Genomic DNA, 121,253 nt, shown 5'->3' with positions numbered 1-121,253 from the left:
TGGGACTGAGGATATTGCCTAGCTTTCCTTTTCCTTCTCTTTAAGCAGCTTTATTAAGACAGGATTCACCTATAAGTCACTCATTAATTGTATACAATTCAGTGGCTTTCAGTATATTCACAAAGTTGTGCCACTATCACCACTAATTCCAGAACATTTTTATCACCCCCAAAAGAAATCCCATACCCTAAAAAAGTCACTCTCCCTTCCCATTCCGTAAGCCTGGCAAAACTAGTCTACTTTCTGACTATAGATTTGCCTCTTCTGCACATCTCAGATAAATGAAATTATACAATATGAATATGTCTGAGTTCTTAATGTTTCCAAGGTTTACCCATATTATAATATGGTTTAGGACTTCATTTCTTTTTAGTGCCAAATAATATTCCATTGCATGAATATTTACATTCTATTAATCTATTCATCCATTATTAAAGATTTTAATTGTTTCCACCTTTTTGCCTGTTCTACATATTTTTTCTACAAACACCTGTGTACAACATTTTGCATGAAGACATATTCATTTGTTTGGAGTATATACCTAGGAGTGGAATTGCTGGGTCACATACTTAGATTTTTGACATTTGCAGTAAGTTTTGAAACTCAAATTATGAGTTCTCTAAATCTGATGTTTTTCAAGAATGTTGTGGGTATTCAGGGTCCCTTATATTTCCATATGAATTTTAGGATAAACCTGAAAGTTTCTGCAGAAAACCCAGCTGGGACTTTGGTGGGGGTTGACTTGAATATGTGCACCACATTCAAGAATACTGCCATCTTAACAAAAGTAAGTCTTCCAATCCATGGATACAGGCTGTTGTCATAGTTAACTATGTCACTTTGTCCAGGCTATAATCCCTGAGTATTTAATCATATCCTCATCTAGATGTTGCTGTGAAGGTATTTTGATACAGGAGATGGAACTCCAGGGGTGCTTTGACACTGAGCAATATCCCCCACCTTTCTTTTTTTTTTTAAAGATGGACACAATATCTTTATTTATTTTATTTATTTATCTTTTATGTGGTGCTGAGGATCCAACCCAATACCTCACAAGTGGGAGGCAAGTGCTCTACTGCTGAGCTATAACCCCAGCCCCTCTCCCCCTTTCTTATTTATTTATTTATTTATTTATTTATTTATTTTACTAGGGATTAAACTCAGGGGCACTCAACCACTGAGCCCCATCCCCAGCCCTATTTTATATTTTATTTACAGACAGGGTCTCACTAAATTTCTTAGGGCCTTGCTCAATTGCTCACACTGGCATGTGCCACCACACCCAGCAATTTTTTTAAATTTTTTAATATTTATTTTTTAGTTTTCGGCGGACACAACATTTTTGTTGGTATGTGGTGCTGAGGATCGAACCTGGGCCGCACGCATGCCAGGCGAGCGCACTACCGCTTGCGCCACATCCCCAGCCCACCCAGCAATTTTTTAATTGTTTATTTTGAGGCAGAGTCTTGATAAATTGCTCAGGCTGGCCTTCAACTTGTGATCCTCCTGGTTCATCTTCCCAAGTTGCTAGAACTAACAGATCAGCCTGTGAAAGTATTTTGTACCTGTGGTCAACATCTGTAGTCAGGTTATTCTCTACTCTGAGACATCTCACTCTCTCTGGAGAGTGTTCTTTGTTTGAGTCTTTTTTTTTTAAAGAGAGAGAGAGAGAGAGAGAGAATTTTTTAATATTTATTTTTTATTTTTTTAGTTTTCGGCGGACACAACATCTTTGTTTGTATGTGGTGCTGAGGATGGAACCTGGGCCACACGCATGCCAGGTGGGCGCTACCGCTTGAGCCACATCCCCAGCCCCTCTTTGAGTCTTACTATACTTTCACACATAATAAAATTCTCTTGTAGCCAGGCTGGGCATGGTGGTGCATACCTGTAATCCCAGTGACTTGGGAAGCTGAGGAAGAAGAATAGCAAGTTTGAGGCTAGGCTCAGTGACCTAGTGAGGCCCTAAGTAACTTAGTGAGACCCTGTCTCAAAATAAAAAATAAAAAGGGGTGGGGATATGGCTCAGTGGTAAAGTGCCCCTGGTTCAATCATCAGTACCAAAAATAAATAAATAAATAGACTCCTGCTTGGGGAAAAACATTGGTCAATCAGTTGACTTTATTTTTTTATTTAGTACTGAAGATTGAACCCAGAGATGCTCACCACTGAGCTATAACCCCAGCCCTTTTTAGTTTTTATTTTGAGACAGAGTCTCACTAAGTTTCCCAGGCTGGCCTCAAACATGCCATCCCCCTGCCTATGTGGCCAAGAGAGCTTAGCCATAAAGGTTATTTTGAGACAGAGTTGCCCTAAGGCTGACTTTGAACTTGCAATCCTCCTGCCTCAGTCTCCGGAATTGCTGAGATTATAAACTTGCACCTGGCAAATTCTCTCTTCTTAATATCAGCACAATGGCAATTAAATTTCAACATGAATTTTGAAGGGGACATTCACACAATAGCAGTCTTCTTTAATTTCTTTCAACAATGTTTTATAGTTGTCAGTGTACAAGTCCTGCAGGTTTATGTATGTGTGTGTGTGTGTGTGTGTGTGTGTGTGTGTGTGTGTGTATATATATATATATATATATATATATATATATATATATATATATATTTGTTGTTGTTGTTTGTTTGTTTTATGGAATTGATTCCTAAGCATTTTGTTCTTTTTGACACTCTTGTAATGGAATTGTTATCTTAATTTCATTTTGGATGGTTTATTGCTAGTGTATAAAGCATAAATTATTTTAAAATTTTTTATTTTACTTGCTTCTGTATTTATTTTTGGTACTGGGTGTTGAACCCAGGGGCACTTTTCCACTAAGCTATATATCCCCAGTCTTTTAATTATTTATTTATTCATCCATTCATCATTCATTCATTCATTAATTTAGAGACAGGATCTCATTAAGTTGCTGAGGTTGACTTCAGACTTGTAATCCTCTGGCCTCAGCCTCCATAGTCACTGGGATTACAAGCATGTGCCACCACATTGGGCTGACATAATTTTTATATGATGATTTTTTATCCTGAAACCTTGCTGAACTTGCTTATTTGCTTTAAGTCTTTTATAGGGCTCCTTAAAGTTTTCTATACACAAGATCATGTCATCTGAGAATAGAGATAATTTGATTTCATCCTTTCTGAACTGTATGCCTTTTATTTCCTTTGTTGTCTAATTGCTCTGGCTAGGTCCAATGTTGGATAGAAGTGGTTGCTTTTCTTTTCTTTTTTTACTTGTATATTTTGAAATTATTTGTTTCACTTGACTAATTTTTATCCTGGTTACGGGTATATTTCCCTGTTTCTTTGCATGTGTGGTGATTTTTCTTACATGCTATCAGTATGATTGTTATATAGTTCAGAATTTGGATTCAGTTGTCTTTCTTGAAAAGAGTATTGGATTCTGGCAGGCAGTTAAGGTACTTGTGAATCAGCTTGATCCTCTCAAGACTGATTTTTTAGGCTTTGTTAGGACAGGTCTAGGGAACCCTTTGTTCTAGGGTTACTATAACCGATTCCTAAGGTGTGACCCTTCTGGATTTCCATTGACTGATTTCCTGAATTTTCATCCTATGCAGATGCAACTTAGTATTCAGCCTGAAATCCAAGGGGGCACCTATGCAGAGGTTTATATCAAATGTGCAGGAGTTATTCTGAGGTAATTACACAGGAGTAGAATTGCTTGGTAATGAACCCTGTGATCACTATCACAAGGGCAAAATACTACCACCCACCCTGTCACATCCTGTTTCTCAGTCTTGTCTTTTACATCTCATCCATTTGCTCAAGAAGCCTAACTGTTACCTTTTGATCCCTTGGTGATCTCATTCTGTTCCAGAGCCTCAAATAAGGTCAATCTTGACAACTCTTAAATTTCTTTCTCCAGCTTCTCAAGTTCTCCTGGTTCATAGATATGAGTTTTTGCCTGGCAACCCCACTTGGCTAGCTAATAGGAATGTCAACATAATATGTCCACCAGTAGTTAAGCAAAATATGATAAGCAAAATATGGATAAGCAAAATATGATCTTTCCATACAATGGAACATTGTTCAGTTATAAAAAGAAAGGTGACTGGGGGTATAACTCAGAGATAGGGCTCTTGCCTAATATGCACAATGCCCTGGGTTCAATACCCAGTACCACACATACATACAAACGAAAGAAATGAAATTCTGATCCATGCTACAATATGAACAAACCTCTAAAACATTATGCTTAGTGAAATAAGCCAGACATAGAAGATCACATTTTGTATGATTCTGTTTATGTGAACCTTCCAGAATAGTCAAATCCATAAAAACAGGTCAGTAGCTGCCAGGGATTGTAGTGAGGAAGAAGGGTAGAGACAGCTTAATGGATACAGGATCTCCTTTGGAGGTAACAAAAATGTTCTGGGAGCAGATAGATAGGATAGTTGCACAACATGATGAATGTTTGAAATTCCATTGAATTATACATTTTTAAATGGTTAATGGCTAACTTTATACTATGTGAATTTTTCCTTGGTTGAAAAATTGAAAATAAAGATTAACCTTGCAAGGCCCTAAATAACTCTGCAAGACCATCTCTAAATAAAATACAGAGGGCTGGGGATATAGCTCAGTTGGTAGAGTGCTTGCCTTGCATGCACAAGACCCTGAGTTCAATCCCCAGAATTACTACAAAAAAATAAAAATACAAGAAAGGGCCGAGGATGTGGCTCAGTTAAGCACCCCTGGGTTCAATAATCCCTGATACTATGAAATAAAAAAAAGTAAACCAGGCATGCTGGTACACACCTGTAATGCCAGCTATGCAGGAGGCTGAGGGAGGAGGACCCCAAGTTTGAGACCAGCCTGGGCAACTTAGCAAGACCCTGTTTCAAAATAAAAATATAAAAGGTTGGGGCTGGGGATGTGGCTCAAGCGGTAGCGCGCTCGCCTGGCATGCGTGTGGCCCGGGTTCGATCCTCAGCACCACATACCAACAAAGATGTTGTGTCCGCCGAGAACTAAAAAAAATAAATAAATATTAAAAAATTCTCTCTCTCTCTCCTCTCTCACTCTATCTTTAAAAAAAAATATAGGGGCTGGGGATGTGGCTCAAGCGGTAGCGCGCTCGCCTGGCGTGTGTGCGGCCCGGGTTCGATCCTCAGCACCACATACAAACAAAGATGTTGTGTCCGCCGAGAACTAAAAAATAAATATTGAAGATTCTCTCTCTCTCTCTCTCTCTCTCTCTCTCTCTCTCTCTCTCTCTCTCTCCTCTCTCCTCTCTCACTTTCTCTTTTAAAAAAAAATATATATAAAAGGTTGGAGATTTGGCTCAGTGGCAGATCTCTTGCCTATTGTAAAGAAAGCCCTGGGATCAATACTCAGCACTGCAGAATAAGGAGAGGACAAGAATGATGAGGCTCTCCATGATATGGAAATAGGTGTAGGCTATCCACCTATGTTGTGACACTCTAGTAGCCAGGTACAAGCAAGATAAAAGCAGGCCACATTTTGTATAGAAAGGTAAGAGACAGATTATATATTTATATGAGTTTGTCTTTGCATAGAGAAACAAGGAGAACCAGGAGGTGATAAAAGTGCATCTCTCTGGGTTGGGGGAGGGTGAGAACTGGGTTGGGCCAGAGCCCAGCCTGAAGTGAAGCACCTTGCTTCCTGCTCTTTCATGATGATGTGTGAACCATGTGAATACACGGCTTCTGCTGGACAGTTCAAGGTAAAAGAGAGAAAAGAGCACTGTGCACCAAGTCCCTTTTACTCCCTCCTTTCTTTCCCTCCCTCCGTTCCAACCATTCACCTCCAATCTTTCCCAATAGGGTATCCATAGTTGCTGTTTCCTCTGTCTGAAATGCTCTCTCCTGTTCCGGAATGGCTAGCTTCTTGTCATTTAAGTGTCAGGTTAAATTTCCCTATGGCAGAAAAGGCTCCTTATCCTTTTTTTTCTCTTTGTTATGCACACAGAGGAATGAAGCCTGGGTGAGGGAGGGACCAACAGCTTCCTCTCTAGCTGTATCCTCTGCATATGCTGGTCTTTGGTGACCCCATTTACTTCCAAAGCATCAAATAGTATCTGCCTTGACAGTTCTTCAACTTCTCTCTGCAGCCTCCTAAACTCTCTTCTGAACTCTACCTTCAAATGCATCCAACATCCCAAGGGTCTCCCCAAGCCTGGGCAATATCTAGACAGTCCTCCTTCCTCAGCAGGAACTTTGGCCAGCACCAGTCTCCAGGAGTGAGGTCAGACTCCTGAGACCACTGAGGCCCAGTGGCAGAGTGGAATATCTAAAAGAAGCTTTCCTAGAGTCTTTTAGACTACACCTCAGTCCTGCACTTTGGATAAGGGGATCCTCTACTGGGCCCCCTACCATGACATAGCTTTTTCTGACCTTTTGCTGGTCACAAAGATGTGGCTGTCCTTCTCTAACAGTCCCCCTGTATGCTTGATATTGACCCCAGAGGGCTTCATAGTCCCCCTGCCAGGGACTTAGGGCTGTTTCCAGAAAGCAGATTCTCTCCTGAAAGAATCAGGACTGGTCTTCAAAGAGCTTGTTTTCCAGAACCTGCAGGGCTGGAGATAGCTCCTGTCTAGGTGTGACCCAGGCTCACAGTCCCTTGGCATCTTGGATCTATATGAATGCAGAATTCAAGAGAGCTTGGGGACTGTAGAGAAAAGTTGAGATGATGTCAAGTTATATGGCATTGGGTGAAAATAGCTTCCTTTCCCTGGGAAGCCTGCTCTTCTTGGAGGTTTCTCAAAGGGTAGGAAGGTATTGGCACAGAAAACCTGAAGATTCGCTCCAGGCCTCCTTGTAGCCCAAGAACAGGCTACATTGAGCTCCTCAGACTTGTCTCTCACATCTGGAATATAGAATCAGGCTTGGCTACCCCCTCCCTGTTGTGCCCCAAGGTACCCTGACCTACTCCTACTTTCTTTCTCTTCCAAGTGACCCCAGATGGTTCTACCCGAGACACAGGGCCAGAAATGCAAGTGAGAACTCCTGGTTGGCTCATGGTCCTACCTCATCCCTTTTCCCTGCACTTTGGATAAGGGATCAATCCTTATATGAAATGTTAGGGGGGCTGGGGATGTGGCTCAAGCGGTAGCGCGCTGGCCTGGCATGCGTGCGGCCCGGGTTCAATCCTCAGCACCACATACCAACAAAGATGTTGTGTCCGCCGAGAACTAAAAAATAAATATTAAAAAAAAATTCTCTCTCTCTCCTCTCTCACTCTCTAAAAAAAAAAGAAATGTTAGGAATAGGCCAATCCATAGACAGAGAGAGTAAATTAGGGGTTGCCAGGAGCTTGCAAGACAGAATGAGGAGTGTCTACTAAATAAATGGCCATATGGTCTTTTGGGGTGATGAAAATGTTCTGGAAGTACGTGGTGATGGTTGCATAACACTGAGAGTCAACTAAATGCCACTGAATTAAAATGATCAAGCTGGGCATGGGGGCACATACCTGTCATCCCCATGACTCAGGTATCTGAGTTAGGAGGATGGCAAGTTTGAGGCCAGCCTGAGCAATGCATCAAGACCTTGTCTCAAAATAAAATAAAAAACGGCTGGGTATGTATCTCAATGGTAAAGTGCCCCTGGGTTCAATCCCCAGTAAATAAGGTCAAATGGCCACAATGAGAAATTCCATGTTATGTGAATTTTATGTCAATAAAAAATATTTTTAAACAGAACACACTTTCTCACAATGCAGGTACTCCAGCTCTAACATATGCACTTATTTATTGTAGAAGAAAAAAGCAATAATGACAGTGCCAGGGGATGAGTGGCTACTGTCCTCCTAGCACACAACAGCACAGTCGCAGGGGAGTCAGACACTTGAGTTCTGGAGACATGGGGGTCACCAGGGACAGCCGAGGCCAAGCCACTTTCTACATGTTCACCGGATCTGGTGTGAGGACAGAGGGACAGGGGACAAGGAAGGGAAAACAGGGATGAGAGTACTGGCTGGCATATCCCTTTGGTTCTCTAGCAAGACACTGAGAGCCCACTTAGTCAGGCTGCCTCCCCCACCCTGGAAGGCCTCCTGGTGACCAGCCTCTCCAGCTTCCTTGCCTCCTCACCGTATACTTGTCCCACTTCTTTTCAGGGTCATAGGGCTCCCAGCGGCTGGCAGGGAAGATGTGCTTGTTCTTCTCATACCAGCTCCTCAGCACCACCTTTCCTGCATGAGACTAAGGAAAAGCCAACCTTCCTGACCTCTACTTTCCTTAACTTCTCCACAGCCCAGGGACACCACCCTGTGGGCCCAGGACCTCTCCCCACCCAGTGCCCTGGCACCATCCTACTTCATCCTTCTCCACAGTGGCATCGCTGAGTAGCCGCACATCATCATGAACATCAAAGTTAAAGAGTGGCCCTTTGGGGGAGAAATAGCCATCCCAAGGTTACAGTGATATATATATATATATATATATATATATATATATATATATATATATATATATATATATATATGCCAAATTGTGAGAGGGACTAGGCTAGGCTCACTCACCACTCTTCCCACGTGCCTTGGTAACGATGAAGTCATAGAAACTGTGATGCTAGAAGGCAAGGATAAGTTAGGTCAGCTTGATGGTCTATCTTGGCCTCTCTTATCCATATGCCACTTCCCATTCATAGGCAGACGAAAGCATGGAAGAGTGCAGAGCTGTGTGGGAACGCTACTGTAGAGGCCTAGGGGCACAGGACCCACTGCATGAGCTGGAAGGGACTCACATGGGGAATGATTAAGTCCTCCTTGATGTACATGAGCTGCTCCACCCCTGCTGACCTGAGGAAGAAAGATGGGGGGGATACAGATGGACAGAGCACATTCTCCTCCCACGAAGGGAGGAAGCAGACAGTTAAAGAACTGGTTGGAATGCTTTAAGGGAAGCCTTCTGGTTTAGTGAGCCTGGGAGAGGCATTCCACTGTCCTCTACCTTTAGGCCAAGGCAGGATAGCTCCCACCTAAGCTCTTTATGGCAGGATGGAAAGAAAAAGGGGCCTGAGTCTCCCTTCTGCAGAGTGCAATGCCCAGCATGCCATCTTCCTAGCCAGGGAGTGGTGATCCTGGGTTTCTGGGATACTGGCTGAGATCACAGGATCTATACATACACACACAGGCATGTACACACTGCTCACCTGAGCTCACTGAAGTCTTTACGCAGGATCTCAAGTGCCTTCTGGAGGAACTGCTGCATTGTATTGCCCTTTTTCATCTACAGGGGTGGCCCAAGAGCCAGCATCCAGGAAACCAAGGAGTTAGGAAAAGAAGACAGAAGACTGGAGAAGTGCTTTTCAATAGGCAGAAGCTTGCAGGCCCTCATTCTCCCTACAGCTTTTAGGATCCCGGGGGAATTCTAAAGTCAGGCCTGTCAGTTCCTTCCCACCAAACCCAAGGGTGGCCCCCTCACTGCCTACTTTGACTGTCCGCCGGTGTCCAGAGCCATCCCAGTAACTGAAGGTGATTTCAATCTCTTCACCTACAAATCAGAATTGCCTCTTGGTCTCCAGACCCAAGAACTCTGCTACAGAGCTTTCTCAGGGCACAGGGCACAGTCCAGGGGACTATGTTCAGGGGCCCAGCCCTGTTCTCTCACTGCCCCAGAACCCCAGGGCCAGACCATCTGTGCCCAATTCCACAAGCACTCACTCTTAATCTTCTCCTGCTTGGCTTCCCACTCCTGCCGCAGCTCTTCCCGGAGACGATTTTCCTCCTCCTAGGAGAGGAAATGGGTGAAGGAGTGGGGATCAGGGCTGCTCAAAGGGTATAGCGACCCACTCCCTGAGCCAGAGTCTCTGCCAGGGCTGAGGTCATGTCAGAATCAATGTCAAAGCCAGAACCAGAGCCAGGCAGCGTTTACCTCCCTATCTCGGTCAGGCAAGAAGCTGGTGTCCACATCTGGGTTCTTCCCCAATTTCCTTTTCTTTGTGGTGATCTCTGGAGCAAAAGAAGGTGAAGTATGTCTTAGCATTATTCTGAAAATGGTTTTGATCTCATAGACCCCCAAATGGGTCTCTCAGACCCCCAGGGTCCCTGAAGTACACTATGAGAACCACTGACCTAGAAGACAGACATAAACCAAAAAAAAAAAAAGATATCAGGATCCCACTGCTAGGTCTCTTTAAATGAAGCCTTTAGAAGGAGGGAAAAGCCTACACCAAACAGTGTTTTTGTAAAAGTCCTAGTGATACAGACAGGTTAATAACCACCCCCCCACCAGGCCTGCTCAGTCCAAAACAGTAGCTCCTGCCACACACAACACTGAGCTTGTGGCAGTTGACATGTAGCTAGCTGGACTAGCCTAGATGGAAATATTTTGGATAGAGTTATGTTAAATACAATGTATTACTAGTCAATGCAAGCCTGTATCCCAGCAGCTAGGGAGGCTGAGACAAGAGGATTGGGAGTTCAAAGCCAGCCTCAGCAAAAGTGAGGCACTAAGCAACTCAGTGAGACCCTGTCTCTAAATAAAATACAAAATAGGGCTGGGATGTGGCTCAGTGGTTGAGCACCCCTGAGTTCAATCCCTGGTACCCCACCCCACCCCCCAAAAAAACAATGTTTTACTAAAATAACAATTTCTTTTTTTTAATAATATTATTTATATTGATTACTAGGTTTGTTTTTTTTTAAGAGAGAGAATATTTATTTTTTAGTTATCAGTGGACACAACATCTTTGTTTGTATGTGGTGCTGAGGATCGAACCCAGGCCACATGCATGCCAGGCGAGCGCGCTACCGCTTGAGCCACATCCCCAGCCCTAAAATAAAAATTTCTAAAATATTCCAGGTCTGTCACCTTGCCTTCGTCTGAGGCCTGGGACATAGATTGTTCAGAGTACTCAAATATGTCCACTCTTTCCTGATATTTCAGTGCAGCTGTATCTTTTCACCCTTCCTGTCTCTGGAACTAATGAAATTCCCCTCATGCTTAAGGCCCAACTATCCTCCTTGTGACACATTCCTTGACCTTGGGCTACTCCCCAGGCCACAGGTGGGGCAGCAATTCGTCCAGAATACATGCTGACCTGTATGCCTTCCACTAGGAGAGGACAATGCCCTGTATGCTCCTGATCAGGTACAGAGCAGGTGTGTAGCACACAGGAGAACCAGGCTGGCTTTGGCTTCACTTATCAGTCTTCCCCAAAAGTTCCTGATGTCCCCTAGTTCTCACATCTGAGGTCTGTAGTGTCTACCTAATAGCCACTAAATTTCTTTGGCTGTGTAAATTTTACAGTAGAACTAATTCAACAATTAACTCTTTAGTGCTCAGTGGCTACCATATTGGGAAGCACAGACATGAATATTTTCATCACTGCAGAAACTTCAAGCACCCAAGCATGGTCCAGAATATCTTCTCTCCTCAATCTATCCTATTGTGGCACCTTCAGAGGGTAGCTTCTGGAACCTTCTGGACCAGTTACCAACCTCACTCTGACAGTCCTTGCACTGGTGGCTCCTGTCCAGGGGACACTGGCTGGGATTTGACTCAATTTGCCACTGACAGTGAGCCCCTACTTGGCTTTAAAAACCGATGCAGCTGGGGCTGGAGCTGGGGCTCAGCAGTAGCACACTTGCCTGGCATGTGTGAGGCACTGGGTTTGATTCTCAGCACCACATATAAATAAATGAATAAAATAAAGGTCCATCAACAATATATAATTTTTTTTAAACCTGATGCAGCTGGGCATGGTGGTGTACACCTGTAATCCCAGCTACTCATAAGGCTGAGGCAGGAGGATCAAAAGTTCAAGGGCAGCCTCAGCAACTTAGCAAGACCCGGTCTCAAAAAATTTTAAAAGGATTTGGGAATGTAGCTCAGTGGTAAAGTGTCCCTGGGTTCTATGACCAGTACCTAATTTACTAATCAATTAATTATTTAAAAATAAAAAGGGATCACGATGTAGCTCAGTGGTTGGTCACTTGCCTAGCATGCACAAGGTCCTGGGATCAACACTAAGTACTGCAAAAATAAAAATAAAAAATATAAAAGTAGTGCAGTCCTGGCTCCTTGTTTTCCTTTCCTGCCCCATGTGAACTCTGGGACCATAAGCACAGCGAGCAACTGAGGCTGGGCAGTAGATGTTCTTTTTCCTTCTACAGCCCAAAATCCAGGATTGAGTTCTGGCAGGCAGGGCCCTCACCTTCCCTTTCCAGCTCCTCCTCATACATGGCCACCTCCTCCTCCTCTTCGCCTCCCTCCTCTTCTTCCTCCAAGGTGAAGGACAGGCTAGAGATCTTCCGCTTGGCCTCCTTCTTGCGCTCTTTTTCTCGCAGCTTCTCCAGCTTTCTACCAAGGCATGGGTGGCCATCATGCCCCATGTTCCTGCCTCTAGGTCCTTTCCCTGACCCAGAGACACTTGTGTGCTCAGTATGGGGCTCACCAAGTGCAGGTTGGATCTCCCTAGCACCCCAGAGGGATCCTCCTGCCCTGAGTCACTTCATAGCTCATGGGCGGAGAGCTCTGATTATGACACAGCAGGCATATAGAGATATGGTTAAGATAGAGAAAGGGGACAATGCAAGCTCTTAATACACCCACTGAAAGAACAGGGCACAGAAAGGACTACCTTTATAGTACAGAGGAACAGAAAGGGGAAAGACAAACTAGGAAGGTAAGAAGGCTTTAGTGTGGGCCCAAACTAGATGCTATACCCATTTCCAAAACAGGAAATGGGTTCCCCCCATGAAAAAGGAATAGCCTGACCCTTCCCCGGGAGCCCCCGAGCACTAGCTGCATCTTAAGAGGAAAGCTGCTGGCTAAGGGACCAAGGAGGGAACCCACAGCTGCAGCTCCTTTGACTGCTCCTTCTTGGCCAGCTGCTTCTCCCGCTCCTTCACCAGTGCTTCCTGTTTGGCTTTCATGTCATTCAGGGTCACAAGACCTGTAAGGCAAGGAGACATGGGGGAAAGGCTGGTCATCCAGGGTTGGCAAAGAAACAGCCTCCCTAGGCCTGGAAGAATAGCATGTGCATCCTCTCACCCACGGTGCTGGACTTGAGCTCTGCCTCCACAGCATCGTAGTGTGCAGAGAACTTCTTGTCAATGTTGGATTTCATTATGTTCTCCTACAAAGGAGGGAACACAGCAGTGAGGACAACCCACCACTACACTGTAGAAACAACATGCTGGATGTTGGGGACCTGGGTTCTAGTCCGAGATATGTCCCTGGAAAAGACATACCCTCCTATCCTTTATAGGTAGAGGGTCCACAAGGCTAGGGGATGCTCTGCCAGCGCTATGAGAGTCAAATGGGTCGTTTCCCACCAACTCTTGCACTGCTCTGGCCCCTTTCATGTCTCCTGCTAAGGGCTAGAGCTTCTTTGGTGGCCTGCAGCCATTGGCCCTACTCATTTTTGGCCTTTTTCGTATCCAGCCTATAAGATGATGCTCCTGAGACCGGACCCAAGGAGAAGACAAAGGAACAGAGTGGTTGAAGGGCTGAACCCTATCCTGAGTGATCTTCCTCCTCCTTCCAACCTCAGGTGTTGCCAAAGCTTCCCAGAGGCCTCCTCTCTCCACCCAGCCCCATTCCAAGAGTGCCATGTAGATCCATCTCTGACCAGGGCCTTCAAAGGAAGTGGTCAGCAGAGCTTGCCAGGAAGTTCCCACTGAGACAGCAGGGCTAGGTCCAGGCAGTTTTGTGTCAAACATAAAGCATGTAGTGAGGCTGAGTGAAGTCTCTGCCTGAAATCTTGTTCCTGCTCTCCCCTGGAATCTGAAGTCCTTACTCTTCTGATGAATCTCCTCCAAAGGCACAAGTTGAGGGTTCATGATTCCTCTCTCCCTGAGCCTACCATCACTGGCCACTTACTGAAGCACTGGGGGAGCTGCTAGAACCCCAGAATGTGACGCGTGCCTGCCTTCATCATGAGTGCAAAGGGTTCCAGAATGAGTCTCAGTGGCCTGCCCCTGTGTCTTATCACAGGGCTTGCCCTTCCCGGTATGCACTGGATCCAGGCAGAGGCCTGGTTCTGAGGGCTGGGGAGCTTGAACCAAGGAGTTCTGTGCTCAGGAGGAGCGCTTGGGAAGGCCTCCCAACCCCAGTGCTACCAACAGAAATATTGACTGGCTCCCTCCTGATGGAGGCTTGTCACAAGCTGTCTCTACCTCTGACATGGCCTGACTCTGGCCCATTTTACAGATGAGACTGCCGCTGGCTCACTTCTGCCGTCTGCCAGAGGCGGCAAGCCAGAGTCCCGCTCCCGATTCGGGGACCGCCCCTAGTGCTCCTAGCCCGCTGCCCAGGGTCTCCCAGGGCCTGAGAGTGGAGCTGGGCCGCCAGGGGGCCCGCGCGGTGCGCATGCTCCACGGCGCCCGGGCCCAGCCCGCACCTCTGCGATCCGCTGCTTCATCTGCTCCATCTGCTCCCGCTGCTTTTCCCGTTTCTTCATCAGATGCATGGCGCGGCCTGCCTCGCTCGCGGCGCCCTTGTACTGAGCCATGGCGGCGGCAGCGGTGACGGCGGCAGCAACAACTGTGACAGCGGCCCGGCTAAATCCAGGCAACGGCGGCGGCCGCGATTCAGTCAGCTGACGCGTGACGTCGACCACTAAGGAAGGTGCGCCAGCGCCCGCCCCGCCCCGCCCCGCCATCACTGCACGTGATCGCGCCCTGCCCCGCCCCGCCAGCCGCGGGAGGCTGGACCCCCACCTGCATACGTGGGCTCTCGCCAGAGACCGCCCGGGCTTCTCCTCCCATTTATTCATTGACACTAAGCCTGAATATCCCAACCTCTTGTCCTTCCTTGTTGTTAACCCCGACCCGAAGCCGGGTCTCCAGTCCGTCTATTTCTTCCTATCGACCCCAGAGCTGGGCCCGCCCCCTCCATTTCTTCGGGTATTGATCTATCACTGCTCAAAGCCGACCCCCACAGGGTCCCTGCTTCCTCACTGCCTGAGCCCAGGTCTGGCAGCGGCCCACAGACTTGTTCGCCTATAGGTTGCTTGACTCCTACCCAAAGCTAGATCTAGTGTTCCCTTCGCCAGGCCCAAGGCTGGTCCCTGATTTCTGTCTCCTTATTTTGACCCAGAGGTTAGTTCTGTACCTTGATCTCCAACCGAGGCCAGATGCTAGCTTTCCTGCTTCCCCTGCACTGACCTTTGAGAGATGCATTCCTGGTGCCAGTTGCTGTGCCTGGGCTCTAACCCAGACAGCCAAGGTCTGTCAAGCACCCAGCTTTTGGGAATTCAACCTAAAGATCCAGGTTCAGGTTTCAACACAGTTTTATTGGGAGGTTTTATTTTCTGTGAAATACACTAGAGGCTAGGGCAAGGGACACATTCACTTTGCAAGATAAGGGTTTCCCACCACTAAAGGAAAGGCATGGGGCAGGGCACACTGGGGTTTGGATCCATTTTCCCACCTCCTTCTGCTTTGCTCACGTTTCTTTTCTCTCAGCAAGTACCAAAGAACACAAAGACAAGGAATAAAAACAAGATCAACCCTCCATTGGGGCCACACCTAAACCTTCTCCCCTTCCCTAGGCTTTGCCAGGGCTAGGAGAGGCTGAAGAAGCTTACTCTACAGCCTCCAGGCTGCATCAGAGGGCTTCAGGCTCAGATGGAAGGGGGGCAGAAGTTAATAAATTAGAATAAATTATGGGGGAGGGGAGGAATGCAATTTTGTGCTGGGAGGGCCCCTTCTTTCCAACACACTAGAGTTGGTGGGGGGAGGCAGGGGGCATCTCCAAAGGCCACTACAATGGGGGTTAAGAGCAGTGAGGGTAGAAGTCAGGTTTTCCTCCATGTCCTTCACGAACAGAGCAGAAGAATGGGGGGGGGGACACACACAAGGAGAAGAACCCTCTTTTCCTAGAATAAGGAGGGGCCAAGAAAGAGGATGCTATCCAACCCCCATCTCCCAAACCATCACTAAGGTTAAAGATTTGGTCAGTGAATCAATGAGGTGGGTGATGGGAATGTGGTGGGGGAAGCAGAGGATGCTGGAAACAGGGTTGCCCAGCCATACTGTCTCCCCAGCCCTCAAGGAGAACAGAGATGGGGGAGGGGGCAGCAGGGGCTAGGGGAGGGGGGTTCGGCAATCACTGGTCAGCTTCTCCAAAGACGTCATTCTGTTTGCGCTTCATGTTCTCAAAGTCAAATGCAGAGCCAGCCATGCGTTTGTAGATGTCTTTGATGTCATTACAGGTTGTCTCAAAGTGTGTGGTAGCATCATAGGAGCAGGAACAGAACACCTGCAAACAGCCAGAGCCCATGGTCAGGGTGAGTTAGGTAGGGGCACTGGGTGGGCAGCTAAGAGCCAGGGCTGAGACAGGCTGCTTACCTGGCTCTCAGAACCATCATCAATGGGCTCATACAAGTCACTGATAGCCACAAACCTGGGGGGCAGATGGAGGAGGGAGGACAAGTCTCACAATGGGCTTTGCCCTTCTTGGTTTCTACTACCAGCTCCCTCCCTCCCATCCTCCCCATCAGGCTCAGCCCAGCCCCTCACTTCTGATCAATGGGCTCCAGCAGTTCCAATGCTGGCTCAATCTCCTTTTCAGGCTCTGCAGTCTCCACTGTGGTGCTGGCAATGGCGATGTATTTGCCCTGTGCGGCCACATTGTGTGCGTAGGAGATCATGCACACGTAGATGTCTGCCCATAGGAAACACTCCATTAACAGGGCCAAAGGAAACAGCCACACATGGAAAAGGCTCCTTAGGGGCCTTCTGGCCTGCCTACCCCTTCCTACCCTGGCACAGCAGGCAGCAACCAAGGGGTCACCATCATGGAGGGGAAAGAGTCCAAGCCATCCAATCCTTAGGGTCCCCAAGTTGTGGTGACTACAATGAGGGGCCCATTTGTTCCATAATGGGATCATGTGGGGAGCCCCAAGGTTGGGGTGGGGGGAGGCACAGCAACCCCAAGGACAGTGAACAGGAAATACTCAGTCATGGTCTAGCCTACCTGACTTCCTGTTGACCTGGTTCTGGGGGATGATGATTTGGCAGGAATTGGCATCATTGGTGTTCTTGATGGGGTGGCTAAGGATACAGATGATGCGGATAACCTGGCCAGCCTTCCGCACACGGTCCGGTATGTAGCTGGGGTCACAGATCAGCTGCTTGCAGCGGGCCACCTGTGAAGGCACCACAAGTCGTTGCCCATCAGACCATCCCATGCCCTGGGTGGTCACAGTCTGTATCCACAGTGAAGGCAGACAGCTCTGGCAGGAAGTGCTCCTCTGAGCTGTCACTACTGCTCCTCCTATAGTACAAGTAGGTGCCTAACTCAGAGAAGGGCAACCCTGCTGCTGAGAGACACTGTGATCAGGAATATTTTCTGGATCAAAGACATAGCATATGGTCTTTGAGGGATACCTCTTGCCAATAGAAATGGCTATGAAGACTTCTTTTGGGGTGACTCCCCAGTTCCCAGCTCTTAGGGCCTTGAGGTTGAGGAGCAGCAGACCCATCAGCAGTCAGGCTCCTTAGAACTGAGCCCCTAAGGTGGCAATCAAACCCTGCCCTAGCCATAATGACCCCATCGCATGGGGAAGGCTTACCTCTCCCTCAGATTTTACGCCCACCACTTTGCCATTCTCCATGATGATGTCATCTACAGGTTTGTTCAGCATATATGTTCCCCCATAAATGGCACTCAATCTGTGGTGAAGACAATGATGGTGAAGTCTCCCTTCAGGATAAATGGGGATCAATTCCACTACACTCTCCCCACTCCACCACCAAGGTACAGAAAAGATTGCCCAGGCAGGCCAAAGTCAGGAGATCCAGCAGTTCGTCCCAGCTCTATCACTGCCACAAACTCGGGACTGATCTCGGCATGCTCCTTCCTCTCTGAAGCTTCTTCCCAGAATATTCTGTGATGGGCTATATTCGTGATGGGCTAATATGAGGATGGCAGAAGAAAGCAGTTCCATAAAGAAATGAACCAGAGGACCAGAATAAAGGGACTTGCTGGAGAAGGGCCAGCTATCAGCTAAGCCTCAACTCAAGGTTCTGGGACCCAGTGTCCAATCCTGGTGTTGCCAGAACTGAGAAAGCCACTTTCACAGAGGCCTGGTTCTTTTCCTGTATACCTCAATGTACTAGGGCTATGCTATCACCTAGAGATGGAACAAAGTAAATGAAGATCACAGACGGAAAGGTATGAAATGCTCTAGAAATGCTCAAGGAGGTCATTTCCATTCTTGGCCTTGATACTAGTAATGCCAACTGAAAAAAAAAATGCCATTTCCTCACCTTGCAAAGCCCTGAGGCAGCTCACCCAGGCCATAGAGTGGGTACAAATATGGGCTCTTGCCATACCGGGCCAGGGACTCGCTGTACAACTTAATGCGGTTGATGGTCTCAAGACAGGGCTGGTCCAGGTAGCTGGGGGACAGGAATCCGGGAAGATGCTCTGATAGCAGCACCCCTGCTCATCCCCACCCAGGCACCAGGCCAGCCTTCCCACCTCCCTGTATGGCCTGGTAAAGATATGGGTAAAATGCAGGGGAGAGAGGGAATGAAAGGTAACAGATGGTTAAGTACAAGGGACATGCAGGGTGGGCAGAGGGAGCAGGAAGCAGGTGTGAGGAGGGAAGGGTGTGGGCTTGGCAAGGGGCCTCCCACCACACCAGCCTCCCTCACTCATCAGTGCGATACAGCGCCAGGGCATGGCCAGTGAAGTCAATGACATCCTGGCCCAGGTCAAACTTTCGGTAGACATCACGCATGCTGGTAGTCTGGGGGTCAACACCCTCAAAGGTCTTGGGGTCATTCTCATCAAAGTTTGCCACAAACACCAGGAACTTGCGGAAACGCCGTTTCTCAAACATGCCCATCAGATCTGAGAAAGGGAGCATGAAGAAACTTTCTGCATCACTGGAACACTAAACCCCCCTTCCCAGCTGGGCAGGCCAAGAAAGTAGGTGCCCTAGCTCCAGCTGAGCTTCATCATGTGTCCTGATGTTTACCCTCCTACCCTTTTTGGCCTTAGTTTCCCCACTTGTATGAATAGGGGGTTGAGTTGGACTTGGCCTTCCCATCTCCACCACTTGGGGATATTTCAGGGGTTAAGTGGAGGCCCTGCCAAAGTCTAAAAGGAATCCCCCTCCATATTTCTTCTACATGTGTTTCCCTCCTGGCAACCTGCAATGGAGAATACAAAGCGAGAAGCCTCTCGTACTGCCTGGTGAATGCTACCTGGTGCAAAGGGAACCCTTCTCTGGATGGCTACCTTGCCACAAGCCCTGAGGACAGTCTGCCTCCCCCACCTAGTCCATTATTCTCTGGATCAGGGGACCCACACTCACTGGAAGCCAAGGCCTCAGTCTCAGTGGATGGCACTTTGTAGATCTTGCCCCCCTTGTAGACAAAGCTTCCCTCAACCACCTTGAAGTCCAAGTAGCGAGTGACTTCTGTATACAGTAGCATCTTTACCAGCTGCCCTATTGGGAAGAAGAGGCAACATTAGCTCAGCTCCCTCCAGAAGCTCTTGTATGGTCTGGCTGCTCCTGCTCTAATATCTGACCCTCCACTGGTCTTCACAGTTGCCCACCCCTCAACAATATCTTCTTCATCTCCCTCACCATTGGCCATGAGGAATTTGGGGATCAGGTCAACGTTCCAGTCTCGGCCCCGGCCCATCGACTCAGGGGGCCCCTCCAACAACTGAAAGCGCTTGTACAGCTGTAAACAGGAGGGAGAGAAAGAGAAAAACCTCAAGGTCTACCCCTATGTCCCCTACTGTCCCAGAGAGCCTGGGGACATTCTTCCACCCTATGCCTCAATGTGAGAGGGTTAATGAAGGATGGATCTGGGCCTGGGTCCAGGTTTAGGCAGCCTTACCTCCTCCAAGGGAGTGATAGAAGAGCTCTCGCCCCCATAGTAGGGGTTTCGGTCCATGTGCAGCACCTTCTTTCCATTCACAGACATGATACCTGACAGGATGCATTCCTGCAGAAGGGGTGACATTTGCTGCTGCACTCCCACCTGCCTACATTCCCACTGGCAGCCCTGATTTGTTCCCAAACCTGCCACAATGGACAGCTCCTTCCACCCCCAGCTTGTTGTGTTGCCTAAAATTGAGGGTGACAGCTTTATCTGACCAGTGTCTTCCATAATCTTGCTGGGAAAGATATGAAGAAGGATAAAAATAATGGAGACTTTGAGGGGAACAGAGTGTGCATCAGACACAGGGACAGTCTTCCAATACGAACATGCCAAGAAAGTCATCTATCTATGTAGAGCACATGGAAGGACAGATAAAACATGATGAATCATAGAGCTAAGACCAGACCCATCTCAACCTCAAAGGACACCTGAAAGGGAAGCCAAGATTAGCACAGTCTTTGAAATTGCAGGCCCCACCCTCCACTGCTCTTTTTTCAAAGGACAAGAGCCCCTGACCCTGATCATGGAAGGAGGGTCTCTGGGCCCAGATTAAGGGAGATGAGTCTCAGGGAAGCAGACCAATAGGGTCTGGAGGAAGGGAAAAGATAAACACCCTCAGCAGTTACTAGCCCAAGGACAAAGGCTGCAGACACCATTCAGTCTGAGGTCTCCATGGGAAACTGGGGTGAGGTAACAGGAATGTGGTCACTGCCCCCGCTGCTGCTGCTTCTGGAACATTCCCTGGGTTCCCTGACCCCCGAAAAAGCCAGGAAGGTGGGATGAGAGTCCACCCGGGCAAGGCCACCTGACCCCATGGCCTCATGCTGCATCTCCACCGCGATTAGCACAGGATAGGAGGGGATACTGGGAAGGGATGTTGGGCGGGTGATGGGTGCCGCAGATGGATAATGGCAGGGTGGGCGGGGTCGAGGGGCATCAGGTCGAGTGGGGGTGAATTTTCCAGCCAAGCAGGCCAAGGGAGGGAGCACACCTGAGGCCAGGGGTTGCAACCTGGGGAGTCGTGAGGTTGTGGAGGATTCCTTCAGGGAGACCAAGACATAACAGTCGAATACAATCGACATTGTGTGGCAGGGTAGTGAGGTGGGCATAGGGCTGGGTTTTGGGGATCCTGAGCGGAGGATGCAATGATGGGACGATGGAACGATGGGGCTGGTGACCAGGGGCTGCATCATCGCGGACGGTGGGGAAGGCATGATGTAGGGCCAAGGGCGCGCGAGGGTGCACTTACAGTGAGGCCGGTCCCCAGCACGATCACATCGTATTCCTCATCCATGGTCAGGCCTTGGTGCCAGCGACCGCTCGGCTCCTCCTCCTCCTTCACCACAGCAGCCGCCGCCGACGCCGCCGCCGCCGCACTGGACCAAAGATGGCGGCTCTACGGCAGCCGCCCGACCCCTCCGCCGCGTCAAAGAGTCCCGCCCCCTCCCTGCGCGCCCTCCACGCCCACAGGGCCACTGCCTCCGCAGATCGCCTCCCAGAAGGGCTTCCGGTGCCCGGGTCCCAGCACCAGCCCCACTCCACAAGCGAGTCTGCTCGCGGAGGGTCTAGAGAAGAGCGGGGAGGGGCGGGGCGGCGGCTGGTGCTGCGGTTCGTAAGGGATCCTTGCGCGGGAGCTGCACGCGCCCCGCCCCGCCCCCGGGGAGGCTCAGCGCGTCCCCGCGGGGCTGTCGCGCGCCGCTGCAGCAGCTTGGGGGGGGGGGCCTGTCGCGTTGCTTTTTCTGAGTGCTGCCATTGTCATGAGTACCTCCCAAGGCTGGAAGCACATCCAGACTTCGCCCTAAATGCCCGTTCGTACCCTAATTAGAGGCTCGATACCCCCACCCACCCAGGTTCTAAATGTTCTCGCCTCCCGCCTGTCTTGGCTCGGCTACATCCGGGTGCCTCCTCCTGCATCCCTCAGCCAAAGCCAAGTGCATACCTAATCCCAGCGCAGAAAACAGTGACAAGAGGTCCAATACAGTCTTTATTTTATTAGGAAGGAAACAAGAGAGCACCCCAGACTCCTGCCAGGCACTCCTGGTGGGAACATGACAGAAACCCAGTGATTGCATCCAGGCCACCTGTAGTGGACGTCCCTTCCTTCTCAGGCCACAGAAATAAACCCCAGTGTACTGCTTATTGTTAGCACATCACCAAAAATAATAATAATAATAATAATAATAATAATAACAGCCAAGCTAGAAGGTTAGTTAAGCAGTACTTCCAAATACCTCCACACTCAGGAAACCTCAAGCTCATGGCTGCTACTGGAAGCCCCATAAAGCTTGGGGAGAGAGCATTTGTTACACAAAAGCACTATAAACAGCAAGGGGGTAATGGTGAAAAGATAATAAATAAGGAGAAAGGGGACCCTAGAACTACTGTCCCCTCCCCTCACAATGACTGAGCCTGGGAAATTTGTCTAATATCTATGCAGAATATATACACCTTATTGGTAGAGATGGGGGGACAGCCCCAGGGAAGCCCCTCAGTGGGTAGAAGAGGGGAAGCCCTTCAGTCCAATGTGCCACAAGATGGGAAAGTGACAACCTGAACACCATCACACCCTCAACTTCCCACTAGCATGGGTCACACAATCTGAGTCAAAGAGATAGTGGGGCCCTTGTGGTCATCAAAGCGGTCCATGGTCTTGAGGCTGAGGATCATGTGCAGGCCATAGGTGAAGATGAAGAGCATGAAGAGGGAGGTGAGCAGCCCCATCCATATACCGGGGGAGAAGAAGCCGGCACAGTCACTGGCGTAGGAGAACTGCTCACCTGTCACATTGAAAGCCTGAATCTGGGGAAACACACAGATGTGAGTCAGAAGAGACCATGTGGCTCCACATAAATGGGAGGTCCAGAGTCAGGGACAGTCCATATTCCTGATAGGCAGCACAAGACAGGACTGTCAACCACAAGCCCAAGCTACATTGAGACTCTTCAGATCCTTCCTCCCCCTCCCCTAGTACTCTGCTACTATCAGCCTGCATTCCCACCTGAAGGGGAACATGACAGAAACCCAGTGATCACATCCAGGCCACCTGTAGTAGATTTCCCTTCCTTCTCAAACCACAGAAATAAACCCCAGTGTACTGCTTATTGTTAGAACATCACCAAAAAAACATAATAATAGCCAAGCTAGATGGTTAGTTAAGCAGTACTTCCAAATACCTCTATACTCAGGAAACCTCAAGCTCATGGCTTCTACTGGAAGCCCCATAAAGCTTGGGGAGAGAGCATCCCCTCCTTATTCCATACCTGGAAGTCCTGAAGAGTCATCTGCCACAGGGAAGGCTGTGTGCGGGCTACAAGGAGACTGCCCTTCTTGCTAAGACTGCTGACATACTCGCAGTGAAAGGAGTAGATGCTAGGCCCTGTGATTTGGGAAGCATTGAAGTAGGTGACAGAGCCATTGCTGTGGATTTCGAGGCGATCCATGGTAAACCAGTGCCGGGCAGATACTGGGTAGAAGCGGTTAGCCAGAATGAACCTGGAGGAGGTGTTAGGGGTGTCAGGTAAGCAGGGGAGACTGAAATGACAGTAGCCCCCACCTATATCTTAACTATTTCAGGACTCACTTGTGTTTTATTTATTTTATTTATTTATTTTATTTATTTTTTTTTTTTTTGCAGTGCTGGGGATTGAACCTAGGGCCCTGCACATGCTAGGCAAGCACTCTACCACTGAGCTACATCCATCCCACTTGAATGACTCACTTGAACGTCACTGTGGTACCAAAGAGCTGTTCATAGGTCAGCGAGAGCCTGCAAGGTGAGATAGAGATTTGCTATCAGTCTCCAGGAGGGCCTTGGGTGGCTTAGAGGAGCAAGCTTCTCAGTCTGCTCCTGCCTAAGCTGCCCCAGTTCCTCATAGTCACCTGAAGATGCAGTGTTCCCACTTGATAGATGGGGAAACTAAGGCTCCAGTCGTAACCAAGTTAAGAACAGAGCGAGGAGCTAGAAGCCAACACCCAGGTGCTGTGCCTCTAGCTTAGGGCTCCTTTCTCTGGTCCCCAAGTCTACTTCCCCTCCTTTTAGCTCCCTGTTAGAGTCACTGAATTGCCTCGTTTGGGCTTTGGGGTAAGGGGAAATGGGAGGGGTATGGGGGCCCTAGAATTGATTGTTGTAGCTGGTCTGGTATCTGACCACACACAGGCCTAAGGTTTCCTTCAAGGGGAAAGCACCAGGTTCCCAGGTTCCAACCAAGGCCTAGGGAGCACAGGGAGGCAAAACTGTGAGTACCTCCCCCTCCAGTAGCTCCACCCTGAGATACCACCTATCCCTGGTGAACAGAGCCCACCAAGACCACCCTCACCCACAACACACATACTTGCCCCTGGATCCCTGCCCCTGTCCCACACTGGCAGGAAGGCCACGTGTGGTGGCTCATTCCTCCCCAGCCTAGTGCCCTTACGTGGCAATGGAGTCATTCCAGGAGGAGCCAGTCAAGTTGAGCCCTTGCACCCCAAAGGTGAGGGAAGTCAGATCTTCCCACTGCTCCCTGTATGCCACAGAGAAGTTCTGGGCCCAGAACAGGATCCGCGGGGCAGTGTCATTATAACTCACAGGAGGATGGATCACAGCTGGTGCCACTTGTTCTTGGAGTAGCTGGCGACCTAGTCCCCCAGCCACCATGGCTACATCACGAGCCACCTGCAGAAACACCCAATAAGCCTTCTCTCAACAGCCCTGGGAGCAAGTCCTGACCCACTGTCCTGCTCTCCCATCTCTCCCTATTGGGCACCCTGTCCACCACCTAAAAGTCCTGGAAGTCTGAGAAGGCAGTTTTCTCCAGGAAGCTTTTCCATGGGCCCCTAGCCCTGATGATATTTTCCCTCCCTCAAACTTAGGATCTCGTGGACTATGTTCAAGAATGCAGCCCATAAGGCTCACAAAGAAAGATGGAAAGCTGCCCTAGATGGAGGAGGCAGAACTTGACTGCTCCTCCTAATCCTCCCAGAGCTGCCCCACTGGGGTAATCTTCCAACTGCTTCCATGAGCCCTGGGGCTTCTAGGAGGCCTTGCATATACTTCACCTCTAGGCAGACTCCTAGCACATGCTCCACCTTTAGGCAGACTCACCACACTGCCTCTCCCCACATGCCTCAGAACCCTTGCTGGTAGTGCACATACCCTGGAGGGGCGGACTGCTGTGAGAGCTGCTGTATAAGGGACATCTTCAGACTTGAGTGTGCTTAGCACCTGCCCAATGACTTCATCTGAGGGGAGAGCAGAGAATAAGGTCACCAGGCAGCCCACTTAAAGAAACGCTGCCTGGGGCTGGGGTTGTGGCTCAGTGGCAGAGCACTTGCCTAGCATGTGTGAGGCACTGGGTTTGATTCTCAGCACCACATAAAATAAATAAAAAATAAAGGTCCATGGATAACTAAAGAAATACATATATATATATATATATATATATAAAATAAAAAACACCGCCTACCATCTGCTTTAGAATCCTGTATCATGTGAAAGTCATGCTTTTAGTTTCCACTGAAGATCCCCTCTGCAAGCCTCCCCAGGGAAAACTGTGGCCTGTCAACAACTCCCTAATGCCAAGCCCAACCTAAGCAAAAGGAAAAATACATATAGAAAACTCTATATGCACCCAACTACCATTCCATGGGGAATGAAAAGCTTTAATTTATAGCAAAAAAAAAAAAAAAAAAAAAAAAAAAGTCCTCCTAATTGTTTATTGCAGTGTGAAACTCTGGTATTCACACAGCCCGAGCACCAACTGGATCCACAGGCTCCTGCACAATAAGTCACAAGGCATTTGGACACTGCAAGGTGAGACTAGTTGCAAAGAGCTGTGACAGGAGAGCTGGCATTTCTCTGCTCAGCTCTCAGCTGCTCCAAGAAGCAGGGAGCCATCCTGGGGGTGAGAAAGGGCTGAAGAAAGATGTAGGCTAGCCTTCTGTGGCCCTTGCCTGAGGAGGGATTGAAAACATGCATCCTCCCTGACCCCACTCACCATTGCCTGTGAGGACTTCCCTGGGCGCCATCAGACCGGAGCTATGGACAAGACACAGCATGAGAGCTCCACAGGTAGCTCTGCCTGGCCTGCAGCCTGCTACCCTTCCCTCAGCTCCTCTAGCTTCTTCCCCCTCTCTACTAGCCACTCACCAAACCTGCACATTCCAGCCAGCACTCTGAAACCTGTGCAGGGACCAGGCTCACCAACTCCCTCCATTTTGCTTACTTCAGCACCTCTGTCTGGAATCATGTTCCCCTTCCCCCACAGGCTTCACAGTCACCACCATGTCCTTAACATCTGCTCTATGAATAGGGCCTAGATAGGTGAGGAGATTCCCCACAAGCAGGTCCCCTGTCTGCCTCATCTCTGGAGGCCCAACAGACCTAGCACACTGTTGGATACTGACTCTTAAGTCAAACCTGGCAGAAGGCTCTTCCCATCTCTTCCTGGCAAAGAGGGAACCTTCTTCTGGAAGGGTTTTAAGGTGATATATAGCAGGGGGAGTACTATCATCTTTGGCCAAATTGTGCCACCAAAGCCCAGAGCCTTGCCTTTCTCTGGGCCCCAAGGCTAGATGCTGGAGGCTAGGCTACCTGGGCCATACCTGGCTGTATAGGGCAGACGGATGAGCAGAAGCGCAGGGAGGCTGGCATTGAGCTTCAGCTCCCGAAGGGTAGCAAGGTCCACATGCAGGGGACTGGCCCCAAGCTTCTCCTGCAGGTAGGTGGTCAGAGTGCTGACTGCATACCAGTCAACAGCAGGAAGCACCAGCGAGGAGGGGGCCAGGTCCAGGGCATTCTGGGAGTTGGGAAGAGGTGGAAGGCTGAGTGAGCCAGAGACCAGTAGACCCAGGCTATCCCCCCAAACTTCCCTGGCAAGATAGAACCACAAAGGGGTCTCACTTTAGGTCAGAAAGAAAATGGCCCCCTTAGGCATGAAACTTAGACCCCAGGCCTTTCTACCCTCAAAGCCAATATCTCTTGTCCCAAAGCATACACTTCTCAACTTTTTTTCAGTGCTCTACAACTGAGATTTCATTTTATTTGGAGACAAGTCTCTCGAACTTGCCTAGGCTGGCCTTGAACTTATTATGATCCTTCTACCTCCGCCTCCCAAGTAGCTGGGATTATAGGCATGTGACACCACACCTGGTTAAGTACAGTTCTTATTGTGCTGGAAAGGAAGGCATAGGATGGCCTGTCCACATGACCCAGGGCTGGGAGAGGACTCTTACTTACCTCCAGGTTAGAAAAGGCGCTGTCCTGCTTGTTTCCAAATACACCGCCATATGCTGTGAAATCCTCAATGCTTAGCTAATAAGAAAGCAGAAGAACCATCTCAGGAGGTTGGGCAACAAACTGGGGCCAGAGGACCTATGTATTCTCAGAGCCAGTAAAAATCTCATTTAGAATCAGATTGGGCATGATAGACGACAAACTGTGGGTAGGTAGGGTGGGGGTGGGGTAGAAGGCTCACTCTTCCCTGTAACACTGTCAGGATAGGGTGACAAGACACAGAAGATATGGTCACGGGGTTGAGAGATCTGCAGGTGGCTGGCTTGTGGTAACCTCGGGAGTAGGAGTCAGCCAGCAAGAGGAACTGGAGAGGAAACAGGGAAGCTAGGGGAAGGGAGGGTTGCAGGCAAAACATTCACAGCATGGCTACCAAAACGGAAGTCAAAGTCAGAGCAAAGGATGGCCAGCTATATCCAGTCCAGACAGGATCTTCTTCTAGGAGGGTGAGAAGTACCCCCCCACCACCATTTTTGGTGGGAGGGCAACATAGTATAGATCTTAGAACACATGTAGTGGAGGAAGCAGCAAAGTCTTTGGAGCTCTCAGGACCACAGCAACCCCAGTGCCTTCCCTTTCCCTCTACAATATATACATGGCCTTTAACTCCTGCCCTCTCCCCTACCCCCCAGTTTCTTCTGGCTTCTGTCAGGTCCAGAGATGATGTTAATCAGCTTCCTTAACCTCACTATGTTTAGTATACACACTTGCTCAGCTGTCCCACCTTTCAGGGAAGGAAATTCAACCATGTTTGGCTGCTTGTGCTGTCCAGTGGGCTTTCTTTCTTTCTTTCTTTCTTTTTTAATCTTTATTTTATTTATTTATTTATTTTTATGTGGTACTGAGGATTGAACCCAGGGCCTCGCACGTGCTAGGCAAATGCTCTACCACTGGAGCCACATCCCAGCCCCAATGGGCTTTCTTTAATCAAGAGTTCACATCACTCCCTGTTCCAAGGCTTTGTCATATTGAGAACTGCAACCAACCTTCCTCCTCATAGCCTAGACAGCCCTCCCTCATCTCCTGGCTTCCTGGAAAACCATCTCCTAATCCTTTCTCTTACTCGCAAGGCTCCAGCCACACCAAGCACCTCCTTGAACTTACCAAGAGCACTCCTTACACATGGCCCTTGCATCTGCTGTTCCACTACCAGGGATGTCCTCCCAAAGCTAGATAGCTCTCTCCCTCTTCAAGATATCACCTACTCTGGGCTGGAGATGTGGCTCAAGCGGTAGCGCGCTAGCCTGGCATGCGTGCGGCCCAGGTTCGATCCTCAGCACCACATACAAACAAAGATGTTGTGTCCACCGAAAAAACTAAAAAATAAATAAATAAAATTCTCTCTCTCTCTCTCTCTCTTAAAAAAAAAAAAGTTTAAAAAAAAAAAAAGATATCACCTACTCAATGAGCAATTACCTAATCATCCTCATCTAAAAACAGTATCCTAAATCACTCTGTCCTCTTAGCCTCCTTCCTTTGCTAGATTATAGTACTGATGTCATATACCAACTTAGTATTTACTGGTTGCCCCCACAAGAACATTGGCTTTCTGAAGAGAGGAGGCTTGGTTGATTCTGCTCACTACAATATTCCTAAAACTTAACAATACCTGATATATATGAAACATGTCATCTTTGGTAAATGAATGAATGTCCCAAGACTGGGGGTACCCCAAACATGTTTTATATAGATAAAGAATTACTTCTCACAGCCCTGATGTAGGTGGTGTCTTCATTTCAAATTTGCAGAAACTATCATTTACAGAGATTATTCATGTGCTCAAAGGCTGATAAGTGGTAGAACTAGGAGTCCATTATTTTAAAAAAAATATTTATTTTTCAGTTGTACACAATACCTTTATTTTGTTTTTATGTGGTGCTGAGGATTGAACCCAGGGACTTGCACATGCTAGGCAAGCGCTCTACCGCTGAGCCACAACCCCAGCCCCCATTATTTTTTTTATATTTATTTTTTAGTTGTAATGGGACACAATATCTTTTATTTATTTTATTTATTTATTTGTATGTGGTGCTAAGGATTGAACCCAGGGCTTCGCATGTGCTAGGCAAGAACTCTACTGCTGAGCCACAACCCCAGCCCAGGAGTCCATTATTTATACCACCTCCCGGAAATACTACAGGCCAGCATGACCACTACCACCTGCTGACACAGCAATGGAGGAAGGCCAAAAAAAGAATGAGCCAGGCTGGGGATGTGGCTCCAGCGGTAGCGGGCTCGCCTGGCATGCGTGCGGCCCGGGTTCAATCCTCAGCACCACATACCAACAAAGATGTTGTGTCCGCCAAATACTAAAAAATAAATATTAAAATTCTCTCTCTCTCTCTCTCTCTCTCTCCTCTCTCTCTCTCTCTCTCTTTTTTTTTTAAGAGAGAGAGAGAGAGAGAGAGAGAGAGAGAGAGAGAATTTTTAATATTTATTTTTTAGTTCTCCGCGGACACAACATCTTTGTTGGTATGTGGTGCTGAGGATCGAACCCAGGTTGCACGCATGCCTGGCGAGGGCGCTACTGCTTGAGCCACATCCCCAGCCCCTCTCACTCTCTCTTAAAAAAAAAATATTTAAAAAAATTCTCCTCTCTTTAAAAAAAAAAAAAAAAAAAAAAAAAAAAGAATGAGCCAGAAAGCCCACTAACAAGGAAGGGACAAGTAGAGGCTTTACAGCCTCCCAAACACCAATCATAGGTTTCCCTAGAATCCTCTCGCATACTACACATTTGCTTTGGGGACTGAGGCCTAGAAAGGAGGGAAAGCAACATGCTGATTATGAACACAAACTGGGGAATAGGTCTGACAGATTCAAGCTGGAACCAGTGTGCTGTCTAAATTGTGGAACTTGTACAAATAATTACACCTCTAAAAACCTTAGTTTCTTTAGCAAGATAACAACATCAGCTTAGTACAGCAATATGAAGCAATAAATATGTAATCATTTTTGGATTATTCCTATCTCTATTATAATCACTACAGTTTGAGTTACAACTCTGCCAACCATTAGCTGTGTGACCTTGGGCAAGTCACTTATCCTCCTCCAGCCATCAGACTTCTCATATGTAAATGGTTATGATAATTCAAACCACACTAGAGTAGGTCATAGAATGTCTAAAGTGCTTGGTCCTTGGTAGGTATCTGGTCTCTGACCCGTTGTTTCCTCCAATCTCTGACCATTTCCACTGAAGCTTTTCCTACAGGCCTTACCAAGAGTAGAACCACACCTCCTTACAGTTGGGACAAGGTCATGGAAGCTTCCCTTTAGTAATGGACTGTGGGGGCAAGCAACCTGCCCGCCTCCCAAATACCAGGACTAAGTAGACTGGGTGGGCGCACCTTGTCCTGTAGGAAGAGCAGCACATTCCGGGGGCCCAGTTCCAGGGCGGGGTCTAGGTAGGTAGAAAGCTGCATGTCGCTGGTGATGTGGCCCTCGTGCGTGTCGACCACAGGAGCCCACAAGTCCCTGACAAGGGGCAGAAGAGGTGCTGTCATGAGGGGGCGCATGGTTTGAGATCTGAAGCCCATGGGCGCCCAGCTTGATGCGTGGGGCTCAGAGCTCTGATACCCGCTGACTTGAAGCGAGCCCCAGAGCAAGGGACAGTCCCCCTCTTGGCCCCGCAGCCCCTCACGGAGGGCGTCCCAACCGCCGCGGCGCGCTGCGCAGCCCGCCCCAACCCGGCCCGGCCGCTCACCGGTCACTGGACCACAACACCAGCGGCACCTGCTGCTCCGCCACCACCGCCGCCGCCGCCGCCGAAACCAGCAACAGCGGCAGCCATGGCATTTGCCAGAGCGCCGGGGCCCACCGCGACCCTGTCCGCACCCGAGCCACCAATCCCGCCGCCATCATAGCCTCAGCCTCCACTGTCAGGGACGCCACGGCCGCCGCAGATCAGGTGACCACGGCCCCCTCCCGAACCCCGCCCCACCCCACCATTGGTCCAGGAGTAGGCTTTCTCATCAGAGTCGCCCATGATTGGGCCAAGTGCATGGCACTCTCAACCACTCCTTTTCACTGGTTGGCTGTACGTGTCTTCAGGCACGCATGCTCTGCGTGAGGAAGGGGGCGGGGCCGAGCCCTACCTGCTCAGAACCGACCTATCCTGGCGGCGCGCTGTGCTGTTCGGTGCCGTTTGGTGCGGCCCCATAGGGTGGTTCCAGAGCGCTGCAAACTGAAACATGTCGCCCTTCCCTGTTTTAGTTTTTTTGCTTAAAATTGCAAAAGTGGTATGTTTTTCCTGCAGATAGACTTTCCCTGGTACAGGTAAAAGGAGAATGCAATCCCTTAGCGTGAGGAGAGATGAGGACCCGGGAAGGAATCGAAAACACCAGCACTTACAAAGGGCAGGGAGGAGGAGGGTCCAGAAAAGACCTAAGGAAGCAGCATCCGAAGACGAGAAGGAAACCGCAGAAGGAAGCGTGGTTTCACGGACACCATGATTAACAATGTTACTTGTCAGTTACCACTAAATGGTAAGATAAGGACAGAAAACTGTTACTTGAACTTAGTCCCAATTGGCAACTTTGGGAGTGTGAGTCTGAGATTTGCTCTTAAGGAAGGAAAAAGAGTGACAGGTAAAGTCAGGAAATGGAAGACAACCTCAAACGAATTGTGAGATTTTTTTAATATTTATTTTTTTAGTTTTCAGCGGACACAAAATCTTTGTTTGTATGTGGTGCTGAGGATTGAACCTGGGCCGCACGCATGCCAGGCGAGCACACTACCGCTTGAGCCACATCCCCAGCCCCACGAATTGTGAGATTTTTTAAAAAATCTTTTTCTGTGCCCATTTTTTTGTTTCTCAGACTTGTGATTGTTGCAAACAAAATAATAAATACAACCAAATATTGAATTCTCCATACGGGTATTATCCTGATTAATTTAGGAGGAAGCGAACAGATGTCTTCAACTTACTTTGAAATGCACCAAAAATAAAATGGAAAGAGGGTAGATAGAGATAGGTATGTGATAAAGCAAGGATGCTAACATGTTAATGGCGAAATCTAGGAGGTGGGCATACATGTGCTGGATTAAATTTGTGTCTACCCAGAATTTGAAAGTGCAACCTTATTTTGAAATAAGGTCTTTGCAGATGTAATCAAGTTACAATAAAGTCATATTGGAATAGGATGGGCCATAATGCAATGGCTGGTGTCCTTATAATAAGAGAGAAATTTGGACACAGATACACAAGGAAGAAGGCCAGATGACAATGAAGACAGACTGGAGTGATGCAACTACATGTCAAGGAACATCAATGATTGTTGGCCTCAATAGAAGCTAAGAAAAAGGCCTGAAACAGAGTCTTCCCTAGAACCTTCAGAGGGAGCTCAGTTCTACCAACACCTTGGACTTCTAGTCTCTGGAACTGTAAGAGAAGAAATTTATGCTGTTTTAAGCCTTGCAGTTTGTACTAACTTGCTACAACAACCCTAGAAAATTAACACACTGTCTTTAACATTTTATATTAAAAATATAGTATGTCAGCCAGGATGTTAGGAAGTAGTATCTGTTGTATACAATGGTAAGAACAATTGATACAGCCTTTTCAACTTTTTTATTTTATTTTATTATTTATTTATTTTGGTACCAGGGATTTAACCCAGGGATGCTTAGCCACTGAGCCACATCCCCAGTCCTTTTTATATTTTATTTTGAGACAGGGTCTCACCAAGTTACTTATGCTTCACTAAGTTGCTGAGGCTGGTCTTGAACTTGTGATCCTTCTGCTTCAGCTTTCCGAGTCACTGGAATTACAGGCATACAAGCCTTTTTGATTTGACAGTATCTAGCAAATGGTAAAATATGTCTGACTTTTAACCAAGCAATTTCATTCTTAGGAATACATGCAACAGAAATATTCAGCTGAGCACAAGATACATATACAAAGATGTCTTGTACCCTGTCACTGCTGTTACCATACCTGTCCTTCAAACACCAGGATGTTTGTAACTTGAGTCAGAAGGTTGCTGAAGAAAACCAACATCAGGGATGTGCTTCTCACTAGCAGAATTCAATCTCCATCCTGAGCCCTGAGTATGAGAGAACCAGGGGAGCCAGAGGTTTATCATTTTCCTGCCATGAAGTGCAGGAAGACATACCAGAAGCAGGTGGCAGTAGGTGCTAGGAGCCACCACCCCTTATACATAATGACTCTTGTCCCAGCCCTATTGTCTGAACACAGCCTCATATAGCTAACAGACTATTTATCACCTCCACCTGTCAGAGAAACTGGTTATAAGATTAGTCATGGTTATCATGTGTGGTTTGGACTGGAACAATGGCAATTGAGCTGGAGAGAGGAAGTGATCCTGATAGGACATTGTACAAAGTGACAATTGCCAATGGTGGCTCTTATGTCTCTCTGAGTTGGAAACTGGGATATTAAATCAATAGGGGACATGTTAAGTTTGGGGTGCTTGTGGGAACCCCCCCCCCAAGAGACAATGTCCAGGCCTGAGCTGCTTGTGGTGAGAGGTTTTCACTGGAACTTTGTCTCCAGAAGCTGTCAAGCAAGGGGTTTTAAGCCCTAGTGACATGAGTGACAAATGGCCAATGGTCACAGATAAATACTGTGGAAGAATAGAGCAAACTTAAAACTTGTCTCATGTTTACCAACACAAAGGCTACCATTTAAACAGTTTCAAGGCCAATACTTTCTTGGGCTGAGGGTAGAGCTTAGTGTAGAGCCCATGCTTAATATGCACAAGACCCTGGGTTCAATCCCCAGTACACACACAAAAAGACTTTCTCCTAACTATGACCTTGCTAGCTGAGCTGCTTCTATCTGTGGGAGAGAAACTTGCCTGTACTGCTTGTATTCTTCCCTGAGTTACCAGCAGTCCCTGGAGTGGTGACCCTCAAGGCTTCCTTGAAGACAAGTCTAAGGAAGACATAGGACAGCAGATCATGATACAGATGACAAATGACCAAAAGAAGAAGACATAGGGCTGGGAGGGAGGTATAGAGAGCACACACATGAGGCCTCTTTGACCATGAGATAACTTCTTTTTTTTTTTTAAAGAGAGAATGAGAGAGAGGGGGGAACAGAGAGAGAATTTTAACATTTATTTATTTTTTCTTAGTTCTCGGCGGACACAACATCTTCGTTTGTATGTGGTGCTGAGGATCGAACCCGGGCCGCATGCACGCTAGGCGAGCGCGCTACCGCTTGAGCCACATCACCAGCCCCACCATGAGATAACTTCTAAGCTGAGTCTATCACCAAATTTTTTAAATTTTTTAATATTTATTTATTTATTTATTTTAGTTTTCGGCGGACACAACATCTTTGTTTTTATGTGATGCTGAGGATCGAACCTGGGCCACACGCATGCCAGACGAGCGCGCTACCGCTTGAGCGACATCCCCAGCCCCTATCACCAAATTTTTTTTAAAAAGAGAGAGTGAGAGAGGAGAGAGAGAGAGAGAGAGAATTTTTAATATTTATTTTTTAGTTCTCGGCGGACACAACATCTTTGTTGGTATGTGGTGCTGAGGATCGAACCCGGGCCGCACGCATGCCAGATGAGCACGCTACCGCTTGAGCCACATCCCCAGCCCCATTATCACCAAATTTTGACAGCACTAATGAGCACCTCTGTCCTGGATCTTCATCTTTAGGGTAAAACCATTTTTATGAAAAGCCATAATCACCCCATGTATTAATCAATTTTTTTTGTCACTGTGACCAAAATACCTGACAAAAATAAGTTAGAGGAGAAAAGTTTATTTGGGTCTCCCAGTTTCAGAGGTCTCCAGTCTATGGTTGGCTGGCTCCATTCCTCTGGACTAGATGATGTTCTGAGGCAGAACATAATGGCATAAGGGCACAGCAGAGGAAAGCTCATGGTAGCCAGAAAGCAGAATGCACCTGTACAAGTAGCTAGGAACAAAGTATAATCCCCAAGAGCACAGCCCCAGTGACCTACTTCTTCCATCTTTGCCCACCTGCATATAGTTTCCACCCACTACAGTAGTTCTTTCAAATTATTAATCCATCAAATAGATCAATCTACTGTTAGGTTACAGCTCTCATAATTTAATCATTTTATCTCTGAACATTCCTTCATTGCTTAACCCATGAACTTTTCTGAGGACATCTTATATTCAAATCATCACACACCATGGCTTCTTAAATTACCTTATTGTACTATTGGACACATACCAAAAAGTGTATAATATTATACATACTTGCATATATGTTCCATATACATGTGTGTGACCTGTAGATATGGTATTAAAAGGAACCTCACAGACCATACTCTGGACTTCACAGAGCACTGCTGATTCCTCGGTAGAAAACTGAAGGAAATCCCATCTTCCTTCCTCCTCTTCATCAGAAGTAATTGCAGGGCTGGGGTTATAGCTCGGTGGTAGAGCGCTTGTCTAGCATGTGTGAGCACTGGGTTCAATTCTCAGCACCACATATAAATAAATAAAAGGTTCATTAACAACTAAAAAAATAATAACAAAGGAAGTAACTGCAATCCTGAATTTGTTGTTATCATTATGTCTTTTTTTGTTTTGGTTTGGCTTTGTTTAATAGGTTTGATATAGGATAGAAGAAATATGGATAGGTAGAAAGGAGAAAAGAGGGAAGGAAAGGGGGACTGCAGCTTTATATCTAAAAACTCCATGGACACTCTCACCTTTGCTCCCCAGGCCTGTTTTCCACCAGGCCTAAATTCTTAAAAGGTCCAATAAATCTTAAGAGCACTGTAATTCGGTCCAATAAATCTTAAGAGCACTGTAATTCCAGTTAAATAATGCCTATGTACTTTGTTATTTTACATATGTATTTTTAGAGTGATTAAAAGAAAGGTAGTGGGGGCTGGGGATGTGGCTCAAGCGGTAGCGCGCTCGCCTGGCATGCGTGCGGCCCGGGTTCGATCCTCAGCACCACATACCAACAAAGATGTTGTGTCCGCCGAGAACTAAAAAATAAATATTAAAAATTCTCTCTCTCTCTCTCTCTCTCTCTCTCTCTCTCTCTCTCTCTCTCTCTCCTCTCTCACTCTCTCTTTAAAAAAAGAAAGGTAGTGCTGGGCGTAGTGGCACACGCCTATAACTATAATCCCAATGACCTGAGAGGATCCCAAGTTCAAGGCCAGCCTGGGCAACTTATATAAAAGGCTGGGGGTGTAACTCAGTAGTAGAGTGACTTTGAGCTCAATACCCAGTGCTGGGGGAAAAAAAGCCTAGAGCCTCTCAAGGTGGCACATGCCTGGAATCCCAACTGCTCAGGAGGCTGAGGCAGGAGGGTAGCAAGTTCAAGGCCAGACTGAGAAATTTAATGAGGCCCAGTCTCAAAAAATGAAAAGGGGCTGAGGATGTGGCTCTGTGATAAAGCACTTTGGGTTCAATCCCCACTACTGGGAAAAAAAAGCTTAGAGATAGAGAATATTAGAAACCATTTTTTTGTGGATACAGTCCAAGAGCTATCTATTAACTGCATAACATCAATATGAAGATTCTGAAAATAACCAGACCATGATGACCCACTCTGTGCTCTACAATAAAAGGAATAGAGCTTACTAGGCTGACAGCAGCCCTGAATGTTTCTTACATTCATCATTTACAAAGTTTTCTTTAAAAGTAGAGCCCAAGACCACCAAAGCACATCTCACTCTCAAGCACCCACATTCTTCTTCTCCCTTTCATTGTATATCCTGGTCTATTGCTTGCTTTCCTAAATAAATCACCTTGCTTTCCTGAATAATCTGTATTTGTGACTATTTTGGAGCCTCCTGCAATTCCTTTCTGTGCTATCAGTCAAGAACCTGCTAGGGGGCTGGGGATGTGTAGCGCGCTCGCCTGATATGCGTGCGGCCCGGGTTCGATCCTCAGCACCACATACAAAGATGTTGTGTCCACCGAAAAATTAAAAAAAGAAATATTTAAAAAATTCTCTCTCTCTTTAAAAAAAAAATGCCAAAGAACTCTGCCCCACCCCACCCCCACCCACCCTTTCCTTTAAAAAAAAAAAAAAAAAAGAACCTGCTAGGGCTGAGTTGAGGCCCCCTTCTCCCTTCTGGGGACCTCCTTGGACCCCATCCAGTGACATTTCAACCACTTATGTAATCCACCTCTCAACAGTCTACTATTCAGTTTGTATTTGAGCTTCCTTATTTCCAGCTTTAATTTTTGAGACACTCTAAGTTGCTGAGGCTGGCCTTGAACTTGTGATTCTCCTGCCTTAGCCTCCCAAATTGCTGGGATTACAGGTGTACACCACCATGCCCGATTCCTATTCATTTAAAGGAGGGTCTTCTTGGGCTCTTGTCTTTCCATGTAAATTTAGAATCAACTTGTTGGGTTCTTCCAAAAACTCTGACTCGATTTTTAAATTATGGTAAAATCTGCATAATATGGCCATGGCTGGTGGCTCAAACCTGTAATCCCAGAAGCGGAGGGAGCTAAGGGAGGCAGGAGGATTGCAAGTTCAAAGCCAGCCTTAGCAATTTAGAGAGGACCTACGCAACTCAGCAAGACCCTGTCTCTAAGTAAAATATAAAAATGGCTGAGGATATGGCTCAGTGGTTAAGCTCCCCTGGGTTCAATTCCGGTACCAAAAAATGCAGAATATAATACTTATCCTTTTAAATTTTTTTTTAAGAGAGAGAGAGAACAAGAGAATTTTTTTAATATTTATTTTTTAGTTTTCGGCAGACACAACATCTTTGTTTGTATGTGGTGCTGAGGATCGAACCTGGGCCGCATGCATGCCAGGCGAGCATGCTACCGCTTGAGCCACATCCCCAGCCCAATACTTATCCTTTTAACTTTTAAAAAAAATTGTTATTGTGGTATAACATGACCTTTCCTTTTTCTTCTTCTTGGTTTTTTTTTTTTTTTTTTTTTTTGGTGCTAGGGATTGAACCCAAGGTGCTCTACCCCTGAGAGACAGCTCCAGGCCTCTTTATTTAGATATTTATTTACTTATTTACATATTTATTTGAGACAGGGTCTCACCAAGTTTCTGAGGCTTGAAGGGAATACTTCTAAAGCTTCAACAGTAAAAATACTGTATACTGGCTAGGCACCATGGTGCACACCTGTAATCCCAGTTACTCAGGAGGTTGATAGAGGAGAATCACAAGTTCAAGGCCAGCTAGCATTTTAGTGAGAACCTGTCTCAAAATTTTAAAAGAGGGCTGGGTGTAGTGGGAGGCCCAGGCCTGTAATCCCAGTAATTTGAGAGGCTGAACCAATAGGATCACAAGTTGGAGGCCAGCCTCAGCAACCTAGCAAGGCCCTAAGCAATTTAGTGAGATCCTGTCTCTAAATAAATAAATAAATAGAACTGGGGATGTGGCTCAGTGGTAAAGTGCCCCAGGGCTCAATCCCCAGTACAAAACAACAACAACAACAACAAATTTTTAAAGGGATGGGCTATAACTCAATGGTGGTGAGCCTGCTTAGCATGTGTGAGGCGCTGGGTCCAATTCCCAGTACCGCAAAACTAATATTTACTGGAGTTTTTTATGAATAGTTTCCATATGTTTAAGAAAGTTCTTCTTGGGCTGCAGTTACAGCTCAGTGGTAGAGCGCTTGCCTAGCATGTGTGAGGCATTGGGTTCAAGCCTCAGCACCACATAAAAATAAAGGTATTGTGGGCTGGGATTGTGGCTCAGCGGTAGAGCACTTGCCTGGCACGGGTGGGGCCCTGGTTTGATCCTTAGCACCACATAAAAATAAAGGCATTGTGTTGTGTCCATCTACACCTAAAAAATAATAATAAATAGTAAAAAAATAAAATAAAGGTATTGTGTCCATCTACAATTTTAAAAAAAGAAAGTTCTTGAGCTGGGTGCTGTGACTCGTGCCTATTATTCCAGCAACCCTGTAAAAGGAAAGAAAGAAAGTGGGCAAAAGGTATGAAAGAAGATACACAGAAGGGAGATAACCATATGAAAAGATGCTCAGTGGGAAAGCACTTGCCCAACATGTGAGGTCCTGGATTAAAAAAAAAAAAAAACCCAGAAGGAAAAAGACATTCAACATCCTATGTCATCAAGAAATTGAAGATTGGGCTGGGGATGTGGCTCAAGCGGTAGCGCGCTCGCCTGGCATGCGTGCGGCCCGGGTTCGATCCTCAGCACCACATACAAACAAAGATGTTGTGTCCGCCGAGAACTAAAAAATAAATATTAAAAATTCTCTCTCTCTCTCTCTCTCTCTCTCTCTCTCTCTCTCTCTCTCTCTCCTCTCTCACTCTCTCTTTAAAAAAAAAAGAAATTGAAGATTAAGGGACTAGAGTTGTAGCTCAGTGGCAAAGTGCTTGCCTAGTACATCTGAGGCACTGGGTTCTATTCTCAGTACCAAATATAAATAAAGTATTGTGTCTATATACAACAAATATATATAATATATATGCATATATATGTATATGTATATAGAAAGAAACTGAAGATTAAAATATCAGTAAAAAGCAAAGAAATAATGATTTTTAAAAAAATAAATGAGTTATCACTACACACCTACCTATCTGACAAATCCTGATGAGGATGAGGAACAACAAGAACTCCCGATTCACTGCTGGCAGGAATGCAAAAATGGTAGCCACTTTGGAAGATGGTATGGTGCTTTCTTTCTTTTTTAAAAAAATTACAATTTATTTTTAATTTAATTTATTCTGATTTATTATACATGATGGCAGAATGCATTTCATTTCATATTATACACATAGAGCACAATTTTTCATCTCCTTTCTCTTCTCATTGTACACAGAATATTTTCACACCATTTGTGTCTTATACATGTACTTAGGATACTGATGTCTAACTCATTCCACCATCATTCCTACCCCTTTGCCCCCTCCCTTCCCATCCTTCCACTTAGTATGGTGCTTTCTTTTTTAAATTTTTTTTTAGTTGTCAATGGACCTTTATTTTATTTATTTATATGTGGTGCTGAGGATTGAACCCAGTGCCTTACACATGCTAGGCAAGCGCTCTACCACTGAGCCATAACCCCAGCCCCCAGTATGGTGCTTTCTAACAAACCAAAACACATTCCTGCCATATAATCTATACTCCTTGGTATTTACCCAAATAAGTTAAAAATTTACATGCTCACAGATGTTTATAGCAGCTTTATTCATAATTGCCCGAACTTGGTTAGATTAACTATTACATTCGTTCGATTGGATATTAATTCAGTGATAAAAAGGAACTATATTTGGGTGCAGTAGCACACATCTGTAATCCCAGCTGCTTGTGACTGAGGCAAAAAGATCAAAAGTTCTAGGCCAGCCTTAGCAACTTAGTGAGACCCTGAATCAAAATTAAAAAAAAATTAAAAGGGCTGGGTGGGAATGGAGCTCAATGGTAAAGCACCCCAGGTTCAATCCCCAATATTTTAAAAAATCCACAGAGCTGGGAATGGTGGCGCACGCCTGTAATCCTAGCGGCTCTGGAGGCTGAGACAGGTGGATCACGAGTTCAAAGCCAGCCTCAGCAATGGTAAGGTGCTAAGCAACTCAGAGACCTGTCTCTAAATAAAATACAAAATAGGGCTGGGGATGAGGCTCAGTGGTTGAATGACCTTGACTTCAATCCCTGGTACCAAAAAAAAAATTAAGGTTAAAAAAATCCAGAATTGGGCTGGGGATGTGGCTCAAGCAGTAGCGCGCTCGCCTGGCATGTGTGTGGCCCGGGTTCGATCCTCAGCACCACATACAAACAAAGATGTTGTGTCCACCAAAAACTAAAAAATAAATATATATATTTAAAAAAAATCCAGAATTTACTACACCAAGAAGGATACCTGATGTGAACTATGGGTATACAGTTGCAGGTCTGCTGGCTTATTTTTGTGGTTCCATCTCCTTTCTCTTCTTATTGTTATTATAGTATCAATATTGTGTCTAATCCTGCAAAAGGTTTCAACCTGTCCTTGTTTCTGCGGACCAAAATAGTGATTAATTTCTTTATGTTTGGTAACCTTTTGTGATTTGTTTTTGGGCTGGGAATACAGGTCAGTGGTAGAGCATGTGCTTAGCTTTTGTGAGGCCCTAAATTCCATCCTCAGAAGCAAACAAAAACAAAGAACCCTTCAAACCAGGTAAATTGGGGCAACACTTAGGAAAACCTCAAGTATGAAGAATCAATTCAGTTCTACCCAGAGTCCTTCTGTTTCAACCTCCTGAGTCACTAGGATTATAAATATGCACACAGCTTTGAGGGCTTTTTTTTTTTTTTTTGGTATTGGGACTTTAATCCAGGGGCACTTTACCACACTAAGCCACACCCCAACCCTTTTTAAATTTTGAGACGGGGGGTCTTGCTAAATTGCTGAGGCTGGTCATGAATTTGCAATCCTCCTGCCTTGGCCTCCCAAGCCACTGGGATTACAGGAGTGCATCACCTCGCCCAGCTAGCTTTCTTTTTTTTTTTTTTTTTTTTTTTTTTGGTACCAGATTGCCTACCCACTGAGCCATATACCCCAGACCTTTTTTTTTATTATTATTATTATTTTATTTTGAGACAGGGCCTCATTAAGTTGCTGAGCATGGCTTTGAACATGCAATCCTCCTGCCTCAACCTCCCAAGATGCTGGGATTACAGGAGTGTACCACTGCACCCAGCTAGTTTTGTGGGTTTTTTTCTTTGTGTGTGTGTATGTGGGTACAGTGCTGGGGATTGAACCCAGGGCTTTGTGTGTGCAAAAACTCTACCAACTGAACTATAACCCAGCCCTAGCTTTGTGTTTTGAAGTGAATTCATTACCTTTGCAATGCCTCCTTTGCAAAATTAATCTCTACTTTTGCAAGATTGTTATGGGGATTACAGACAATAACTGAAGCCTTAAGTGACTGGTGGTAATCTCCATGTGTCCAGGAATCTAAGGGTCCTGCCTTCTAGTCTAACAGGTCACCTCCCTTCCCATAACTATAGAGAGGCCAGAGGCACAAAGGCACAACACAGATGCTTTATTATTTTAAAAAAATGAAAACCCAGACCCACGGACATGAGGGGTACCAAAGCAGAAGGATGGAGAAGTTGGTGGGCCCTGCAACAGGGGTGAGTAGCCACATCTCAGGCCCTTGTTGCAGGCTCTGTTCTGCTAGGCTTGACTTCTGGCCAAGGACTATTCTTCCTGTGTGCAGGCTACCTGAGGCCAGGCCCTGGCCCAGTACAGGCCCTACAGTATGGGGAGCTCAGCTGAAGGAAGACATGGCTAACAATCATCCCTGAGGAGGTAGTGGATAGCTCCTAGATTGGCAAGGGTGGGTGGGAGTCAGGCTGAGGGGTCTTATGGACCTCCTACCATAGCTCCAGGCAGGCCACCTGCTCCCCTACCCACCTAGTTGCTCACCAGCCTGCTTTGCTCCCTCCCAATGCCAGTCCCTGGGACAAAACATCAGAAGGCAAGAAGGAAACCCCTGCCTACGTTTCTTCCTCCCTTCTTGGCCAAGTGGGAGGAACTGCTGAAGCCTCCCTTTTTTTTTTTACTAGTGACTGAACCCAGGGGTGCTTTACCACTGAGCTACTTTCCCAGCTCCTTTTATTTTTCATTTTGATACAAAGTCTCACTCAGTTGCTGAGGCTGGCCTGGAACTTGTGATCTTCCTGCCTCAGCTCCCCAAGTTGCTGGGATTATAAACTGTACCACCATGCCTGGCACTGAGACCCGCTCTTTAACTGATGAACCATGGAGGAGCTAGATGCTCACGAAGTAGAAGAGGGCACCCAGTAGGGATCATGAGACAGTCTGTCTAAAAACTGTATCCAAACTAAAAGCATCACTCCATCCCCCAGTCCCAGTTTTGTGAGAAGCAGGAATCCGAAGGCAGCACTGAGAGCCAGCCAAGCTGGGACTGAGGTCCCAATACTGCCTCCTCTCCAAGCCTCAGGGGATCCATCCATTCCCTGGGGCCAGGCAGGATGGTGTCTATCTCCCAGGCTGGAGGTGGTTGTGGAGCTGCTCTGCCTGGGTCTTCAAGCGCTGGAATTCCTCCTGAATGAAGTCCGTGAGGGCTTTGCGCATCTCCATCTGAAGGCAAGGACAGGGCTGGCCTGCACCCCTGGGGGACCTTGGCCAAGGTGCCCTGGGAGGCTGAGAGGGCTGGGAGGGCCGAGGACAGCTATGGGGAGCCTGGGAGGAAACTCACAGCTGACTTGTTCTCCGCCCGGAGCCGTTCTAGCATGGGCAGTGCGCTGAAGGGCTTCCCAATCAGCACGGTGATTTTCTGTGGGGAGGTGGCCACCAAGGGTGACAAGGAGCAGGGAAATGCCCACAGCCCCAGCCTAAGCAACCTGGGAAGCCAGAGTCAAATTCTGCCCCTGATGTGCTGTGTGCTCCCTCAGGCCACTTCCTTTCTTACAATGAGCAATTGGGTTCAGCAGCACCCAATAGTCAGCCCAGTCCCAGGATGTGGTCTATAGATGACCTCTAGTCCCAATCCCAGGGTCTATCCCTGCCCCAGCTGATTTCCTCTTTTCATCCTAAATGCTCTGTCTGGTGCTAGTAACTCACTATCTATGTTCCACCCAGTCCCCCTACTGCTGGGCCCTCAAGTTCAACTCCTCCCATATCTGTCCTCTAATGTAGAGTGGGAGACACAGGGCAGATGGAAGGCAGGCAGGCAGACAGATGTGGGTCAGCAGGGCCTACCCACCTGGCCAAAGCGGGGGAAGTAGGGTGGGCTGTTAGGAAGGACGTCATTCATTCCTGCAGCACAGTGGACGGAAGGCTAGATATCAGAGGAAGCAGAGCAGCCTAGGACCAAAGGGACATTGGTGCCCTCCATGCTAGGCATCCTCTGCCACCCCCAAACACCATCTATGGAAAACCGTCTTCCTCCCCTTAGCCCTAGACTCACCAACATGCCACAGTGGCAGAATAATGGGGTTCAGATGACACTCAGCAATTAGGCGCCCAATTCCTACCAGGGGAAGAAGCAGAAATGTTGGCACAAGCTGGGATAAACTTCCCTGCCAGCCTCTGGCCAGTGCCACCCCTGCTGTCCGCAATTAAAAACAAATAATGGGCTAGCCCTTGTCTCACTGCCTTTCCCCTTCCTGCTTCTCCTAATACATCCAGCCAGAGTTGAGGAGTCAGGGGCTGACAGGGCTATCCTGGGGTAGGGAGGTCATTGTGGCCAGGGGCCAGTTGTACTTACCCCACTTGAAGCGCAGGAACTCAGAACTCATGTTCACTTTCCCTGGTGAGAGAGCACAGAAGCAAGGCTTGGGAGCTGGTTCCATACATGCTTGGGAACCTTGACCCAGCCAGCCCTGCTGACCTTCTGGGAATATGTGTACCCAGTCCCCATGGTTGAGCTTCTCCAAAATGAAGTCCATCCCCTTCTGGTAGACACCGTCTCCTGCAGAGAAAGGCCTGTCCCCATCAGTCCCCATTGTCAGTGGGCAGGAAGCTTGCCTTCAATGCTCTTCAAATATCCTCATGCACTGGGGACTCCCTCTTGCAGTTCCCACTCACTGGGACAGAGGCAGAAGCTCAGGGACTTAGCTCCTACTGCATCATCCAGAGACACCCTCCAATGGCTGTTTTCAGGGCATGATCTGCCCTGGTCACACTGACCCATGATTTTCTTCATAGAATAATATCCTCTCAACCTCTATGTGCCTGTTATGTACAATGTAGCATCTTCTAGAACCATCTCCTACTGAAATTATGACCTTGGCAATTCCTCTGCCTGCCTATGACCATCATCAGCTACCCTGCTGAGCCATTTCAGACACACGCACCCTTGCTGCATCCTCTCTGACTCCAAATCATCATCTATTCCACCTCAGCCAGGCCTCTGACTACCAGTCAGCAGTTCCTAGAGCCTCTGCGTCTCCTTGGCTCTACCATCCTGACCAAAGGGGGCTGCTGGAACAAACCAAATCCATTCCTGATACCAAGCCTAATGTGGGCCCCAGATTCTAAGGAGCAACTACTTTGGGGAATCTTGGCCAATTCCCACAACCACTCCTCACAGAGCACTCACCTGAGGCTCCAGCCTCTGCCCTCCTTCCCTCCACTGGCCTCTTCCTTTCAGGCTCTATACCCTCTCTTAAAGAGGCAATCTTAGGTAAGGGAAACATTCCATCATCTTGATTGTGTATCATCAAGAACTTGGGAAAAAAATCAAGCTTGCTAGATTAAAATGGTGGAGTCAAACTGCTACCAATGCTAGCAACTTTGCATCTTGGAGATATCTCAAGACCATAACCTGGATCCAAGACAATACAAACCTGGACCTGGGTGGCCCAGCAGGCAGCCACAGCTCAGATATAAAGCCTACAGCTCTGTGCTGGCTCACAACCTGGACACAATAAGAAATCTCATCAACTTTGATGATAGAAAAATAACCATTACATAGATAGAACCACGAAAGAGGAAGACAGGGAGGTTCAAGGTAAATTTCTTCATCTTGTGAACTGGGGAATAAAGAAGCCTTATCACAAAACACAGACAGACACTGGGACTATCTCTGGCTAATGCACTAAGAAATGGATTTTTGACCTATTCTTTGCAAGATTCTTTGGAAAGTGCTAGGTAGGGATCCAGATGTTTCAATCTAACCTAAATAGGGACCTGACCTAGCATCTCACTTAGAGGCTAGGGCTGGGGAACAATTACCCACTGGAGTTCACTCAGGGCACAGAACAGTGGTTTCCCTACTTGGGCTCTCAGTACACAGTAGGGGAATGGTCATCACAGGTGTTGGCTCCTTGTCTACCCAAACCCACTTGTGCAACCTATTCATTGAGCTTGGAAATGGGATGTAAAAATAGTAACACTATGCCTCTGGAGCAGCATTTCACATTTTTTTAGTTTTTACAAGTGCTATTTTTCTTCTCTTGTGTAGCTTCCATAAAATCACTTTAGAACTTACATAGTACATTACTGTCTTAGGCTTAGTGGAAAAGGGAATTTTTGCAACACAGAAGCAAAGTGTGCCAAATATTTCTTTTGCTTCAGTCATATGAATTAGAACTCTGCTATATATCAAATATATCTGATAAATAACTTGTTCCTGCACATTTTCTCTCAATGAAGGTGCTTGGGATTAATTTCACTTTCTGGTTTGTTGTTGGTTTTTTGGATATTGTTTTTTCAGTGCTAGAGATGGAATCCAGGGATTCATCAATATTTCACATGCACTCTACCACTGATTTATACCCCCAGCCCTCATCTTCTGTTTTTAACTGTACAAGAAAACCTAGATACCAATGAAAAGGAATAAAAACAAGACTGGAGGTGTAGCTCAGCATGCAAGAGGCCCTGGGATCCATCCTGAGCACCACAGGAAAAAAAACCAAACAAACATAAAAACAGAAGTGCTCACTAAATGCCTCTGTCTGAGCTTGCAGATGGAGGAGCTGAGACTCAGAGACAGGAGGTAAAGAAGTAGAGTCCCCATCTCTCAGAGCAGGATACGATAAGCAGTGCCAGGGTCCGAAGAGATGGAAATAGCCTCCAAAAGCAGCACAAAGTGAAAGCACTCCAGGCAGTGCCTCTGGGGAGAGGGACTGGGTATGCGGAGTGAGGCACTGCAGCTTTCCACTACAAGCCCTTCCTTATTACTTGGGATCACTTGACTGGGTTTTGCCATGTTTTACTTTGACCTATGGAAGTAATAAACTCTCTCCTGACCTCCTATATGCTTTGATTATTTCCTCCTCCCTCTTCTTCCTCACAACCAATACTCTGAGTTGGCCACTGCTATTATCTCTTCTATTCAAACTGCAGTGCCACCAGCCCTCTCAGGCCACAGCAAGCCAGCTCCTGTGACTATCACTTCATGGAGATGGCTTATCAGGGGTCACCAGTGATTTCCATGGTACCAAAGACCATTGCTCAGGCCAAACACCTAGTGTCATCTTTGAGTTCTTTTCCTTGCCTCATCCCACATCTGATCTATTAAAAGTCCTGTCAACTCTACCTCCTGAGCATAATCCAAAGCAATTCACAGCTCTGACTATTCATGGTGACTTTCAGAGGCTCAGTCACAACTGTTCTGCTGCCAGAACTACTGCAGGACAGTGCCTAACCAGGTTCCCTGCCTCCACTTGGCCTTGTTCCTACCCAGCAGCCATGCTGTAGCCTGCATGCTCTCTCTGAACCACAGACATAAGTATGTTGCCACTCTGATGAGCGAACAGAGTCCAAAATTCTTTACTGATTTTTTTTTATGTGGTGTTGGGGATTGAACCCAGGGCTTTGTGCATGTGAGGCAAGCATTCTACGAACTGAGCTATATCCCCAGCCTACTGATTTATTTTTGATACTGGGGATTGAATTTAGGACTTCACACATGATATGCAAGCACTGTACTACCAAACTATATCTCTAGTCCTTTTTATTTTTTTTAAATTTTGATACATGTTCATACTAAGTTGCCCATGATGGCCTCAAACTTGCCATCTTCCTAATTCAGCTTCCTGAGTAGCTGGGATTTTAGATGTGTGTCACTGTGCCCAGCAGTTAAAAATTAACAGGATTATTCTAGAATCTTCATATTCTGTGCACAACCAACATTTTCTATTTTTCTCTCTTACCTCTCCAGCATCTGGCATGTGTTTACATGTGTTTAGAATACCTTTCCCTTGCTGAGCATAGTGGTGCATACATCTAATCCCAGCAGCTCGGGAGGCTGAGGCAGGAGGATTGCAAGTTCAAAGCCAGCCTCAGCAACAGCAAGGCCCTAAGCAACTCAGTGAGACCCTGTCTCTAAATAATATACAAAAAAGGGCTGAGGATGTGGCTCAGTGGTTAAGTGCCCCTGGATTCAATTCCTGGTAGAAAAAAAAAACAATAAAGAATAATACCTTTCTCTTTATTCTGTGCTTTGAAAAATTCTGCTTTCCCAGGGGAAACAGAAACCTGGATTTGAATCTTGGCTTTACCACTGCTCACCCAGTGACCTTGGGCCAACAGTTTAATCCCTCTGAGTGAGCCCTGTTTGGAGAATGGGGATCAAAATGACCCTACCTCCATGGGTTCCCAAGAGGTACCAAGTGCTCAATCAATCTCACCCTCTGAATATCACAAACTTGTTTCTTCTCCCAGAAGCACAAACCCTCTGGGCTTTCAGAACATGCCACTACCATCATGAACTATTGATACCACACTGCCAGCAGTGAATCTTTTATCAACCTCCCTGTGGATAATACCTCCTTGAATTCTCATGCCAGAGCTCCAGGTACATATAATCCTTTAGCAGCTGTGAAGAATTGAGGGCTCTCCAAGAAGCCATCCATCCTCTAGCAGCCTTTGCTACCTCTGCTACCACTCAATGGCTTCCCTGACTTTTTTGTTTGTTTGTTTGTTTTAGGTGGACACAATATCTTTATTTTATTTTTATGTGGTGCTGATAATCAAACCCAGTGCCTCAAGCATGCTAGGTAAGCGTGCTACCACTTAAGCCACATCCCCAGCCCCTTCCCTGACTTTTCAGTTGCCTGTTTCACAGGGATCCTTCCAAGACAAAGGCACTAGCCACCTGCCTCCCTGTCCCAAGGAAGACTTGGATAGCCAAGGAAGGAGAAGCTCACCTCGGCATACAGGCACACATTTGCCCAAGCTGAAGAAGTGGGAGTGTAGCTCCTTGGTGAAGCAGATATCTGCAGCCGCAGGAGTCCTGGAGCAAAGATGGACTGAGTCATCTCTGCTTCCCAAGCTCCTTACTCCCTGTCCCATGTCCAGCACAATGCCTGCCATCACTGGCATGCAGAATGGAGGCCCAGGAGAAGGGCCTGCAGGGCTCCACCCCATGCCCTGCCTGGACTGCTGGACGCCACCTCCTGGGCAGAGTAGGAAGAGGGAAAGAGACAGGTGGGGCTTGCAGGCCCACTGCGAGGGGCCCATTCTTCCTCACCAACGCATCAACTTCAGATTCCAGATGTGACGGAGTTTCAGGATCCCTAGAGAAGGAGAGAAAAGATTTTGCACCCCAATTCACCTCATTCTCAGGGAGTGTCCTTTTCTGTCACTCCTTTGCAGGGAATGACAGACAAGGGCAGCAGCACTAGTATTTCTCTACAGGCCAAAGTGTCATCTTCCAGAGTCTTGGGCTGAACCCTCAAGTTCTCCTTGGCTCCTCCTGCTCCCCAACCTCCATATCTTACCCATCACTGAGTCTGATCTGCTTACTGAAACATTTTGACAACATCCGTCCTTCTAAACATCTCCCTTTACTGTCACTGTGACTACTCTAGTCCAGCTACTGCACAGCTTCAAGGCTTGCTTGTTGCCTCCCTGGATCCATCTGTGCCATCTTACAGGCCATTGTTACATGGCAGCCAGAGTGAACTTTGAAAGGCTCCAATATGACCAGGTGGCTCCCCATTACATCTTAGGATAGTGTAACTCCTCCATTCAACAGTGGAGACCCTGGGCACTCCTCCACCCAAACATCTGGTGATTGGAGGCAAGTATCAGTCAACAGAGCATGAACTTCTAGGTGGAGCAACTGGACTCTCAAGTGGGGCTGGTTGAAAAGTACAAAACCCAGCCAGGGGCAAAGCTAGAACCAGGTTGCAGATCTTATATCCCCCAGCCCAGAGCTTCCTTGACAGGATACCCAATGGTGTCTACAATTTCTTCCCAAGACTCTGTGGGACCTTTAACAGTTTAGAGGACAGACAGTTCTATAAGTGTGACAACAGAGTAAAAAACCTGTCAGACCTTGCCACGTGGTTACTTCCTCACCCCTTCTAAATTTAAGGCCCTCAAACCACATTCCCTGAAGGGGCCACAATCAAATTTCCATTGAGGCAGGGCATCTCAGTAATAAAGAGTGCCAGGGATATGCAAAGAGCCCAGTGAGAAGTGAATTTGTTTGTTTTTGTTTGACCAGGTCTAGCTTTTTCCCTGCCTTCCTGTGCCCAGCACACAGGCCTGGGTACCCCAGAGATGAGGATCATCCATGCAGGACTGGTGATTGGAGACGGTGATGAGGGGAGTGGCAGGGCCTCGGTTCTCGATGAGCTCGTACAGCACCTCCTTGTTGTGGACGGTGAGGTGATTCATGTACTCTGGAGGGAAAGGGGGGGGGGGTCTCGGTCTTAGCCTCCTCCCCACTGGCTTGAGGCTTACCTCTACCAGGCTAGGCCCTGCCAGAGTCCCCAACCCCAAGCCCCAACTCTGGCCAGGCGTGGGAATACGTGACAGATCCTGCCTTGGCCTCGGGCCCACTCACTGGTCCAGAAGCAGCTGTAGGTGCCCACCAGGCCCATGACGACGCTGCTGGCTAGTGTCCAGGTAAGCGGCGGCACCGCAGGGAATGGCCACTTCACTTGCAGGGGCATCTCCTCCGGCCCCGCCCCTGGGCCTGGCGGCCCGACACTCCCCCTGCCACTGGGCAGAATATGGGGCCAATGCAGGTCGGTGTTCTCAAACCGCTGGAGAGGTTGAGACAGGCCCACGCACTGACGGGGGCAAGGCTTGGCGCGACAGGGGACTGAATGAAGGTCACCTCGCGGGTCAGGCCAGAACCTCGCCTGGCCCGGCTATCTCGCCGGGGCCAGAGGCCAGGATCGCAGGAGAGAGACGCGCCCAGAAGGCTGGCGGCGGCAGCCGGCGGCGGCAGCCAGCGGCACCGTGCATCCGCCGGAAAGCGAGTCGGAGAGAGAGCCCAGCTACCGGCCGGCTGTCGCAAAACTCTCCCAGACCGCTTGACGGCAATGGGGGTGGATCCACGTCAGCCCAGCCCCGTCTTGCGGGGGTCCTGATTTGATACCTTTAGCTCCTGCATTTCCTTTCCGCTTAATTTAGGTCTCTGTAGAAGACTTGGGCTGCGTATCCATACTAACTGAAGCCGCTCAAGGTTTCCGCTGGCCGAGCCGTTTAACTTCATTGTTTTTCCTTTTTTTTTTTTTTTTTTTGGAGGTAAAATTCACACAACGGTGGCACAAGCCTGTAATCTCAGCGAGACTGGAGGATCGCAAGTTGGAGAACTAATTTAGTGAGGACCTAAGCGACTTAGTGAGACTGTGTCTCAAAATTAAAAATAAAAAGGGCTGGGGATGTGACTTAGTGGTTAAGCGTCCCTGGGTTCGATCCCTAGTACCAAAGAAAAATAAAATTCACATAACAAAATTAGCCATTTAGAGCTGGGGATGTGGCTCAAGCGGTAGCGCGCTCGCCTGGCATGCGTGCGGCCCGGGTTCGATCCTCAGCACCACATACCAACAAAGATGTTGTGTCCACCGAAAACTAAAAAAAAATATTAAAAATTCTCTCTCTCTCTCTTCTCTCTCTCTCTCTCTTTAAAAAAAAAACGAAATTAGCCATTTGGTTGAATTTCAGATGATCTTATATTAACATATAATGCCTTATGTATAACATATAATGTCTACATATTATATTGTACATTGCATTATGTGATTTTAGACAATTACAAACATACAGTTTTTTTGTTTGTTTGTTTTTGTTTTACTACTGGGGATTGAACCCAGGGGTGCTCAACCACTGAACAACCTCCCCAACCCTTTTTAAAATATTTTATTAGAGCCGGGCGCCGTGGCGCACGCCTGTAATCCTAGCAGCTCAGGAGGCTGAGATGAGACAGGAGGATCGCGAGTTTAAAGCCAGTCTCAGCAAAAGTGAGGCGCTAAACAACTCAGTGAGACCCTGTCCCTGAATAAAATACTATATCTGTATATAAAAAACAAAAAACTATATTTTTGTATATATAAATAATTAGAGACAGGGTCTCTGTTGTTCAGAGCCTCTCTAAGTTGCTGAGGCTGGCTTTGAGCTCGCTATCCTCCTGCCTCATCCTCCCGAGTCACTGATATTACAAGCGTGTGCCACCGCGCCCGGTTGCAAACAGTTTTATATAATTACAGTAGTATGCCATTGTACTATATATAGAATATAATATGTGATACACATGTACTATATAATATATGGTAAAATATATAAAATATCATGTTTCATATATGTATGGTGTGATATTTTATACCCTTTAGTACATTCACAACGCTGTACATCACTACCTCTAGCTTCAAAACTCATTTGTCACACCAAAAGAAAACCCCATCCCTGTTAAAAGAATGTTTTTATTAATCAATTAATTTATTTATTTAAATTCAATTTATTTATTTTTCTGGTCCTTCTTGCCCATAGCCATGGTGGAAGGTCCTGCCTCCAGAGCCTCCAAACATTCCAGTGCTAGCCCAGGGTTGCCCAGATACCCACATATATCCCAGAATAGTAATCAAGAGAGGAGGCCGTGAGCAGCTGGAATTTTTGCCTTACAGAGGATTGAGTCCACTCTACCACTGAGCTACATCCCCAGCTCTTTTCATTTTGAGACATGATCTCCGCCAAATTGCTCAAACTGGCCTCGAACATGTGATCCTCCTGAGTCTCTGGGATTACAGGCGCGCGCCACCGCCCCTGGCCCTTAACTGCTCCCTGAGCGGCTACGGCTGCTCACTTGTGGAAGCCACACTCTGGTGATTCACAGGCTCTCAAGTCCCACAGCCGGATAAGGGAGGGTGGGGCCTGTGAGGGATCGTGGGACGGCAGTTGGCAGTTCCCAGGCCAGTGCCCGCCCTCCGAGCCGGCGGTGGGGCGGAGCTGGAGCGGGCTTGCTCATCTATCAGGAGGAGTTGGGTGGCCCTGCTGGGTGGGTCAGGAAGAGTTTCCTCTTTTCTCCCCGCTCTGGTCCCTACCCAGGCAGGCGCTTCGATCTCGATCTCGATCTCGTGAGGTGTCGCTGAGGCAGGCGTGGAGACAAGCAGGCGTGAGCAGGTAGAGAGTCCTGCGGGAGGAGGGAAAGAGGATGAAAGTTGTTCCTTGCCTAGGGAGGGGTTGAGAGAGGAAGATAACCTTAGGGCTGGAACCAAGGCTAGTGTTGGAAGCCTGGGCTGGGCTTTTAGCTGAGGCCAGGAACACTCGCTCTTTCTGATCCTTCTGCCCATATCCACGGTGGGAGATCCTGGCTCCAGAGCCTCCAAACATGACAGTGCTAGCCCAGGGCTGCCCAGATGCCCACATATATCCAAAAATAGTAACCAAGGGAGGAGGCCATGAGTGACAGAGCAGGTGGTCAGAGAGAAACAGGTATCAAGGCCAGTAAGGAGGGAGATACTGTGGCACAGACACAGAGAGGAGCAGAACAGAGAAGAGAGAACAAGGAAGACAGACAGGTAGAACCTAAGAGAGGCAGAAAATGAACTAGAGGGGAGAGTGAGGGTGTGACTGAAAAAAGTAGACAGACAGAAGCAGGGATCACAATGACTGGTAAGGGGAGCTACATGGATGGAGTAGAGTAACAAACTGAGCCCAAAAGACAGGGCAAGGTTGAGATAAGCCTGAGACAAAGATAAATGGAGAGATGCTCAGAAAAAGAAGGACTTCAGGAGGCAAAATGAACAAGAAAGGCTTGCCAGTGGTGGCAGGGTTGCAGGAAGAGGCCCCATCATACATTGCACTAGAGATGATGTGGCCATGTCTCTGAAAATTTTAAATGCTTATCCTCTTGAACCCAGCAATTTCACTGCTGGGATTTTATCTTAAATATAACATCTCATGGGCTGGGATTGTGGCTCAGTGGTAGAACACTTGCCTAGCACCTGTGAGGCACTAGGTTCCATTCTCAGCACCACATAAAATAAATAAATAAAATGGTCCATCAACAACAAAACAACTATATATATATAAAGGGGTTGAGGTTGTGGCTCAGTGGTAGAGTGTTCACCTAGCATGTGTGGGGCCCTGGGTTCGTCCCTCAGCACCACATAATAAATAAAATAAAGGTATTGTGTCCAACTACAACTAAAAAATATATATTTTTAAAGAAACAGAAAGCTGCCTCCTTTCTTTTTTTTAAAGAGAGAGAGAGAGAGAGAGAATTTCTTTTTTAATATTTATTTTTTTTAGTTCTCGGCAGACACAACATCTTTGTTGGTATGTGGTGCTGAGGATTGAACCCGGGCCACACGCATGCCAGGCGAGCGTGCTACCGCTTGAGCCACATCCCCAGCCCCCTAAAAAATATTTTTAAAAAATGTTTTAAAAAAAGATAACATCTCACAATAGGTGCACTCCTGTAATCCCAGCTACTCAAAGATGATGGCAAGTTCCAGGCCAGCCTGGGCAATTTAGTGAGAATCTGCTTCAAAATAAAAAATAAAAGGGCTAGGGGTGTAGTTCAGTGATAGAGGGCCCTTGAGTTTAATCCCTAGTACCATACATACAACAAAAGGGCAGCATCTCACAAGTGGGAAGAAAGAGATGCATGAAAGCATTCTCAGTTGCTAATGGAGGAGAAAAGCTGGACATTCCTGAGTTGGGGAATAGCAGCATCTCCCCTGGTCAGGAAACCTGGAAGGTTTAAACTGCTGTGCAGCAGTTTAAAATAATGAAGTCAAATTCTTGTGAACTGCTAGTGGGAATGTAAAATGGTACAGCAGCTAACAGAATGTGGTTCCTCAAAAAAATTAAATATAGAACTACCATGTGATCTAGCAATTCCACTTCTGGGTACATACCAGGAAATCACTGAAAACACAAAATGAAGCTATTTGTACAGCAGCATTATTCATATTGGCCAAACAGTGTCTTTTGATGGGTAATAGATAAATAAAATGTACCTATACTAACAATGGAATATTATTCAGCCTTAAAAAGGAAGGAAATTTTGACACATTCTATACAACATGAATGAACCATGAGGACATTATGCTTAATGAAATAATAATCACAAAAGAACAAATCCTGTTTTTCCACTTCATTAGTCAAATGCATTAGAGACAGATAGTAGAATGGTGGGTACCAGCGGTTATGGATAAAGGTGGAAGTTGTGCTTTGGGGGATTTTTGTTTTCATTTCTTAAGAAACAGGGTTTTACTATGTTTCCCAGGCTAGCCCAAAATTCCTGGGCTCAAACAGGAGTTAATGGGCATACAGTTTCAGATTGGGATGATGAAGAAAGTTCTGGGGATGGACAGTGGTAACAGTTGCACAACTGTGTGAATGTGCTCAATGCTACTGGACTGTATACTTAAAAGGTAAGATAGTAAATTTTATGCTACATGTATCTTATATGGTCAAGGCATATGTGAAGACATTGGCAGGTATCCGCAGGGAGAGATGCAGAAAACCTGCAGGGTGACTGCCACTTAAGCAAGTCCAACTGGGAGCACACTGAGCAGTTTAGATTCCTCTGGAGAAACGCCTTTGCTGCATGCAGTTATGCACAGTCTAGCTGCATTCCTGCTCATCCTCCTGGCTGGTGGTGCTGAGGCCTTTCGCATCTGTGCCTTCAACACCCAGCGGCTGACACTGGCCAAGGTGGTCACGGAGCAAGTGAAGGACACCTTAGTCCGGGTAAGTTCATTGCTGCAGGAATCAGTGCCCCATAAGGACCATGACCCCAAACCCCCAGCCCTGACTGACCAGAGACATGTTCCAGAGAAGAAGTGCCAGGCATGGTGGCCTATACCTATAATCCCAGCAACTGGGGAGACTGAGGCAGAAGGATCACAAGTTCAAGGACAGCCTCACCAACTTAGACCCTCAGCATCTAGGGAGATCTTGTCTTAAAATAAAAAATAAAGCTGGGTGGTTCAGGAAGCTGAGGTAGGAAGATCACAAGTTCGAAGCCAGCCTCAGCAATTTAGCAAGACCCTAAGCAACTTAGTGATATCCTGTCTCAAAATTTAAAAAATAAAATTTAAAAAAAAGGGCTGGAATGTGGCTCAGTGGTTAAGTACCCCTGGGTTCAATCCTGGGAAGGAAGGAAGCAAGCAAACAAGCAGGCGGGCTGGGGATGAAGCTCAGTGGTACAGTGCCCCTGGGTTTAATCCCCAGAATGAATGCATGAATGAATGAATGCCAGAGAACAGGGGACATCTAGAGATGTGAATGCCCAGATGCAGAGAATGTTCCTTACTTATCATTAGCCTCAGTCTCCTGCTCTGTAAAATGGATAAGGTATGAGTGTGGATGCCAGTATTTTCCCAGGTCCTTTCTAGTCCCATTGCTCTCTGTGGGCTGCAGCCAGTGAGCCATGACACTCTTGGCCATAGTTCCCCAGGTACACCCCCTTCTGGGGTGGCTGGTTTTGAGTAGGGCTGGCGTTCTTGGTATCTTGCAGATTGTGGCTCGCTGTGACATCATGGTGCTACAGGAGGTGGTGGATTCTTCTAATAAAACCATCTCCCTCCTGCTTCAAGAACTCAAGCGGTGAGGAGGGCTTGGTGGGTCTAATCCAGGGCTCACATAGAACCTCAGGGACCCTGACCCTAGGTTCCCCATTTCCCAGCAGATTTGATGGCTCCAGACACTATAGCTCCCTGGACAGCTCCAGATTGGGGCGCAGCACATACAAGGAGAAGTATGTGTACATCTACCGGTAAGAACAAGGGTTGATAAACACAAGGCTGGCCTTTAACCCTGTTGTGAGATGGCTCTCTAAGGGCCACAAGACCCTCCCTTGCCTTCTCACTTCTTTTTCTTAATGGTTTTACTCTGGGATCTTTGCTTCTTCCACCCCAGCCAGCATGTCCATATAATAGGAGGACTCCCTCTCCATGCACAAATGGAGCTTCCCTCTTTTTCTCTCCTGTGGAAGCTCCTGGGGCTCAAGGCATGTCTGGTTGCTCCTCTCGGAGTGGCAAGCAGTGGTTGTGGCTTCTGGGAAGAGGATCAGTGGGTGCTGATTGTAGGTCTTGGGTGGATCTTGATTTCTAGAAACAGCCCTGAATTCCTGAGAGGACAGGATTGGGGTGGGGAGTGGGGTGGGGCATGCTCTCGGTGTTAGGATCCAGAGAGTAGGCAAGTCAAGCACTGTGATACACGCCTGTAATTCCAGTGACTCAGGAAGTTGAAGTTAGAGGATTCTAAGTTTGAGGCCAGCCTCAGCAACTTATCAAGACCCTGCCTCAAAATAAAAAATCAAAAGGGCTGGGGATGTGGCATAGTGGTAAACTGCCCCTTAATCCCCAGTACCAAAAAGAGTAGGCAAGGTGGACTGCCAGAGAAGGAAATGTTTTTCTGTATAGGTGAAATTACATGGTATCTGGGATTTGCTCCAAAATAATTCTATAGCTTCTTAGTGTCTACCTACCTGAGAAATGAAAACATGTCCCCACATGAATGCTTATCACTCATAATAGCTCAAAGTGGCTGAGCAAGGTGGTGAATACCTGCAATCTCAGCAACTCCCTGTCTGTAAATAAAATATTAAAAAGGGCTAGGGATGTGGCTCAGTGGTTAAGCACCCCTGTACCAGGGTTCAATCCCTGGTACAAAAAAAGGTTCATGAACTGGTGAATGGTAGACAAAATGTGGCATACCAATACAGTGGAATATTATTCAGCAATAAAAATAATGAATTACTGACAGATGCTACAATGTGAATAAACCTTGAAATTATTGTTAGAGGAAAGCAGCCAGATGCAAAGGGTCACATATTACTTGATTCCACTTCATGAAATGTGCAGAATAAGCAAATCTACAAGATAGAATAAGTTAATGGCTGCTAGGGATGGTGGGAGGGGGAATGAAGAGTAACAGTTACTGGGTACAGGATAAGTTTTCTTTTGGAGGATATGAGAATGTCCTGAAATTGATTGTAGTGATAGTTGCACAACCTAATCAATGTACTAAGAACCATGGAATTGCACACTTAAAATAGATGAATTTTATGGCGTGTGAGTTATCTTTTCTTTAAAAAAAAAATATATATATATATATATATAAAATATTTTTTAATTGTAATTGGACACAGTATCTTTATTTATTTTTATGTGGTGCTGAGGATTAAACCCAGTGCCTCACACATGTGAGGCGGGTGCTCTACCACTGAGCTACAGCCCCAGCCCGAGTTACATCTTTTTACAAAATATATCTTAATAAAAAGAAGTCTATCTGGGCATGGTAACAAATGTCTATAGTCTTGGCTGCTTGGGAGGCTGAGGTGGGAAGATCACTTGAGCCCAGGAGCTCAAGCCCAGCCTAGACAACACAGCAAGACCCCATCTCAAAAATAAATAAAACAGTTCTAATGGGCCAGGGTACCTCAGTGTAGGGTACATGCCTAGAAGCTGCAAGGCTCTGGATTTGAGCCTCAGCACCAAACAAAATGGAATGTTCTTGAAAAAAAGGCTGTGCCTACACAAACCAAGAATAGCCAGGAAAGTGGGGGTATCTTTTCCTGAGAGCCATGCTGTTGGCACATGCAAACCAAAATCAGTAACTTATGGCAACTGCTTCCTCTTCTTTGGTTTTCCCAGGTCCGACAAGACACAGGTCCTGAATTCCTACCAGTATGAGGATGAGGATGACCTATTTGCCCGGGAGCCCTTTGTGGCCCAGTTCACTTTGCCTAGCAAAAGTAGGAGGGGAAGAATGGTGGGGAGAGTCTGGACAGTCCAACTGGGGGCTTGGTAATCTGGAGGAAACTAGGGGAGAAGGGCTGGGGGTGGACGGCAGCCCTGGCTTCCTGGGTTTTACAGTACTTCCCAGCCTGGTGCTGGTCCCACTGCACACCACTCCTAAGGATGTAGAAAAGGAGCTGAATGCCCTATACAATGTGTTTCTGGATGTCTCACAGCGCTGGCAAAGCAAGGTAGGGCTGGGTAGCTGAAATGGGAGGGAAGGGGATGGATGGCCCATCAGTCGGGCCCAGCCACTCCTCTCACCTTCAGGAGGTGATCCTACTTGGGGACTTCAATGCTGATTGCACTTCACTGCCCAAAAAACGCCTAAGCCAGCTTCTACTGCGGACTGAAGCAGGCTTCCACTGGGTGATTCCTGATGGGGAGGACACCACAGTGAGGGCCAGCACCCACTGCACCTACGACCGCATTGTGCTGCATGGGGAGGGCTGCCAGAGCCTGCTGCAGGCTGCAGCTGCCTTCAATTTCCCCAAGAGCTTCCAGCTCACTGAGGAAGAGGTAGTGAGGTGGGGCTGGTATAAGGAAAGAGGGCAGGAAGAGGGGTGGGTCCAGGGGTCAGAGTGAAACCCCTTAACTCCAGGTACTGACACTTCTTCTCACTGCCCCTCCCCAGGCCCTCAGCATCAGTGACCACTACCCTGTGGAGGTGGAGCTCAATCAGACTGCTCGCAGTATCCAGCCCCTCAGCCTGCCCACTCTGCTCCTGCTGTCACTACTTTTGTCACTCCTGCCCTCTCAGCTGGACCTGGTGGCCCACGGGTGTGATGTCCATGTTGCCTTTAGGACTTGATTCTTGGTCTCATCCATCCAGTCTGTTCTGCCCTGGGGCTGAAGTGACCCTTTTGCTTGGTTTGGCTTTTTTTCTTGGTATTAGAAGGGGCATCCAGGACCTGAGGCTGGACCCATGATGCTCCCCTTCAGGTAGTGTCAGGAGTGAAAACAAAAGCAGGTGTCAGGGCTGGAGAGATGAGCTCAGGTGAGCATCTCTACATCTTCTCTCTGCCAGACCTCACAGAGCTCAGAAAGGGGACTCACAACAGATCAAAAAATTCTACTGAATGACAAAAAAGCCAGATTGGATGGGTATTACATGTGGGTAGCAGATGTCAACAGGAAACCATTGAGAACCCAATAGATATACAAATGGAGATTTAAAAAAAAAATGGAGATAAGGTGTTACACCACCACCACGAAAAAATAGTAATTAGGAAACAAATAAGCTCATTGCAACCCTGTGTGTGACTAACTCGCAAAAGCCCCAGGGTCAGGCTGGGGTTGTGACTCAGAGGAAAGAGTGCTTGCCTAACATGCATGAGGCACAAGGTTTGATCCTCAGCACCACATAGAAAAATAAAAGGTATATGTTCACTTATAACTAAAAAATAAATGTTTAAAAATAAACAGCCCCAATGTCTGTGGTCAGGCCTGTCTGTAACTCTGTACAGTCCTGCTTTCACCACCCACAGGTGCTCTCGGTCCACACTGACACTTGGGTTTATACATAGGGAGAGGCACTGGCTTACCAAGGCCACAGGTGCATACATTATCTGAACCACAACTATCGTATTACTGGAAAGCTATCTGTATGAACACAGGCCCAGAAAAATGGGCTACAGAAAAGGATACACAGAACAGAGACTCTGTCCAGGATGTTAGTATCATGGAACTCATCCTTCCCCATCCATTGGGACAGTTACAGGGTAATATGTTTATGTAAACTACAATCATGGTTTAGAGCAATCTCCCTGGGGTCAAAATTAGAAGGGAATTTATTGGAAAAGTTTTGGAAAATCATTCTAAGATTACAAAAGTAGAAAGGCCTCAAAGGGGTCACAGCCTGGAGCCTGGGAGAGCTAGGTACCTAAAGGTAGCTGCTGGAAGGTAAGACGCTTCCAAAATGGGACCAGTGGACCCATTATGATATGGCTCTGACCCATCTGGAGCAGCTCACTTAAGGTATTCCTCAGAACACTAAAGTTCTTTTGAGTCCTGGCCAAAGCACCAGGTTGCCCAGGCCAAGGGATACCAGGTGTTCTGTCCAAAGCCCATGGGTGTAGACTGGCTTGTATGGTGGGCAGGGGATATGGGAAAGCAGCCTAGGACAGTGAGCAAGGAGACCATTTGATAGGAAACTGCCATTAGGAATGGGATTGCACCCCAAAGACTCAAACACCTGGTCTAGTTAAATGAGATGGGTAGGATAATATGCCCACTTTGAGATTGGGCCTGACTGGCTTCAAATTATCCTGCTTTGGAGCATCACAGTTCAAAGTCAGTCTTAGCAACTTAGCTAGGTACCAAACAACTCAAGAGACCCTGTCTCTTGAAAAGATACTTTTAAAAAGGGCTGGGGACATGACTCAGTGGTTAAGCACCACCTGGTTCAATGCTTGGTGCCAAAAATTAAAAAGAAAAAAAAAAAAAAAGATCCTGCCTAAGTACATACCACTATACCCACTTTGATCCCTTTCTGCCCATTCCCTATCATGGTGCTGGTGATACTTAGGAAATGATTCTGCTAGGCTTACAAAAAGGGACCCAGCTGCTTACCCTTCCATTACCACCCACCCTAGTTTTAATGCTTTTCCACATACTCCCTAGGGTGAGACCCCAAACAGGCAATTGATAAAGCTTATCAGTACAGTTCTATACTGCTAATATGGTTAGGGTTTCATGGCCCTTAGATTTAAGAAATATAAACACATAAATGGATACAATACAGGATTTATTGGTGTTGTGTGTGATTAAGAAGGGGACAGTACAGTGGAAGCCCTCACGAATGCAGGGCCCGCCACTTGTCCAAGGGACCACGATTGGGGATATATTTGACCCCACAGCCATCAGGAATAAGCCGCTTCTCAGCCACCATGTCTTCAAATTCATCAGCATTAAATTTGGTAAAGCCCCACTTCTTTGAGATGTGGATCTAGAGATGGAAAGTGAGTCAGGAGGACTGGGGCAAGGAAAGGTAGGTAGGAGGAAGGGAGCTGCACCACTATTTTACCTTCTGGCGGCCAGGGAACTTGAACTTGGCCCTGCGTAGGGCCTCAATCACATGTTCCTTGTTCTGCAGCTTGGTGCGGATGGACATGATGACTTGGCCAATGTGAACCCTGGCCACTGTTCCCTGGGGTTTCCCAAAGGCACCCCGCATACCTGTTTGGAGCCTAGATGGGGGACATCATGAGATTAGAAATATGAACATCTACTCAAAGTGCTGTCTCCAAGGTCCCTTAGGGCAACCCATATAAGCAACAGGCTGCATACACTACCAAGGAGATTGCTGTTTGCAGCCATTGCACACTGGGCCACCACAAGTAAAGGAACCCAGTCGGCTTAATTAGCTGCAGAAGATGACTCAAAAAGAACCAGTGAGAGGGGGAAAGGAAGGAACCGCAGAATAAAATAGACATTATTATTGCTGTATGTATATATATATATATGACTGCATGACCAATGTGATTCTGCAACCTGTACACTCAGAAAAATGAGAAATTATACCCCATCTGATTCAAATGTATGCTATGTCAAGATCATTGTACTATCATGTGTAATTAATTAAAACAAAAACAAAAACAGTGAGAGACACCATGAGGTGGTACCCAATTTGATTGCCAGCCTTTCTCCTGTTTTTTCCTCACCACAGGTGATTCAACATGTGAAATCACCTTTATCCCCTGACATGAAAAACCAAGCCCAGAAGAGGCCCAAGTTAAAGGAAAAGGTTCAAAGCCAACTCACCTGTCAGCCCCAGCACAGGACAACATCTTGTTGATACGGATTACATGGAAAGGGTGGAGCCGCACTCTGATATGAAAGCCATCTTTGCCACAACTTTTTACCATGTACTTGTTGGCACAAATACGAGCAGCCTCCAAGGCTATGAGAACAAAGGAAGGCAACAGAGTTAAAACAATATGGTGCAAAAGCACTTACTATAGCCAGTGCAGTACACTTCTGGGTCAGAGAACACAGAAAGAACTAGGGGTAATAAACAAAGAATCTTGCCTCACCTTCAGAGGATAACTGCTCATATTCATCAGATACCATGTGGCCACAGAGCGGGAACTCATCCACTTTTGCCTTTTTACGCCCAAGGTCAAATATGCGGATTTTGGCATCTGGGGATGGAAAAAAAAACTTTTGATTAAGTGTTGGGGGAGGGAAGGTAGAGTGCTAGGGACTGCTGAATTAGCATGACCAAAGCAGTTTTTGAGTGTCTTAGTACTTACCAGGGACACCCCGGCAGAAACGAGACTTTGGGTACGGCTTGTTTTTACAGTACCGGTAACTGCAGAAGGGGGAAAAAATTTGGTATGGTGGGGTCAAAAGTGAACCCAACAAGCTATTTAAATGCTTGCTCAATATCCCAAGTTTGAGGCTAGCATCAACAATATAGCAAGTTAACCAAAGCCACAATGTCTTGATTACACCTAATTTTAAACTCCTTTTAAAGCCAGTATTTTATAATTCCAGACTTCAAAAGAATCATCTTTGAGGGTCATGAATTTAGCTCAGTGGCAGATCGACTGCCTGGAATGTATGAGGCCTTGGGTTCGACTTTTAAGACCATTAAAAAAATAATAATAATCTTTGCTCGACGGTTCTAAGCACTACAAATTCACAACGTTAGAACGGTTGAGGTACCGAAGACAAGACTTCCGGGAACGTGACATGAAATCCGCCTCCAAGCCACGTGAGAGGCACCCGGCGCCCCCTGCAGGGTACAAGAGGCGGCTAGGCCAGCTATTTCTTATCTGCGTTTGGTGTCCGATAAGACCACATGGTCGACTGGACTGGGCACAAAGGACGCAAGAGGCGACTGAGACAATAAAGTGTGGCGAGACTGCAGGAGAGAGGATGTTGTTTCAAGCTCAACACTGGCACTGCATTGGCACTCCTGAGTCAATCCGTCGCCCAACAAAACCGGGGCAGCGCCAGAGTAATGATAAACTTTTGAAAAGGAATAAACGGTATAAATGAATAAAAACCAGTAGAAAAGCACTAGGGAAGCATGGTGAAGGAAACCCGTACAGGAGGCTCCACCCAGCAGTTGTCTGAGGGGGCAAAAGGCAATTTTCCAACAGCGAAATTGCAGGGATTTGGAACTTACCACCGGGCGGGGCGGCGGCCCATGGCGACACCAGGATCGTCGGTGACTGTAAGAAAATAAGCAAAGTGAGAATAGAATGTAATGACAGGCCTCAAACCTCAGCAGAGAAAAGGCAAGGACACCAAATGAACACACAGTCCAACGTACTCACCGCGCCGAAGGAAAAGAGGCGCTCCCACGCCTGCGCATGCCTTATATAGGCGGCCGGTCTTCACGCTCAAAAACCACAGAGTCCCAAAGAGGGCGGGTGGACGCTCTATCAGACGTTGGGACCATAGATACAGCGGCACTCTGCGCCTGCGTGCATGAATAGCTCAGCACATGCGCAGACCTGATAGGTGACTGGGCACCGGAATCGCGGGCGGCCTGCTGACGAATGGGGTTTGGACACATAGGCGCGCGAGAAACCGGCTTCCGGCTGGCCATTTTGGGTGTCTACTCTTCACATAAGCTTTACAGTATCTATAATAAACATATATAACAAGAATTGAAAGAAGGGGGCTGGGGATGTGGCTCAAGCGGTAGCGCGCTCGCCTGGCATGCGTGCGGCCCGGGTTCGATCCTCAGCACCACATACCAACAAAGATGTTGTGTCCGCCGAGAACTAAAAAATAAATATTAAAAATTCCCTCTCTCTCTCTCTCTCTCTCTCTCTCTCCCTCTCTTAAAAAAAAAAATTGAAAGAAGTATTCCTGATTAAGACTGGCGGAGACCACACAGGTGTACTTTCCTTGCAGGTCTCACTCTAGGCTCGGTGTCCCATCAAGGAAACACAATGTTGGAACCTCAACCTACGTTCTTTTGTCAACAGGGAGGGTGGAGCGGGAGACCCACCCCCTGAAACCACCTTCCCTAACCGCATAGTCTCCCACAGGCCTTGTTGTGAGCCGTGAATCACGTCCCAGGTTCCCGTATACTTGGAGGTCAATGCTTTCCTGCGGAAAAGAGGCATGGGAGAAATGTCCACGGAGAACCATAGCCCTAAAGATCCTATAAGCACCATTAGGCCCGCCCCGCCCACTCTAACCTGGCAGAGGATACTTTGGGCTCCCCAGGGAGATTTGGATCCTGAAAGGAGGGCAGAGGAGCACCTTGGGCCATGCCCCACTCAGGGCCAATTTCTCTGGCTCTCCCTTTGGTGAGACTCAACCTCCTGGCTTGAACACATCTGTTATCCTGGATGACATGACATTTTACTAAGTGGCTACAGGACCCTACAGAAGGCTTGGAAAGATTTGTGGGGTTCACTTACAACAGTGGTGCATGGTCCTTCCCATGGAACGTAGTCCCTCCCTTCATAGAGCTCTGGATCCCCTAATTCAGGAATGCAAACTAGATGAGAGACTGTGCCTCTACAAGAACATCGCAAATCAGGTGTTTGACTCCTGACTTAGAACATTTCTGGTTATATACATGAAACAATGCTGTAGTAGACTACCCTTCCTTTTTTCCCTAAAGAGATTGTGATCAATCAGCCATTCCCAAACACTCTGTGGGCCAAGGCATTTTGTTGTCTTCTATGTCTCTCTTTACAGTAGAGGTGGCCACTGTGTCTTAGACAGGTTAGAACTGCCACATTGTTTCTTCTAGGTAAAGATTCCATCATCTCCAAGAGAATCAGGGAGTCCATCTCAGTGGTTCCATGAGCACTCACATAAGGACTATAGAGGAGACCACCATGGATCTTTTGAAAAATACCGGCACTCTTCCATAAATGCCTTTCTCAACGCATGGAAGACAACAGCACATTCTGGACCTTCTAATGAAACTGTGAGGAGGCTGTGCATGTAGCTCAGTGGTAGAGTGCTCGCCTAGCTTGCATGATGCACTGGGTTTGATCCTGAGAACCACATAAAACCAAATAAATAAAATAAAGGTATTGTGACAATTTACAACTAAAAAAGAAAAGAAACTTTGAGGGGTGGGGGTTACATATCAGATGTGATAAACATATTCAAATTTTTGTTATTCCAATGGTTTTGGATTTTCTGCTCAACCCACTCAACCTCATACTAGGTCACCAAAAGCCAAGATCCATGATCCCCAGGCCAGCAATGAGTCTACCTTTGGTTTGTTTTTTTCTTTTTTTTTTTTTTTTGTACTGAGGATTGAACCCAGGGACACTTGACCACTGAGCCACATCCCCAGCCCTTTCTTGCATTTTATTTAGAGATATGGTCTCACAGAGTTGCTTAGCACATCGCTAAGCAGCTGAGGCTGGCTTTGAACCAGCAATCTTTCTAGTTGTTTATCTGATGGTAACTTGAAATAGTTGTAGAAGGTCTCAAAAGTATGCCCTTGCAAGGCTTCTGCCCAGGAAAAGTTATCACAGACCTATGTAGGAAAAGGATGCCAGTCCCTCAACTCAGGAAATCAAGCCACTTCCATTGGCAAGGGAGACTCACAGGGACTTGTACCAACCACTGCCTACATTCTCTTTTATAAATATTTTTTTTTGTTATAGATGGACAAAATATCTTTATTTTATTTATTTTATATGGTGCTGAGGATGGAACCCAGTGCCTCACACATGCAAGGCAAGCACTCTACTACTGAGCTACAACCCCAGCCCACTGCCTACATTTTCACAGGAGAAAGGTGGTGAGGCTGGAAATTCAAAATACTGGCCTTCTGAAAACCAAACACTTCACTTTTGGGTTTGATTGTTGAAGATGTCAGTCCTACAAGAACAAGGAAAACACACACACACACACACACACACACACACACACATATATATGTTTTTTTTGTAGGTGAACAAAATACCTTTATTTTTTTTTTTTTTATGCAGTGCTGATGATCCAACCCAGTGACTCACGCATGCTAGGTGAGAACTCTACCACTGAGCCACAATCCCAGCCCCTAGAAATAGGATTTTGAGGGCTGTTCAGAGAGGCCCCTGGTCCTCTTACTGTGACTAGAGCTGACAGTTAAGGAACCCAAGCTGGGGGTACTGGCACATGCCTGTAATCCCAGCAACAGGGGAGGGTGAGGTAAGAGGCTCACAAGTTCAAGGACAGCCTCAACATTTTACTGAGACCCGGCCTCAAAATAAGGAAAATTAAAAAAAAAAAAAAAAAAAAAGGGCTGGGGATGTAGTTCAGTGGTAAAGTGCCCCTGGGTTCAATCTCCAATACAAAAATAAAAAAAAGAGGAACCCAATCTCATCCTTCCTTCCTTCCTTTCTTTCTTTCTTTCTTTTTAAGTTGGTGTTATTTTATTTGGACCTTTATTTTATTTATTCATATGTGGTGCTGAGGATCGAACCCAGTGCTTCACACATGCTAGGCAAGCGCTCCACCACTGAGCCACAACCCCAGCTCCTCATCCTTTCTTTACTACGCATAGTCTAGTACACATAGAGGAATCATCCCACACCATCGACCTCATAGCCATCATGACCACCATGAGGGTCATGCTACCTCAGCAAGAGAAAGAGCCTCCCAGAAGTAAGAGACTAAGTAACAGTGCTTCATGCCCCCAGGAAGGGCACTAGGGAACTGCTTGCTGCCACCGACGCTGCCTGGCCTTGGCCAGCAGGAAAAGTCTATTCCTCCAGCCCAGATGACACCCAGGGTCTTCTGGAACAAGGCAATGCCCAGGGCCAGCACCTTCTCACCTCACGGCCACAGTTCAGAGAAGCCAGGGATGCGGGTCTCTCCTGGCTGTACATAAGGCGACGGGAAAGGTCACACGGAGAAGAAAACCCCCAAGAATGACCAAAAGCGTCTGGGAGGTCATACTAAAGGAGCAGGCAGTTTCCACGGGGTGTAAGAAGATGCAGAGCAATAATTCCCTGCAAATGTGCTGAGGTGAGAGGCTCATCCACAAGTGGCCGGGCATTTGCTTTGAGTCTGGCACCTATGATCCATGGGGGAAGGCCACTTGCAGTGTGCCATAGTGGGACAGAGTTGTCTGGCTGACCTATACAAGATAGGAAGTCAGATCCTGTGTTAGCCATTGTCCTTAAAGCCAGCTGCTGGAAACCACGGACCCTGCCATTTCATTGTTTTGGCCACAGGCAGAAGCCACCCATGGCTTTCCTCTAAGCCCCTGCTCCAGGAGATGACTCAGGGTTCAGGCTGCTCTGCAACTTGCACACCTGGAGCCCAGGGCACTCCCGAGGCCAGGGGAGAAAGACCATGATGCCCCGCGATGTGTTTGCAAAACCCCGAGAGTCTTCTCAAAAGCTTCTTTCGCCCCACAGAAAGGCAGAGGTGAAGTCCAAATGGTGAAAGAGTGGAACACAGAATCAGTCACAGGTCTGAAAACAACGGAAGGAAATATCGAATAGTGTTATAGCATGGGGGACATCCTGGACAGACAGACCACTCAGAAATCATCAAGTACTAGTTTCATAAGTGTGTTCACATAAAAACTGAGACTTCTCATGGGCCTCACACAGCAGAGCTGTTCAGAAGAGACAGAATGAGGGAAGACAGTGCCTGTTATGCTCAAATTCGGGACCCCCAAAAGACCACCAGAGACCAAGATGGATGTAAGCAGCAAAGAGGTGTTTATTGCGAGCTAGCTGGGTCCTCCGCGCACACACACAGCAACTGGTGACGCTGAGAGGCCCTGAGCCCAGGGTTTGCAGCAGTTTTATATACTCTTTGGGGAAGGCAGGGACTTCACATACATCATAGCATCTCTTAGCAAATCATCACACACCACGGGAAAATCAAACAACTCTAAAACATGATTAGCACATTCACTGGCGGGAACAAGTTGGGTAGGGGTGATTGATTACTACAAGAGGGGGATTCGTTTGAACTGATTGGGTTAAGCCAAGAGGGGTGTTCGTGCTGAACTACACAGTTTCCCAACACATTATCGACCACCATAAACTACTGGGAGGGTCATCTGGCATCCCAGGTATTTCCCTGTCTCATGCTGATTGGTGGCTGCTAGGGGGTTGCTATGGGTCCCCACCTAGCCTGACTGAGTCAGGGACACCTGGGGCAGCAGATCTCTCCTGTTATTTGTAGATAAACAACTTAGCAGGGTGGGAATGTGCCTAGGAGTGCTCTGTGGGTCTTTCCAAGGACAAAGGCTATGTCCCTTCCTTGGACAGGCTTTGCTCTGAGGTAGAGGCTGGTTTTTCATGCCAAGATAAGTACCCCAGCCACAGCATGTGACAGGCACCCTCAGGGCACGGGCAGTTAGTTCCCTGACTCTGAAGCCCAGATGGGGGATGAGTTTAGGATGAGGGAGCATGCTCAGCGTGGAGCAGGAAAATGCAAAATCCAACACAATAGGATAGTACCTTACACCGGCAGAATGGCAAACCTTACACAGGTGGACTATAGCGAGTGAGCTTTGGGGATAAGAGAATCCTCTGGTAGTGCTGCTAGGGATTTAAACCACCAGCTGGTCTTGAAGGATGAGGGGTGACATCCTTTGAAATAAGGGCACGGATGCCCTTTGAACCGCAGCGTGGACTATTACATAGCAGTAAGAGGGAGAATTCCTGGCGCACGCAATAATTCGCAAGGTTCTGCAGAGAATCAGGCTGCGTGAACACCAGCCCACCCAGAAGCTGTTGCAGGCTGCACATGTGGTTAGGTTGACGCAACACTCTTCCAGGGACGAAATTGTATATATGGGGAACAAGATTACTGGTTTCCACGGGAAGAGGGAGGCCGAGTCTTTTAAAGGTCAGCGGCGGGGGGCTGTGTCTTGGCTGGGGTAGTGGTGAGAAGAACTTGGGCAATGGATGACTGGACTGGCCCAGCGCCCCACGCCCGCACAGGAGCGATACCCGGCGCGGCTTCCTCAGGCTTCTGAGGCTGCATCACTGTCGGGCAAGATGCCCAGGCTCGGGGAACTGCGGGGAAGAGTCACCCGCCTCCAGGGTGTGCCAGGCAACTTCCGGTGAATCAAGAATTCGAAAGTCCCAGCGCACAACCCAAAGACGGCCCTGCAGCGTTAGGTGGGCAAGGGAGAGCAGCGCAGCCGCACTCAGCTCCAGCCCCAAGCACAAAACAGCCCCAATGCACTATAGCCCCGCCTGTGGGAGCGCGAACGCGACGGGGTGGACTCCATTGAGCAGAAGAAGCGTCGGTCACAAGAAGCGGGGCGGGACGCCCTTTCGAACTGAGCTTCCTTATTGGTGAAGCTAGCCGGAATGGTAGGGCAGGAGGCCGGGAGGGACCTTCCGGTGGGTGGGGCAGCCGAAGTGGCGTGAGGCGGCGGGGGCGAGGGGCGTGGCGCGGTGATGTTCCCGCGCCTGCGGCTCTCAGGCCCCCCTTCCCCTAAGACCCGGGCGCCTAGACTGTCCCTGCGGAAGGAGCCGAGGGGAAGCCTCCCCGCTCGCGGGATCCGGGGCCCTGGAGCCCATGGGCCGCGATGAGCCCGCCCGTCCCCTTCCCTCACAGGTCCCCGTTCTGAGGGTCAGCACGGCCTTCTAGAAGGTCCGGGACGGATTCGTAGCGCTCCCAGGGAGATTGGGAGACGGGGAAGGAGAACTGGCGACCACACGGGGCTGGCGGTGTAGCGCGGCCGCCTCACCTCGGGCCCCGCCCCACTCGGGCCCGAGCTCTCTGGCGCCGCCTGTGGTGAGCTTCACAGCCCCGGGGCCCCGACGTGTGGCGGCCCCTCTGCATCCCAGCCCGCTGCGTTCGCCGAACGCTCCTGAGTGTGTCTCTGGGCGGGTTCGCTGCCAAGCACGGAGCCCCCTCCTCCTGCACACAAGGTGCTGTGCACAGTAGGGCCGAGCGGGCAGCCTGGTCGCGGGAGGACGTGGCGCCTGTCAGAGGCGTCTGTCCACGCTTCTGGAGATGGGGACGCAGGAAGGTGACAGTCTCCCAGTGTCACTCGACAGGGTGGTCTGCCACGGGGGATTCCTGTTGTGCGCCAGGACGACCAGTGGTTGGGCACCGGCTGGGGCCCTCTCACTTCCTGGGGAGGTAGGTCAAGGTGAGCCCCGCAGAGAAAGCCCTGCAAACGGGAACCCGCCCTCCCTCCGCCCCTCCCTCCCTCTGCCCCTCCCTCCGCGCTTCCCACGCTGCAGCGTGCCTGGGAACACCTGCCGAACTGGTTCCCACTAAGGAGCCTGGAAAGGCTGGTTGCCGCCTTCCTTCCCTGGCAGGCGGAGCCTCCCAGCTTCTGGGTGTTGCTGCACAGGCCTTCCCCCGGCGTGGGGCACGGACACCCACCCCGAAGCCTGCTGGGCTCCACCACACTGCCCTGGTTGGTCTTCCTGCCGGTCCAGGGGCTGCCTGTAGTTTAGTCACCTAGCTGAGCACTGAGCGCTGAGCGAACAGCAGTCTTGGAAGCCCACGGTCTCTATTCAATAGAGTCGCTTGCCCGGTGTGGAAGCCCTTTGCGTTTCCGTTCCTCTCCTCTGTCCCTATTGCTACTTGGTCATCTGCCTTTTTGCTTGTTGGTTGGCTCCAGGTCTCTACCTGGTAACACAGGAGCCCTCGATCACATCTTGAAGCTCGCTTTTGCCACTCTGTCAAGTCTTTCACACACTGGTTTGAGAAGTTGTTGGGGGTCAAGTAGAAAATTTTAGTCTTCGTATCATTGCAATTCCCAGGCTTTTCCTAATGGTTTCTGGGGTTTCTTTGCCTTGGGCTAACTGGGCAAGCTCCCCCAGTTAAAACCCTGTGCATCTGGCTTTTATGACCCAGGTCAGGGGGCCCCCTGGGGTTCTGGCTCTGGCTCAGGTCTCTTGGGTGTGGGTCTTGGTGGTGTTGGTGTTGGTGTTGGTGGCATGGAGGTGGTGTCAGCTGGGGTTAGCAGGGGGCCTTTAATGCCTCCCTGCAGGGCCTCTCCCTAGGGCTGCTCAGGCCAGAGCTTTCCCAGAGCCAGGGATCAGAGAGAGGGGGAGGGAGAGGGCAGGAGGGAGCACCCCAAGTCCAAGCCACAGTCTTCTTAGGACCTCATCCCCTGATGCCCTTCACCCCTGCTGTCGTTTTTTTTTTTTTTAAAGAGAGAGTGAGAGAGGAGAGAGAGAGAGAGAGAGAGAGAGAGAGAGAGAGAGAGAGAATTTTTAATATTTATTTTTTAGTTCTCGGCGGACACAACATCTTTGTTTGTACGTGGTGCTGAGGATCGAACCTGGGCCGCACGCATGCCAGGCGAGCGCGCTACCGCTTGAGCCACATCCCCAGCCCCTGCTGTCGTTTTTTAATTGGTCTCATAGGTCAAACCAGGAACAGTGCAGGATAGGAGAATGTATGCAAGGAAAGAGGTTGTTCCCACCTGGCACTGTAAAGCACAAGGTGGCTGCTGGCGGGCACCTTGGCTCAGGGACTTGCATGTGCCACTCCAGGTCCTAAGCAGGTCCAACTCTGGAATGTGTCCCAGGTGTAAGCCCACCCTCAGGACCCAGATTGAGTGGCTTTCCCATCTTTGAGTCATCGCAAATTAAAACACAGACAACCCCAACAAGGAAGGAGGATGTGCCCTGGAGAGCCTGGCGTGACCCTCAGACCTTCTGTGTGTGCTCTCTGGACCATGCTCATGGAGCTTGAGCCGGCCGAGGTGGGTAAATCCTGTCCCTGCAGTTTGTCCTGATGACAGGCTCAGGAGGTCCTTTCTTGTCACAGCAGCTTTGTTCAGCATCCCAGGAATCCCCTCTAAGCCTGGGGGGCTGGACACTCCCCGCCACCTGCAGTGTCCCACCCAGGGGCTGGCGAAGCTCTGCATGAGGTATGGGTGACTTTTCTGCAGCAGGCTGGGCCTCTCCTCTACCTCCACCCCAGAAGGAACCATGAAGGGCAGGTGCCCAGGAGTGGAGAGGTGTGTGCCTCGTCATGGCGGAGGCACAAAAGTCCCTTTCCTAGGCGACTGCCTCACATTGCCCAGGTCCTGGGCATTGGCATCTCAGTTGGGGCAGTTAGCAGCCTGGGAGGTGGGGACGCTGAGGGATGAGGTGAGACACAGGGAAGAAACTTCCCTCTGGCCTGAAGGAGGCCGTTGGTGCCTCATCCTTCCTGGCCTGCACTCGGTGGAGACTTCTCCATGGTGCTCCTGGTGGTGGCTCTGAATCTGTCAGTGAGCTTCCCTGGTGGTGAATGCTTTTGCTGTGGGCTGTCACCACTGGGCAGCACCTGGGCCCTGGCAAACAGCTCCTGGCGCTTTCCCCAGCTGCCTTGCACATCTGGACCTCAAGGTGGGCCTTTCTTGTGTGGATGTGTTCTTTTTTTTTCTTTTTAATAAGTTTTTAAATGTATTTTTATGTGGTGCTGAGGATCAAACCCAGTGCCTCACATATGCTAGGCAGGCGCTCTACCACTAAGCTGTAACCCCAGCCTGCAGATGTGTTCTTGGCATATGGGGACAGCCCCCCAGCCAAGATGTAAGGCTAAGGGTCCTGAGGCTCCTCAGGAGGACACGCTCGGCTCTGTGCGCACGCACACTCTGGAGTCGGCTCTGTGCACACCCACACTCTGGAGTCATCTGTGTACTTGCTGTCCTGTCCATCCCTCTAGCCTCTGAGAGAATGGAGCCAGCTTTCCCATCCTTTGAGGCTCTGCGGGGAGAAACGGGGAGAAGCCTTGATTCCTCTGCCTGGGATGATCTCAGGGGGCCTGGTTGGAGCCTCATCTTCCCAACCCCAGCTGCCCTACACCCTTGCAGGGGGTGGGGGACGGGCTCTTAGCAGCCTGCTGTGCAGAGGGGAGAGCCAGACCCCATCCTGACACGCACAGCTCACCCTGACTTAGCCTAAAGCTGCCTCCTCCTCACCCTACTGCCCCCCCTTAAGGATCCTGGAGGAGCTTCCCTAGAGTATCATAGCCTGTGCTCCAGACCTGTGGGGTCACCAGCAGCTGTCCCCATGGGCCCCCATCTCTAGGTTGAACCCAGGGACCCCTTGGGAGCAGCATGCCTGCCCCTTGGCACCTGTATCCAGGGCCTCTGGAGCCATCTTTAGTCAGGGGCCTCCACTCCTGTCCCTAGGGAGACCTAGTGCCCTGGTCACAGCTGGAGAATGGGCCCTGGGACACTCTCTTCTGGGCTGGCTCCCTTCTGCTCCTGGCATCTGTTTGCCAGCAGGCCCAGACAAGGGGTGTGCTGGGGCTGGGCCACCACCTCTTGGGCTCTGTGCCCAAGGTGGCTGGGCCTGGCTGAGGTGGCTGGGCCTTTGAGCCCTGCCTGCCTCCTCCTAGCATGCCCAGTGGGTCCTCCTGGATTTCCTCAGTGTGGCTGGCTCACAATCAGGATGGGGCCTGCACACGGGTTCCCATCTACCTGCCCTCCCCTGGGAGGCCCCTGGCCAGGATGGGTCTCCAGTCTGTGTCCCTCCTGCCTCCCTGCCCTGGTGGCCTCTTCTAGCTCACTGCCTGGACTGGCCTGTCTCCTGTCACCAGGGGCATATTTCACCCCCTTGGCCCCTGCCACCTAGTTTGGCATTTTCTTCTTTTCCCCTGTGTCTTTACCCTCCAGAAGTGATGTGGAGGGGAGATTGGGGAGTTCTGGTTTAGCCCTGCTCAGCTTGGGAAGTTCCTTGGCTCAGGCCCAGCAGGCTGGGGCTTGAGAGGATGCAAAGCGGGGTTGTCTCCTTGAGGTGGGGTCAGTGCCGGTGCTGGGAGGAGGTAATAGGTTTGGTGTGGCTCCATGCAGGAGGTGGGTGCTCCAAGGTGTAGTGTCCTGGGGACACCAGGGCTGGAGGGGGAAGGACATTCCTGAGGAGGACCTCTCGTCCCCCTAGGTGGCAATGGATCTCTCTGTACCTGGTTCTTCTGGTCCCTGGCCTCTCCATTTGGGCAGCTTCTAGAGGCTTCTGGAGTGTGGGATACCTTCCCCACCCCACCCCTGCCATTGATCACAGTAGAAGTAGTGGCAGGGCAGGGCTGGGGTTCTGGTTTTATCCAGTAGTTTCCTGCCAGCCTCTAGGGTGGTATCTTCTTGGGACTAGTGAACTGGAGCCTAGTGAGCAGTCCCACCCCAGGTGGAAATGAATGAAAGAATGAAGTGCTGTTGTCTTCTCTTTGTTCCCTTGGCACTGGGGAGTGTCTCACTTTAGTGGAGCCACAGGCTCTGACCCCTGGTACTCTCCTCATGCAGGGGACACTGGTGTCAGCCTCGCCCAGCAAGCGTCTTCCTCGCTTGTTTCTGGCTCTGTTGTTTCTGGTAGTTAGGCAAACCTTGGACATCTTTGCCTTTCCTGTTGCCTCCCCTGTTCCTGTCCGTGTGTCTGGGGTAGAGGTTCCTCCTTAGGAGCACAATTTTGGTCTGTCCTGCTCCTGTGCTCCCCCTGGTCTCCTTCCTCAGCCTCCTGTTCCAGTCACCCTCTCCCCCATCAACTATTAAGACTCTTTCCTGGCCTAGCAGATGCTAGCATGAAGGTAAGATCTCTCTCCAGGCAAGCAGCACTGCCATAAGTTGCACCCACATGCTAGCAAATGGTGAGAGTTTAGACTGGACAGCAGCTAGCACAGCCTCTCACTGAGGCCATGGATAGGTGCTGCCCCCTTCTGTGTCCCCACATCTGCTGGATCTTTATGGAAGTGGAGAGCAGTAGAATGAATGGAGACACTGAAATTTTCAGGAACCCTGCAGGGAAATTGCAAGATCTTTGGGAACTTCTGGGATGTGCCTGGAGTAGCCCCTCAGAGATCTTAGGGGAGGTGCCCCAGAACTATCCAGAGTTTTAGATGGAGTCCTCTAGTTCCCTCAGCTCACAGAGCCTTCATAAGCATTGGGGTTGAGGTCCCCAGAGCACTTGGATGATGTCTGGAGCACTCAGGTAACCCTTTGGGGGTCCACCCTTTTGCCGAGGATTGGGTGCAATTACCAAGTTTGGGATCCCAGAGCCCTGGGCAATGTAAGCCAAGCCCAAATGGGAGACCTCAGAAGTCCAATGAAGCTCAGGCACATGACTGGCATTGAGTCCTGGGGAAGGCCCAAAGCCCTAGGGAGCCCTCCAGTTTCTCAGGTCCTTGGCAATACACGGATGGACCTGGCAGCCCTTGTAGAATGAATGAATGAAGTGGGGGAGATAACAGGAGTGGTTTTATAAGTAGTTACAAGTGATTTGGGAAATGAGGGAATAAAACCCACAAAACACAAACATACATATCTATGGGTAGCATTTGATCACTTCCCCAAAACAAAAATGCAGAACCAAACAGGCAAAGCCAGATAGCAATCCTTCAAACCCAAGTTCCAGAGCCCCTATGTCATGGGAGCCCAACTTCTCCCTCAGTAGGAAAAACCAACAAGTTAAAAATAAACAAGTCTTTTTATTGTGTATCCACGAAAACAGTCAGGGAAGCCTTTGGTTAATCTCCCTGACAAGGTGACAATGAACAGGAGGCATGCATGACAACAATTTTATTTTCCTCTGGAGGAATGAGCTCTTGCTCTCCTGGGCCCTAAGGATTAGAGGCAAGCAGGGCCAGAAGGTTCCAGAGGAAGGCACACCCAGGCCTAATCAGCTGTGGAGGGCCCAAGTCTGCTGCCTCCCTGGCAGGATGAGGCAGGGGGTGGGGTGGGGGGAAACACTGCCCTGGGCTAGGCCCCACACCCCCAAGCTAGAACACACATTAAAGCCCCACCCCCACCCCCAGCAAACACTACTAAGGCAGTCAGCCAGGACTTCCAAGAAGAGCTGGCTTAGAAATCAAGACTCAGGGATCCATCCAGAAGGGGTTGCCTTCCTCGGCCTGCATGGAGTAGTAAACAAAGAGCAGGAAGGCAGCAAACACAAGGAAAAGAAGCAGCTGGCCCCAGAGTGGGACCTGTCTATCCTGGCCTAGATCAGCCACAGGAGCCTGCTTTTCTGGTCGGATGGCACGGCGAGCAAGCCATGAAGGGGTGGGAGAAGAAGATGAAGACACAGAAGAGGTGGAGGTTGTAGGATAATAGGATAGACCCAGGGAGCTCCTGGAGACGTTGGAAACAGGACGGTAGTGTGCGATGCTCTGGTAGGTGCTGTCCCGGCCATATACAGGGCGATCCCTGTAGCAAAAGAAGGGAGCAGGTAGGCCAAGAGAGCCTCGGTCTAGAGACTGCTCCTGTCTCTAGACCTTCCCAGTACTCACCTATCCTTGCCCTCCTCTTCAGAAGAAGAGAAAAGATTGTCATCACGCACCTGCAGAACAGAGTTGGGGTTAGGGCACTGGCTGGCAGGGACTGACCCTGACATATCCATTAGTCTAAACGTTCCTGACCATCACTTCAAGGCCAGACACCTGCTTCCTCCAGAACCACTGGGGGTTCCTTGCCTTTTCTGTGCAAGGCCTTGCCACTTAGTGACTATCCCAGCTGCCTGTGCCACAGTGCCCTCCTTTGTTCCCTAGGATTCTCAGAAAGTTTGAACCTAGAGTCAGACCAGGGTGCAGGTCATGCCTCATATGCTCTAATGAAATGCATTTTATTGTTTATTTGGAGTACTGGGCATGGAACCTTAAGCAAGTGCTCTTCACTGAACTACACATCCTGGCCCTAATAGTTTGCACATCCCCAGAGCAGTACTTTCCACAAACAGCTGTAGGCTGACCCTAACCCTTACCCTCTCTGGAAGATTAGGAGCTCCCATTTGCACCCAGCAGCTTCCTGGATTTGTCCAAACCCAGTTATCATCACCTCAGGCTGCACCCAAGGTGTGCCTAACAACTAGCTCACCTGGTGGTGGAAGGTGTCAGCATCTGAGAGTGAAGTTACTGGTTGGCGGAAGCCCTTGGAAGTGCCCAGAGACTCAGGTTCTCCGTAGGTCCTGGTGGTCAAGTAACTCTCCTCATAGTAGTCATCATTATAGCCTTGGGAAGGGAAACAGTGATAGAAGAGGCAGTGATGTCCTCCACCTGTACGGATGGTCCTAATCTGAATCCCATTTGGGGGCCTGCACCAGTTCCTCCCCTCAGGAGTGCTAGACAGGGTGGGGTGAAGGTGTCAAGGCACTAGCCCCACCCGTCTTACCCTTGCTTTGGTAAAGTAAGGCATCCTCTTTCTTGGGCAGATCATACATATCCGAGTCCATGGATGCTGAATCCAAGTCTGAATTGAGAAGTGAACAGGACTATTTGCCCCCAGGCTTCCCTTCCTTCTCCCTCTAATCTAGTGCCCCTGCCACAGTCTCACGACCCCGTCCTCCCGGTTGCCCAAGTCCCGTCCCCAGGAGTCGTCAGCAGGGCTCTGAGACAGAGGATCTCACCCGAGAACCGATAGGAGAATGAGGAGGAAGACGAGTTGGGAGGCGAGAGCCTCCGCCTCTGGGTCTCATACTCGAAGATTTTCTTTTCGTAGAGCTTTCGAGTGGAGCCTGGCCAGACACGGGGCGTGGAGCGGTCAGGAGTGCGGGGCACAGAGCGTGAGCCCAGGGAAGGCCATGCGGAGAGCGCGGGGGGGTGGAGGAAGGCGGGGAGGGAACCCGAGGGGAAGGAAGGGGTCGGTGGGGGCGCCAGGCGGAGCGCGGGGTCCCGGGAGAGGTCCCGCGCGCCACCCGCCGCCGCGTACCCACGACGGGCCCGTGCGGGATGTTGTACTGGCGCAGTACTGCTGCCAGCTCGGTGTCCGACAAAACCGCGTAGTCGTCCATGGCGGGCGCGGCCGGCACCGGAAGACGAGTAGTGAAGGCCTAGGTGCTGCCCAGGCCTGACTACACAGGCCAAGCAACCGCTGCCTCGGAGCGGGGCAGCGCCAGCGCCAGCGCCTCGGGAGCGGCCGCGCTTGCTACACGCCTGCGTCACGGTTACGTCACGGCGGCGGGCCTCACAAGCTCTGCGCGCTGCGAGGGGCGGGGCCTAACCACCCGAGCAACCGGTGCAGACCGGTCTGGCTGTGGGAGCTGGCGCGGCGGGGCGTCGCGCTGGGGGCGGAGCTTACAAGCCCGTACAACACAAAAGTGCAGGATTGGCTAGAGCAAGAAGAGGGGCAGGGGCTGAAGGCGAGCCAAAGAGGCTCTAGGGCGTGACATGCAGGGAGCCACACCTACCTAGCTGTGAGGGCGGGTGCTGTGCTCTCCGGGCAGGAGTGCGGGAGCTGGCAGTCAGCCAAGACGTAGCGGGCTCGCGCGTTTGGGTTAGGCGCTTAAGCGGGGCAGACTTGCGCTACCCAAACCAGCAGAAACCGGCTGGGATGTGGGAGTGGGCGAACTCCCGCATTTACGGTAGCTCTCATCCCTGTCACTAGGACTTCACCTCGTGTCCGCCCCCCCCCCCCACGCTGCAGGGCTTAGGGTCACCGGGCTGCACCCTGCTCAGCAGCAGTGGAAAGTGCCCAACGTTAAGAGTGAGCCCTTCGTGAGCGCCGGGCACGCCTGAGCGCTTTGTGTGAGCAAGGCCAAGAAAGCCGCTGCCTAGCAGGGCCACGACCCTACGCGGTCCCCTCGCAGATCCCTGGCCCCTGGCGGGCCCTCTCAATCTGCTAGGCCTTCGCCTGCGCACCTGAGCCCGCTGGTTCCCACCACCTCCCTGCCTGCTCTCTCGCTCCACCGCTCCACCCGGGAGGAAATGGGGCACTGGGCCAGGAGGCCACCAGCCCTCTAGGAGCAGCAGCCTTCGAAGGGGCCCAAGTGTGCCAATGGGCATGGGCAGAGGGTGCCATGTGATGCGTGCAGACAGCGTGTTCCCGCCTAACACCACCATAACGTCCACCTGGGGCCCTGGGAACAGTTGCCTCTCTTGGCCTAATGGCCCCTGAATCCGATGGTACCATTGGTGACCAGGCAGGGCACAGGGGTGTGGCAAACCATGGAAAGTTGCCAATACTTGCTGAGAATCCTAAACTAACAGTTGGCGAAGGCCTTAATCAGAAAAGAACTGTCTGGTGGAAAATGGAAAGATGGCGACAGTTATATTCTAAACAAAGCCTGTTGATAGAGTGTGGGGCCATCTAGGGTGCTCTCACTGAGCAGACCTAGAGCTGCGGGGAGCATGAAGAGATGAGGTGCTTAGGATGCCTGGTCTCTTAGATGATGCCTGATGACAGGGGAAGAAGAGAAGAGAGCTTTGGACATGTACAAGCTGGCTGATCCAACTGGTGAGGGTCAAAGGACAATTTTCCATGGAGGTTTGTAGAGGTGGACAATCAGGCAGTATTGAAGAGAGAGAGAGCTCTGTTTTGATCAAACACAAAGACATTAAGGAAAAAGAATTGCTCTTCTCTTGATTTTAGAGGAAAGGCAAGGCCTTACTCTCCCTGCAATGTGGGAGGAGGTATATGGGTTCCCAAAGACACTGTGCTGGCATTAAGAGATAGGAAAGCCTTAGCTCCTTTTTCTTTCTCTCTCCCTCTCCCTCTCCCTCTCCCTCTCCCTCTCCCTCTCCCTCTTCCTCCCTCTCCCTCTCCCTCTCCCTCTCTCTTTCTCTCTTCTCTCTTCTCTCTCTCTTTCTCTCTCTCTCTTTTTTGGTACTAGGGACTGAACCCAGGGGCACTTAACCACTGAGCCACATCCCCAGCCCTTTTAATTTTTAAATTTTGAGATACAGTCTTGATAGGTTGTTTAAGTCCTCACTAAGTTGCTGAGGCTGGCTTTTTTTTTTTTTTTAGTTGTAGATGGACACAATACCTTTGTTTTATTTATGTATTTTTATGTGGTGCTGAGGATCAAACCCAGTGCCTCACACATGATGGGCACGTGCTCCACCATTGATCCACAACCCTAGCCCTGGGGCTGGCCTTTTTGAACTCGAAGTCCTCCTGCTTCAGTCTCCAGAGCTGCTGGAATTATAGGCTACAGACATGGTGTACACCGAGCCTGGCAAGCCTGCTCCTTTTTTTTCAAAGCAGAGGCTGGGACTGGGGGTGGGGGGTGGGTGGCAGAGTGAGCTCTGGGCCATTCAGCAGCATGGATTTTTTAGTTTTGGCAAAATCAGATTCCCCAGCAAGTCTCCAAGCCTTCTTCTGCAGTTCTGGCCTCTCTCCCAGAGATCTGTGCATACAAGTGCTTGCTCAGTCCTCCCCCTGCCACCCTCCCCATACAGATTCAAGCTGTTTCCTTATGAGGTCAAGGAATTCTAGGTTTGCTTTTTCCCTAAGGAACACCCCCCCACACCTGCCTTAGCACTGTGCTTTGTATGCCCCCCATTGCCCCAGCATGAGGTCCCACCACAGATGGCATCAGGAAGCTGAACTGTGATGGTCCCCCTGTACCCACCCTGTAGGTACCTGGAGCCTAAGTCTAGCCCCAGGGCAGTGCAGCTCCATTCCAGACCACTAGAAGCCAGGCAAGCCCTTGATCAACATAGCTAATAGGCTGTATCACCCATCATAAAGAGAATTTATCAGGATCCTGGGGTAAGGGGAGTCTTGCCCAAGGACCCTGAATGCAGCAATTCATTCATGGAAACATTTTCCCCATGGTCATCTGGGCATTGACCTGGCCTAGTCTCAGACTTCTCTCAGGCAGAAGTTATCAAAGAGGCTGGAAGGATATGTAAAGGCATTCTAAGTGCCTGTGGGGAGTTCTTCCTAGGAAGGGCATGGAGAGTAGACATTGGGGTTCAGCAGATGCTAAGTCAAAATAAGCAGACAATTTTTCTTTTAAGCATGGAAATGACTTTTAATCAGTATGTTGTATAACTTGCAATCCCAAGAAGATTTCTAGTTTTAGGGGGAAAAAGTCTACATGAAAACATTTCTTCAACACAAGGAGAAAATGTTTTTAGTTTATTATGAACTTCACCAGGAAACAGTTGGTGCTATATGAACCTTTGTGCCCCTAACACCTGGAAGAAGTTGAGGCAAAGAACTGCTTGTGTTTAGAGCATGTACAGTGTGGGGAGGGTAGTATAAAGAGGGTAGTGTAATGGGGGTCCTGAGACTCACCATATAGCCACCACTTCTTTTGCACTCCCCCCATCTATTCTACCCCTGGCTCTGATTGCCATGCCTCTGGATAGGTGGGTTTTCCTCCTGGAAGGACAGCCTTGAACTCCATAGCAGCTACCTCAGGGGCCTGAGCTCAGCCTCCTTGTTTAGTAAGTGAAGTTAATCCACTGGCCTTCCCAGTGGGGACTTCCACTGTAGGTAGCAGCTAGAGAACCTGGCACTGTTGGGAGGCTCCCATAATGAGTCAAGGTGTGAAATGTCATTGAAAGCACAGCTAGTAAAGGCAGCAGCAGATGTGGAAAGCCTGGAAGGGGACCAACACCTTGCTGTTTGTGTGAAACAAGATTCACTTAGCAGATGTAACCAAACTCTTTCCTTTCTTCTTTCCTATTTTTTCCTTCTTCTCTTCCTTTGTTTCATTTTTTTCATAAAATAGAATAGAAAATAGAGTACACTGCAGATACTAAGGGAAAGTCTCATTTTATGAAATGTTTGTTTCAATCATACATGTGTGTAGGTGTGTGAAGGTATGTATACTGACTCAGGAATGTAAAATGTAGCTCCTATTGATTGTTGCAGACAAAATGTCGAAATGACATTGTTTTTGTGGCCTCCCCCTAGGAAGTGACATTTGAGCTGAATCTGAAGCTACCAGGAAACAGGCATGTAGAAGAGGAAGAGGAAGCCTGGCAATGCTAGGGTGTGGCTGTGCCCACCAGATTCACAGACACTTGGCTGCACCCCACTGCACACTTCCAGGCTTTGGGACTGCACCATATTGCATTAGGAATTCAGTGCATCTGTGCTGCTTGCTCCTAGGTCAGGCCTGTACTCAGCAGGGGCCAAACCAGTGAGGCTTGCTCATCATAGGGCTCAGTGCCCTGTAGTCCACCAAACTGGAGCCTGGAGCATGGTAGAGGCTCAGTGGATACTTACTGATGTCCCTCACCTAGGGGGCAGGATCTGACTTGTGTGGCCAGCCCAGGTTTAGGGCAGAGACAGAGGACTTGACTGGTTGGTTCTCTGGAGAAGGTGGCCTTGGAGCTGGGCCTTTTCAGTAGGGGAGTGCTTGGATCCCCCTAAACTCAGCCTTCCAGCCTCTTAGAAGTTGGGCCTAGAGAAGAGCTCTGCAGGCCCTGCGGACGCTGAAGGTGAGCCCCCCCCCCCCCCCCGCCCCAGGGCCTGGCGGCCCTAGCGGGGCGGTGAGCTCATCCCGGTGGGGGGGTTGGGGGGTGGGCGTCGCCAGGGGCAACAGGGCTCTGGCGCTCACGGCGCGCCCCCCGCACCGCCCCCAGCTTCTGGGTGATTTTACCAATTAAGGCTTTCTTGCCGGGCTGGGCCGGCCCGGCGCGGGGCGGGCGCGGGGCGGGGATGCGACCAACAAGAAGGCGGGCAGCGGCAGCCCATTCGCGTGGAGGCGCGCGGCGCTCGGCGGACGCCAGTAGAGCCCTGAGGCGCCAGGCACGGGCGCGAAGGCGAGCCGGGCGCCACCCTGCGGTTGTCAGCCGCTGGCAGGGGACAGCAGGTGAGTCCTCTGTGGAAGGCTCCATGTCGGACTGTCGCAGCGCTGCTCGTGGGCTGGGGTGGGTGGCGAAAGTGTGCGGAGAGGCTGGAAAATGCAGGCGCTCGCGCACGCCCAGATCCTGGGCAGGTGCAACTCGCATAGGTGAGCTCAGGTCCCACGCATCTGGGAAGGGTATCCAGAGTCTGCCTTCCATAATTTACCCACGAACGTATGTCTGTGCCCATAGTCTGGGAGCCCAAGGACACAGGGCTTCTGTGAGAGAGGGAGGGTCTCTGAGCGTTTGGCATGAGATGGGTGGAGGTGTGGGTGCCCATGAACCCATCATTACCTCCCTGACTGGAAAAAGGGTCCCCAGATCAGGACCTTGTGTGCAAGGGAGGTGAGTGGCTACCTGTAAAGATATTTCACAGTACACTGAATGGGAACGGGGGCGATTCCCTTGCTGGTACAAGTCCACAAGGTACCAGCCTCTTTTGGCACAGGGGAGCTGATTCAGGGGCTGCTGAACTCCAAGGGGACTGTGGTGGGGTTTGGCCAGGCTCTTAGATTTCCTGTCTGGGCCCTGGACCCTGTCCCAGGTTGGCTCTTGAGTGGGATATTCACCGGCAGTAAGAATGTAAGCAGCAACAGCACCAGATCCTCATGCCATCCAGGGCCAGGAAAAGTAGGTGAAACCCTCTGGCAGGCCCATTTGTGTGTGCTCCAGGCTGCACAGTCAAGGTGGGAACTTAGGAAATGGGTGCCCTCACTTGTCACATCTTGACTTGTCTTGCCAGCTGGGTCTTCTCACCTCACCAATCTGCTAGTTCCTTCCCTCCTGGCGCCCCCTGGCTACACAGGTCTAGAAAAGGCTTCTTGGGGATCCCAGCTGAAGAGCCCCTTGCACTGGGGATATAGTTCCCTGTGGGAGGGCCTAGCCTGGGGTCTGTGGGCCAGGGGTGGGGAAGTGGGCGGGACATGTCTAACATCCAAGAATCTACTCCAAATAAGGGAAAATATGAAAGCTCTGAATTTTTGCTTCCTGAGGCTACCCAATCTGGGGGCTTTAGGATGGGGCGACATCTGGTGGTGGTCCTATGTCCTCCACACTCCATAGTTAACTATGACTCAGTTTTCTTATTCTCTGACGATTAAGGAATGAACCCCAGATGACCCAGATGGATGGTACTTAGTGGAGAATCAATTATTGATGTAATTCCATCTCTGGATATTTCCTTTCCACTGGGGTGGAATTTTTAGGGGTTTTCTGTCACTACCCCTCAGCCCTCAGCTCTTAGACACTCTGGTGCATTTTGTGCACTGTGTATGAAAGATGGAGGTCAAGAGAGGGGAGAGTGCAGGGGTGGGCCTCACTACTGAAAAATGCCATTTGGCCCCCTACCACCACCACTAGTAGGAAAACCAGTGGAGTTACAGGCAGCCTCAAAGCTTGGAGGCAAGGGAGATACCCACTGACATCACAGTCTCTCCACAGGCATGCAGACACCCAAAGCCAAGGAGAGTCATCCATATTTGGGCATAACATGATGACTGACTCCTTCTCCCACTGGTCTTCAGAAGATAAATTAATTAATTATTACTAGAATTGAGCAGTATGGACAAGGATTTACCTTCTGGGGAAAAAAGAAGGAAAGATTCTGGAGAGGGGAGGCACAGAGGACTGGGAGGGACAGAGTCCACCCTGGAGAAGAAGCCATAGGTAGACTGACATCTCATGACTGAAGAGGGTTGCAGTCAGTGTCTTCTATACCTGTGCTTCTACTCTGTGTTTTTGCTGATCTCTGTACCATCTCTGGAATATGTACCAGAAAATTAACTTTCAATAAATAGTCTCACAGTACTCTGGGAAAACAGCCCAGGCTCATAAGCAAGAATTGGCAACCCCTATTCACTCCCTTTGATTTCCTGGCCCTCTGTCCTCAGGCCCCCTCTACACCTCCCAGTGACCTGGTCACCCCTGGTACCATCGGATTCAGGGGCCATTAGGCCAAGAGAGGCAACTGTTCCCAGGGCCCCAGGTGGACGTTATGGTGGTGTTAGGCGGGAACACGCTGTCTGCACGCATCACATGGCACCCTCTGCCCATGCCCATTGGCACACTTGGGCCCCTTCGAAGGCTGCTGCTCCTAGAGGGCTGGTGGCCTCCTGGCCCAGTGCCCCATTTCCTCCCGGGTGGAGCGGTGGAGCGAGAGAGCAGGCAGGGAGGTGGTGGGAACCAGCGGGCTCAGGTGCGCAGGCGAAGGCCTAGCAGATTGAGAGGGCCCGCCAGGGGCCAGGGATCTGCGAGGGGACCGCGTAGGGTCGTGGCCCTGCTAGGCAGCGGCTTTCTTGGCCTTGCTCACACAAAGCGCTCAGGCGTGCCCGGCGCTCACGAAGGGCTCACTCTTAACGTTGGGCACTTTCCACTGCTGCTGAGCAGGGTGCGGCCGGGTGACCCTAAGCCCTGCAGCCCGGGGTGGGGGTGACAGAGAGTGGCGGGGTGCGGGGAAGGGGTGGAACCTAAGTGACTCAGGGACCCCATCCGCCCCACCCCAACCCCCGTAGGGGCCTTGAGGAAGGAAAGTCCCTTGTAAGGGCGTGTCGGCTGGATCCTAGCGGTCATCCAAGCGCCAGACACTCATAAGCCTTTTGTCCCTCCAGGGTGTGTTTCCTGAAGCGCTAGCGCAGAGGCAGCGGGACCTGGGCGCCTCCTGGCCCCCTTCTGGGCCGTAAGAGCGGGGATTCGGGTCATTACGGCTGCAGTGGGGGGCTTCATGGGGGCATTCCGACGGGCGGGGCGGGCGCGGCTCCAAAGCTCCACCCAGAGTCCCCGCCCCACCGAAGCCCCACCTCAGGCTTCTACCCGCATTTAAAGGGCTCGCTCTCTCCGCAGCACAACCTCTGTTCTCTGCCTCGCCTCTCACGCGCATAAGTGCCTGCAACTTTAATTAAAGGGCCGTCCCCTCGCAGAGGCTTCAGCACCGCCCCCCCAGCTCCTCGCGCCTCAAAATGAGTAGCTCCCACTCCCGATCCGGCCAGAGCGCATCGGGCGCGGCTCTGGGCGGCGGTGCCGATTCGCGGGACGCCGAGATGCCAGCCACCGAGAAGGACTTAGCGGAGGACGCACCATGGAAGAAGATCCAACAGAACACATTCACTCGCTGGTGCAACGAACACCTGAAGTGCGTGAGCAAGCGCATCGCCAACCTGCAGACAGACCTGAGTGACGGACTGAGGCTCATCGCACTGCTTGAAGTACTCAGCCAGAAGAAGATGCACCGCAAGCACAACCAGCGACCCACCTTCCGCCAGATGCAGCTCGAAAACGTATCGGTGGCGCTCGAGTTCCTGGATCGAGAGAGCATCAAACTAGTGTCCATCGGTGAGCTCGCGGGCTGCTCCCTGGCGCCGCGTGGGTGAGGGCGGGTGCTCTGAGCGTCCTCCCATCCCCCCTGGGCTGACCCCTCCTAGTTTCCCTCGCGGCCGTCGCACAGTCCCTTGGGCCTCTGGGCCATCCCTTTAAGCGCGGGCCTCAAGAACAAAGGCGCGCGGGCTGGCCCGCTGAGCGTGCGAACCGCTACGCGCCCCCGCTGGCCGGCGCCCAGGCTGAGCTCACATCCTCCACAGGCCGCGCCCCCACTGCTGCTCCTGCGCTGGTGCAGGGCCTGGTGGGGCGGTCACTGACCTGAATCCTGTCCCTGAGGACATGCCCCATCCCCGAGGAGGAGGAGATCCAAGCTCACCCCCTACAGCAGTTTAGAAAGGGCCCTCTGGCTTTCAGGTGCCTCTGTGGTTCTAAAGTAGGGATTGGAGCTTGTTGGTCCCATTGTCTAGGGCTCTCCTGGCTTCTGTCCCTGAAAGACGGCCCCTCCTCATTGAAAGTGGTTTCAGTCCCCCTGTTTCAATCCCCAGAGAGAAGCATGACTAGCAAGACTGCACCCAAAGTGAGTTGGGTGTGGTTAAGTGAAGAGACCTGGCTTGTAGTCACTAACTATACTGTTCATCATTGGTAACACTTGCTTCTATGTCAGCCTTGGTTTTCTGCATCTAGAATACAGGAGTTGGTTAAAAGTTGTTCCAGTGTGCAGTAGGCTCACTGTCAGCACAGTGTCCAGTGTCATTGGACTGGAGAGACTGGCATCTCAGGTCTTTCTTATAATAGGAGTTGCTCAGTGAGAGGCAACAGAACTGGTGACTTGGGGAAATGTAGAACAGGGAGAGTAGAAGGGAGATGAACCTTCTTTTCTTCATAAATGAAAGAGGGCTTCCAGTTGTCTTTATGGCCCAAGAATGGTAATGCTGAGCCCAAGAAATTGAGGTACCACAACTTGGTTTTCCTGACTACTCAGGGGCAGGTCCCCAGAGCTGAACTTCTTTCTTTGGAATGCCATTCCACACTGGGAGGCCCACCCCCCAGTTCCAGCCTCAGTCTAGCCAAGCTGAGTCATTTCTGAGTCCTGGGGGGGGGGGCAACCGGATGTGGGGAGGCAAGCCACACCCCAGCTCTTTGGGGGGGGTCTCCTCCCTCCTCCCTTCTCCCCTCCTTCTTGTGAGCTGGCTGGAGCAGGCCTAGTTCCCAGAGCTTTGCCATATAAGGCAAAAAAATGTTGGAAAGCAGCAGTGATTAGGGGAGGGAGGGGGCCGGCTGGCCCCGGGGCTGGGGAAAGAGGGTGGGATGGGGCGGGGCCATTTAACCGGGTAGTCTCCCAGCCCTGGGCCCTGGTCCTTCCCTCCCTCTGGGGAGGGGGAGGGGGTGGCATTGGCCCACATGATGAGGACCATGGGAGGGTCTGGCCCTACCTGTGAGGGCTGGTGGGCCTGGCCTTGCCCTTCCTGTTGGAGGCCACTAAAGGCCTCCAGCCCCCTGAGGGCTCTTGTGCTGGACCCAGGAAGCCCCCACACTACTGTGTGCCTTGCATCCTTGGTCTTCTCTGATCCCTCCTCCCACAATTTGGGGACAGTAAAAGATAACGCTCAGGGGTCAGGACCAACCCATCTGGGAACAGCAGGGGTGGGGGCACTCTGCTTTGAGAAGCTCAGCTGGTGTTGCAGGTACTTCTTTCATCCAGACTGACAAACCACCTGCCATTGATGGCTCTTTTGATGGTGTTCATTCCCTTCTCACAGTACCCCCACAGTTGACTCACTAGATAAGTATTCTGTGATTATAAGGGAAGCCAGTAGGGTTTCCAAAGATGAGCTCTCAGAAAGTCTGCTCCACCCACAGCCACCCACCCTTGAGGAGGCTGAGACCCAAAGGTGGCCTTGGGTGGGGCCCAGAGCAGTTGCCATGGTGATGATGGGGGTGTAGGGTGCCTACCCTAACCACTTCCCCTGTGGTGAGCATGGTGCCCGCTTGAGTACTTGAGTTGAGTCCGTTAGGTGGCAAGTAGGGCGGGTGATGGGTGGCAGCTGAGCGGGTTCTGCTGAGGCAGCAGGACACAGGGACCCCACCCAAAGCCTCTACCACCCAAGCTCCTAAGCAGAGGCCTGTGCAGCAGAGCCAGGCTCACCCAGCCTCACCCTTCTCTTTCTCCAGCTGGATAAGGGGGGCCTCTACAGTGTTTCCTGCTCTGTCACCCCAGAAGATCTCTGTGGGCCCTAGTGAGTCAGGACCATGTGGCCCAACCCCTGGTTCCTTTGAGCCCTGGCACTCCCCCCCCCCCTCAAAGCAGTGCTCTAGCCTTCTGCCACCTCCTGACTTCTAGTGTGACTGAGGGGACAAGGATGTGGAGAGGGTGGGGCTCACACCCCATCACCCAAGGGTCCTTGCCCAATGCCTCTACTTCCCCTGCCTCACACCCACCACCCATCCACCCTGAAGTAGCAATTGTATTTCTCAACCATTCTTTGCCAACCCAGCCTTCCTCTTCCTTAGCCCCAGCCCAGTTTGTGGTCAGGGGCCCTGGTTTCTAGACCAGCTAGGGCTGGGCTACACCTCCCAGTTTTCAGAGATCCTTGGAGATAGGGACAGGTCTCCATCTTGGCAGCTACAAAGTGTTCATCTCCATCATCCTCCAGTTACCTTGTGAGACGCTTTCCCTGGACCTGTCTGCAGGCTGGGACAGTCTTCTGCACTTCTTCTGGGCCCTGAGGTTTCTGGAAATGTCCTCCTGTTTTCCTTGTGTGTTTATGGGTATCTTCCCTCTCCCCCAGAAGTCTTCACCTCTGATACCACAGAGAGCCTCTGGACAGAGTTTGCTTGATATCCCATCCCTAGTTGGGACAGGGCCTCTTCCCTGTGCCTCCATGTGCTGTGAGACCCTGGCCCTACCACCAGGGAGTGACCTGACTCCTTGTCTGAGGGCACTTTCCCTAAGGCCATGAGGAAGCTGCCCAGTACTGCCACTTCTTTACCCCATAGACAGCAAGGCCATTGTGGATGGAAACCTGAAGCTGATCTTGGGCCTCATCTGGACCCTGATTCTGCACTACTCTATCTCCATGCCTATGTGGGATGAGGAGGAGGATGAGGAAGCCAAAAAGCAGACACCCAAGCAGAGGCTCCTAGGCTGGATCCAGAATAAGCTGCCACAGCTGCCCATCACCAACTTCAGTAGGGACTGGCAGAGTGGCCGGGCCCTGGGTGCCCTTGTCGATAGCTGTGCTCCAGGTGAGGGGGATCAGGCTGTCTGTGGGAGATCTGGAAGGTAGTTCTGTAGCTCCCCCTGACTCAAAGTACAATCTTCATTGTGTCACAGGCCTTTGTCCTGACTGGGACTCCTGGGATGCCAGTAAGCCTGTCAACAACGCACGAGAGGCCATGCAGCAAGCTGATGACTGGCTGGGCATCCCTCAGGTATGCTCCCTGCCTGGCCCTATTGGAGGCTATGGGGGACCTGTTTGCAGTGAGGAGTGCTCCAATGGCTCCTGTCTTTTGCTTGTGACAGGTGATCACTCCTGAGGAGATTGTGGACCCCAATGTGGATGAGCACTCTGTCATGACTTACCTGTCCCAGTTCCCTAAAGCCAAGCTGAAGCCAGGGGCTCCCCTGCGGCCAAAACTGAACCCGAAGAAAGCCCGAGCCTACGGGCCAGGTAAGAGAATGCCTAGGGGTGTTCTGGTGCACCAACATCCTCCCCATACATAGTATATTGTCAGAATCTGGAGGACCCAAGGAGTTTTGGGTGAAGTAACAGCTAGTACCTCTCAAACAAGTCAGATGGGAGTGCTTGCTTTGGCAGCAGAAATAGTAAAATTAAGATGATATGGAGATCAACACAAGGATGACACGCACATTTCTGATGTGTTCCATTCTTTAAAAAAAAAAAAAAAGTCTTATCTGGGTGAGGTGGCACACTCCTGTAATCCCAGTGACTTGGAAGGCTGAGGCAGGAAGATCACAAGTTCAAAGCCAGCCTCAGCAACTTAGGGAAGCCCTAAGCAACTCAGTGAGACCTTGTCTTTAAATAAAGAATAAAAAGGCTGGAGATGTGACTCAATGGTTAAGCACCCCTGGGTTCAATCCCCAGTACAAAAAAAAAAAAATCTGATGGGAATGGATCAGGATTGGTTAGAACAAGTCAACTGACAAGAGAGTGCTAGGAAGTTCCTCAAGTCACACAAGGCTGTGGGGAAACCTCCCCAGGGAGGGAGGACCCAGTGGGCTCCTTCTCTATGATTGGGAGATGAACCACAGCCCAGGGAAAGGGTTGGGCAATCACACTGGTGCAGGAAACCTGAGCGTTCCAGAAAACAGGCATGGGCCTGCCTCTGCAGCAAGAGCATGGCTGGGTCCTGAGGCCAGACTCATTGTGCTGGGTTTATGCTGAACAAACTTGCCCAGTTTGGAACGTGCCTGACTTGGAGGCTGGCAGGGAGGGGCACTGAGCCTGCAGAGGGATCAGGGCTCTAACACTGTGTTCCTGATACTCCTGAAGGGCTAGGGGCTCAGCTTGCCTGCCTTAGCATTGGATAGGGGGCAGGGGGTAAAGACATAAGGCTGTGGCTCTTGTAGCTGGCCTGTGACTTGCTCACCTTTCTCTGACAGGCATTGAGCCCACAGGCAACATGGTGAAGAAGCGGGCAGAGTTCACTGTGGAGACCCGGAGTGCTGGCCAGGGAGAGGTGTTGGTGTATGTGGAAGACCCTGCTGGACACCAGGAAGAAGTAGGGTTATACTAGTAGGGGAGGGCCCTGCTGTGCTCCCTTCTGGAGGAGCTGCTCTTAACAAAGGCTCATGGGGGGGCTCCTTCCTACTACAGGCAAAGGTGACTGCCAATAATGACAAGAACCGTACCTTCTCTGTGTGGTATATCCCCAAAGTGACGGGGACTCATAAGGTGAGCTTTCAGCTGGCAGGGAGAGTGGTGGCCATGGGCAGTGACTAGAGGTTCCTGTCCCTGCCCTCATGGCTCACTCCTCCTGGGAATAGGTGACTGTGCTCTTTGCTGGTCAGCATATTGCCAAGAGCCCCTTTGAGGTGTATGTGGACAAGTCACAAGGTGATGCCAGCAAAGTGACTGCCCAGGGCCCTGGCCTGGAGCCCAGTGGCAACATCGCCAACAAGACCACCTACTTTGAGATCTTTACAGCAGGTGAGGGAAGGCTACTGAAGCCCAGGCAGCCTGAGAGGAGAGCTGTGCTGGAGCCTGGGACCTAAGCCTATGCCTTGTGACAGGAGCTGGCACGGGTGAGGTGGAAGTTGTGATCCAGGACCCTGCAGGACAGAAAGGCACAGTGGAGCCTCAGCTGGAGGCCCGGGGTGATAGCACGTACCGCTGCAGCTACCAACCGACCATGGAGGGCGTCCACACAGTGCACATCACCTTTGCTGGAGTACCCATCCCTCGCAGCCCCTACACTGTCACTGTTGGTCAAGGTAGGCCCAGCCCTGGCCACCCCTCTGCCCCCACTGTGGTGTTGCTGCCTGGGCCTCGTGTGGGAGGGGGAGCCCTTTGGTGCAGTCCCTCTCCAGCCCCTGCCTGGGCACCCCTAGTCTCTGAGTTTCCACTATCTGGGCACGTGCTGTCTTTCCTCCCTTGCTGGGGCCCTCCTTCCTCCTCCTCTTCTTCTTGCCCTTCTCCGTCTCTCCTCTCCATGCTTTTACCTTCGGAAGAGCTCGCTCCAGCTGTCTAGAAACCTGCTGCTCTCTGCTCTGCCCACAGGGTCAACGGTACTTGGATCCATCTTCCTCTTGGAGGGGAGGGTTGGGTGGATGTCTGTGGGCTGGGGTCAGCAGGTGGGAGGAAGCCTGTCATGTCTTGGTTTGGTACACAGGTCCTGTGGTCACAACCCCTTCCAGTTCTTACTTGCATGTGCCTCACTAGCCTGTTGGGCCAAGCTCTTAGGGACCCTCCAATCCCAATAGCCTGGTCCTGTGGGAGGCTGGGGCAGGTAAGGGGACACCTAGCTCTAGCTCCCAGCAGCTCAGCCAGTTCCTCTACCCACAGCCTGTAATCCAGCTGCCTGTCGGGCTGTTGGCCGAGGCCTCCAGCCTAAGGGTGTGCGGGTGAAGGAGACAGCTGACTTCAAGGTATACACGAAGGGTGCTGGCAGCGGGGAGCTGAAGGTCACTGTGAAGGGCCCCAGTAAGTTGGTTGGGGTTGGGATGGGTGGCAGCAGCCTTCAGGGTCACTGCTAGGCAGTCCTGAGGCCCTCCTTATCTTGGCAGAGGGAGAGGAACGTGTGAAGCAGAAGGACCTAGGGGATGGCGTTTATGGCTTTGAGTATTACCCCACAGCCCCTGGCACCTACACTGTCACCATCACATGGGGTGGCCAGAACATTGGGCGCAGGTGAGGCTCCCAGGCACTCTTCCCCACCAACCAGCATTTTCTAAGTCTTCTGACAATGGAGGACCAAACTGGTCTTCTTGCCTAGCCCACGTTGCTGGGCACGGGATGGCTCTTCTGTAGGATGGTGCCTCTCAGTGCTCCCCTAAGTGGCTCTTCCATTTGCAGTCCCTTTGAGGTGAAGGTGGGCACTGAATGTGGCAATCAGAAGGTGCGGGCCTGGGGTCCTGGGCTGGAGGGCGGTGTCGTTGGCAAGTCAGCAGACTTCGTGGTAGAGGCAATTGGGGACGACGTGGGCACCCTGGGTAAGTTGGAGGCTTCAGTGTGGGCCCCTGTGGGTGGAGGATGGCAAGGGCAGCCCACCCTGAGTCTCCAGGGCATCAATGGGACTGATGGTTGTTGTTAGGTTTCTCCGTGGAAGGTCCATCACAGGCCAAGATTGAATGTGATGACAAAGGCGATGGCTCCTGTGACGTGCGCTACTGGCCCCAAGAGGCTGGCGAGTATGCTGTGCACGTGCTGTGTAACAGCGAGGACATCCGCCTCAGTCCCTTCATGGCTGACATCCGTGATGCACCCCAGGACTTTCACCCAGACAGGGTAAAGGGCGTGCAGCAGTGGCCTGAGTCTCTCCTGCCTTTGCTTAGGAAGCCCACTGGGGGTGGGCACATCCCTGTTTTGTCAACCAGGATGGGGTCCTGAGCCCAGGCCCTAAACTGGTGTATCCAGCACCATGCTCCTGTCACTCTATCCCCAGCTGCCACGCCTGGCTTGTGGTTTGGTGGCCTTGACTTGGTCCCCTGAAACTTGGGTGTTCTCTTACCAGGTGAAGGCACGTGGGCCTGGCTTGGAGAAGACTGGTGTAGCTGTCAACAAACCAGCAGAGTTCACAGTAGATGCTAAACATGGCGGGAAGGCCCCTCTCCGGGTCCAAGTCCAGGTGCGATGCCCTTTGTGTTGGGGGCAGGGTAGGCAGGCACCTAGGCCTGAGCACTGACCAGCAGGCTGCCTGCTTTTACCAATCTTGCAGGATAATGAGGGCTGTCCTGTAGAGGCATCAGTCAAAGACAACGGCAATGGAACTTACAGCTGCTCTTATGTGCCAAGGAAGCCAGTGAAGCACACAGCCATGGTGTCCTGGGGAGGTGTCAGCATCCCCAACAGCCCCTTCCGGGTGAGCTCATTTAAAATGGACAGCTCAGTACTAGTACATTCACTGAGTTGTGCAATCATTACCACAATCTAAGTTTAGGACAATTTTCATCATGCCCAATGAAACTCACCCTCCCACCTCTCCCCTCCCCCAGGTCCTGGCAACCACTAACCTGCTCTCCCACTGTATGAATTTGCTGCTTCTGGGCCTTTCATATAAATGGAATCATATACTATGTGACTTTTTGTGTTTGGCTTCTGCACTGCATATCCTGTTAAGTTTCATCCACACTGAGCATGTGTCAGTGCTTCATTCCTTTTTTTAAAAAATACTTTTTTTAGTTATATCTGGGCACAATATCTTTATTTGGTTTATTTATTTTTATGTGGTCCTGAGTATTGAACCCAGTGCCTCACACATGCAAGGCAAGCGCTCTACCACTGAGTCACAACCCCAGCCCATGCCTCATTCCTTTTTATGATCAAATATTTCATGGTATGGATGGACCACATTGTGACTATCTTTTTTATGTGATGGACCTTTGGAATGTGTTTACTTTGAGGCTATTGTATATAGCACTGCTAGGAACATTCATGTAAAATGAGTTTGGTGGATCTAGGTTTTTGTTTTTCTTGGGTAGCTATGTAGGAGCAGAGCTGTTGTGCCATATGATGTCTGTTTAATTTTGAAGAACTGTCAGACTTTCCCCAAGGCAGCTGCACCATTTTGCTTATCTTACACCAGTAGCTGAGGGAGCCTCTGCCTCCCCAGGCTGGTCATGTCCTACACTTGTCTCTGTACTCTACAGGTGAATGTGGGAGCTGGAAGCCATCCAAACAAGGTCAAGGTATATGGCCCAGGTGTGGCCAAGACAGGGCTCAAGGCACATGAGCCCACCTATTTCACTGTGGACTGCACAGAGGCTGGCCAGGGTAAGGCCTGGCCCTGGGTGGGAAGACCGGAGGGGGGAATATCCCCACAAAATCCCAGCTTCTGCTGATTCCCACCACGACAGGTGATGTCAGCATTGGCATCAAGTGTGCTCCTGGTGTGGTGGGCCCTGCTGAGGCCGACATCGACTTCGACATCATCCGCAATGACAATGATACTTTCACAGTCAAGTACACACCCCGTGGAGCTGGCAGTTATACTATCATGGTCCTTTTTGCTGACCAGGTTGGTCTACTGCTTCTGGCCCCTAGATTGCTGGTTGTTGAGGTATTGCTCTTTTCAACCCTTCCCCTACCACCTACAGGCAACACCCACCAGCCCCATCCGGGTTAAGGTGGAGCCCTCCCATGATGCCAGCAAGGTGAAGGCAGAGGGCCCTGGCCTCAATCGCACTGGTAAAGATGAATACTCTGGGAAGTTATGAGACTTCAAGGGTGGGGGTGCTCAGAGCAAGGTGCCCCTGTATATGGTTATTTTGTCTCCTTAGGCATTGAGCTTGGCAAACCCACCCATTTCACCGTCAACGCCAAAGCTGCTGGCAAAGGCAAGCTGGACGTCCAGTTCTCAGGTCTGGCTAAAGGGGATGTGGTGCGAGATCTGGACATCATTGATCACCATGACAACACCTACACAGTCAAGTACACTCCTGTGCAGCAGGTAGCCATCTTGACCCCCTGCAGCCACACCCCTCCACTACAGTCATCTAGTCTGTGAGCTTCCTTGTAAGGGATGGGCTAGGTGGGCTGCTCCAAGGGGCTTCCCATCAAGTCTGATTTCTCACCTGGGAAGGGAGCTGGGGAGTAAAGCCAGTGTCTGAAGCCCTCTTCCCAAGCAGGGCACTTGCAGGCCAAGGAGACCAGGGTATTGACTGATAATTGTTGCCCTTCTGTACCCCTCTCAGGGCCCAGTAGGTGTCAATGTCACTTATGGAGGGGATCCCATCCCCAAGAGTCCTTTCTCAGTTGGGGTGTCTCCAAGCCTGGACCTCAGCAAGATCAAGGTGTCTGGCCTAGGAGAGAGTGAGTAGTTGAGTACTTTCTGTAGTCACTGAAGAGCACCCAGGGTCTACCTAAGCTAGGTGCCATGGTTCTCTTTTTCTCTCCTTTCTTTTCTCAACAGAAGTGGATGTTGGCAAAGATCAGGAGTTCACAGTCAAGTCAAAGGGTGCAGGTGGTCAAGGCAAAGTGGCCTCCAAGATCGTGGGCCCCTCAGGTGCAGTGGTGCCCTGCAAGGTGGAGCCAGGCCTGGGGGCCGACAATAGTGTGGTGCGCTTTGTGCCCCGTGAGGAGGGGCCCTATGAGGTAGAGGTGACCTATGATGGTGTACCTGTGCCTGGCAGCCCTTTTCCTCTGGAAGCCATGGCCCCCACCAAACCTAGCAAGGTAATTGGGATTGGGAGGCTCTAAGGGTGGAGCCCACTGTGCTTTCTGAGGGTCCCTGGGGGGCACTCCATCTTCTCCAGACTTGCCCTTATAATGGAGAATGGTAGCATAGCTGTAGGCAACCTGTTCGTGTTCCTGTTTGGTAGGGGAGGAAAACCAGGGCAAAAGGAAGTTTGCTGGTGGTGGTGCAGTCTCAGCTTCCAACCTGCTCTTCCCTTAGGTGAAGGCTTTCGGGCCAGGGCTGCAAGGAGGCAGTGCAGGCTCCCCTGCCCGCTTCACCATCGACACCAAGGGTGCCGGGACAGGTGGCCTGGGCCTAACAGTGGAAGGCCCCTGCGAGGCGCAGCTTGAGTGCCTGGACAATGGGGATGGCACATGTTCTGTATCCTACGTGCCCACCGAGCCTGGGGACTACAACATCAACATCCTTTTTGCCGACACCCACATCCCTGGCTCCCCATTCAAGGCCCACGTGGTTCCCTGTTTTGATGCATCCAAGGTCAAGTGCTCAGGCCCTGGGCTGGAGCGGGCCACTGCTGGAGAGGTGGGCCAGTTCCAAGTGGACTGCTCAAGTGCAGGCAGTGCAGAGTTGACCATTGAGATCTGCTCCGAGGCAGGGCTGCCGGCTGAAGTGTACATCCAGGACCACGGTGATGGCACACACACCATCACCTACATTCCTCTCTGCCCTGGGGCCTACACTGTCACCATTAAGTACGGCGGCCAGCCTGTGCCCAACTTCCCCAGCAAGCTTCAGGTGGAGCCTGCTGTGGACACCTCAGGCATCCAATGCTATGGGCCTGGGATTGAGGGCCAAGGTAAGGAGGCCTGCTGTAGGGTACATGGGGGAGTTCGGCGGGGGCAGGGTCCCTGTAACCCTGGCTTCATTGCATCCCTCTCCAGGAGTCTTCCGAGAGGCTACCACTGAGTTCAGCGTGGATGCCCGGGCTCTGACACAGACTGGAGGGCCACATGTCAAGGCCCGTGTAGCCAACCCCTCTGGCAACCTGACTGAAACCTATGTGCAAGACTGTGGTGATGGCACATACAAAGTAGAATATACACCGTACGAGGAGGGTATGTGCTGGGGCTCTCTTGGGCAGGCAGGGCAGGTGGGGCAGACTGGGCTCCTCCTGACCTGGCCTGCCCTCCAGGACTCCACTCTGTTGACGTGACCTATGATGGCAGTCCTGTGCCTAGCAGCCCCTTCCAGGTACCTGTGACCGAGGGCTGCGACCCTTCCAGGGTGCGTGTCCACGGGCCGGGCATCCAAAGTGGTACCACCAACAAACCCAACAAGTTCACAGTGGAGACCAGGTGAATGTGCTACCAGGGAGGCAAGTGGGTAGCCAATGGGCCTGGGAACCCCAGGGAATGACAGGCTATTTGCTTGGACCAGGGGAGCTGGCACAGGTGGCCTGGGCCTGGCTGTAGAGGGCCCCTCAGAGGCGAAGATGTCCTGCATGGATAACAAAGATGGCAGTTGTTCAGTAGAGTACATCCCATATGAGGCCGGCACCTACAGCCTCAATGTCACCTATGGTGGCCACCAAGTTCCAGGTGAGGAGGTGATAGTAGGACAGGGCTAGGACTGCCTGATTATGCCTACTCTGACTTATGAAGCTGCCATCCCTCTGCCCAAATCCCAGGTAGTCCCTTTAAGGTTCCTGTGCATGATGTGACAGATGCATCCAAGGTCAAGTGCTCTGGGCCAGGTCTGAGCCCAGGCATGGTCCGTGCCAACCTCCCTCAGTCCTTCCAGGTGGACACAAGCAAGGCTGGTGTTGCCCCGCTTCATGTCAAAGTACAGGGGCCTAAAGGTGAGTAAAGGTTTACGCACCTGGGAGCAGGAGGCCAGGGAGGTAGTGACCTCTTTGAAGTTTAGGGAAGGAGCCTGAAGGCCCAGTTTGCAGTTGGTAGAAGAGCCTCAGATGACAGCAGAGCTAGGTAGAAACCTGGAGAAGGAACAGACAGGACTTGTGTACTGAATAGATGTAGCAAGAGGGAGGGTAGGCTTAGGACCATTCCCAGAGATGGGTACATGAGGACATGGCAAGGTCTAGGCTAGAGGCCGAGTCCCAGTCATACAGTGGGACAGGTAAGAGGGCCAGGGCCCAGAGAGCCATCTGAGACTTTGTCCCTGGGACTGGGGCCAGGCCTGGTGGAGCCAGTGGACGTGGTGGACAACGCTGATGGCACGCAAACTGTCAACTATGTGCCTAGCCGAGAAGGGCCCTACAGTATCTCAGTGCTATACGGGGAAGAAGAGGTGCCCCGGAGGTAAGAACTGGCCTGTTGCCTATGCTGGGGGCAGCCTGGCTTCTGAGAACTGTCTGGCCATTCACAGTTCGCTGGTTCCACAGCCCCTTCAAGGTTAAAGTACTACCGACACATGATGCCAGCAAAGTGAAGGCTAGTGGCCCCGGACTCAATACCACTGGTGTGCCTGCCAGCCTCCCTGTAGAGTTCACCATTGATGCAAAGGATGCTGGAGAGGGTCTACTGGCTGTCCAGATCACAGTGAGTGCATCACCTTCCCAAGCTGCATTGCAGCTCCAGCCATAGGCAAGAGAAGCAAGGGGGCCAGGCCTGGGTGACTGAACTGGGGGGCTGCAGGTGGGGCAGACAGGCCAGGACAGGTCTCTAGTCTCTCTAGGGAGCTTCACCAGGAAAACAGGGAAGGGCAAGCCCCCTGCTTCTGGTTTACTAAGGCTGTGACTAGCTCAGGATTGTGGTGACAGGAATAGGCTTGCCTGAATACAATCTCTCACTGCTGACTTTGAGCACAGGACCAGAGAGCCTTTAATGCTTCAGCCCCAAGTCTGGAATATTCTCATAGGGCAGGTGTAAGAATATGACCCTGAGATAGTCCATGCAAGATCCTCCTAGTGCAGGGCAGGCTCTGCAGCCAAGGTTGGTTTTGCCTAATTGTCAGGGAATGCTGGATGTTTTGGTGATTCCATTCTGGACTCTGCTCATGGCAGAAGTAAGGGACAATCTTAGATGCAGGCAGACCTTTGGGACTTGGGTGAATGAGGGGCCAGAGGTTGTCCCTGTAGCAGTGTGCTTGGTGCTCCTTGAGGAAGGCCTGAGGCACGGCTGGGCCTAGCTAAGCTTCAGCCAACCTCCTTGCCTGTGCTCTGCTACACAGGACCCTGAAGGCAAGCCCAAGAAGACACATATCCAAGACAACCATGATGGCACATACACAGTGGCCTATGTGCCAGATGTGACAGGCCGCTACACAATCCTTATCAAGTATGGTGGTGATGAGATCCCTTTCTCTCCATACCGTGTCCGGGCCGTGCCCACTGGGGATGCCAGCAAGTGCACGGTCACAGGTGAGCCAACCCACCAGTGGCCACTGCGGTGCTCGGCACGGGGCTTGGGTGTGCCTGTGTGCAAGGGCTCGCTGCTTGGGCGGCGTGTGGGAGTGGGGGCCGCTCCCTTGAGTGACTCACCTGACCTTTCTCCTTGCTCTCTGCCCTCTCACCTCAGTGTCAATCGGAGGTCACGGGCTAGGTAAGCTGCTTGCTGGGGCCAATGCCCCTCCTGCCCAGAGGGGCAGCTTCCTTTCCTCTTCATTGCTAATTTCCAGGACAGTTCCAGCTGCAGCTCTAGGCAGAGACAGAGTGGGGAGGCTGCACAAGATAAGGCCATGGGCTGGAGGGTTAGGGCCCAGGGAGGTTTCTGGAGCTGAGCATGAACACTCCAGCTCTTCCCCTCTCTGGGCTTCCATTTCTCCATCTGAGAACTCGGGTTGCAGCTGAGAGCTTTGGGGTGAGGTGTATCCTGAGAGGCATCCCACTGGGGACTTTGGGGTCTGGGGATCTTGGCACCCCCAGGAAGCACCCGGTGATGGGCAGCGGGTGCTTCCTTCTCACAGGGGCTCCTGCATGGGCTAAGGGGACAGGGGCCTCCCCCACTCACTGGGAGTCTTTAGCCCTGATCAGATCCACAGACCTCCATCCCCACCTCCCAGGGGCCTCTGTGTCCCAGGCCGGGGGAGGTGCATGAGCGGGTGGGGCTGGCTGGTAGTGCAGTAGCGCCAGTGTCGACTGCTTGGGCGGCCAGCATGGCAGGGCCCAGCCCAGCCTCAGAGCCCCAAAGTGCACTCTGGCCCATCTTTCTCCTTCCCTCCTTCTTTATCCCTTGAGCAGTGACGTTATTCACATAGTCCCCAGCTAGGAATAGGGTTTGCCTGCCCAGCCAGGGACAACCCAGAGGTGCTGATAATAGGCTGCAGCTACTCAAAAAGGTCTCTGAAGGCTGCAGGCCTGGCACTCGGGCAGGTGTCCAGGGAGAGTTAGAGGGGTGGATAGGGTTTTGTGGCAGGGGTTAGATTACTTTGTAGAACAGGCTACAGGATCTGAAGTAAAGGTGTGTCGGGGGCAGAGGGGCAGCAGAAGCTGGGCATTGGAAAAAGCCTGATCTCGGGGCCTTGGCCAGTGGTAAAGGGCAAGACTCAGAGTGGCCTTGTTTCCCAGGCCACTGTATGTGTGGAATGGAGGCAGGGAGCCCCACTAGAGGGTTTAAGTCGCTTTCAGACAAGCCAGAGGGTTGACTTGGGCCAGATGGGTGGCTGTGGGGCTTTAGGTGGAAACCCAGTTAGGAAGTGTACTTTGAGGATGGTGTGACTAAGACCTGCTGATGGCCTGGGGCTGGGTGGGGAAATGGGAAGTCAGGGGAAGTGATCAGGATGGGTCCCAACTCACTAGGTAGATGTTGTAGGGCATGCATGAGTAAGGCCTCACAAGGCAGCATGCACGGCAGGTCTAGAGTCAGGAGAGCTGTGGAAGGCCAGCACAGAGCCTAGTGTAGTGGGAGCCCTTGGCTGAAGGGGGATATAGTGGCAGGCTGGCCAGGGGGCCCCTTGAACTCAAGCAGGTTTGGTGCTCCCAGCTGCTTTCCTGGCGGGAGGCCGGGCTGCAGGGGTGCTCTTGCTGCCAGGCCACACAGCCCACAGCCTCCTGAGCCTCCACAGCTGAGCTCCAGATCATAACGTCACTGTCCCTCCCCTTTCCTCGGGCACTATGGGGCCCTAGAGGCTGCTCAGCCGCTCTGCTCTTGCAACCCAGCAGTGATACCTGTGGCTTGGACCTCCTGTCCCCTGTCCCTGGGTGCTGCCATTGCTCTGCCAAGCCTGCTGTCTTATGCTGCTCAGATGCTAACCCTGCTGCCATCCTGCTCCTTGCTCCCGCCTGCGCCGGGCTGCGCTGTGCTGGGCTGCCTCTTACCACAAGCCTCTGGTTAAGTGAGCGTTCTCAGTTGTCAGGAAACTCCAGTTTCACCTTCAGGCCTGGGGGGATAGCGAGGCAAGTGTCACATCCCCCACACTGCAGCAGGACTCTTGCCTCACTGCATCCATACACTGCATTGGGGCCAAGGGCAAGGCCACAGGGAAACAGGCAGCCATGGGCTCAGCCAGAGTGCTGGTGTTAGGTAGCGTGGGTCACGGTACTGGCTGAGGCTGTTAGCAGGGGAGGTGGCATTAAGTTCTTGTGCCAGGATGGGCTCTTCCTTTTCCTTCTGGCACCTGGGTGCCACTCATTGGGCCTCTCCCATGTGGGACTTGAGCTTGAGGTGGTTAGGAGACTCCTTCCTGGCTTCTGAGAAACCACTCGCCATCCCAGCTTGGGGGACAGGGTGGGGTAGGAGGCCTGGCTGTGCCTGGCTTCTGAGAAACCACTCACCATCCCAGCTTGGGGGACAGGGTGGGGTAGGAGGCCTGGCTGTGCTTGGTGGTGGCAGTTATAGGCCTGGACAGGCGGCAGGCTGATGGGAGCAGTTTGAGTACCAGGCTCACCCACTGGCCCCGCTTTGGGGACCTACCCTGCCCTACCAGGTGCTGGCATCGGCCCCACCATCCAGATTGGGGAGGAGACAGTGATCACAGTGGATACGAAAGCAGCAGGCAAAGGCAAGGTGACCTGCACCGTGTGCACCCCTGATGGCTCGGAGGTAGACGTGGATGTGGTGGAGAATGAGGATGGCACTTTCGACATCTTCTACACAGCCCCACAGCCGGGCAAATACGTCATCTGTGTGCGCTTTGGCGGCGAGCATGTACCCAACAGCCCCTTCCAAGTGACAGTGAGAAAAGGCCAAGGATGGGTGGGCGGGGATTTCTGGGCAGATCCTAGCCTGCCCCTCCAGGGGTTCCCTTTGTGGTGAGTCTCCAGTTCTTGCTTTGCCCTGCAGGCTCTGGCTGGGGACCAGCCAACGGCACAGGCCCCATTACGGCCTCAGCAGCTGGCTCCACAGTACACCTATGCCCAAGGTGGCCAGCAGACCTGGGTAAGGCCTGATCCACCTCCTTTTGGCACTGGCTATCTGGGTGTTCCTGTGAGGCCTTGTTCTACCTCATGTGGGAAAGGACCCTGGATCTTTCCTCAGCCCCTCACCCAAGCCCTCTGTCTCCACTGCAGACCCCAGAGAGGCCCCTGGTGGGTGTCAACGGGCTGGATATGACCAGCCTGAGGCCCTTTGACCTTGTCATCCCCTTCACCATCAAGAAGGGCGAGATCACTGGTAAGCAAGGGCTGGGAAGGAGCTTGGAAGCCAAGGAGGCCAGGGTGTGCCAACGGCTGCCCTGACCCCAGACCTGCTGCCCTGCAGGGGAGGTTCGGATGCCTTCAGGCAAGGTGGCACAGCCCTCCATCACTGACAATAAGGATGGCACTGTGACTGTGCGCTATGCGCCCAGTGAAGCTGGCCTGCACGAGATGGACATCCGCTATGACAATATGCATATCCCAGGTGTGCCCAGCCTACCCCTGCCCACCCTACATGATGCCACTGCTGCCACCATCTCACAGAGATGGGAGTGGAAGGGGACACAGGCTGATATTCCATGGTGCCTCCAATTCTTGCCTCAGGAAGCCCCCTGCAGTTCTATGTGGATTATGTCAACTGTGGCCACGTCACTGCCTATGGTCCTGGTCTCACCCACGGAGTGGTCAACAAGCCTGCCACCTTCACTGTCAACACCAAGGATGCAGGAGAGGGTAAGCAGCAGCTCTAGACCTGACCTACTCTGTGCCTGAGGTGTCCTCACTTGGTTGGAGGCTGGACACAAGATTGTGTCCCTGGCCTTTGCTTGGCTGCTAGGTCTCCAGATCCTACCCTTCCTACCCTCAACCCTTAACTCTCTCCAGGGGGCTTGTCGCTGGCCATCGAGGGTCCATCCAAAGCAGAAATCAGCTGCACTGACAACCAGGATGGCACATGTAGTGTTTCCTATCTACCTGTACTGCCTGGTGACTATAGCATCCTAGTCAAGTACAATGAGCAGCACATTCCAGGCAGCCCCTTCACTGCCAGGGTCACAGGTAGGTGGCACAGTGAGCAGTGACAAAGGCAGACAGCAGGGTTGGCACCATGTCCTATGGTTGGATGCAAAGTGATAAATGTCCTGCCCTCCCACCAGGTGATGACTCCATGCGGATGTCCCATCTGAAGGTAGGCTCTGCAGCCGACATCCCCATCAACATCTCAGAGACAGACCTCAGCCTGTTGACAGCCACTGTGGTACCACCCTCAGGCAGAGAGGAACCCTGTCTGCTGAAGCGGTTGCGTAATGGCCACGTGGGTAAGAGGCTGAGAAGGAGCCCAGTGTTTCTAGAAAGGAGGGAGGCTGTGGGCCCATACCTTCCCTGGTTGACGACTCTGTCCTGTGTCCAGGGATTTCATTTGTGCCCAAGGAGACAGGAGAGCACCTGGTACATGTGAAGAAGAATGGCCAGCATGTGGCAAGCAGCCCCATCCCAGTGGTGATCAGCCAGTCAGAGATCGGGGATGCCAGCCGTGTGCGGGTCTCGGGCCAGGGCCTCCATGAAGGCCATACTTTTGAACCTGCAGAGTTTATCATAGACACTCGGGATGCAGGTAGGCAGTGTTGGCCTGCCAGCTAGGGTGGTATAGCTGTGCTTGGAATTTTGGCTCATGGTTGTCCATCTACCAGGCTATGGTGGGCTCAGCCTGTCCATTGAGGGCCCCAGCAAAGTGGACATCAATACAGAGGACCTGGAAGATGGCACGTGCAGGGTCACCTACTGTCCCACAGAGCCTGGCAATTATATCATCAACATCAAGTTTGCTGACCAGCATGTGCCTGGTGAGTGCAACAGCCACATGCCTCTCCTGCCACTTGGTGGCCCTTCTTACCACACCCTAGAACCTACCTTCAGCATGTAACCTGTATGGGACATGGGTTGTACTTTCTTCTGCAGGCAGCCCCTTCTCTGTGAAGGTGACAGGTGAAGGCCGGGTGAAAGAAAGCATCACACGCAGGCGACGGGCCCCTTCAGTGGCCAATGTTGGCAGTCATTGTGACCTTAGTCTGAAGATCCCTGGTAGGAATTCAGGGAGCCCAGGATTCTGGGCATTCCTAAGCACAAGGGGTGGGTCCCAGAGCTCCTGCTCACCAACCCATCCCCCACTTGCAGAAATTAGCATCCAAGACATGACAGCCCAGGTGACCAGCCCATCTGGCAAGACCCATGAGGCAGAAATTGTGGAAGGAGAAAACCATACCTACTGTATTCGATTTGTGCCTGCTGAGATGGGCATGCACACGGTCAGCGTCAAGTACAAGGGCCAACATGTGCCTGGGAGCCCCTTCCAGTTCACTGTGGGGCCCCTGGGTGAAGGGGGAGCCCACAAGGTCCGTGCTGGGGGCCCTGGCCTTGAGAGGGCTGAAGCTGGAGTGCCAGGTAGGTATGCTTGTCCACAGAGCTCATGTTTTCCTGGGTGGACCCAAGGTAGGGGTGGGGTTAGAGGAAATAACTAGCAGCCATGTTGGTTTTGGCCATGCTTGGAAGGGGCTTAGGCCATGGAACCAACCCTCTATGAGGACACACTGCTCTTCCATAGCCGAATTCAGCATTTGGACCAGAGAAGCTGGCGCTGGGGGCCTGGCCATTGCTGTTGAGGGTCCCAGCAAGGCTGAAATCTCCTTTGAGGACCGCAAGGATGGTTCCTGTGGTGTGGCCTATGTGGTTCAGGAGCCAGGTACTGGGGGCAGTGCTAGCTGGAGTTGGAGGAAATGGGGCCCAAGTGCAGGTGTTGGCCCTGGGGGCTGCAGATAGCTGTGCTTGGTTCCCATCCTCCACCTTGAAGTCCAGGGTCACCAAAGCTATTTGAGGGAGACAGGAGGTCTGAAGGTTGACAAGTTGGGCTCTCTCAGTGTGCCTTCTGTGGGCTGGGCCTTGGGGTCATGTGGTATCTCAGCCTTATGCTCTCTCCTTAGGTGACTATGAGGTCTCAGTCAAGTTCAACGAGGAGCACATCCCTGACAGCCCCTTCGTGGTGCCTGTGGCTTCTCCGTCTGGCGACGCCCGCCGCCTTACTGTTTCTAGTCTTCAGGTGAGGCACTGAGAGAAACTGCCCACCTGGGGCTCCTGGGCCCGGCCAGACCAGAGCAACTGTAGAGAGCAGGCCTTGGCTTTGTGTCAAGTGACCTACCCAGAATAGTTCTGGGTACCAGGCCTCTGCTCTGGTCGGGTACAGCCCACGCTTGGGGTTGGCAGGCAGTGCCCTGCCCACCGCCTGGAGTTTTTCTCGTGTCTCAGGTCTAAAGGCTTTGAACAGAAGCCTGTGCCCCTTGAGCACCAGGGCTGCGGTTTAAAGAGGGACAGCCTGTCAGGGCTGGGTGCTTCCCACAGGGTGGGGCTGCTTTCTCTTCCTGCCACCTGTGTGTGTGTGTGTGTGTGTGTGTGTGTGTGTGTGATTGCAGAGCATGAGTCTGGGGGGCAGGGGACTGTGAAGTATGCTTATGGCTTATTGACTTAATAAATTAGTGGCTCTCCCTCTTTAAACCAAGTTGGACGCCAGGTGGGTAAGTGCAACCCTGTGGGCCTCCTGCTTATGGGGCTCTGTTTTCCTCCCCTGCCCTGGTTCCCAACCACTCCATCTAACCACATCTGCTATGCTTCTAGGAGTCAGGGCTAAAGGTCAACCAACCAGCCTCTTTTGCAGTCAGCCTGAACGGGGCCAAGGGGGCGATTGATGCCAAGGTGCACAGCCCCTCGGGAGCCCTGGAGGAATGCTATGTCACAGAGATTGATCAAGGTGAGGCCCTGTCCCTGCCCAGTCATCCAGCCATCTGTCCTGGCCCCACCAGAGGCAGCAGGCCTCCCCAGGGCATGATCGGCTGGCTGGAAGCAGGCTGAGAATAAAAAGGAAGGTACAGATTCTGTAAACTGCCAAAACTAGGTTTCAATACCTGGGCCCTCTCAGCCAAGAAACCCGTGATACCTAGATCCCCAAGGGCGTAGGTTTACTAGTCACAGCCACTAGGAAAACCTTCTGCAGGCAGTGCTGGTCTCCAGAGGGAAAGATGCAAAAGCTTCAGGGCTGCATGTTCTTGTAGTCAGGGACATGGCCTTAATAGGTTTTGTTCACTAGTTTCACAGCCTAGTCCTGTCCCTTCCCAGCTGCATGACCTGAAGTGAGTTCCTGTCCTTCTCTGAACCTTATTTAGTGTGCAAGTGATGTGACATTCATAAGGAGGCAGCAAGGCAGGCATTTTGCTTGTAAAGGGTAAAAATGAGCCTCGACGGTGGGCTACTTGGAATCTCCAAAGTTTCAGCCTCCTGGTCTGTGTTGTGGGGTGTGGGTAGAGGTGCCCAAAACAGCCCTGGAAGCAGCAGAGTGGGCTCCATGGAGCTGCTGGGCTCTCATTGGTGATAAAAAAAAAATGGATAGAGCTAAGACTGAGGCTATTCCTCTCAGACATTTGCTGCTTATACATAAGGGACCCCAGGCCCACAGCATGCCCTTCTATTCCTCAGATAAGTATGCTGTACGCTTTATCCCACGGGAAAATGGCATCTACCTGATAGATGTCAAGTTCAACGGGACCCATATCCCTGGAAGCCCCTTCAAGATCCGAGTTGGGGAACCTGGGCATGGAGGGGACCCAGGCTTAGTGTCCGCCTATGGAGCAGGCCTGGAAGGTGGTGTCACAGGTAGGTCTGTGTGCAATTTTCACTGCAGATACAGCTGCTAGGGTCCTGCTTCTGAGCCTTTGGTGGTAAAAGGAAGCATGTGGAGGTGACAAGCCTGTGCCGGGTGGCTGAGGACAGGGAAGTGGGCTAGGTGGGCTCTGCCTGACCTCCCATTCTCCCAGGGAACCCAGCTGAGTTTATCGTGAACACGAGCAATGCAGGAGCTGGAGCCCTTTCGGTGACCATTGATGGCCCCTCCAAAGTGAAGATGGATTGTCAGGAGTGCCCTGAGGGCTACCGCGTCACCTATACCCCCATGGCACCTGGTAGCTACCTCATCTCCATCAAGTATGGTGGTCCCTACCACATTGGGGGCAGCCCCTTCAAGGCAAAGGTCACAGGTGAGCCTAAGATCAGGCTGTTGGCACCTACCCAGTGACTGACACTCTAGCCACCTCTTAGCCTCACCTATTTTGCCCTGTAGGCCCCCGCCTTGTCAGCAACCACAGCCTCCATGAGACATCATCAGTATTTGTGGACTCCCTCACCAAGGCTGCTGGTGCCCCACAGCATGGAACACCAGGTCCAGGTCCTGCCGATGCCAGCAAGGTTGTGGCAAAGGGCCTGGGGCTGAGCAAGGCTTACGCAGGCCAGAAGAGCAGTTTCACAGTGGACTGCAGCAAAGCAGGTAGGCAGCTCTGCCCCTGTCTTCCAGAAAGACCAGACCAGAAATAATGGGATGAAGCCAGGTGTGGTAACATATACCTCTAATCCCAGTAGTTTGGGAGGCTGAGGCAGGAGGATTGCAAGTTCAAAGCCAGCCTCAGCAACTTAGTGAGACCCTGTCTCATAATAAAGAATAAGGTCTGGAGACATGGTCAGTGGTTAGGCCCCCTGGGTTCAATCCCTGGTGCCAAAAACAAAGAAATAATGGGATGGGAGGTATGGGAACCACCTTTAGGGTTGTGGCTGTCATTTGTAATGTCACTTCCCATGTGGACCTCTCTGCCCCTCAAGAAATGCCTTGGGGAGCTGGAATTTCCTCTGCTTCCCTGGGTAGGGGAGGGTGCTGGCAGCTTTCTTGGAAAGGCTAGTGTCCCAAAACAGGTAGAGAAAAGATATGGGAAGGGGGTTAAGGGGGTTAGTCACAGCTGAAGGAAAGCGACTGGGACCTGAGACTGTAGCCCTTCCTACCTCAGGCAACAATATGCTGCTGGTGGGAGTCCATGGCCCAAGAACACCCTGCGAGGAGATCCTGGTGAAGCATGTGGGAAGCCGGCTCTACAGTGTCTCCTACCTACTCAAGGACAAAGGGGAGTACACACTGGTGGTCAAGTGGGGCGATGAGCATATCCCAGGCAGCCCCTACCGTGTCATGGTACCCTGATCCTGGTGCCCATGCCAGCCAGCAGCTTCCATGACAAGAAGTTTTCCCATGCCTTCCCGATCCCCCAGGCAGTCCCCCCTTCTTCCCTTGAGCCCTGGCCTGCCTTGGCCACCCCATCACTGCAGTCGCCCCTGTCCTACGCTGTGCTCACCTGCCTTCCCAGCCAGTCTTTAGCCTCTTGGCTTTCTCTTGGGCAAAGGGAGCCACTTGGTGGCACCGCTTGTCTTCTTTGTTTTGGGGAGGGGTATGAAGTGGGGGTCTTATGCACGACCACCTGCTAGTTATCTTTCCCAGTCAAGAGGAATAAAGTTTTGCTTCCATTCTGAGTGGCTATAGCTCTCATGGGGGTTGATGTCAAACCAAACTGACAAGGACACCAGCAGGGCAGAAACATGGGTCCAGTGCAGGCTGCTGGATCTCCAGGTAGCCCTCCTGGTGCATATGGGCACCTGCTTTACCTCACCTCCTAACTCTTCAGAGGCTCCATCTGCACCTGCTTCTTGTCTGCCTCTCTGGATTATAACCAATGCAGGATGAAGGATCTGTGGAGCTCTGAGAATGGAGCCTAGGAAAAAAAAAGGCCACACTGCAAGAGACTAAATGCCAGCAAGGAAGGTCCACTGCTGTCTAGGGTGGGATCAAGAAGACACCCTGGTGGAGATTACCAGATAAGGAGTCTTGAAATTGCAGCCAGTCCTAGCCATCAACCAGGAATCCTGAACTTGCTACAAACCCTCTGAACAAGGGATTATCCTAAAATCCCCTGCCCCAGCAGGCTGAGTCTCAGGGCCCCTCAGTGAACAGGTGCATGCATTCAAGGCCCACTCTAAGGGAAGCATGGTGCCTTTGATGGTTTTACCTTCCCTGGGTAGGCCTGGCTATAGTTTCCTCTTGCCACAGTGCAACAGGGATGTCAGTCCCTTTCTCAATACCCCTTCTGCATGCCAAGGTCAATGTTGCCAAGTAGCTTCAGCCAGAACCCAAATCCCTGTCAGAGCCAGCACCACCACTCCACTTACAAGCAAGGGCCTTGAAGCAAGAGTCTCTGGGTCAAGGCATACCTGCCTCAGCTCATGAGCACCTGACACACTGTCTATGAGCTCTGCTAGAACTGCCTTCAGACAGAACCCCAGAGCCTTTGGACCAATGCCAATTAGGAAGATCAGAGTGGGGGGACGAGACTGGTGATACATATGCAAAACCCCTAAAACCGAATCCTTATGAGAGATCTGAATAGTGTATAGGTAGGGGGACAACATGGGCAGCAATAGGTCTTTTGGGATTCTAATAAATTTCCACCTGGGGTGGGACTGCTCACTAGGCTCCAGTTCACTAGTCCCAAGAAGATACCACCCTAGAGGCTGGCAGGAAACTACTGGATAAAACCAGAACCCCAGCCCTGCCCTGCCACTACTTCTACTGTGATCAATGGCAGGGGTGGGGTGGGGAAGGTATCCCACACTCCAGAAGCCTCTAGAAGCTGCCCAAATGGAGAGGCCAGGGACCAGAAGAACCAGGTACAGAGAGATCCATTGCCACCTAGGGGGACGAGAGGTCCTCCTCAGGAATGTCCTTCCCCCTCCAGCCCTGGTGTCCCCAGGACACTACACCTTGGAGCACCCACCTCCTGCATGGAGCCACACCAAACCTATTACCTCCTCCCAGCACCGGCACTGACCCCACCTCAAGGAGACAACCCCGCTTTGCATCCTCTCAAGCCCCAGCCTGCTGGGCCTGAGCCAAGGAACTTCCCAAGCTGAGCAGGGCTAAACCAGAACTCCCCAATCTCCCCTCCACATCACTTCTGGAGGGTAAAGACACAGGGGAAAAGAAGAAAATGCCAAACTAGGTGGCAGGGGCCAAGGGGGTGAAATATGCCCCTGGTGACAGGAGACAGGCCAGTCCAGGCAGTGAGCTAGAAGAGGCCACCAGGGCAGGGAGGCAGGAGGGACACAGACTGGAGACCCATCCTGGCCAGGGGCCTCCCAGGGGAGGGCAGGTAGATGGGAACCCGTGTGCAGGCCCCATCCTGATTGTGAGCCAGCCACACTGAGGAAATCCAGGAGGACCCACTGGGCATGCTAGGAGGAGGCAGGCAGGGCTCAAAGGCCCAGCCACCTCAGCCAGGCCCAGCCACCTTGGGCACAGAGCCCAAGAGGTGGTGGCCCAGCCCCAGCACACCCCTTGTCTGGGCCTGCTGGCAAACAGATGCCAGGAGCAGAAGGGAGCCAGCCCAGAAGAGAGTGTCCCAGGGCCCATTCTCCAGCTGTGACCAGGGCACTAGGTCTCCCTAGGGACAGGAGTGGAGGCCCCTGACTAAAGATGGCTCCAGAGGCCCTGGATACAGGTGCCAAGGGGCAGGCATGCTGCTCCCAAGGGGTCCCTGGGTTCAACCTAGAGATGGGGGCCCATGGGGACAGCTGCTGGTGACCCCACAGGTCTGGAGCACAGGCTATGATACTCTAGGGAAGCTCCTCCAGGATCCTTAAGGGGGGGCAGTAGGGTGAGGAGGAGGCAGCTTTAGGCTAAGTCAGGGTGAGCTGTGCGTGTCAGGATGGGGTCTGGCTCTCCCCTCTGCACAGCAGGCTGCTAAGAGCCCGTCCCCCACCCCCTGCAAGGGTGTAGGGCAGCTGGGGTTGGGAAGATGAGGCTCCAACCAGGCCCCCTGAGATCATCCCAGGCAGAGGAATCAAGGCTTCTCCCCGTTTCTCCCCGCAGAGCCTCAAAGGATGGGAAAGCTGGCTCCATTCTCTCAGAGGCTAGAGGGATGGACAGGACAGCAAGTACACAGATGACTCCAGAGTGTGGGTGTGCACAGAGCCGACTCCAGAGTGTGCGTGCGCACAGAGCCGAGCGTGTCCTCCTGAGGAGCCTCAGGACCCTTAGCCTTACATCTTGGCTGGGGGGCTGTCCCCATATGCCAAGAACACATCTGCAGGCTGGGGTTACAGCTTAGTGGTAGAGCGCCTGCCTAGCATATGTGAGGCACTGGGTTTGATCCTCAGCACCACATAAAAATACATTTAAAAACTTATTAAAAAGAAAAAAAAAGAACACATCCACACAAGAAAGGCCCACCTTGAGGTCCAGATGTGCAAGGCAGCTGGGGAAAGCGCCAGGAGCTGTTTGCCAGGGCCCAGGTGCTGCCCAGTGGTGACAGCCCACAGCAAAAGCATTCACCACCAGGGAAGCTCACTGACAGATTCAGAGCCACCACCAGGAGCACCATGGAGAAGTCTCCACCGAGTGCAGGCCAGGAAGGATGAGGCACCAACGGCCTCCTTCAGGCCAGAGGGAAGTTTCTTCCCTGTGTCTCACCTCATCCCTCAGCGTCCCCACCTCCCAGGCTGCTAACTGCCCCAACTGAGATGCCAATGCCCAGGACCTGGGCAATGTGAGGCAGTCGCCTAGGAAAGGGACTTTTGTGCCTCCGCCATGACGAGGCACACACCTCTCCACTCCTGGGCACCTGCCCTTCATGGTTCCTTCTGGGGTGGAGGTAGAGGAGAGGCCCAGCCTGCTGCAGAAAAGTCACCCATACCTCATGCAGAGCTTCGCCAGCCCCTGGGTGGGACACTGCAGGTGGCGGGGAGTGTCCAGCCCCCCAGGCTTAGAGGGGATTCCTGGGATGCTGAACAAAGCTGCTGTGACAAGAAAGGACCTCCTGAGCCTGTCATCAGGACAAACTGCAGGGACAGGATTTACCCACCTCGGCCGGCTCAAGCTCCATGAGCATGGTCCAGAGAGCACACACAGAAGGTCTGAGGGTCACGCCAGGCTCTCCAGGGCACATCCTCCTTCCTTGTTGGGGTTGTCTGTGTTTTAATTTGCGATGACTCAAAGATGGGAAAGCCACTCAATCTGGGTCCTGAGGGTGGGCTTACACCTGGGACACATTCCAGAGTTGGACCTGCTTAGGACCTGGAGTGGCACATGCAAGTCCCTGAGCCAAGGTGCCCGCCAGCAGCCACCTTGTGCTTTACAGTGCCAGGTGGGAACAACCTCTTTCCTTGCATACATTCTCCTATCCTGCACTGTTCCTGGTTTGACCTATGAGACCAATTAAAAAACGACAGCAGGGGCTGGGGATGTGGCTCAAGCGGTAGCGCGCTCGCCTGGCATGCGTGCGGCCCAGGTTCGATCCTCAGCACCACGTACAAACAAAGATGTTGTGTCCGCCGAGAACTAAAAAATAAATATTAAAAATTCTCTCTCTCTCTCTCTCTCTCTCTCTCTCTCTCTCTCTCTCCTCTCTCACTCTCTCTTTAAAAAAAAAAAAAACGACAGCAGGGGTGAAGGGCATCAGGGGATGAGGTCCTAAGAAGACTGTGGCTTGGACTTGGGGTGCTCCCTCCTGCCCTCTCCCTCCCCCTCTCTCTGATCCCTGGCTCTGGGAAAGCTCTGGCCTGAGCAGCCCTAGGGAGAGGCCCTGCAGGGAGGCATTAAAGGCCCCCTGCTAACCCCAGCTGACACCACCTCCATGCCACCAACACCAACACCAACACCACCAAGACCCACACCCAAGAGACCTGAGCCAGAGCCAGAACCCCAGGGGGCCCCCTGACCTGGGTCATAAAAGCCAGATGCACAGGGTTTTAACTGGGGGAGCTTGCCCAGTTAGCCCAAGGCAAAGAAACCCCAGAAACCATTAGGAAAAGCCTGGGAATTGCAATGATACGAAGACTAAAATTTTCTACTTGACCCCCAACAACTTCTCAAACCAGTGTGTGAAAGACTTGACAGAGTGGCAAAAGCGAGCTTCAAGATGTGATCGAGGGCTCCTGTGTTACCAGGTAGAGACCTGGAGCCAACCAACAAGCAAAAAGGCAGATGACCAAGTAGCAATAGGGACAGAGGAGAGGAACGGAAACGCAAAGGGCTTCCACACCGGGCAAGCGACTCTATTGAATAGAGACCGTGGGCTTCCAAGACTGCTGTTCGCTCAGCGCTCAGTGCTCAGCTAGGTGACTAAACTACAGGCAGCCCCTGGACCGGCAGGAAGACCAACCAGGGCAGTGTGGTGGAGCCCAGCAGGCTTCGGGGTGGGTGTCCGTGCCCCACGCCGGGGGAAGGCCTGTGCAGCAACACCCAGAAGCTGGGAGGCTCCGCCTGCCAGGGAAGGAAGGCGGCAACCAGCCTTTCCAGGCTCCTTAGTGGGAACCAGTTCGGCAGGTGTTCCCAGGCACGCTGCAGCGTGGGAAGCGCGGAGGGAGGGGCAGAGGGAGGGAGGGGCGGAGGGAGGGCGGGTTCCCGTTTGCAGGGCTTTCTCTGCGGGGCTCACCTTGACCTACCTCCCCAGGAAGTGAGAGGGCCCCAGCCGGTGCCCAACCACTGGTCGTCCTGGCGCACAACAGGAATCCCCCGTGGCAGACCACCCTGTCGAGTGACACTGGGAGACTGTCACCTTCCTGCGTCCCCATCTCCAGAAGCGTGGACAGACGCCTCTGACAGGCGCCACGTCCTCCCGCGACCAGGCTGCCCGCTCGGCCCTACTGTGCACAGCACCTTGTGTGCAGGAGGAGGGGGCTCCGTGCTTGGCAGCGAACCCGCCCAGAGACACACTCAGGAGCGTTCGGCGAACGCAGCGGGCTGGGATGCAGAGGGGCCGCCACACGTCGGGGCCCCGGGGCTGTGAAGCTCACCACAGGCGGCGCCAGAGAGCTCGGGCCCGAGTGGGGCGGGGCCCGAGGTGAGGCGGCCGCGCTACACCGCCAGCCCCGTGTGGTCGCCAGTTCTCCTTCCCCGTCTCCCAATCTCCCTGGGAGCGCTACGAATCCGTCCCGGACCTTCTAGAAGGCCGTGCTGACCCTCAGAACGGGGACCTGTGAGGGAAGGGGACGGGCGGGCTCATCGCGGCCCATGGGCTCCAGGGCCCCGGATCCCGCGAGCGGGGAGGCTTCCCCTCGGCTCCTTCCGCAGGGACAGTCTAGGCGCCCGGGTCTTAGGGGAAGGGGGGCCTGAGAGCCGCAGGCGCGGGAACATCACCGCGCCACGCCCCTCGCCCCCGCCGCCTCACGCCACTTCGGCTGCCCCACCCACCGGAAGGTCCCTCCCGGCCTCCTGCCCTACCATTCCGGCTAGCTTCACCAATAAGGAAGCTCAGTTCGAAAGGGCGTCCCGCCCCGCTTCTTGTGACCGACGCTTCTTCTGCTCAATGGAGTCCACCCCGTCGCGTTCGCGCTCCCACAGGCGGGGCTATAGTGCATTGGGGCTGTTTTGTGCTTGGGGCTGGAGCTGAGTGCGGCTGCGCTGCTCTCCCTTGCCCACCTAACGCTGCAGGGCCGTCTTTGGGTTGTGCGCTGGGACTTTCGAATTCTTGATTCACCGGAAGTTGCCTGGCACACCCTGGAGGCGGGTGACTCTTCCCCGCAGTTCCCCGAGCCTGGGCATCTTGCCCGACAGTGATGCAGCCTCAGAAGCCTGAGGAAGCCGCGCCGGGTATCGCTCCTGTGCGGGCGTGGGGCGCTGGGCCAGTCCAGTCATCCATTGCCCAAGTTCTTCTCACCACTACCCCAGCCAAGACACAGCCCCCCGCCGCTGACCTTTAAAAGACTCGGCCTCCCTCTTCCCGTGGAAACCAGTAATCTTGTTCCCCATATATACAATTTCGTCCCTGGAAGAGTGTTGCGTCAACCTAACCACATGTGCAGCCTGCAACAGCTTCTGGGTGGGCTGGTGTTCACGCAGCCTGATTCTCTGCAGAACCTTGCGAATTATTGCGTGCGCCAGGAATTCTCCCTCTTACTGCTATGTAATAGTCCACGCTGCGGTTCAAAGGGCATCCGTGCCCTTATTTCAAAGGATGTCACCCCTCATCCTTCAAGACCAGCTGGTGGTTTAAATCCCTAGCAGCACTACCAGAGGATTCTCTTATCCCCAAAGCTCACTCGCTATAGTCCACCTGTGTAAGGTTTGCCATTCTGCCGGTGTAAGGTACTATCCTATTGTGTTGGATTTTGCATTTTCCTGCTCCACGCTGAGCATGCTCCCTCATCCTAAACTCATCCCCCATCTGGGCTTCAGAGTCAGGGAACTAACTGCCCGTGCCCTGAGGGTGCCTGTCACATGCTGTGGCTGGGGTACTTATCTTGGCATGAAAAACCAGCCTCTACCTCAGAGCAAAGCCTGTCCAAGGAAGGGACATAGCCTTTGTCCTTGGAAAGACCCACAGAGCACTCCTAGGCACATTCCCACCCTGCTAAGTTGTTTATCTACAAATAACAGGAGAGATCTGCTGCCCCAGGTGTCCCTGACTCAGTCAGGCTAGGTGGGGACCCATAGCAACCCCCTAGCAGCCACCAATCAGCATGAGACAGGGAAATACCTGGGATGCCAGATGACCCTCCCAGTAGTTTATGGTGGTCGATAATGTGTTGGGAAACTGTGTAGTTCAGCACGAACACCCCTCTTGGCTTAACCCAATCAGTTCAAACGAATCCCCCTCTTGTAGTAATCAATCACCCCTACCCAACTTGTTCCCGCCAGTGAATGTGCTAATCATGTTTTAGAGTTGTTTGATTTTCCCGTGGTGTGTGATGATTTGCTAAGAGATGCTATGATGTATGTGAAGTCCCTGCCTTCCCCAAAGAGTATATAAAACTGCTGCAAACCCTGGGCTCAGGGCCTCTCAGCGTCACCAGTTGCTGTGTGTGTGCGCGGAGGACCCAGCTAGCTCGCAATAAACACCTCTTTGCTGCTTACATCCATCTTGGTCTCTGGTGGTCTTTTGGGGGTCCCGAATTTGAGCATAACAGGCACTGTCTTCCCTCATTCTGTCTCTTCTGAACAGCTCTGCTGTGTGAGGCCCATGAGAAGTCTCAGTTTTTATGTGAACACACTTATGAAACTAGTACTTGATGATTTCTGAGTGGTCTGTCTGTCCAGGATGTCCCCCATGCTATAACACTATTCGATATTTCCTTCCGTTGTTTTCAGACCTGTGACTGATTCTGTGTTCCACTCTTTCACCATTTGGACTTCACCTCTGCCTTTCTGTGGGGCGAAAGAAGCTTTTGAGAAGACTCTCGGGGTTTTGCAAACACATCGCGGGGCATCATGGTCTTTCTCCCCTGGCCTCGGGAGTGCCCTGGGCTCCAGGTGTGCAAGTTGCAGAGCAGCCTGAACCCTGAGTCATCTCCTGGAGCAGGGGCTTAGAGGAAAGCCATGGGTGGCTTCTGCCTGTGGCCAAAACAATGAAATGGCAGGGTCCGTGGTTTCCAGCAGCTGGCTTTAAGGACAATGGCTAACACAGGATCTGACTTCCTATCTTGTATAGGTCAGCCAGACAACTCTGTCCCACTATGGCACACTGCAAGTGGCCTTCCCCCATGGATCATAGGTGCCAGACTCAAAGCAAATGCCCGGCCACTTGTGGATGAGCCTCTCACCTCAGCACATTTGCAGGGAATTATTGCTCTGCATCTTCTTACACCCCGTGGAAACTGCCTGCTCCTTTAGTATGACCTCCCAGACGCTTTTGGTCATTCTTGGGGGTTTTCTTCTCCGTGTGACCTTTCCCGTCGCCTTATGTACAGCCAGGAGAGACCCGCATCCCTGGCTTCTCTGAACTGTGGCCGTGAGGTGAGAAGGTGCTGGCCCTGGGCATTGCCTTGTTCCAGAAGACCCTGGGTGTCATCTGGGCTGGAGGAATAGACTTTTCCTGCTGGCCAAGGCCAGGCAGCGTCGGTGGCAGCAAGCAGTTCCCTAGTGCCCTTCCTGGGGGCATGAAGCACTGTTACTTAGTCTCTTACTTCTGGGAGGCTCTTTCTCTTGCTGAGGTAGCATGACCCTCATGGTGGTCATGATGGCTATGAGGTCGATGGTGTGGGATGATTCCTCTATGTGTACTAGACTATGCGTAGTAAAGAAAGGATGAGGAGCTGGGGTTGTGGCTCAGTGGTGGAGCGCTTGCCTAGCATGTGTGAAGCACTGGGTTCGATCCTCAGCACCACATATGAATAAATAAAATAAAGGTCCAAATAAAATAACACCAACTTAAAAAGAAAGAAAGAAAGAAAGGAAGGAAGGAAGGATGAGATTGGGTTCCTCTTTTTTTTATTTTTGTATTGGAGATTGAACCCAGGGGCACTTTACCACTGAACTACATCCCCAGCCCTTTTTTTTTTTTTTTTTTTTAATTTTCCTTATTTTGAGGCCGGGTCTCAGTAAAATGTTGAGGCTGTCCTTGAACTTGTGAGCCTCTTACCTCACCCTCCCCTGTTGCTGGGATTACAGGCATGTGCCAGTACCCCCAGCTTGGGTTCCTTAACTGTCAGCTCTAGTCACAGTAAGAGGACCAGGGGCCTCTCTGAACAGCCCTCAAAATCCTATTTCTAGGGGCTGGGATTGTGGCTCAGTGGTAGAGTTCTCACCTAGCATGCGTGAGTCACTGGGTTGGATCATCAGCACTGCATAAAAAAAAAAATAAAGGTCTTTTGTTCACCTACAAAAAAAACATATATATATGTGTGTGTGTGTGTGTGTGTGTGTGTGTTTTCCTTGTTCTTGTAGGACTGACATCTTCAACAATCAAACCCAAAAGTTAAGTGTTTGGTTTTCAGAAGGCCAGTATTTTGAATTTCCAGCCTCACCACCTTTCTCCTGTGAAAATGTAGGCTGTTGTTGGGCAGAAGTCCCTTTGAACCTCACTTACCAATGAAAGTCACTTGACTTCCTGAGTTGAGGGACTGGTGTTCTTTTCCTGGAAAGGTGTGTGATAGCTTTTTCTGGGCAAGAGCCTTGGAAGGGCTCATTCCTTATGTTTGAGACGTTGTACAACTACCCCTTGTTGCCATTAGACCCACTCCTGTGGTCTGACTAGGCTGCTTGTTTTCCTCATCCAGATGGGGAATCAAGTATGGGGTCATTTCATGTTTCCTGAATCCCAGAGCTGCAACTTTTCTCATCCCAATCCAAGTCTGTATGAGAAATGTATCACCATGACCTGGCAGGTGGAAGCTCCATGATTTCCCATGGTAAGTCAGAGCATCCCTGGGTGCTGTTTGTGGTGCACAAACTGTGGTGATAGAACTCAACTCTGAGGTCTTGTTTTGGAGATCTGACAGAAAGGAAACTTGCTTTTCTCCGTGGCTTTTCGCCCTTTTGGAGTCCAGACAGGTCCCATGTGCCCCATATGTACTTCTTATTTTTTGGTAGAGGATTGAATTCAGGGGCTCTTAAACACAGAGTCACACCCCCGCCCCCGCATTTTTTATATTTTATTAAAGACAGGCTCTCACTAAGTTGCTTGGCACCTCGCTAAATTGATGCGGCTATCTTTTAACTCGCGATCCTCCCGTCTCAGCCTCCTGAGCCTCTGGGATTACAGGTTTGCGTCATTGCGCCTGGCCCATGTATACTTCCGTAACCTTCTGCATCCCAGTTTTCCCTTTGCTCTAGCCGTCCCTCCATCCTTCGCCACTGCTCAAACCCCACGGTTAGGTGCACTGAGAGATAGGGGGTGAGAGAGGTTCCTGCCCTGCCCGGCAAATCAGTGTGAAATTTGGGGTCTGTCAGTGTACGTCCCTGGTGGTGCGAGTGATGTTGATTGGTTGTGGCTGAGTGAGTGACGGGACAAAAGCCAATGACGTACATGGATTGGCTGGGTTGCCAGAGGCATGAGCGGCAGGCGCAAGGCAGGCGGGCGCGAGGTACCAGCGCCAGGCAGAGTCAAATGGTGGGTAGAGGGAGTCCGAGAAGGGAATAGGTGGTTGGGGGTGGTGGTGGAGGGGCAGGCCAGTAGCTAGGGTTATAGAAGAGGAAGGCTGGAAATGGACAGGGAAGGTAGATCAGAGTTGTTGCCCACCCCAATACAGTCAATGCCTGACAAGGATTGTAGGGATTGATTGATGGGGTGGGACAGCTGGGATCTGGTGAGAACTTAGGGCGTGGTTGGGAAGTAGGAACCTACCAGTGCGCAGGGCGGGCCTGAATGTGGACATTTCCATGGCAATGTAAAATCCTGACTTCAGCCTGTAAACAGATACCATGGTCATCCACCCTTTACAAATGAAAAAAAATGGAGTTTAAAAAAGGTTAGTAGGACCCTGCTACCAACAAGCAACAATCTGGGGATTAAAGTCAGGTGGTAGCTGACATCAGAGTACCTGGTGGGTTGCTTCTCTCAGGACAGCATATGGATTGAACCCAGAGCTTTTCACATGCAAGGCAAGTGCTCTACCACTGAGGTACATCTCCAGCCCTTACACTGCCATCTTTATCTGGCTGGTCCATTTCTTATTAATAATGGATTATAATATGTAATGCTTTATAGATCACTCAATACCTTCCAGTCATTGTTTCATTTACTGCTCTCAAAACTAAACACACACCAATGACAAGACACTCAAAAGGGCAATTACCATACAACTCAGCAATTCCATTCCTAGCCATATACTTACCCAAAGTGAAAATACAACTCTACATACCAACTTGTGTATGTGAATGTTTACAAAAGCACTATGCAGTGAAAACAGAATCACCCAAATGTCAATCATCTGATGAATAGAAAAAATGTAGTCTACCATAGAACAGAATATTATATGGCTGTAAAAATGAATAAAGTTCTGACACTGGTTACATGAATAAACCTCAAATGAACTGTTCAGTAAAAGAAACCAGAAAAAACCCTCATACTGTAAGATTCCATTCTTATGAAATATCCAAAATTGGTAAATTCATAAACAGTAGATCAGTGGTTGCCAGAGACTGGGAAGGTACATGAAGACATTTTTTGTGGGGCTAGAAACTGAACCTTGGGCTTCATGCTTTCCAGGCAAACACTCTACCACTGAGTCACATCCCCAGCCCAAATATTTTTTTGTACTGGGGATTGAACTCAGGGGCACTTATCCACTGAGCCACATCCCCAGCCCCTGCCCCTTTCTTGAGATAGGGTCTTGTTAAGTTGCTGAGGCTGACTTTGAACTTGCGATCCTCCTGACTCAGATCTCAAGCTGCTGGCATTACAGGCATGCACCATCATGCCCGGCTACATGGAAAGTAAGAAAGTGCAGTGTTTCTTTGGAAGGGGGTGGGCAATAAAATGTTTTAAAATTAACTTGCTGTGCACTGAACTGTACGCAGTCTTCTAAGACAGAATCAATCATACATGTTTCTGCATGGAGCATGAGAAACAATTACCCTGAGATGGTGAGAAATGTGATGTAAAAAAAATTGATCATTTGCATTTTATCAATTTTCTATAATCATCCTCTATCATGTTACCTTTACAAAATAATATTGAAATCTTATGAAGTGAGTAGAGTAACTATACTCATTTTACAGGCCAGGAAACTAGCTCACGGGTACAGAAGGGCAGGAGTAAAATGAGTAGGCCTTGAGGACTCCAACTCCTAGGCTGGTCTCTACAGCTCATGCTAAAACAATTCCTTGGGCACAACAGTCAAGACTCCAAAAATCCCTGATGACCACTTAATGGCAGTAATAAAAATAAGGAATATGATATACCAGGCACACCTGGTATGATTTTAAAATTCAGGCCCATCTTTATCTGGCTGGTACCTTTCTTGTGTTCTGGCTGCTGGGAATGAGTTGGCTCAGGGGTGAATTTTCAAGCTGTACATGATTCTCTAGTGAGGATTCTGCAGGCTAGCCTATTATCCTTTTCCATGTTTATTCTTGGGGCTAGGGCTCTCTCCATCTGTTTTAGATAGAAGCTCCTCTCATATTTAGGACCTCTCTTATTCAAGGAGAAATCAAATCTCATGGAAGGCTCGAACAGAATAAAGCAGCTGCTTTTGAAATGCTTTATTAACAATGACTTGAACAGTATAGGGACCAGGTCTAGCTGTGCCCTCATGTTTTCACAGAACAGTCACCACAAGCAGCA

At 50.7% G+C, this 121,253-nt stretch overlaps 8 protein-coding genes and 1 long non-coding RNA gene across 19 annotated transcripts; 2 read left to right on the top strand and 7 right to left on the bottom strand.

Moving 5' to 3' along the window:
* Positions 1–7,716: 7,716 nt before the first annotated feature.
* Positions 7,717–14,562, bottom strand: FAM50A (family with sequence similarity 50 member A). Its single transcript, XM_081277029.1, has 13 exons — positions 14,342–14,562; positions 12,991–13,075; positions 12,793–12,892; positions 12,152–12,297; positions 9,868–9,944; positions 9,657–9,723; positions 9,425–9,486; positions 9,146–9,222; positions 8,738–8,792; positions 8,514–8,562; positions 8,308–8,378; positions 8,083–8,193; positions 7,717–7,907 (listed from the first exon to the last, which is right to left on the bottom strand). The coding sequence occupies exons 1-13, from the start codon at positions 14,450–14,452 to the stop codon at positions 7,899–7,901; spliced, it is 1,020 nt and encodes a 339-aa protein (XP_081133155.1). The 5' UTR covers positions 14,453–14,562; the 3' UTR covers positions 7,717–7,898.
* A 652-nt stretch (positions 14,563–15,214) lies between these two features.
* On the bottom strand, positions 15,215–21,411 carry GDI1 (GDP dissociation inhibitor 1). The gene is made up of 11 exons (XM_081277622.1): positions 21,100–21,411; positions 19,806–19,913; positions 19,547–19,646; positions 19,271–19,405; positions 18,606–18,804; positions 18,216–18,347; positions 17,519–17,618; positions 16,921–17,092; positions 16,464–16,608; positions 16,293–16,347; positions 15,215–16,203 (listed from the first exon to the last, which is right to left on the bottom strand). Exons 1-11 carry the CDS (start codon positions 21,142–21,144, stop codon positions 16,051–16,053), a joined length of 1,344 nt encoding a protein of 447 aa, XP_081133748.1. The 5' UTR covers positions 21,145–21,411; the 3' UTR covers positions 15,215–16,050.
* Positions 21,412–21,821: 410 nt separating this feature from the next.
* On the bottom strand, positions 21,822–31,029 carry ATP6AP1 (ATPase H+ transporting accessory protein 1). The gene is made up of 10 exons (XM_081276902.1): positions 30,821–31,029; positions 30,465–30,591; positions 27,067–27,141; positions 26,433–26,626; positions 25,826–25,866; positions 24,985–25,070; positions 24,266–24,504; positions 23,569–23,616; positions 23,111–23,342; positions 21,822–22,649 (listed from the first exon to the last, which is right to left on the bottom strand). Exons 1-10 carry the CDS (start codon positions 30,976–30,978, stop codon positions 22,440–22,442), a joined length of 1,410 nt encoding a protein of 469 aa, XP_081133028.1. The 5' UTR covers positions 30,979–31,029; the 3' UTR covers positions 21,822–22,439.
* Positions 31,030–42,049: 11,020 nt separating this feature from the next.
* TAFAZZIN (tafazzin, phospholipid-lysophospholipid transacylase) lies at positions 42,050–50,924 on the bottom strand. Of its 3 annotated transcripts, XM_081276512.1 has the most exons (10): positions 50,291–50,899; positions 49,998–50,126; positions 48,968–49,013; positions 48,645–48,730; positions 44,381–44,461; positions 44,258–44,299; positions 43,958–44,020; positions 43,754–43,806; positions 43,247–43,324; positions 42,050–43,128 (listed from the first exon to the last, which is right to left on the bottom strand). In XM_081276512.1, the coding sequence occupies exons 1-10, from the start codon at positions 50,397–50,399 to the stop codon at positions 43,027–43,029; spliced, it is 789 nt and encodes a 262-aa protein (XP_081132638.1). In that variant the 5' UTR covers positions 50,400–50,899; the 3' UTR covers positions 42,050–43,026. The 3 variants fall into 3 exon arrangements, with proteins under 3 accessions (XP_081132638.1, XP_081132640.1, XP_081132639.1); XM_081276514.1 differs by lacking the exon at positions 49,998–50,126 and having other exon boundaries at positions 50,291–50,924; XM_081276513.1 differs by lacking the exon at positions 43,247–43,324 and having other exon boundaries at positions 50,291–50,909.
* A 1,330-nt stretch (positions 50,925–52,254) lies between these two features.
* On the top strand, positions 52,255–59,724 carry DNASE1L1 (deoxyribonuclease 1 like 1). 6 transcript variants are annotated; one of them, XM_081276451.1, is made up of 8 exons: positions 52,260–52,851; positions 55,157–55,431; positions 56,201–56,289; positions 56,369–56,458; positions 58,341–58,441; positions 58,563–58,675; positions 58,755–59,011; positions 59,119–59,724. In XM_081276451.1, the coding sequence occupies exons 2-8, from the start codon at positions 55,297–55,299 to the stop codon at positions 59,411–59,413; spliced, it is 1,080 nt and encodes a 359-aa protein (XP_081132577.1). In that variant the 5' UTR covers positions 52,260–52,851; positions 55,157–55,296; the 3' UTR covers positions 59,414–59,724. The 6 variants fall into 6 exon arrangements, with proteins under 6 accessions (XP_081132579.1, XP_081132577.1, XP_081132578.1 ...); XM_081276452.1 differs by having other exon boundaries at positions 52,271–52,851; positions 56,372–56,458; XM_081276454.1 differs by having other exon boundaries at positions 52,296–52,851; positions 58,755–59,003.
* A 1,485-nt stretch (positions 59,725–61,209) lies between these two features.
* Positions 61,210–63,716, bottom strand: RPL10 (ribosomal protein L10). 2 transcript variants are annotated; one of them, XM_081277645.1, is made up of 6 exons: positions 63,619–63,716; positions 62,738–62,796; positions 62,519–62,626; positions 62,247–62,385; positions 61,510–61,672; positions 61,210–61,431 (listed from the first exon to the last, which is right to left on the bottom strand). In XM_081277645.1, the coding sequence occupies exons 1-6, from the start codon at positions 63,639–63,641 to the stop codon at positions 61,279–61,281; spliced, it is 645 nt and encodes a 214-aa protein (XP_081133771.1). In that variant the 5' UTR covers positions 63,642–63,716; the 3' UTR covers positions 61,210–61,278. The 2 variants fall into 2 exon arrangements, with proteins under 2 accessions (XP_081133771.1, XP_081133772.1); XM_081277646.1 differs by lacking the exon at positions 61,210–61,431 and having other exon boundaries at positions 61,515–61,661.
* Positions 63,717–75,792: 12,076 nt separating this feature from the next.
* EMD (emerin) lies at positions 75,793–78,339 on the bottom strand. The gene is made up of 6 exons (XM_081276551.1): positions 78,028–78,339; positions 77,726–77,833; positions 77,491–77,568; positions 77,197–77,330; positions 76,614–76,663; positions 75,793–76,530 (listed from the first exon to the last, which is right to left on the bottom strand). Exons 1-6 carry the CDS (start codon positions 78,107–78,109, stop codon positions 76,200–76,202), a joined length of 783 nt encoding a protein of 260 aa, XP_081132677.1. The 5' UTR covers positions 78,110–78,339; the 3' UTR covers positions 75,793–76,199.
* A 3,895-nt stretch (positions 78,340–82,234) lies between these two features.
* Positions 82,235–108,729, top strand: FLNA (filamin A). 3 transcript variants are annotated; one of them, XM_081277893.1, is made up of 48 exons: positions 82,235–82,493; positions 85,740–86,228; positions 89,211–89,459; positions 89,548–89,645; positions 89,737–89,884; positions 90,838–90,956; positions 91,052–91,129; positions 91,222–91,384; positions 91,468–91,668; positions 92,240–92,377; positions 92,461–92,584; positions 92,750–92,886; positions 92,988–93,181; positions 93,408–93,521; positions 93,612–93,755; positions 94,543–94,666; positions 94,750–94,910; positions 94,990–95,080; positions 95,173–95,342; positions 95,587–95,704; positions 95,805–96,067; positions 96,288–96,885; positions 96,971–97,144; positions 97,222–97,384; positions 97,467–97,627; positions 97,717–97,887; positions 98,224–98,347; positions 98,431–98,587; positions 99,219–99,408; positions 99,566–99,589; positions 101,913–102,160; positions 102,269–102,364; positions 102,496–102,598; positions 102,686–102,826; positions 102,946–103,074; positions 103,225–103,398; positions 103,497–103,658; positions 103,751–103,954; positions 104,031–104,183; positions 104,299–104,421; positions 104,515–104,781; positions 104,942–105,079; positions 105,318–105,433; positions 106,006–106,138; positions 106,861–107,037; positions 107,199–107,417; positions 107,501–107,704; positions 108,216–108,729. In XM_081277893.1, the coding sequence occupies exons 2-48, from the start codon at positions 85,856–85,858 to the stop codon at positions 108,401–108,403; spliced, it is 7,944 nt and encodes a 2,647-aa protein (XP_081134019.1). In that variant the 5' UTR covers positions 82,235–82,493; positions 85,740–85,855; the 3' UTR covers positions 108,404–108,729. The 3 variants fall into 3 exon arrangements, with proteins under 3 accessions (XP_081134019.1, XP_081134018.1, XP_081134020.1); XM_081277892.1 differs by lacking the exon at positions 82,235–82,493 and adding an exon at positions 82,711–82,867; XM_081277894.1 differs by lacking the exons at positions 82,235–82,493; positions 99,566–99,589 and adding an exon at positions 82,711–82,867.
* Positions 97,907–101,906, bottom strand: LOC308639625. Its single transcript, XR_014020091.1, has 3 exons — positions 101,738–101,906; positions 99,529–101,669; positions 97,907–98,022 (listed from the first exon to the last, which is right to left on the bottom strand). It is a non-coding gene; the product is annotated as an uncharacterized lncRNA (long non-coding RNA).
* Positions 108,730–121,253: the final 12,524 nt, after the last annotated feature.

This window comes from Spermophilus citellus, assembly GCF_964194105.1.
Source record: "Spermophilus citellus genome assembly, chromosome: X".
Taxonomy (NCBI): Eukaryota; Metazoa; Chordata; class Mammalia; order Rodentia; family Sciuridae; genus Spermophilus; species Spermophilus citellus.
This window is presented reverse-complemented; position numbering and strand designations above follow the sequence as displayed.

What these genes read in the sequence shown, in the direction of transcription:
- GDI1 (XM_081277622.1), bottom strand. Translation starts at nt 21,144, where the DNA reads ATGGATGAGGAATACGATGTGATCGTGCTGGGGACCGGCCTCACT. An exon ending in GACTGAGGCCTTGGCTTCCA is followed by an intron (nt 18,805 to 19,270) that starts GTGAGTGTGGGT and finishes TCCCTTTCTCAG; the next exon opens with ATCTGATGGGCATGTTTGAG. An exon ending in CTGCCTCAGGGCTTTGCAAG is followed by an intron (nt 17,619 to 18,215) that starts GTGAGGAAATGG and finishes TCTTCACCACAG; the next exon opens with ATTGAGTGCCATTTATGGGG.
- FAM50A (XM_081277029.1), bottom strand. Translation starts at nt 14,452, where the DNA reads ATGGCTCAGTACAAGGGCGCCGCGAGCGAGGCAGGCCGCGCCATGCAT. An exon ending in TGAAGCAGCGGATCGCAGAG is followed by an intron (nt 13,076 to 14,341) that starts GTGCGGGCTGGG and finishes CCTCCTTTGTAG; the next exon opens with GAGAACATAATGAAATCCAA. An exon ending in GGAGGAGCTGGAAAGGGAAG is followed by an intron (nt 9,945 to 12,151) that starts GTGAGGGCCCTG and finishes CTTTTGCTCCAG; the next exon opens with AGATCACCACAAAGAAAAGG.
- ATP6AP1 (XM_081276902.1), bottom strand. Translation starts at nt 30,978, where the DNA reads ATGATGGCGGCGGGATTGGTGGCTCGGGTGCGGACAGGGTCGCGGTGG. An exon ending in GTGTTGTGGTCCAGTGACCG is followed by an intron (nt 30,592 to 30,820) that starts GTGAGCGGCCGG and finishes GCCCCTTGTCAG; the next exon opens with GGACTTGTGGGCTCCTGTGG. An exon ending in TGGAATGACTCCATTGCCAC is followed by an intron (nt 23,617 to 24,265) that starts GTAAGGGCACTA and finishes CTCACCTTGCAG; the next exon opens with GCTCTCGCTGACCTATGAAC.
- EMD (XM_081276551.1), bottom strand. Translation starts at nt 78,109, where the DNA reads ATGGACGACTACGCGGTTTTGTCGGACACCGAGCTGGCAGCAGTACTG. An exon ending in CTTACTTTACCAAAGCAAGG is followed by an intron (nt 77,331 to 77,490) that starts GTAAGACGGGTG and finishes TCCCTTCCCAAG; the next exon opens with GCTATAATGATGACTACTAT. An exon ending in GAAGAGGAGGGCAAGGATAG is followed by an intron (nt 76,531 to 76,613) that starts GTGAGTACTGGG and finishes CTTTTGCTACAG; the next exon opens with GGATCGCCCTGTATATGGCC.
- RPL10 (XM_081277645.1), bottom strand. Translation starts at nt 63,641, where the DNA reads ATGGGCCGCCGCCCCGCCCGGTG. An exon ending in TGAGCAGTTATCCTCTGAAG is followed by an intron (nt 62,386 to 62,518) that starts GTGAGGCAAGAT and finishes TTGTTCTCATAG; the next exon opens with CCTTGGAGGCTGCTCGTATT. An exon ending in AGTTCCCTGGCCGCCAGAAG is followed by an intron (nt 61,432 to 61,509) that starts GTAAAATAGTGG and finishes TTCCATCTCTAG; the next exon opens with ATCCACATCTCAAAGAAGTG.
- TAFAZZIN (XM_081276512.1), bottom strand. Translation starts at nt 50,399, where the DNA reads ATGCCCCTGCAAGTGAAGTGGCCATTCCCTGCGGTGCCGCCGCTTACC. An exon ending in CTACAGCTGCTTCTGGACCA is followed by an intron (nt 50,127 to 50,290) that starts GTGAGTGGGCCC and finishes CTTTCCCTCCAG; the next exon opens with AGTACATGAATCACCTCACC. An exon ending in GGATGATCCTCATCTCTGGG is followed by an intron (nt 49,014 to 49,997) that starts GTACCCAGGCCT and finishes CTCCTTCTCTAG; the next exon opens with GGATCCTGAAACTCCGTCAC.
- FLNA (XM_081277893.1), top strand. Translation starts at nt 85,856, where the DNA reads ATGAGTAGCTCCCACTCCCGATCCGGCCAGAGCGCATCGGGCGCGGCT. An exon ending in ATATACACCGTACGAGGAGG is followed by an intron (nt 97,145 to 97,221) that starts GTATGTGCTGGG and finishes CCTGCCCTCCAG; the next exon opens with GACTCCACTCTGTTGACGTG. An exon ending in GAAGAAGAGGTGCCCCGGAG is followed by an intron (nt 98,348 to 98,430) that starts GTAAGAACTGGC and finishes CTGGTTCCACAG; the next exon opens with CCCCTTCAAGGTTAAAGTAC.
- DNASE1L1 (XM_081276451.1), top strand. Translation starts at nt 55,297, where the DNA reads ATGCACAGTCTAGCTGCATTCCTGCTCATCCTCCTGGCTGGTGGTGCT. An exon ending in CACAGCGCTGGCAAAGCAAG is followed by an intron (nt 58,676 to 58,754) that starts GTAGGGCTGGGT and finishes TCTCACCTTCAG; the next exon opens with GAGGTGATCCTACTTGGGGA. An exon ending in ACTGAGGAAGAGGTAGTGAG is followed by an intron (nt 59,012 to 59,118) that starts GTGGGGCTGGTA and finishes GCCCCTCCCCAG; the next exon opens with GCCCTCAGCATCAGTGACCA.